Source organism: Euphorbia lathyris, chromosome 8 (assembly GCF_963576675.1).
Source record: "Euphorbia lathyris chromosome 8, ddEupLath1.1, whole genome shotgun sequence".
NCBI classification, from domain to species: domain Eukaryota; kingdom Viridiplantae; phylum Streptophyta; class Magnoliopsida; order Malpighiales; family Euphorbiaceae; genus Euphorbia; species Euphorbia lathyris.
Window position 1 is genome coordinate 45,746,396 of NC_088917.1, and position 144,179 is coordinate 45,890,574.

The window sequence follows — 144,179 nt, forward strand, 5'->3', positions numbered from 1 at the left end:
TGAACTTCTTTCGGCCGGCCAATCATAAATGCTTCCAAAGATAAACAATGGTTTCAATTAGGTATGGAGGAAGCATTTTACTTACAATATTACTTAAAATGCCTGAAAATTGTTGACAATGATGATTGTGAGATGAATTCTGATGAGCTATAGAAGTATATGAAATCAAAGATGAAAACTTTCCCTGATTTATTCAAGGTTTATTCGCATCTCCGGAAGAAAAACTGGGTTGTGAGGCCGGGATCACAGTATGGCGTAGACTTTTTTGCGTATCATCATCATGTCTTTTGTTCATTTTGAATATGATGTCATTGTTTCATCATCAGAAGAAGGAGATAGTAATGGGAGATTGAGTGTTTGTCCTGATTTTTATTGCACAATTCGACTTTGCGGAAGTGTTGCGAAAACATTGTTAGTTGTTAATATCAGTAAACATGGAAATGGTGATTCTTCTCCATTGTATTTGGATGGATACTCTGTTCAAGAGCACATAATCACTAGAAGGAGTTCAGAACAAAGTCATGAGGATCAGAACAGCTCTGAAAACAAAACCAGGTAAGAAATTCTCAAAGTTTGGATTTTGGTTGATTTTTTTTGGAATTATAGGGTAGTTCTTGAACAACTTTATCAAAGTTGTATTTATTGATTTGTTTTTTTTATGGGATAACGTCAAAATTTACCCCTATGTATTCACGTTTTTAGGAAAGTGCATATTTACCCCAAATATACGAAATGGTGCAATTTTACCCCTTACGTTGCTAAGAAAAATTAGTTTTACCCTTACCTTTAACTAACAGAAAATTTGAATCTGTAGTTATTTATTGATTTTTTTAATTTTTACGGGATAAGGTCGAAATTTACTAGTATCCTTTTTGGAAAGTGCAGATTTAAATGTGATTTTATCCCCTAATCTTGCTAAGCAATATCAATTTTACCCTTGCCTAACAAACTTATTTGACAGTTTTTCGACCGCCACATTGAATCTTCAAATAAGTTTTTCGATAAACTGATGTAGTTTCATGTATTTTTACAAGTTGTATATAATTGTTTCAGTACCATAGTAAACATGTTAGGTAGTTTTTGTGTGTGATTAACTTGTTTATAACTCCTATCTCCGATAGTCCATGGGTTAGCCCGGTCCAATGTGTGCCAAAAAAGGGGGGCACAACGGTGACGGAAAATGATCAGAGGGAATTGATCCCCACACGGAAAGTAACCGGGTGGCGAGTATGCATTGATTATAGAAAACTTAACGAAGCCACCCGAAAAGATCATTTTCCCTTGCCGTTCATCGACCAAATGTTGGAAAGAATGGCGGGTCATAAATTCTTTTGCACCCTCGATGGCTTATCCGGTTATATGCAAATTCCCGTCGATCCTTCGGATTAAGAAAAGACGACATTCACTTGTCCGTATGGGACATTTGCATATAGGCGGATGCCATTTGGGCTTTGTAACGCCCCCGCCACCTTTCAAAGGTGCATGACGGCTATATTCTCCGAAATGATTGAGGATTTCATGGAAGTCTTCATGGACGATTTTTCTGTTTTTGGGTCGTCCTTTGAGATTTGTTTAGGTAATCTTGATAAAGTCCTCCAACGTTGCGAAGACACTAACCTTGCGCTCAGTTGGGAAAAATGTCAATTTATGGTTCAAGATTGCATTGTTTTGGGACACAAGGTGTCCGGGGAGGGGATCGAGGTCGATCCGGCCAAGATTGAGGTAATTGAAAAACTACCTCCACCAATCAACGTTAAGGGAATTCAGAGTTTCTTGGGTCATGCGGGGTTCTATAGACGATTCATCAAGGATTTCTCTAAGATAGCAACCCCCTTGACCCAACACCTTGCAAAGGATGCAGAATTTAGTTTTTCCCCCGAATGTTTACTTGCATTTAATACGCTAAAGGAAAAACTAGTTAATGCACCTATCATGGTGAAACCCGATTGGAACCTCCCCTTTGAACTAATGTGTGATGCGAGTGATTTGGCTGTAGGCGCTTGTTTGGGCCAACGGGTGGATAAACTCTTTCGCCCTATCTATTATGCGAGCAAAACGCTCAATGAGGCCCAACAAAACTATTCCATCACGGAAAAGGAGATGCTTGCCGTTGTTTTTGCTTTCGATAAATTTAGATCATATCTTGTGTTATCCAAAATTATCGTATACACTGACCACGCAGCTCTCAAGTACTTGATGACTAAGTAGGACGCCAAACCACGCTTGATACGGTGGATCCTACTCCTACAAGAATTCAACATCGAGATCAAAGATAAAAAAGGAGTGGAGAATGTTGTGGCCGACCATCTCTCTCGCTTACAAGGTGAGCAAGGCGAATCTCTAGAAGCTATTGAGATTAAGGAGACCTTTCCTGACGAAGCACTCTACGCGGTAACATCTTTACCTTGGTATGCCGATATGGCAAACTACAAAGCCGGTAATATTCTTCCCCCGCACCTTACATATGAGCAGCGTAAGAAATTCTTTCACGATGCTAAGCACTATTTTTGGGAAGAACCCTATCTGTTCAAATCATGTGTCGATAACATTATTCGTAGGTGTATACCGGAAGAAGAGGTTAATCATGTGCTACATATGTGTCATACCCAAGAGCCGGGGGGCCACTTTGGCCCTAGTCGGACTACGGAAAAAGTCTTACAATGTGGGTTTTATTGGCCTACTTTGTCCAAAGATTCCCAAGACTTCGTCAAATCATGTGACGCTTGTCAAAGGAGCGGGAACATTTCCCGAAAATATGAAATGCTCCAACAAGGAATCCTAGTTTGCGAACTTTTTGACGTGTGGGGGATAGACTTCATGGGACCTTTCCCTAAGTCGCATAACAACGCTTACATTCTTGTAGCGGTTGACTATGTCTCCAAATGGGTAGAGGCCGTTGCCTTACCTTCAAACGACTCTAAGGCGGTAGGGAAGTTTATAAAGAAAAACATTTTTACTCGGTTCGGGACCCCTCGAACTATCATTAGCGATGGGGGTTCCCACTTTTGCAACCGACAATTTGATCAACTCTTACTTAAGTATGGGGTTGCGCACCGAGTCTCTACACCCTACCACCCGCAAACTAGTGGGCAAGTTGAGGTTTCTAACCGAGAGCTAAAACGCATTTTAGAAAAAACGGTTAACTCCTCTAGAAAAGACTGGAGCTTGAAGCTCGATGATGCTCTTTGGGCTTACCGCACGGCGTTTAAAACGCCCATCGGGATGTCCCCTTATCATCTAGTTGGAAAGTCGTGCCATTTGCCCGTGGAATTAGAACATAAAGCATATTGGGCGCTAAAATTTTTAAATTTTGACATGAAGGCTACAGGAGAACACCGCCTCCTACAACTCAATACTCTTGATGAACTTCGCTTAGGGTCGTACGAAAATGCCAAATTTTACAAAGAACGTACAAAACGGTGGCACGACAAGCACATCCAAGTTCGGGAGTTCCACAAGGGGGATCAAGTTCTCCTATACAACTCTCGCCTCCGGCTATTCCCCGGAAAATTAAAAAGTCGGTGGTCGGGACCATACACCGTCATCAATGTGCACTCCTCCGGAGCAATTGAAATCCAAGGCCCCGACAATGCAACCCTCCGAGTCAATGGCCACCGTCTAAAGATATACTGCGGCGTCATTTTTCCACAACAAAGCGAAACCACACTCCTCGCACCACCGTAAGCTTGCACATCATCAAAGGAAAGTCGAGCTACTCCGACTATAAATGTAGCGCTGGTTTGATGCTCTCAAACCCCCTGTATATACCTATTCAATTTTTCCTTGTTTTCTTCATTTCACTTCACAGCCACGGAAAGCAAAATCCCAATTATAATCCAACATGTTACGTGGGGCGTCTCTCTCTGCACGCCTCGCGTCTTTGTGCCTCTGATCCAAAATAATGCAAGGGGCACCTTTCACGCAGGGCATATCCCCTATTACACCCCGCGTATGGGTACCTTTCCGTGGTTCCCAGGTTCAGAAACTCAAACACGCGGGGCGTCCTGTTCCTGCGCCCCGCGTCTTTGAGTCTCTGACTCAAAAAGCGATAAACACGCCGCTCTACGCGGGGCGCCCCCTTGGGCACACCTCGCGTAGGGCCCCTGACCACTAAGGGTCTTCTTTTCCTTCCTTACCTTTATTTTTGTTTTTGTTTTAATTTCTTTTTACGACGCCCTTGGAATAGGCGTCATTTTAAATAACGCGGAGGGCCGTGCAACCCCGCACTTAACGTTTATTTTGCACTAACAAAAACAAAAATAAAAATAAAATAAATACAAAAATAATTAAACTACTTTATTGAATCTTTCAAAATTTTCCCAACACGCTATCCCTCCTTCGGAAATTAATTAAAGCTCCGTTATTTGTCATCAAAAATAAAAGACGTCGATACTAGGGGATGATCTAATTAAGGAATTTTAATCTTGATTTTGAAATTAGGGAATTTGTGCAAAGCTTAGGTTAGTACTAAACTAAGGCATCGAGTCTTAACCCAAATGTTATCTCCATAATGAACTTTGAAAAGGCAATAAAAACAGGATAGTTGAGAATTTAGCGAGGACTTGATAGTACACAATTTAAACCCGAATCTTTGTGAGGTATTTTTAAGCCTAAAGGAGTTCATACGAGAACTCTAATTCCTTCACAATTTTTCGAGAGCTTTGACTTCACTCGACTCATAGAATTTGCATCCAATACCGGGTTAAGTACACTTATTTTTGGTAAAAAGGCAATAGATGATAAACCGAACCCACTTAGGCTAATTTTTCTTAATTTATTTTTCTCGTTTTCATTGAACATTAGGAAACCCCTTCGAGCCTATTAACCAACCTTTTTGTTAATACCCTTTTAACATTTAACCCTTTTTCCTCTCGTTCGAATACCAACAAAAATCAATTTGCATCCAAATCACTCGGAAAAAGTCACGGCCTTAAAAAACGAGCACCATAAGCCTTCAAAATATTGTTTTTGTGCCTCTATCAAAACAAAGGGTACGATAAAAATAAAAAGGCATTCTCAAGCTACATCCGAGCAATTTTGAAGTATATTTTGTAAAATTCGCCAAGGCCGAAATAAACAAAAACACGGTGCAATCACAAAACGGTATTTTTGAACTCGAGTTTCTTTAAACTAACCACTAAAGAAGCCACCCACATTACAACCCCCCTCCGGGTTCATTTTTAATGTTGCCTAACCATATTTTAGGAGGAAAAACCCGAATGAAAATGCAAATTCAACATGATCTCGAGTAAGTGCAAAGAAGAGTGCTAAAACACCGACCCACCTAAAATTGAGCGTAAGAGCGAAATCCCTTGGTGAGGTACTGTCGGGTTCTCAAAAGATAATCAACCCCCGTTAATATTGCCTATTAATCTTGATCATGGAGGTTTCAAACAAGTTTCGTACTCAATTGTTCGCGTAGGTACTTACCGAAACCTTTGCATAAAACCATAACTTTGAAATCACGCACTTGGCAAAACTAACCTTCGGTTTGTTTCTTAATTTTCTCAATCCCTTGTCTTTCGATTTCTTTTACTTGAGGACAAGTAAAACTTTAAAGTTCGAGGAGGTTTGATAGGGGTATTTTACCCCTATTTTTTAGCGTGATTTACGGGTTGATTTTGGATAAAACAAATAAGTTTAATTACAAAAATAAAGCGTTTTGATAAAATAAAGAAATAAAAACAAATTTTGTACTTTCAGTTAATTTTCCGTGTTTTTTATTAGTTTAGGAAATAAAAACGTCAAGCTAACTCGGCTCGCAAGATTTGTATTTCAGGTACGAGCAAGGAGCAAAAATCTACTCAAATACGCGGGGCGTATTATCCTTTACGCGGGGCGTGAAACATGTTGTCAGCAATAATTGCCTTATCCGCAGACGCCATGTGGAATTGACTCAGCATACGCGGGGCGTATGCCACCCAACGCGGGGCGTATGACACATGTCAGAAATAATTGGCCTAATCCTGAAAGTCAGATTGCACTGTCTCCTTAAGTCAACTCTTCGTACGCGAGGCGTATCACCATACACGCGAGGCGTACCAGGCAATTCCTCAATGATAAAAGCTCAGAGACTCTTTTACGCGGGGCGTACTTCAGCTACGCACGGCGTAAAAGCTCCAATTCAAGCAATAAAACTTCAGAGACTCAAACATGCGGGGCGTACTTTAGCTACGCAGGGCGTGCTTGAGACAACAAGACATGGAATTGGTCCATATGCAGGAGATTTCTGACGGAATGGGCACTTACGCGGGGCGTAGACCACCTCACGCGGGGCGTATCATGGGATTTCTGCACCAAATAATGTTGCTCCATACTTGTGCTTTGTGAAGTTACAACATTGCCCTTGCTTGATGTTTATAAATAGGAAGCTCTTGAACTTCATTTGATACCAAGACCCAATTACACACTAGAGAGCAAACTATACTTGTTTTGATTATTGTTGTAGTATAGATTCAGTTTTTGTAGCTAAACTCTCCACCTCGAGAGCTTGTTCGGTTGCTCCGGCATTCCATCGAAGTTCCGCTCCACCATTCGTCACCAAGCTCGAGAGTTCCACCTCCACGACCTAGGAGACGACTTTGAGTCCGGTTAGCTAGTTTCAAGGGCGGATTCTCCCCTTTTTACGTGCTAATTAGCTTGAACTCTTCCTATGTACTAGGCTTGGTTGTATTCCGTTTATATACATTCCATATTTATAGTTTCATGATTTATAATCTCTATTTCCCTTTACGTGTTAGTGTTTGCTACTTGTTTTGATATTTATAATTGATTATTGTGTAGGAGAACGCGATTTCCGCCGCCATTCGGGCTATCCTTAGGGAATTATATAGGTGTTGCCTTACCGGAAGTGACAAACCGGAAACCGTAGGAATTGACAAGCCACGGAACTTACGGGCCCTAGTTTCTAATTCTCCCGCATTAGACACGCCTTGACTAGGAATCACGTAGTCTAAGTGCTTCACGGGTCGGTCCTACTACACTTAGTCATCTTTGCAAGAGTAAATTATTATCCGTATACATTTAGAGTCGTTATTTATCGTGGTTATAACTTATCGTTATTCATCCTACTTCATAGGGTTTTAGCTACATAAATCTGTGTCGCCAATAGTTAGGGATAATGTGTAGTTGTGTCTTACTTTACCCCAAAGTAATCACCGCTTAAATAACATACGAAACCGAGTCGTCTAATACTTGTAATTATAAATCCCGTGGATTCGATACCCGGTCTTAACCGGATTATTACTTGATACGACGGGGTACACTTGCCCCTAAGTAGTGACGTCTAGTAGATACAAAGCACTTAGAAAGACCACATCCATAGTCATAGCGCAATCATCGTAATACACATTTAGTCGTCATTAGAAAACTCTACTAGCCGCGCGCATCACAAACCGCCTTTATGAGAGCGGTCCAAAGGACGCCATCTGTACAAGTGGTTGGCAAAAGGCGCGTTTCTCCGAAGAGACCCTAGGGCGACGAACGGTCACGCTTCAAAATTTGAATTTACAACTCCCCTATCCGTTGGATTGTATCGAGGAAAGGAGAGCATGTGAAAGAAGTACCTAATGACCTATGATGAGACATTTCACTTTTTCAGACTTTTAGTTCGCCTCCCAGTTTCCAAGGATAGCCTTTCCAGACAAAGGTACATTATCCCCCTATTTGAACAAGTAAAAACATAAAACTTAACCCTTGTGGAAAGGTGTAAGTTTTACATCTTTGCCTGCGTTGGAGACACATAATACGGACCATTGCGCGACACAAAATGGATCTAAACTACCTTTAACAAAATTTAACAAAATTTGAAATGCAAACTAATTTAAATGCAAAGTTACTTGTGCTATAATTGGTGTTTGTAGCGAACACCCTGTTTGTGCTTCTACTGGCTTGGGGGGTCTTGGAAGTGAACTGTATCGATCTTCCTTGTGTGATCGTTCTCTAGATAGGGTTTCAATCTTTGCCCATTCACCTTAAAAGGTTCCTGACCCTCCTTGCCAATTTCAACTGCACCATGACCAAACACCTTGTTTACCAGATAAGGACCCATCCATCTTGATTTAAGCTTCCCAGGAAACAATCTGAGTCTCGAATTGTACAAGAGAACTCTTTGTCCTTCGTGAAATGTCTTTATCTGGATTTTTCTATCGTGCCACATCTTGGTCTTGTCTTTGTAATTCACCGCATTCTCATATAAAAACAGCCTGAACTCCTCCATGTCACAGAGTTGAAGTCTTCGTTGGTCTCCCACATCCTGTTGCTCAAAATTTAAGAAAGTTAACGCCCAAAAGGCCCTGTGTTCCATTTCAATCGGCAAGTGACAAGACTTTCCGTATAATAATCTAAACGGAGACATTCCGATTGGTGTTTTATAGGCCGTCCTATATGCCCAAAGAGCATCGTCAAGCTTGTTTGCCCAGTCTCTCCTAGAACTGCCAACAGTTTTTTCTAGAATTCTTTTGATTTCACGATTGGAAATCTCCACCTGTCCACTTGTTTGTGGATGGTAAGGTGTGACAATTCTGTGAGAGACTCCAAGCTTGCCCATCAGAATCTCAAATTTGGCATTGCAAAAGTGGGTTCCTTGATCACTAATGATCGCTCGTGGGACACCGAATCGGGCAAACAACCTTTTCAGGAATTTTACAACCACACGGGCGTCATTGGTGGGACTAGCCATTGCTTCAACCCACTTGCTCACATAATCAACAACTACTAAGATATATTTATGCCCAAAAGATGTAGGGAATGGACCCATAAAATCTATTCCCCATATATCAAAAATTTCACAAATAACTATGTTGTTGAGGGGCATGGCATTTCTAGCTGAGATATTGCTTGTTCGTTGGCACTCATTGCAAGTGCGAACGAACAGATTGGCATCTTTAAAGAGTGTTGGCCAGAAAAAACCTGATTGAAGTACTTTTGCTGCAGTTCTGCTAGCGCTATGGTGTCCTCCAGCTTCTCGGTCATGACAATGGCTTAGAACAGCCTGTCCCTCCTCTTGAGATATACATCTTCGAATGATTTGGTCGCCGCACAACCTGAAAAGATAGAGGTCCTCCCAGAAATAATATTTAATTTCAGCATAGAACTTCCTCCTTTGATTAGTGGATAGGTTGTGAGGCTTAAGTGAACTGGCTAGATAATTGGCAATGTCAGCAAACCACGGAGCAGGCTGTGCAATATAAAGATGTTCGTTTGGAAAACTCTCCAAAATCTCAGGTTGTTCTTACTGGTTGCTTTGGTGAGGAATTCTTGACAAATGATCCGCTGCTACATTGTCCGTTCCCTTCTTATCCTTAATTTCGAGATCGAACTCTTGAAGTAAAAGCAACCACCGTATTAGCCTTGGTTTTGCATCCTTTTTGGCGAACAGGTAGCGTAGTGCAGCATGGTCTGTGTGAACAATGACTTTTGATAGCACCAAGTAAGGGCGAAATTTGTCGAAAGCATACACAACTGTGAGGAGCTCTTTTTCCGTCGTGGTGCAATTCTGCTGGGTCTCGGTTAATGTTTTGCTTGCATAATAGATAGGCCGAAATTTCTTCTCAACCCTTTGCCCTAGAACAGCTCCCACACATGCATCGCTCGCATCACACATCATCTCAAAAGGCTGTTCCCAGTCGGGTCCTGCCAGTATAGGCGAGTTGATCAGCTTGCTTTTCAACAGTTCGAACGCCTTTAAACAGCTTGCATCAAAAGAAAATTCCGCATCCTTATGAAGTAATGCTGACAAGGGTAGCACAATCTTTGAAAAATCTTTGATAAACCTGCGGTAAAACCCTGCGTGCCCCAGAAAACTTCACACATCTTGTACATTGGCCGGAACAGCCAGCTTTTCTATCACTTCCACCTTCGCTTTGTCCACTTCCATCCCCTTTTCTGAAATTTTATGCCCGAGAACTACTCCACCTGTAACCATGAAGTGGCATTTCTCCCAATTCAAAACCAAGTGGGTCTCCTTGCATCGCATAAGCACGGCTTCGAGGTTGTTTAAACAGCTCTCAAAAGAGTTTCCATAAACAGAGAAGTCATCCATGAATATTTCTACAGTTCGCTCCATCATATCATGAAATATAGACATCATGCATCTTTGAAATGTGGCTGGAGCGTTGCACAATCCGAACGGCATGCGCCTGTAGGCATAGGTCCCGTATGGACATGTGAACGTTGTCTTTTCCTAATCCTCACAGTGAATTGCAATCTGATTGTACCCCGAGTAACCGTCAAGGAAACAATAGAATGCATACCCAGCTAACCGTTCTAACATTTGGTCAATGAAGGGCAAAGGAAAGTGATCCTTCCTTGTGGCTTCGTTGAGCTTTTTGTAATCCACACAAACTCGCTATCCTGTTATTGTTCTCGTGGGCACCAACTCGTCTTTCTCGTTGAGGACTACGGTTGTTCCTCCCTTCTTTGGTACAACGTGAACAGGGCTGGTCCACACACTATCAGAAATTGGGTAAATAATGCCGGCATCCAGAAGCTTGATCACCTCCTTTCGCACAACCTCCTTCATGTGGGGGTTCAGTCTGCATTGCGGCTGGACAGATGGCTTGTGCTCCTTCTCCATCAAGATTCTGTGGACACAGACTGTCAGACTGATACCTTTGATATCATCAATTTTCCATGCGATTGCATCCTTGTTCCTTCGCAGAACTTCCATGAGTTGCGCTCTCTGATCAGGAGTTAACTTTGAGGATATAATAACTAGACTCCCGCTGGGTGGTTCCAGGAAGGCATACTCGAGGTGTGTAGGTAACGGTTTCAATTCTGGTTTAGACCCTGGCACAGTTGGTATCTCCGGTGGTTCTTGATGAGTAGGAACAGTAGGATCGAAAGGAGGTATAGGTAAGTTGGATTCAATGGAACATCCTGTTCCTTCACATAAGTTCACTTCTTCTCCCAATAGAGTCTCCAGAGTGTCCTGTTCCTGCAAAGTAGAAAGACTTTGAAACTCATCCAAGAAACAGCATGTGTCATCATTATTGTTAGCTCGTCTCATTGCCTCGTTCATTTTGAAAATGACTTCCTCCCCATTAATCCTTAAGAATAGTTGTCCCTCTCCCACGTCTATCAATGCTCTACCCGTGGCTAAAAATGGTCGACCTAGGATAATAGGAACATGCAGGTCTTCATCTATGTCCATTATGATAAAATCAACAGGTAAGATGAATTTTCCTACTTTTACCAACACATCTTCTACCACTCCCCTAGGGTAACATACTGATCGATCGGCCAACTGAATTGACATATGAGTAGGCTGGGGTTCTCCTAATCCAAGTTTAGCATATATAGAATAAGGCATTAGGTTTATGCTAGCTCCTAGGTCACATAGTGCATTTTCAATATTTAGCTTTCCAATTGAACAAGGGATAGAAAAACTCCCTGGATCTTTTAGCTTTTTCGGTAGCTGCTACTTGTTTTGGAGTATTGAAGAAAAATCTCTGTTAAGTTGGATCATGGATATGTTTTCCAGCTTTTTCTTGTTCGACAGGAGATCTTTCAAGAATTTTGCATACGACGGCATCTGTGCAAGTGCTTCGACGAACGGAATGTTGATGTACAACTTCCTTAAGGTGTCTAACACCTTAGAATTCTGTTCTTCCAGCTTTTTGTTGATCAACCGCATTGGATATGGCACATGCGGGACGTACGGCGGAGGTGGCTTGTACATCTTTCCGCTTTCTTCCTGATTCTGCTCAATGGTAGATTTTATCTTCCTGGTTTCTTCTTGAATAGGAACAGTCTATTCCTTCTCTTCTTTAATTTCTTCGGATGTTTCTACGCATTCAGCATTTTCATCAGTCGATATAATGGGTTGAGTTTGCTTACCAGATCTCAGGGTGATTGCCATGACATCGCCCTTTGGATTTGGCTCTGTGTTGCTTGGCATTATTCCCTTCCCTTTTGACGTAGATGCAGCTAATTGGTGGACTTGTGTTTCCAGATTTTTAATTGATGCTTGTGTCTATTTCATGAACTGCATCATCATCGTCTTCATATCTGGCTCGATATCTTCCTTTGGTGGAACAAGTTGTTTATAATGCTGCTGAGGTTGCCTCTGGTAGTGTCCTCCTTGCTGTTGTTGATATCTCGATTATTCCTGTTGGTTGGGCTGGCCTGTCCATCCGAAATTCGGATGATTTCTTGTGGCAGGATTATACGTGTTAGAATACGGGTTAGGTGGATTCCTCTGATTATACCCTGCATAATCACATTCTGCCTGTGCACCCTTTCCATGCTTAACTCCGGGACAGTTCATGCTAAAATGAAGGCCTCCATAAAAATCACAAATGTCATTGAATGGTGGTTCGTTGTGGATCGAGGACACATTTATCTTGCCGAGCTGTCTAGCAAGCTGTTCTACCTGGCTTGTCAATTTTGACACAACATCTTCATTTCCCGCTCTTTTTCCCTCACTTCTGGCAGAGTGCCAGTTATAACTCGTGCTCACTACTCTCTCAATAAGGTCGTACAAGGCTTGTGGCTCCAGATCTTCGGGGTTTCCATTGGCTATGGACTCGATCTGGATTTTTATAAATGTTGGTTACCCCATTGTAAAAGTTCTGCATTTGCATCCACATAGGGATGCCATGATTGGGGACTATCCTTAGTAATTCCTAGTACCTTTCCCATGCCTCGGCTAAGGATTCATCCTCTTCTTGCACGAAATGGGAAACCTCGTTTCTGAGCTTAATGGCTTGCCTTGGTGGGAAATATTTCATTAAGAAAGCGCTGGCCATTTCTTCCCAAGTAGTAATCGTTCCTGGTTGCATGTTTTTCAGCCAATTCTTCACTTTATCTCTTAGACAAAAAGGAAACAGCTTTAGTCGGATTATGTCGTCAGCAACGCCTCTGTTTGATCTGAAAGTGTTGCACAACGTGATAAACTCAAGAATATGCCCATTTGGATCTTCCGACTGGTATCCATTGAACTGTACGGCTGCCTGCAACATTTGTATCATAGATGCTTTCACCTCGAACATGTTGTTCCCTTTGTTGGGCAACACGATGCATGACGAATGTCCTTCAGTAGTTGGTCTCGAATAATCTCTGATTCGCATGATAGGAGGGTTATTATTTTCTCCCTCTTCTTCCTGGTTTGGTTGAACTGGTTGTTCGGGTGGTACCCTTCCAGCCATTCTTCTCTCTCTTTGTCATTCTCTTTGTCTTGCACGTCGAGCTCCCGCTCTGTTTCGTCTACACGTTCTCTCCAATTCGAGATCGATAGGAAAAATAGGAGGTCCATCTCTGCGCATAAACCGATAAAGATTTTTTCTGGCTGCACTATTGAGCAAACAGATTAAAAACACCTTGTTTCATAGAAAAGTTCGTATAAACTTTGTTGCTTTCAATCCCCGGCAACGGCGCCAAAAACTTGTTGTCTCTTGAATGGACTCTAGCAAGTGTACTAGATACAAGTAATAAAGTGATAAGTCAAGTATCGTATCCACAGGGATTGAGGACCAAAGTTTATGAGAAATACTTTTTAGAACAGGGTGTTCGTGGTGTGTGTATTCTGTAAATTGAGAGATGTTGTTCAAACAGTAACAGAGTCAATGGTTTTAGTTGATTAAAAGAAGTACTTAATGATGGTAAAAGGAAGAACAGGTCAAGCACAGCGGAACAGGTTACTTTCAGTCTCTATACACCCTATTTATTCATGAATGACGTAAAGTGAAGTCAAGGTCTCTGCTTTAATGCTCACTTAAGTCAACTCTCGTGTGTTCTTAAGATTCTAAGACGTACTACAACCTTAAGCGTCCCTAAAGTTGGTTCTTTCTTGCATTACGATCGAAACAACATTTCTATTAAGAAAACCCTTGATACAACCTCCTGACATCTCTGTTTCGGGGTTGAATGCTTGACAAATAGTTCCGTGAAGATGAAAGCAGTTTCCTATCATGCATCTAACACTAACATACATGCCTTAAGCAATGGAGTTAAAGCTTTATCAAGCACAACATAATATATCACCATTCATTCATAAATAAGATAATAGAAGACTTACATAACCGGCCCTAACTGGCCAAACCCATTCAAAATGACTACTCACTCATGGTATAGAGTGAACATCCTGAGTTAGTTCCATAAACCTCCATAGATGGAGTCATCTTCCTTAGAGAGCTTCCTCTCTCTCAAAGAAGCCAAAAATTCTAGTTAAACGATTATCCGAAGTCAAAAGGTGTACCGCCTCCTTCCCTCCACTACATCTATATAAAGGAAGAAATCCGAGCCGTACCACCAAAATATTACAAAAGCTTGTTTTTCTATAGCTAAGATACTAGGAAATGATTAATTCTAATTTGACCCTTGAACACTCAAGGGGGTGATCCATCTTTTCATCATGTTGCTTTCTGCCTTTCCTTCGCCTGCTGCTACTGCCACGCCGCTCCTGTCACTTGTCCAGTCGCTATCCGTCATCAGGTACGCAGCGGAGATCCGCTGGATCAAAAGTTGCTCTTCTCCTCAAGGTTCGTTGCAAAACAGGCTGTGTGGTAGCCCTTTGACTTAATCAATACGAATCTGCATAAAACACTTATAAGTTCTCTTTATTTAGGAATATTTCGCCTAAAACACTCACAAATTGTTATTAACATGCTGTTTAATTGCAGTCATATTCATGCTTAACAGCACCCTAAGACAAAGCAACATTATATCCAGGCCTAAGAATTTTCAAGAACTAATGAAGAGGGCAAGGAGCTACACTCGTTCGGATGAGCACAAACCAAACCCTCTACACAAAAACCAACTAAGCACAAATAGAGATAACAAGACATCAAAGGAAAGAAAGTGCAAGGATAAAGGTGAGCAAAAACACCGGGAACAAAGAGACAAGCCACTTGCCATCTTTAATGTTCTTAGGAAAGAAGTGTTATTCTGGGTAGAAGATATCAAGGTGCAAATCCAATATGAACTCAAGAAGACACCTAGTCAAAACAACGGTATGTACCACAATTTCCATAAAAGGGAAGGTCATGATATAGAAAATTGCAGACATTTGATCATTGAATTAGGAAAAAATGGCCAAAAGTGGTAAGATGGACCGTTTCCTTAAAAAGTATGGGGAAGGGTCGAGAAAATAGAAGAAAGTCGAAGGGCGTGTTCCTAGGGGAGTTATAAATGTCATAGCGGTAGGATCACAACCTAAGAGGAAATGAGAAATTGCTAGTTTGGAAAAAATAAATTAGGTCTAGTCTGATTTTTACTTTGACAACTTAAAAATGCAAATCGAACAGGTGGCACAATGACAGTTTGGTTATAAAAATGATGATAGCAGATTTTAAGGTCTAGAGGGTCTTCGTTGACAGTGGAAATTCTATTGGGTCTGATCAGTTGATGCCGAGTACGGCTACATTAGTTGGGATCAATGGACACATAATGGCTCTCCTAAGTAGCATTCTCCTAAAATTTGAAATAGGGGACTCTAGACCAAAGTGGAGGAGTCAAGCAGAATTCCTCGTGGTGGATACAACCCTAGCTTATAATGCAACCATAATGAGGCCACTTTGACCTAGTTCGGCTAGAGGTTTATCTATTCAAAACTTAGCCTGGAAGATCCCAATAGAGGAAGAAATGGCTATTTCTCAGGGTAATCAGCTGGTTTAACACCAAACTTACATGGCATCCCTGAGCATAAAACCTCGGGTAGAAGATGAGAAAGAAGAAGAACGTGAAAGGGTCAAACCTATAAGGGACCTAGAAACATTGTGGTTAGTAGAAGGCAGGTTCGTTCGGATAGCGACCGGACTATCTGAACCAGTTAACGTGGATGTTACCAAATGTTTGAAAGATAACATCTCTATATTCTCCTGGTACCCATCAGACATAATAGACATTTCACCAAACGTCATGATGCATTCATTGAACATTAACGAATCTGTAAAAGGTGTCTGCCAGAAGAAAAGGAACCACAGTCTTAAGAGGTAGAAAATAATCAGCACATAGGTCAAGAAACTGATGGACTGCGGGCAGATTGAGCCAGTCTAATAACCAAAGTGGTGAGCTAACATGGTGATGGCAAAAAATGCCAATAGGAAATGGCGACTTTGTGTAGATTTTGCTTATCTCAACAAGGCATGTCCCAAGGATTCCCAACCACTACCATATATTGATATATGCTTATTGATTCCATAGTTGGATATGTCATTTATTCCATGTGTGATGCAGCTCAAGGGTATAACCAAATACCTATGGACCCGAAGGACAAAGAAAAGACAAGCTTTATCGCCCATAAAGAGACATACTATTATAATGTGTTGCCTTTCGGCCTTAAGAATGCAAGAGAAAACATACCAAAGGTTGGTTAATGAAATATTCAAAGACCTAATCGGAGATAAGGTGGAAGTTTATGTCGATGATATGATCATAAAGAGTTGCACGAAGGAGGAGTATGCCAAGGATATCAGTTTGGTTTTTTCAACTCTAAAGTCTTACAATTTAAAACTTAACCCTGAGAAGTGTAACTTCGAGGTTGATTCAGGAAATTTCTTAAGATTCACGATCTCCTAGAGAGGAATAGAGACCAATCCAGATAAAATTCAGGTCATCAGAAAGATAGAACCACCACGAAAGCTAAATGATGTACAAAAACTGAATGGAAACAGAAACGCCTTGGGGGCGTTCATTTCCGGTTCAGCAAAGCAGTGTTTTCCATTTTAGAAAAGTTTGAGAAGGGTAAAAGACTTCCAATGGACACCCAAATGTCAAAAGTCATTGAAGACTTGAAGAATTTCATGTCCATACCTCCACTATTGAGTATACCTGAAGCATAAGAGACACTCTACCTATGCATTAGTGTTTTCGACGAGTTTATAGGCATGGTCTTGATACGGGAAGAAGAAGGAGAACAATTTCTAGTCTATATGTAACTAGAGTGCTTCGAGACTCAGAAACTCGGTACCCTAGATTGGAGAAGATGGCCTTCGCCGTGGTCATCACAACATAAAAACTTCGCCATTATTTCTAATGCCATCCCATAGTGGTTCAGGCTGACTTGCCTCTCATGAAAATCCTTCAACGGTCAAAAGCTTCAAAAAGACTGGCCGAATGGGCTTTAAAGCTTGTAGAATTTGAAATTTCATTCGAGCCCCACAAAGCCTTTAAAGCTGGTGTGTAGAATAGTGTCACATTCCTTTTGGATTGAGAACGAAAGTAAATGATAAATTACCTTATACAACTAGTTGAATAATCTTGAAAAAGGGTGTTTTAATATTCTTAAGCATGAACAGTAAAATTAAGAAAAAATAGTTAGTTGAACACAAATTGGTTAAAACACAAGCCTAGCACATACTTAGTGTAATGTCCGCAAAAAAAATATAAATAAAATATTTATTATACTTCTACATGTAATTATATTTGTTCTATCATTTTTTAATATTGTATATTTATTTATTTATTTAGGATAGTTAATTAAGTCATCAAAATTAAAGAAGGTTGTGCTAATAATATTGATAGTATATATTTTACTTTCTAAATTAATATACCATTTTATAAAATATTTAACATAGATAATAAATACATGTAAGTCATTTTTTGTTATAGTAATGGTAATAAATTACCATATGATGTGCCATATATATATAAGTATTTGTTTGGTAGAAAACCTACTTCTATTCTTTTTGGAACCGTGGCAATTGGAAGAAAATGGCTAAGAACAATTTTCATCTTTCATTATGGTATCGAAAAAGTAGGAGACTGACAGTTGCTTAGCGTTTCTTTGGTGATAACTAATTATCAAGAGTAGTTAATTAAATATACGGTACGTTTTATTATATGCTTGTTGCTATGTTGATTTGTTGAGATAAATTGTCTATTGGTTTGATTTTCGTGTTTAATGTGTGCATGTGGTAGAATGACAATAATCATGTTGGTATAAATAAATTTGAGAAGGATACTGATGATGATATGAGAGTTGAGTAATATATATATATATATATATATATATATATATATATGGTATGTGTAATTTTGATTTTAGAAAATGTCAGAGATATGATAATAAGAGCTTAAACTAGGATAGTATATTCAATGGTTGCAATTGAAATGAGAAAAGTGAATATTGTGATTACATGAAATATTGACACCGTGTATTTGTTACAATAGGATACTTGTGTCACACTTTTTCAGGTTGTTGTGTCGCACTTTTGTGCGACACAACAGGGGTGCGACACAAGAACTTTGTATCGCTCTTAAGAGCAACACAATCTACTCATTTGTTGTGTCGTTTGTTACACGCGCGAGACACAACATATGATAATTCTTCTGACACACTCCAAGAGTGCGCGACACAAGCTCCCCGATTAATCTGATACATTTTGTATCGCCCCTTCACCATGCGCGACACAAAATATTGTTTTTTTTTAATTTTACAAAATTTTCCAGCATCCAACATAAAATTTTATAATAAAAAATTTACTTGATTCTACATGATATTATAGAACATACAAAATAAAACTACAAGTACCACATTGCATAAATACATACATATTCAAAATATAATCACAACTTAATTTCTTCAAGAAATAGTTGTACATAACAATTAATTCAACTTGTCATATTCAAGTTTGTAGCCAAAAAAACTAGGAATATGAACAAACACTAACAACTTCCACAAAAACACTTAAGCAAATATCTATCTACTTGTCATATTCAAGTTTGTAGCTAAATAAACTAGGAAGATTAACAAACACTAACAAGTTTGGAGCCGCCACCAGTACACCATATGATCACATCAGGAGTTTCACCTATAGCTTCCATTTGCTTCAAGCATTCTTCACCTATAAATGTCTGGTGCAACAAAACGTGGTTGAGCACACTCCCCAAGCAATACTTAGTATCCACATTTGAAGCTGCTACCTCCACAGCTTTCTGAAATAGCTATTCCTAAACTTCCTGAGCTTGAAGGATCCTTTTGCAGAATTTTCCACCCTGACTTCGTAACAGCTGATGGTGATGGATGTACTTTTGCACCCCAAGTTTACATCATTAACCTACGATATGGTTTCTGATCATACGATGTCACCTGCCACACCTATACAAAGATTCGAAATCAATGTATGAACTAATTAAGTTTAGCATTTGAACAAAAAACAACCAATGGCACTAATTAAGTTTAGCATTTGAACAAAAAACAACCAATGGTCACATCTCCGGAAAAAGTGCAAAACAAATAGTAATATGTCAGCTTTGACTCAACCATTGCAGCATCTAAATCGAGACAAATCTTTTTTACATTCTATGAAACAATGGAAAAAGTGGGGTAAAATATTCATATAAACCTCAATTCCCTAGCCTTCTTTTTTATTTCTTCAACTACATCTGTTTTAGAACTAGGTGCAAATCTTTGAACTCGAGCTTTTTTCTTGGCATCTTCATTAGCAGACACAGGAAGGGAAAAAAAAGATTAGCGAATGAACATCGATTGGCAATGTTGCAGTAATTCAAGTTCTAATAGTATGTGAACAAAGACCTCTCAGCTCTAGCCTTCCTCTTTAGCGCTTCTGAGTTATTTACCATGGAGCTAGTCCTAGATCCACCTCTAGAGCTAGTTCCAGATCTAGTTGCAAAGCTAGTCCCAGATGTAGCTACAGTACCAAACCTGTAACAAGTTACAAATGGTGTATAAGAAAAACGATCCAGGTTCTAATAAACAGCAATTACACAATTATGTAGCAAATTGTGCATGATTCATTGCAATACCTATGTCCATGTAGCAACCACAACTATAACTAAAATAATAAGAAAAAAAAAGAGAGAGAAACTATAAAACTTCCATATAAAGTTTGACCCAAACAAATCCATCTCAAGATGAAGCAGTATATGAAAGTGCAAGGAGCAGTGACTAAATACATTCAAATCCCAGACATGCAGATTAACATATACACTCAACCGTGCACCCCAACTTACAGTCAAAGAGAAGATGATGATCCACATGCTAAGTATAAAGACTAATAATCAAATTGCATAGTGTATAAATGGAATCATGAGTTAAGTAAATGGTATGCCTCTTCAGCTCCAAATGAAGAAGACAGTTTCAGAATCCAAATTACACTTCTGGCTGATTTTAATAAATGTTCCTTCTTTACATCTGAGAATTGAGAATATGTTGAGCGATTAACAATGGCGACTTTTCAAAATTGAACTGTTTCGTGCTCTTAGATTAGGTATTCTAACTTGGTTTCTTCAATTGGAAAAGAAACAGGGGAGAAAAAGAGAAGTTTCATTGACTTGTCCGAATTGAAGTGGAGTTAAACTGAGAACCGACAATAAATTGGTGAACCGGATTGACCTTGATTTTTTGATGATTTAAAAACCAAATTCTTAAACATGATTGACATCGTATTCCAGAGAATTGAACTTCAAATTTAGGAATCTAATCATAAGGATGACTTTGTTTACCTTTGACTGCAGGATTGAAGTAGCAATAGAAACAATCATCAATCTCTACAAAACTGGCCTTTGAAAACAATCAATCCATCTATCAATTCCAAAAAAAAAAACAATCAAAATCAGAACCCATTAATGGATGAAATACTGAAAACAGCAATGGATGAAGGCTATCTTTCAAGCTTAATGGACTTGCTCCTTTCGATTTTTGTTAATCCCTTATCCACCTAAAATGAATTCACAGAAACTTGAACAGATTACATGCTAGTGAAGTCTAACATGTTACATGACTTCAATTTGAACTTCAATTTTTGTCTTAGATTACACATAACCAACATGAGCAGTAATTATATGAAATTACTCAACTTGAACTTCAATTTTTACCAAATAACATACTATCCTGTAAGCATCAAATTAGCAAGTCGAATCTCCATTTAACAACTATGAATCTAAATTAAGTATCCACACCACATTCTCTATCTCAAGTAATGAAATCATATTTTTTCACTTGAATTCATATTGAAAAGGCTCATGAATAAGGTTATAAACTAAAAATTAGATACACAGAAAGAAAGAAACAGAGCAACAATAGAATATTACTATATATTCTCCACATCGAATAGGTCCAGGTCCAGATTCGAGGTTGGAAGACAAAAATCCACCAGCCTGAGCTGAACTGATTAGCGACATTCTGCATCAAATAACATAATATCCTATAAGCATCAATGAAAAACATAGTTCAATTTGCTTCACCATATGGCTAGGGAGGTCATGGGTTCGAATCACATCCGGGTCTGGTGGGGATTTTTCTTTCTTCTTTAATGTAAGCGCATTGTGCGCAATTTAAAAAAAAATAAAAAAAATAAAGAAATGAAAATATTTTATATTCTGTCAGAAATTGTAGAAAATTTCCAACAATCCCATGAAAAGAGAGAGATATGAACATGGAATAGAGAACATGACCGAGTCAAGTATATAAGAGATATGAATAAAGTAGAAGCATGACATGAATTAATGGAAAAAGCATCTCTAAATAAACACAAAAATTAAGGTCTTTATGATTCCACTTGTCTCTCAATCAAAATGAGCTCCTTGTCAAGCCAATGGAAGGGTTTGAGTGTGAGTTTGAGGTCTTCAAGATCTATTTTAATATGCTTTCTATCAATGGTGATTGTTGAAACACCTTTCCACGTGATTTTGATTTGACAAAATTATTGAAGTATAGTTAATTCACCATGATAAAAAATATTCAAACACGTTAAAATTAAATGCATTGATTTATTAATGCTAATGTGTTTGTTCAATGTTGAGTTAATTGTATTTATAAGAATCAAGATATTAAAAGTGTAAGGCTCAAAAGCCCACAAGAGAAAGTCAAGCCCAAGTCAACAGTTGAAAGCCACACGGCCCAAGCAGATCAAAACGTGGCTCAAGCTGAATGAAACGCAAGCCCAACGAAGAGAAGGATCGAGAAGCCTTTCCCAAAAGCTTCAAGACGAAGCTGCTGAGTTGTGCGACAAGGAAGTCAGTTCAGTAGCTGACCTGAACGACTTGGAGACAAAGTATTTCTACTTTGGGTAAAGTTCAGAAGACACAAAAAGCTGTCTAGAAGACTTTGCAAAAAATGTAGAGACATTCTGACCAGCCTGACGAAAAGCAACTGAGCACTGTCGAAGATAGAAGATGCATGATTCTTATTGGCCGAAGACGCTGAGCACTGACTGAGTGAAAGCGACAGGAAGCCGTTTCCCTCCAACGGTTATTTCGAAATTTGAAATGATCGGTGCCTCAAGTGTCACTATAAATAGGCCTCTCAAATGCTTCATTCGATGCAGATCTTCATCAAGTCGAAACGCTGACCAAATCATTACTCGAAGTTCTATATTAGAAAAGCAAAGCAAAAAATCTTACACCAATTCATATTCTTGTGTAAAAGTCTAGAGTGATTCATTTCATCTAAAGTGTTCTTAGCTTTTGCTTAGAACAAAACACTTATCATTTCTAGAAGAATAGAAAGGAGACGCTGAGTTGCTCGGTTATAGCACTCAGCGGTAGATATAGTATTGAGTAGAGGAATAGAGGAAGGTACTCTTTTATACTTAGTGACTATCTTGTAAAAGGTTTGTGCTCTACCTTTAAAGAGCTCAGTAGAGGATTCACAAAGCTCGGAAGGAATTCAGGGGATTAGACGTAGGCGGAGAGGCCGAACCAGGATAAGTCTGTTGAGTAACTTCTAACCCTTAACTCCTTTATATATTGCTTGCTAAAATACTGCCTAGTTAATCTTAACGAACATACGCTAAGTTGAGTAATCTGAGAGTTGAGTTCAGGAATAGACTTAAGTGCTATCTCCTGACTCACGGTAGAAACAGTTTTAATCAGCAGTTGACTAAAGCTGCCTCTAACCTTACTCAGCACTGCTGTGCTAAAAGACTTAATAAAAGTCTAAGTTCAAAATACTAGTCAGCCTCACGTGAAAATTTTAAATAGTTCCTAACCCCCCCCTTGGAACTAATATTGTCACGTTACACGGGACCAACAAGTGGTATCAGAGCTTAACAGCTCACTGAACAAGATAAAACTATCTTGAGCTGATCCTTGTAATGGCTGAGAACAACACTCGTTTCCTCCCTGGAAATCAGACAACTCAGATACTCTATGAGGGACTATCTATCTCTAGACCTCCCCTGTTCTTTGGGTCTAACTATACCTTCTGGAAGAACAGGATGAAAAACTTCATTCAGGCAACAAATATGAGTGCATGGCTTTCTATAGTCCAAGGCCCATTTGTTCCCTATGAAACTGTTAACGCGAAAAGGTCGTTAAAGAAGAGGCTAAGTGGTCAGAGGATGACCTCAAGAAATTACAAAACCATGTCTCGGCTATAAACATGCTTCACTGTGCTTTAGATGCTGCAGAGTACAATAAAATCTCAGGTTGCGAGTCAGCATAGGAGATTTGGAAGAAGCTGGAGGTCACCTATGAAGGAACCAGCAAGGTCAAAGAATCAAAGGTGAACCAGCACATGAGGCTGTACGAGTTGTTCGAGATGAATGATGGTGAAGGAATCTCTGAAATGAACTCAAGGTTCACCAACATAATCAACGAGCTCAAGAGACTCGGCAAGAACTTCACTAAGGAAGAACAAGTGAAGAAGATACTGAGGAGTCTTCCCCAAAGTCGGCAGGCGAAGAAGACTACCAGTGAGGAAGCTCAGGACTTGACCACCTACAAGTATGATGAGCTCATTGGATCTCTGCTAACCCACGAGATCTCAATGAAGAACTTTGAGGTGAAGGAAAAGTCTGAGGATAAGAAGCAAAAGTCTCTTGTCATGAAAGTTGACTCTACTGACGGTGACTCATCAGACGATGAAGAAATGGCCATGTTCACCAGAAAGATGAAGAAGCTGTTTCGCAAGAATGACAAGTACAGCAGGAAGCCATTCAAGAGGAATGACAAGTACAAAGCAAAGTCAAGCGACAACAGATATAAGAAGGAAAGCTCAAAGCCCATCACATGCTTTGAATGTCATCAAACTACCCATATAAAGTCAAGCTGTCCTACCTTGAAGAAGGATAAGAAGAGCAGCAGAAAGGCAATGGTGGCCACCTGGAGCGATAGTGACGAATCATCCTCATCAGGAGCTGAGGCCACTGAGTCAGCAAACATCTGCTTCATGGCTGATGAGTTTGCTGATCCCTGCCCTTCTGAGCAAGCTGAGCCTTCATGTGCATCTGATAATGAGGAACACTCAACTGAGGTAATGTCTCTACCTTTGCTCAGAAATGAAATGATTAATGCACTGAGTGATCTCTACACACTTGTCAAAGAGTGTAACAAGAAAGTACGAGCACTCAACAGGCGATGTGATGAGATTAAGGAGGTCAAGCTCAGTGACCTTCGACATCTTCTCCAGGACAATACCAGGCAAGATGAAAATCTAAAAATCATGCATAGGTTTGTCACTAAAGTCCAATCAGATTCTAAGAAACTGAGGAAGGACATCACATCTATTCAGATCCAGCTTAAGGTTTCGAATAAGAAAAATTTCCATCAGAACGCTGAGTACTCAGGTACTGGTCAGCGGAAATGGACTCCCCAACAGAATGTTCAATGTGACTTATATAGGAAGAAAGGACACACGATAAAAGTGTGTTGGCATGCTCAGCACCCTGGTGCTGACCAGCAAGTAAAATATCCCCAAAGGAAGGTTCATTGTGACTTCTGTGGGAATAATGGCCACATTACCAAAGTGTGTCGTCATAAGATTAAATATGATGTATCACCTGCTCAGCCTAACAAACGAGGACCCAAAAAGACTTGGGTACCTAAAGATAACTAGTTATATTGCAGGTAGGCCTGAGGTGTGCTGAGAAGTCAAAGTTGTGGTACATTGACAGCGTATGCTCGAGGCATATGACTGGTGATGAAACTCAGTTCATCACACTTGTGCATAAACGAGGAGGAAGCGTAAGTTTTGGAGACAACAAAAAGGGTAAGATAGTAGGGTTAGGAACCGTTGGTGGTAATCCTACTATTGAGTCAGTCTCCCTAGTCAGAGGACTTGAATATAACTTACTGAGCGTAGCTCAGCTGTGTGACAGTGGTAGGAAGGTTATATTCGATGCCACTGGATGTAAAATACTCGAGGGCAAAACAAATGAATTGATTTTAACTGCCCCTCATGTTGACAATGTCTTTATGCTGAATTTAGAAAAGAAGTTTTCAAAAAATATATGCTTAATGTCAAAGGAAGAAAGTTCCTGGCTATGGCACAGGAGACTTGGTCATGTAAGCATGGACCTCTTGGCCAAATTAGCAAGAAAGCAATTAGTTGAGGGACTGCCCAAACTTAAGTTTGAAAAGGATCAATTATGCAATGCTTGTCAGTATGGAAAACAAACTAAAAAATCTTTTCAAAGTAAAAATATAGTCTCAACCAAGCGTCCATTAGAGTTACTACACTTGGATCTCTTCGGACTAGTCTAGCCGCTGCACTTGGGTGGTAGGAGATTTTCCTTGGTCATTGTAGATGATTTTTCTAGGTACACTTGGGTCATCTTCCTGAGTAGCAAGGATGAAACCTTTGAGATGTTTTCAACACTGGTTAGAAAACTTGAAAATGATAAAGACCTAAAGTTAGATCACATTCGAAGTGATAATGGTGGAGAATTCAAAAATCAATTGTTTGATGAATTCTGTGAAGCCAGCGGCATTGACCATAACTTTTATGCTCCTAGAACTCAACAGAATGGGGTAGTTGAGAGGAAGAACAGAACTCTGGTTGAAATGGCCAGGACAATGCTGAGTGAGAATAGGCTTCCAAAGTACTTTTGGGGAGAAGCTGTTAACACATCATGTTATATACTCAATAGGGCTCTAGTCAGACCTATACTGAGTAAAACCCCTTATGAACTTTGGAAAGGACGAAAACCCAACATTGGTTATTTTCGTGCCTTTGGATGTAAATGTTTTATTCTAAATACTAAGGACAACCTTGCTAAGTTTGATTCAAAAGCTGACTGAAGCTATCTTTTTAGGCTACTCAACAAACAGCAAAGCATATAGAATTTTCAACAAACGAACTCAGGTCTTAGAAGAGTCTGTACATATTGAGTTCGATGAAACTAACTCTGCAGAGAAGGTCAATCAACCAACTGAGGATGATCCGAGCTCAACACCTGCTGACCAAAGTACAGCCGCTGAGTGACTACCTCAAAGGCTGACCAAAGGTAAAAACGAAACTCAAATTGTTTTCGCTGACCAATCTAAACCTGCAAAAATTGTTGAAACACAACCTGCTGAAGACATTGCACTACCGAGAGAAATCCGAATCCCAAGAGGACACTTTGAAAGCAGCATTCTCGATGCTGCTGAGAATACCCTAATGACAAGAAATCAACTCAGGAGATACCTCAGCAATGTAGCATTCGTCTTAGTTCTGGAACCAAAGAACTTTTCAGAAGTTGAGAACGATGAGTTCTGGATGGGTGCAATGCAAGAGGAGCTTGACCAGTTCAGGAGGAATGAAGTGTGGGACTTAGTGCCAAATCCAAAAATCCAAAAGACCATAGGAACGAGATGGGTCTTTCGCAATAAGTTGGACGAACAAGGGAATGTAGTCAGAAACAAAGCCAAAACTCGTAGCGCAAGGCTACAGTCAGCAGGAAGGTATTGACTACGGTAAGACTTTTGCCCCAGTGGCAAGGCTTGAAGCAATTAGAATACTGTGTGCTTACGCAAGCTTTATGAATTTCAAATTATTTCAAATTGATGTCAAAAGTGCATTCTTAAATGGAGTTATAAATGAGGAGGTTTATGTTAATCAGCCTCCAGGGTTTGAGGATCCCAAGTTCACAAACCATGTTTATAAACTCAAAAAGGCTTTGTATGGTCTGAAGCAAGCACCACGTGCTTGGTATGAGAGACTGACCAGTTTCTTGCTGACTAGAAATTATGTCAGAGGAAGAGCTGATACAACCTTATTCATTAAGAGAAAGGGTAAGGATACCCTGTTGGCACAAATCTATGTTGATGACATCATATTTGGTGCTACTAATGAATCTATGTGTAAAGAATTTAGTAAGCAGATGCAGACTGAGTTTGAAATGTCAATGATGGGAGAACTCAACTTCTTCCTTGGACTTCAAATCAAACAAGGCAAGAATGACATCTTCATAAGTCAAACTAAGTATGCTAAAGAGATATTGAAGAAATACGAAATGGAAAATTGTAAGTCAATATCTACTCCAATGGGCACTGACACTGTCCTCTGTGCTGATGAAATTGGTAAGTCAGTAGACAGCAAATTGTACCGAGGTATGATTGGCTCTCTACTCTATCTAACGGCAAGTAGGCCAAATATTCAGTTCTCAGTATGTTACTGTGCAAGATATCAATCTAACCCTAAGGAATCTCATTACATAGTTGTAAAAAGAATCCTTAGCTATTTGCAAGGCTCAGTGAATGCGGGTTCATGGTATACCAACACTCATGATTTCACACTCCTTGGATACACTGACGCTGACTATGGACGAGACAAGCTTGAGCAGAAAAGCACTTAAGGAGGATGTCATCTCCTTGGAAGTTGTCTTGTGCCTTGGTTTAGTAAGAAGCAGTCGTCAGTAGCCCTATCAACCACTGAAGTTGAGTACATTGCTGCTGGAAGCTGTGTTCCCCAAGTCCTCTAGATTAAGAAACAACTAGATGATTATGGAGTTCAGACTAAACTGATTAAAGTCAAATGTGACAACAAAAGCGCCATTGACCTGTCAAAGAACCCAATCCAGCACAGCAGGATGAAGCATGTCAGCATAAGGCATCACTTCATCAGAGATCATGTACTCAAGGATGAGATTAAGCTGACCTACATCCCAACAGATGAGAAGCTTGCTGATATCTTCACGAAGCCACTGGCTCATGAGCAGTTCAGTATACTAAGAGAAACCATCGGTATGTTTAATCCTCTTCAATAAATTCCAAGTATAATACATGCTGAGTGATTACTACATGCTGAGTTGTTATGCATTCTGAGTGAGTTTATTATGCAAATTTATGAATCTGTCTTATATACCCAGCACCTTAACTGCTGAGTACTTCAGTTGCTGAGTAACGCAACTTGAACAATTAGGGTTTGCACGCGTATTTAAGTAGCCACTAGGATGACGTAAACGTCATCATTAGTAAAACCATGCACCGTAATTTGTCATTAATGTCAGTAAGAACTGATGCTAAATGGTTCAAATTCCCACTGTTACCCTAACCTATCAAATCAACTCTTACCAGCTATAAATAGTGAAAGCTTTTTCACTATTTACCTTCTACGCTTGATATTAGCACTCAATCTCTCTCTCTCTCTCAAGTCCTAAATCTTTCTGCATTTCTCAAGAACACCCAAGAACGCCATGTCTGGTGATTCGCAGAACCTTTCCAATGACCAATAGGAGGACATGAACTCAGACATTAACCCTTCTTCTCAAGAAAGAAGTCAAGAAAAGGAGTACAATGACACCTCCTCTTTAGAATCCCAACAGCCAACTCATGGTCAGCATGACCAACCAATGACCGAGGTCAGCATCTTTGGTCAGGATCCCCATACTAAAACCTCCACTCCTTCTAAGAAAAAGAAGATGAAGAAGATCAAGGAGCATGCAGAGAGGATCTTCAACGTTGTGTACAACAACCCTAAAAAACTTAAGGTCCATATCTCCAGGTGGTTCTCAAAGGAATTTGTAGAAGCTGAGAAACCATTTTGTGAATGGATCGCTGGAAATGGATGGACTGACCTGTCCGAGGCTTGTCACTGAGTTCTACCAAAACTTGGTGATTGCTGATGACGATTTAGACTATATGGTGACCCACGTCAAAGGCACCAAGATAATCCTCAACCCCTTATACTTAGCCACACTGTTGGACCTAAAGGAGGAAGGGACGAAGATGAGGAAAACAAAAGATGTGAACTACATTGAGTTCAACACTGAATTCTGCAAACCCAATGGCTATGTAGGTGAGGTCTCAACCACCTCTCTTGGTCAGACCCAAAGGCAAGCACACTACATACTGACCAACTACCTTTTCCCAAAGGTCAACTCCACTTCCTTAGAATCCAACTTTGAACAGTGCTTCATTTGGCATATGTTGACTTATCAACCGTTGAACATTCCTGTATTTCTCATTGGGGCATTTCAACGAAGCACTGGGATACTAAGGATGGGTTCCTTAATCACTAAAATCCACAGAGACCATAAGGTCAGCTTCAAAGGAGAAGACATCGAGCTGGGATCTGAAATCACATCGGAGATTTTAGATAGACTAACACACAGTCTGCCTTTCAAACCTAAGAACAAGAAAGGAAAGGACGTCCAGACTGAAGAAGAAACTGAGCAGCCCAACAAGGAGAAAAAGAGGAAAGCTGCCACATCCTCTGCACCGAAAGTTAAGTCCCCAATTCAGGCTGTCAAAAAGGTCAGACTGATGCTGCCCAAATCTGCACCTGCTGAGTCGGCAAAGAAAAGACCTGCTCCTGAAGAGGAAATCGAGGACGAACCTGAGCAACCCCTAAAGAGGAAGAAATTTTCTAGAGTTACATCTTTGGACGCAGCTCCACTGGACTTTGTTGTGCCAAAGGACTCCTACTTCCTGAGAGCTCAGGGAGTCACCATTGAGGAAACTCCTAATGTTCAACAAGAAAAATCAATCTCTGCTGAGGAGCAGATTGATGCTGAGGAGACAAGCACTGCTGAACCAAGTAACTCAACTGCTGAAGTGCAGGCTGATGAGCAAGGAGCTGAGACTCCTGAAAAAGAAGCTGTCACTGAGGAGCCTACTGAGAACATCCATCTGGATGCTTCCCCTGCGTCAACTGAACCTATTCCTGTTGGCCCTTCCAAGAAAACCAAACACAAGGGGAGTAGTGAAAAGAGATTCAAGCGGAAGTCGCACAAAACCACAAGTGTTTGACATTCTGGATGACTCACCACTTCGTGACCCTATTGCTGATCTGAAAAATTTGGACTTCAATTTCTTCACAAGTCCAATTGAACCCACTTAGCAACAAGGCAAGAAAAATAAGCCCTTTGTTTCTGGCTGCCAGGAACACGCCGAAATTGAAGCAAAAAAGGGCTCAACATCTGCCGACACCTCTGCTCCAAAGGAACCATCTACTAAACAAGTGTTCGAAGCTTCTACTGCTCAACCCAATGAGCAAGCACCTGAAAATACTCCTACTCATCAAACACCTCCACCACCTGAACAGTCAGTAAATCAGTCAGCTCCCGCTGACAGAATCACCCCTGAGGTTGTCGCTCCCATTGCTCAACCTTCAAATCTTGATCAAGCTGACAACTCAACTCCTGTCCAGCAACCCAACATCCAAATACATGCTGTTGACGAGAATACGGCCCCTGAGACTCCACTCCATCATACTGAGATAGATCCTTTAAAGTTTTTGGATGCCTCTGAATCAAGGCGTAGAATCATCTTCTCAGCCCATGCTCTAATCAACGATCTGAACAAGTCTCATGTCAATGCTGCTAATTCCGCTTCTGCTGAGCCATCTCAACTATCCAACGTCACGCAACTTCTGACCGAAATTAAGGGTCTTAAGGAGCTGATGAATATTCTGACCTCTATGGTCTCTCATCAGCCTAAGCAGGAATTTCTTGTCCAGTTGGCTGACCTTCACATGCTGATGATCCATCATATGGATTCCATCGAAGGAAAAATCAACGCCATATCTGCTGTGAACTCAACGGTCGCCACTTCTGCTGAAGTAACTAAGCATTATCAACAGCTGAACTCTGAGCTTATTGCGGCTCGAGAATTAGTTTCATCTTCCTCTCAATGCACAATAGAGCAAGTCACTGAGGCTGTGCGACTTCTAAGCTTAACTCAAAAAGAGATGGAAACTGATCAGGCTAAGGCGAGTGACATCTTCAACTACGCCTAAGCAACATATGAGCATGTAAAACATCAGACTACTCAGCGCCACACACTTGACACCTCCTTCCTAAAGATGTATCATCAATCATATGCCAAACTGACTGACTCTGTCACGTGGATTGGTAAGTCACTTGAGTTCATGCTCAGTGTCATCAGTGCCACGATGAACATTCCAGCGGCCAACACGGAAGGTGGCCTGAAAGTTTTCAAAGGTCTGAAGGACAGTACAAGTCAGCTTCAAACCTATTCATCCAAAATCACTCATGCTGTTCAGACGGGGCGGTTTTATGCTTCAGCTCCCCAGCCCACTAATGCTGGCAAAAAAGGGGAGAAAGATAAAGCTACGCAAGCTGGAGTAGGAACTCAATAGAAACATCCAGGATCTACTTCTGCTACCCCACAAACTCAGCAACAAGGAACCCCACAGCCTAGTCAGCAAACTAAATCCAAATCCAAACAAGTCCAGATCAATATTAAGAAATAAATTCTTTTTGTTTAACTTGTTTGTTTTGATAATTATGCTGATATACTTCCTGTTGATCTGAGTTAATATAAGAATGTATCTTTTCACAACATCTGAGTTATTTATTATACTGTCTTATGCTATTTTGCTTATATGCTGTGTTGATCTAATGCTGACCTTTCTCAAATGTCTACTTACTTAAATATCATTGAACAAAATAAACTAAAACTTATGAACATAAAAAATTATACAAGTAATTGGCCACTGAGTAAAACTACTCAGCGTTCATAAACTTACTCAGCTTACTCCTACTCTGATAACTGAACTTCATTTTCAATTTAACAAGTAACAAAACTGAGTAAGGATAAAATGTTCTAAGTACTGACCTACTTCTGACTTTGACCTTAGACTTACTTGATTAAACCTTAAAATGTTTAAAGTAAAACTAAGTCAGTGGTTCAACCCTTACGGGGGAGAATTCTCAGAACTTTAGAAAAGGTCAACTATCATGGGGGAGCTCAACACTGAGTTCCAATTGAATATTTTTGCCAACATCAAAATGGGGGAGTTTGTTGAAACACCTTTCCACATGATTTTGACTTGACAAAATTATTTAAGTATAGTTAATTCACCATGATAAAAAATATTCAAACACGTTAAATTTAAATGCATTGATTTATTAATGCTAACGTGTTTGTTCAATGTTGAGTTAATTGTATTTATAAGAATCAAGACATTAAAAGTGTAAGGCTCAAAAGCCCACAAGAGAAAGTCAAGCCCAAGTCAACGGTTGAAAGCCACACGGCCCAATCAGATCAAAACGCAGCTCAAGCTGAATGAAATGCAAGCCCAGTGAAGAGAAGGATCGAGAAGCCTTTCCCAAAAGCTTCAAGACGAAGCTGCTGAGTTGTGCGACAAGGAAGTCAGGTCAGCAGCTGACCTGAACGACTTGGAGACAAAGTATTTCTACTTTGGGTAAAGTTCAGAAGACACAAAAAGCTGTCTAGAAGACTTTGCCAAAAATGTAGAGACATTCTGACCAGCCTGACAAAAAGCAACTGAGCACTGCCGAAGACAGAAGATACATGATTCTTATTGGCCGAAGATGCTGAGCACTGGCTGAGTGAAAGCGACAGGAAGCCGTTTCCCTCCAACGATTATTTCGAAATTCGAAATGACCGGTGCCTCAAGTGTCACTATAAATAGACCTCTCAAATGCTTCATTCGATGCAGATCTTCATCAAGTCGAAACGCTGACCAAATCATTACTCGGAGTTCTGTATTAGAAAAGCAAAGCAAAAAATCTTACACCAATTCATATTCTTGTGTAAAAGTCTAGACTGATTCATTTCATCGCTTAGCTTTTGTTTAGAACAAAACACTTATCATTTCTAGAAGAATAGAAAGGAGACGCTGAGTTGCTCGGTTATAGTACTCAGTGGTAGATATAGTATTGAGTAGAGGAATAGAGCAAGGTACTCTTGTATACTTAGTGACTATCTTGTAAAAGGTTTGTGCTCTACCTTTAAAGAGCTCAGTAGAGGATTTGCAAAGCTCGGAAGGAATTCCAGGGACTGGACGTAGGCGGAGAGGCCGAACCAGGATAAGTCTGCTGAGTAACTTCTAACCCTTAACTCCTTTATATATTGCTTGCTAAAATACTGCCTAGTTAATCTTAATGAACATACGCTAAGTTGAGTAATCTGAGAGTTGAGTTCAGGAATAGACTTAAGTGCTATCTCCTAACTCGCGGTAGAAACAGTTTTAGTCAGTAGTTGACTAAAGCTGCCTCTAACCTTACTCAGCACTGCTGTGCTAAAAGACTTAATAAAAGTCTAAGTTCAAAATACTAGTCAGTCTCACGTGAAAATTTTAAATAGTTCCTAACCCCCCTTGGAACTAATATTGTCACGTTACACGGGACCAACAGTGATCATAGCAGAGGGAAGATTGAAGCAGAAGCAAGTTTTAGTTGAGAATTACGAAAATGAAGAACATGAATATGGATTTATTAGACTACTTAATTTCTTATGGCAAAAAGGTGGATGGGGTTATACACATGTTTGGCCTGTAAGTCCGATGCTTATTTTACCTCATTTTTTGTATTCTTAGAGTGATTTGATTCGTTGTTTATTTTCTTGTTCAAGTGTAAAAAAGGATAGGGTGTTAAAATATGCCTCATTCAACTATAGAGCTTGTGTTTGGTAAGCTAATCTATGCAATCAAAGCTTTTAAGGAATAAGCTCCAAATATACTTCTAATGCTTACGGCACATAATGGTAATATATAAGATTCAGTCCAAGGCCACTAGTAAGTAGACTGAGCCATAGCAGCAGCCATGTTTCCAACATATCCACTGACTGTAATTTTTGGGATCTCTACGTTTTCTCGCATCTCTAGTGGCCTTCGATTGCATTTTTTTTCTATAAGATCAATAAATTTTGAAGCTATTAGATGAACTCACTGAGTCTGCAGTATGTATAAAAGCTTACATGACATTCCCGTCTGCTTGTAAAGAATATGCAAGTCTTACCCTTCGGCATCAACGGCCGCAGCCTTAACAACCGGAAAGTCAATAGAACTCCGTTGTCAAATCAGTTGACTCAAGCCAGCGATTCTCAAGGAATTACCGGAGAAAAGAACCGACGAAACAGAAATTGGAAGTTCCGGCAACGATAAGGAAGCCAATCGCGTGGTTTGAGCAGCAAGCAGTGATCGAGGTTCGAGTGAAACTTGAAAGCTCATGGACGAGAGCTTGAAAAAGAGAGAGATGGGAGAGAAAGAGGCGGCCGGAAAGAGGTAGGGGACTTCCGGAAGCCATGGATGTTAGCTTGAAAGCTCTTGATTCATGATGTTGAAGGATAAAGAGGAAGAGAAGAGTCTAGAATGAAAGAGGGGGCTGGCGGCTGCCAAATGATCCCTAACCTAATTGAGAATATATAATAGGCTTTTTATTCTTTTAACCCTCCTTATTTTGTTTATTCAGGTTTAGTTCCTGTTCATCCAATTTTTGTTCAAATCGACCCCTTCATGTTTTATAATTTAGTCCCCCATTGATTTATATATTTAGGAATCTGAACCTGTTTACTTTGTCTCCTGTCACCCCTCCATGTTTTAATCATGCACCTAATTTTTTGAATTAAGCTTAATTAGGTCGTTCCAAATAGTAGTTCGTATTAGTTGTGTCGCACTTTAAAAGGAGCGACACAAAGATAACACACTCTTTGTGTCGCTTTTATAAAAGCGTGTCACAAAAATAACACACTCCTTGTGTCGCTTTGGTAAAAACGTGTCACAAGCTTGTTCTTGTGTCACTCTGTAAGACATGCGATACAAGAAGTAACTCGTTTGTGACGCACGCTCTTCAAGCATGGCACAAGTGATGACACATAATACTTAGTTGTGTCGCGTTTACAGAACGTGCGACACTAGTTACTATGTTGTGTCGCTTTATCTTCAAGCGCGACACAAAAGGTGCGACACAAGTGAGCATTTCTGTACTAGTGTATATATAAGAAGTATTTGTTTGGTAGAAAACCTACTTCTATTCTTTTTGGAACCACCGCAATTGGAAGAAAATGGCTAAGAACAATTTTCATCTTTCGTTATGGTATCGAAAAAGTAGGAGACTGACAGTTGCTTAGCGTTTCTTTGGTGATAACTAATTATCAAGTGAGTAATTAATTAAATATACGGTACCTTTTATTATATGCTTGTTGCTATGTTGAGATAAATTGTCTATTGGTTTGATTTTCGTGTTTGATGTGTGCATGTGGTAGAATGACATAATCATGTTAGTATAAATAAGTTTGAGAAGGATAGTGATGATGATGATGATGAGGGTTGAGTTATATATATATATATATATATATATATAGTATGTGTAGTTTTGATTTTAGAAAATGTCAGAGATATGATAATAAGAGCTTAAACTAGGATAATATATTCAATGGTTGCAATTGAAATGAGAAAAGTGAATATTGTGATTACATGAAATATTGACACCGGGTATTTGTTACGATAGGATACCTAGAGGTATATTATTGGGCTACCGGATATTTGTTACGATCGGTTTTGATCACATGGACCTTAATGACCATGCACTATTTGGTCATTCACCATTAGATCTAGGCTTATTAGAATCCTAGGGTGGAAATTCAAAACATCCCAAGGCTTAGATTTAACAAGCCTAGATCTAATGGTGAATGACAAAATTCATTTGGTCATTAAGGTCCATGTGAACATTCATGTTGTTACGATATGGTATACCCATGATAAAGATATTATGGTCACTCAACCGTTGAGTATTACTGGACTAGGATAAACATGTTGCTTGATAACATATAAATTAAACGCACGAAATTATTGTATGCACATGTGGTTGAACTATGTATTTAATTAACTATATTATTGAGTTGGCAGCTCACCCCTTGCCACCACAACTTTTCAGGAATAAAAGCTAGCGATGCTCGTATGGATCAAGCAGTATCGTCATTATTGGGTTTATATTACTAATAGTCTAGCTTGTCTATACTTTTGGTAAATTTTAAATGTTTGGTTTCATTTATTTGAACTTATTGGAGTGCAATTATAAACGTAATGGAACTGCGTTTTCTTTTGAGTTTTGTTAGTATATTAAGTGGAATTTATTATTGTTCTAGAAATTGACGGTTTTTAAAAGGGGATGTTACATTTAATGGTATCAGAGCGTTAGTTTTACATTCCTAGGGGCAAAGTATCAGGAGATATGGTAGATACTGGCCGAGCGTCTAGTGAAAATTCTGTAAAGTATTGAACCTCATATCTTAATTTTAAATTGTTTGATTACAAGTTTTTTTTTAAATTACGACCTTGTGGACATTGTTAGGCCCTGTTCTTTATCACTTAATTTCAGTAACAATCAGTTCAGTTCAATTCAATTCAGTTCAGTTTCAGCATCCAGTTTCAGCATCCAGTTTTAGCATTCAGTTTCAGTATTCAGTAATTTATCATTATTTATTATATTATTATTATTTATATATAATTTATTATAATAATAATTATTATTTATCTATAATTTATTATTATTATTATTTATAGGTTATCATTATCTATAAATTAGATAAAAGTCAAGAAATGATAGTTTATTAAAGTATATATCGTTTAATAAAAAAAATTAAAACTAAAGTAAGTATCCATATTATGAATTATTTCTCAAATTTACCGAATTTATCAATGTTAGGGATAAAATTGCACCATTTTAGACGTTAGAGTTAAAATTACTCTTGACCCAAAACGTTATTTTTGCACTTTAACCCTTAATTAAAATAAAAAGTTAAGAGTTTGTATTCATATAAAGATTTGTATTTAATTTCATAGGCTTTAAATTATATGCAAATTTGTGTTTGTATGTAATTTGTATTTTTAATTTAAATTAGACTCATTTTTATTTAATTTCATACGCTTTTATCGAGCTAAGATTTTATCAACCAGGGCTTTTATTTGATATTCAATTTAGTTTTATCTTTAATAATATATTTATTTATTATTGATATTATTAAATTTATTAGAACCATTATTATTATTATAGTTCATTAATGTCCAATATTATCATGAAAATTATTTTAAAGTCTAATATCATCATTATTGTTAAGTTCGGTTAAGTTCGGTAGCATTCAGTTAAGTTCAGTAGCATTCAGTTAAATTCAGTTCAGTATTCAGTAGCATTCAGTTCAGTTCAGTTCAATTCAATTCAATTCAGTTCAATTCAATTCAGTTCAGTTTTTTTCAGCGATAAAGAACAGAGCCTTATTATTTGAACTTTGAGTCTTTTAGTTCAACGTAAACTTATTAGATTACCCTTTGTATCATTCTTTTTCTTTTTAAATAAATTGTAATTAAATGTGAATGTTATACTTTTGTCATTTATTGGTTGAACAGTCAAGTGTTGAGAAAGACAAGTAATTGAAATTTGCATAGTCAACTCATATAATTTTCTGGTTTATATATGATATTGTGACCATCTCTTATGTTCAGATTTTTTTTATATCGGTTATGTTTTTAACTTAATGATAGTGATACAATTAGAGGGTGTGTTTTTCCCTTGGTAAAGCATGTGGAATGCCTTTTTTTTCTTCCTAGTGCATTCACATACAGAAGATCATTACTCTCTTAAAGCCAAGTTTTAAGCGTGCCTTTACAACATATACCATTATAAGATCTCATCGTATACTAAGGCTCTGTTCTTTATCACTAAAAAAAACTGAACTGAACTGAACTGAATGCTACTGAACTTAACTGAATTCTACCAAACTTAACAATAATGATGATATTAGACTTTAAAATAATTTTAATAATAATATTGGACATTAATAAGCTTATAATAATAATGGTTCTAATAATAATAATAATAATATCAATAATAAATAAATATGTTATTAAAGATAAAGCTAAATTGAATATCAAATAAAAGCTCAGCTTGATAAAATTTTGGCTTGATAAAAGCCTATAAAATTAAATAAAAACTAGTATTGTGCCCGCGCGTTGCGCGGGTGGATAATATTTATGTACAACATTTTAATATTTTTTAAATTTTATATCATTTAAATGTAGTGATATTAATATTTTGTTTTAAAATAATTTAAATTTACAGATTGTAAATAAATTAACATACACATCTTTATAATTGCTTGATAATAGGTTTTGGAAGTTGTTGAAAACATAGTCTATTGACCATGTTGACATGTTTGCAAGGATTCCTTTCCGTTCTTGTATAATACTTTTTTTTATATAATCTTGCAATTTTAAAATATTTACAACACTTTGTGACGATGTTTTTCAATCAAATTCTAGCTCTCCTCAAAATTCCGTTTCTCGTGCTTTCAAAAATCTTTGATAAATCCATGAATTTGAAATAACCATGTCTTTCTTTTTAAATTTTATTTGGTTTATATAGTAGTTTGGAGGTTTAAATATTGTGTTAATTATTACTACAAAAATTAAATGTGTTATAATTTTTTTTAGTTTTACCGGTTTTAATGTTACTTATGAAAGTTAAATGAATGGAATTTGAATGCATCCTTACATATTTTTTTATCGTTATATAATTTGTTTTCATTGGTATATTTTGTAAAGAACTATCCTCTCTTTTGGTAAGGAGAAAAGAGAGGAGAGAGAATATATATTCTTTAATTAAACATTTATTGATAATCCCACTAATTAAATAGGATCTTGAAAATAGGAAGGCTAATAAAGGCTTAATGTGTGCAAAATCTTTTACTATCATGTGCCCTTTGGGCACATGATAGAAAAACCCTAAATATAAATATAATTTTTTTTTTCAATCACGTTGGTTTTAATGTTATTTATTAAAGTTAAATAAATGGAATTTGAATGGATCTTACATATTTTTTTTATCAATGTGTTATAAAAAAAATTCAGTTACATTAGTTTTAATGTTATTTATTACCGTTAAATAAAGGGAATTTGAATGGATCATTATATATTTTTTTTTATCAATGTGTTATAAAAAAATTCAGTTACATTGGTTTTAATGTTATTTATTACAGTTAAATAAAGGGAATTTGAATGGATCATTACATATTTTTTGTCGTTATACAATTTTTTTCGTTGTGATATTTTGTAAGTTAATTTATTATATCTATTAAATTTTTCAGTAATATTAGTTTTAATGTTATTTATTAAAGTTAAATGAATGGATTCTTACATATTTTTTTATCTGTCATATAATTTTTTTTTTCGTTGGGATATTTTGTAAGTTATTTTTTTGGTAGGGTTTTGTAAGTTATTTTATATATCTATTAAATATATATTAGATTAGATATAATATTTATAATTTTTCTTTATTACTATTTTGACAATTAATAAAAAAAGGTCTTTAAAACTCTTCTAATTAATTTATCTATGCTTCTATTATTATATATAATAATATAGATATAGATATAGAATCCATCACTCAAAATGACAAAGAAACTTAGAATGGTAATCAAGACAAAACATGATTTATAATTGAAATAAATTTTATTGTAAATATAATGTTTCAATACCTCTTTAATTTTTTTTCATTTCGTCTCCCACTTCAATAAACAACTATTGTGTGAAATTTTATATCTGTTCGTACAAAAAATGCATAAAAATAAAAAATTCAATCCATATGAGTTAGGTAAACCCAAATTAAAAAATCAGTGGACTTCATCAGATTCTGAATTTAGAAAATTAATCTAAATCCAATTAAACCTAACAATTGAGTTCATATAAAGCCGAAAATCCATATTTTAGTTAGAGTTAACAATCAAAAAGATTACACCTAGCAACTTATACTAAAAAAGAATGAAAATATACAAATATTTATTTAGTCATTTGGAAAAAAGACAAATAAAAAAGAAAACATAAATAAGACAGCGGGATGTGTGGAACAACACAATTGAGAACAAAATAACTACTACACATGAAAAACATTGAATAATTACCTTCGGAAACATAACGATTTCCTGTAATTTTTGACACATTTTCTTTTCCCAATTTCAGTTGTCTATGCCTCTTCTATTTCCATCTGATTTCTTCAATTGGAGATATCAAAGTCTAAATTTTCCCAATTCCTGAAAAAAATTCTATTAATACAGTTTATCAATGGAAACCGCTCTTAAATAAATCTGAATATATTAATGAAGAAAAAAAATTATAAAACTATATTATTTGAAGTAAGAACAAAATTATAAGATTAAGAACAAAACTAATACATAATCAAAATTAAAGGATATCTTTGATTTTCGGTGGCCAATGAATATAATGATGGAATACTATATATAGGTTTATTTGTGACTTTTGGATTTCCTCCGCTTAGTGTTTTTTCATCTTCTTGTAACTCATACTTTCTTTTATTACTTTAATCAATTGGCTAATAATTGACAGTAAATAATTTGTTAATATAGTACTTATGATATAGAGATAATAAAAGTTCATTAACTCATTTATTCTTTTTTTAATAAAAAAATCATTTATTCTTTTTGCTTCTACGATGCCAACTAAGCCAAAAAATGCTCTAAAACACTTCTTTGTAAATTCTCTCTGCTTCCGCTATTATATATAGTATAGATTTGTAAATTTAAATTATTTTAAAGCAAAATATTAATATCACTATATGTAATTATATAAAATTTAAAAAACATTAAAATATTAAATTTTTGTATAACAAATTTATCCACCCGCGCAACGCGCGGGCATAATGCTAGTATTTTCTAATAATTATATATTCTTGAATTTTGTAAGCAAGAAAAACAAACAAAAGAATAGAAAACAAAAAAAGAAGGGACAAAAAGATAATTATGAGAGAACTATCTTCCTCTCGGGTTTTTTTTTTAAAATAAGAGAGAATGTCAAGATATAAGCGTATAAAGAGGAGAGTGGAAATATTTTTTGTCCAGTAATTAAAATTTTTATTTTTTCTTGATGAAGATTAAGTCCATAAATTAATTTTAGTTAAATAGAATTAAATCACAATTGTAACCACTTAGTACAAAAAAACGTTTTATAATTAATATGTGAAATTAATTCTATTAATTAGAATCATTATGCTCAACATTTGAGAATTTGAAGAGATTCAAATAATAATATTTTTTAGCTAATATTTTCCAACAACTTGTCCTATGATCATGTTTCATTTTCATTTGTTAAAAACTCTTGAAATACTAACAACTTTGTACAAACCATATAATATAATAATTAAAAACTATATAAGCCAATGTTGCAAAAGCAATAATCTCAATATCTCATAATTAATGTACATTTTTAAGATTTTGAGCATCACTTTTTTTATTATTTACCTTCATTTTGAATTCGTATCTATCATAATCCAAATTCTTCAAGAATAAACATCTTATCACGTGTATTAGACACTTACAATCTATTTGTCTAGAGAACTGGGGAAAAATAACTTCTTGATAATAATAATAATAATAATAATATAACATAATTTATAATTGAAATCAACTTTATTGTAAGTATAATATTTCAATACCTCTTTAATATTTTATTCAATATGTCTCCAACTTCAATGAACAACTATTGTGTAAAACTTTATATCTATTTGTACAAAAATACATAAAAATAAAAATACAATTCATATCAGTTAGATAAACTCAAGCTAAAAAAATGAGTGGATTTCAACAGGTTTCGAATTAGAAAAATTAATTTAACTTCAGTTAAAGCTAAAAATTGAGTTCATATAAAGTCGGAAATCTAAATTTTAGTTAGAGTTAACAATCGAAACAATAACACCTAGCAACATATACTAAAAAAGAATGCAAATATACAAAATCTTTATTTTAGTCATTTTGAAAAAAAAAAAGACCAAACAAAACATGATAAGGTATGATAAGGTATAGAGAAGTATGGAACCTGGGTAACGACAGAAATGAAATTTCATCTCTGAAAGATGAAACTATAACATCTATTGTTTAACAAAAATAAAACAACAACACAATTGAGAAGAAAAATAACTACAACATATGAAAAAAAATCGAATAATTACCTTGAGAAACATAAGATTTGCTTGTAATTTTTGACGCTTTTGTGTTTTTCGATTTTAGTTCTCCATGCATCTTCTATTTCTATCGGATTTCTTCAATTGGAGATATCAGTTTGCAAAATAAAAAGAAAACATGGATATAAGGTAGCGAGAGGTATAAAACCTGGGTAACGGCAGAAATAGATCTGAAAGATGAAAATATAACAACTATTGTTTAATAAAAATAAAACAACAACACAATTGAGAATAAAATAATTACAACATATGAAAAAAAATCGAATAATTACCTTTAGAAATATAATACCATCTATCATGGCCAATGAATATAATGGTGGAATACTATCTATCTTGCTTTATATAGAAGTTTATTTGTGACTTTTGGATTTCCTTTGCTTTTTGTTTTTCATCTTCCTGTAACTCTTACTTTCTTTTATTATTTTAATTAATGGGCTAGTAATTGTTTAATATATCATAAATATAAATTTGTTATTTTTAATTAATTAAATCTTTTTAATTTTGATTTTTTACTACGTTGACAACTCATCAAAATAGCCTTTAAAACATTTCTCTTTATTTCTAATATATCATAAATATAAATTTGTTATTTTTAATTAATTAAATCTTTTTAATTTTGATTTTTTATTACGTTGACAACTCATCAAAATAGCCTTTAAAACATTTCTCTTTATTTCTCTCTGCTTCCGCTATTATATATAGTATAGATGAGTCTAATTGAAATTAAAAATATAAATTACATACAAACACAAATTTACATGTAATTTAAAGCCTATAAAATTAAATACAAATTTTCATATGAATACAAACTCTTAACTTTTTATTACAATTAAGGGTTAAAGTGCAAAAATACCCCTAACGTTTTGGGTCATGAGTAATTTTACCCCTAACATCTAAAATAATGAAATTTTATCCCTAACATTGATAAATTGGGTAAATTTGAGAAATAATTCATAATATGGATGCATACTTTAATTTTAGTTTTTTTATTAAACGATATATACTTTAATAAACTATCATTTCTTGACTTTTATCTAATTTATAGATAACGATAAACTATAAATAATAATAATAATAATAATAAATAATGATAAATTATAGATAAATAATAATAACAATAATAAATTATATATAAATAATTATAATTATAATAAATAATGATAAATTACTGAATACTGAAACTGAATGCCGAAACTGGATGCTGAAATTGAATGCTGAACTGAACTAAACTGATTGCTACTGAACTGAACTAAATTGAATTGAACTGAACGGATTGTTACTGAAATTAAGTAATAAAGAACATGGTCTAATTCCTTTTGAGTTAAATTTAATATTGAAACCTTAATTTGTCAAAAATTCCTAAGGACATGAACATTAATTTACATACTTTCAAAGTGCCTCTACTATAATCATTCCTTAATGAGTAGAAGGGAAATATTTATAAATAGGTAAAAAAAATCATTTGGCATTGTAGTGAATATGCATTGATATCCAAAACGTTTAAATCCATTTAATATTTCATAACTATGAAAATGTGTTTATGTTAGTATGATGTTCATGTTTTTATATATTAGATTTCATTACATCAAAATCATTTATTATATATATTAATTAAATAGTTTAGAAGTGAAGGGATTAAGGGCAATTAAATAGCAGAATCGGTAGATCTCTCAGAGTAGCGGAAGTGGTAGCGGATCTTAGCACCATGATCTTGTACCACCGGTAACAGATAACTACACAACGTTAGCCGGGAAAGACTGAATAATCCAAAGACTAAAGCAATGACGAAGAATGAGAGGGAGAGAGGGAGAGAACTCGGCCAACATGGAGTTTTTTTTTTTTTTTTGAAAACCGGCCAACATGGAGTTAGAACAGTTATGTTGTGATTAGGGTTAAGCCTATTTATAGGAAGCTAAAACCCTAATCCTCCATCTTTTAAGATGGGCTTGGCCCGGTCCATTTCGGGCGGATTAATTGTTGAGGTTTAGTGTCCTATAGTCAATTGTTGTAGGATATAAACCAGCTGTAAATGAATTGTTCTTTTACATCATTTGTTTTAATAAGATATAGTATGTTTAAACTATATAAAGGCATTCATCTTTCAAGAACTAAATAAGTCAAATAAAAGAAAATCCTAAAGTTTATTTAAAGTGATTATAAAGTGTTCATACAAGCATGAAGTGAGACCAAACCTTATAATAAACTAATAAACTTAAAACCACCCCAAGTCAAGTAATATGTTTAAATAGGGATTGACATAATACTGTTGAGACTTGCATGTAATAGTGTCTTTTGTTATGAACAGAGAGCTGATCTCACAAGCTTCAGGTATGGAGATATCTAGACAATTACATGGATCCGGTGAAGGAGTTCATTAGGATTGGGGACCCGACTTGAGATAACATGATGGATGGATTTATCCTATGTCACATGTTCATCATATTGGTATTAGTAGGTATAAGTAATCCTCGGACTCAAAGGAATGTTAATTAGTGATTCTGGATTACAAAATGTGATATTTTGACTCTATTCAAACACGATCCATAATAGGGAGGACCATGGGGTGTGTGTGCAGGTAGGCCTTGGGTATCACTCGAAGTAATTGTAGGATAGTTAACATTGGATTGAGCATTCGTCACTCCTGATAAATAGGAGATATATCCAAGGATCGCTTGTGGAAGACTTGACTCCAAATCCTTGCAAGGTGATAGATTAAGAGATGAAATAGAGATTTCACTTAATGTATCCATTCGGAGTAAACTCTACCTAAACAAGTACAATAAAGATCTCGCTATATGTGACTTGATAATATCCATAGTCATAAGATTCGTTCGAGGATATAGTTGATGAAGGATCGAATTATACTGGATCTAATACGGAAAGGTCAACGACGGAATCAACCTGTCTTCTTATAGCTCTGGGGGAATGTTTACGGTTCTGCTATTCACAGTTCGCGCACTCATTCCGATATACAAAGGTTGAATGTAGTTTTGGAAATTAATTCAACATGTGTATACGGGTAGTAGCTATAAGACCCTAATGGGTCACACATAAGACTTGGAACCAAAAGATGACATAATAGTAATAAATGAATGGAAGATTAAAATTGTTTTAATTATGCATTACAGGGGGGAAAAATTTATATACATTTAATTTTGGGTAAAGTTCAAATAAAACCCATGTGGTTTCACTAATTTTCAGATAAAGGATTATGGTTTACTTTTTGTCAAAACGAGGACTGAGGTTTTCAACTTTACCAAAATAAGGATTTTTTCGATTGATACTATTAAAATCACCCTTAACAACTTCAAAAATGACATATTTTAAGAACTACTAATATTCTAAGCAACTTTAATTCTTCAACTTTTTTATTTCGAGATTATTTAGATGATGTTTGGTAAAGAGAGAAAGTTAATGTTTAGAGAGAGAAAGTTCCAAAAAAGATGATTTTCTAAAATCGAAAATGTAGTTCCATAGAAAATATAACATTGAACAACTTTAATTCTTGAAAATTTTCATTTTCAGGTCGTTAAAGATAGTTTTAATAGCATTATTAAAAGTGCGAAACCTCAGTCCTCGTTTTGACAAAAAATAAACCACAGTCCTTTATCTGAAAATTAGTGAAACCACAGGGGTTTTATTTGAACTTTCCCCTTTAATTTTTTACATATTAGTTAATTTATTTAGACAAATTATAATTGGATTATAATTGTGGTTAAATTAATTATAGGATAAATAAACTAAGAGGTTTAATGTGATTATATATCTCTAATTATTATCCTATAAATATTATCTGTTATATTTAGATATAATTATAGATAATAATAATAGAGTATTATTTAGAATAAAACTCTGCTTAAGTAACCTAATTCTATCTAACTAGGGTTTAGATACAAGAGGCTATTTACACCCCCTTAATGAGAATTTCGGCCAACCATAATCAATTCCAAGAGTTGGAAATTTCGGCCAAGATAGTGAGAGAGGGAAATCATCCCGCTTGTCTCCATTCAATTAATTGCTATCTCTATTCCTCTTTCCTTGATCTTATGTTGATTTGTTAGAGGCAATCTTTCTTGATTGCTTCTTTGGTTGTGTTCGTGAAACTTGGGATTAAGATTTGTGGGCACTTCGTTTGCAACTGTAGATAGATCGTCAATAAAGGTACTTCGTTATATCCCTCTTGATATGATATAACGCTTAACGGATCTTGGGTTAAGGGAAATAGGTAAAAAAATTTATATTTCCGATGTGCCTGTATTTGCCTATTTTCTTTCAGTGGTATCAGAGCGAGCGTTAAATCCGTTATTTCATATATGTAAATATTAAACGCTTAAGATGAGATTAAGATGTTTTATGATCCGGTTAATTAAAAAAGGGGTTTGTAGAATTAAACGGTTGATTAAAACAATGGTTGTATATGTGATATACGTGTTTTGTGGATTAAGGGTTTAACCGTTTGAATCGTTAAAAGAGTTAATTAAATTAATCTTTGAAAAATTTGATTTTGATAAACGATTTAAACGAAACGGTTAGAATCGATTAGTTATTGATATATATTGAAAAGGTTTATAGATACTTATAAATTGGTTTATACGATTTATATATAAATTTTTTATTTATAATGTTATTCCGGATGTAATCTCTTCTAGTTTGTTGAACTTTTGCCCGATTGTGGTTCATTAATCTATTCCGTTTTAAAAAAAAAAAGTTAAAAGGGTTTTAGTCTAAAACATATTTGATTAAATGAGTTTAATTTAACTAAAAGTTATAATTTATAATTTAATTATATATATATATATATATATATATATATATATATATATATGCAGTAGCTCTAGCTGCTGCTACTTATTCATAACGAAAGTTCTCAACTTTCGTAACAGTAGTGTGCTGGCGGCAATTGCTGTATTTTGGCAGCACTGCCGCCCAGCGTCGCGGTTGTGATCCGTGACGGGGACAAATCCGATTTTCGTCCCCGTCATGTTTATTTTTTGGTTCTGAATATTTCAGAAATATATTGGTTTTCCAGAAACTGAGTTTTATACATGTAGAATTAATTAATCCACATAATTTAATCGTTGTCTATTTTAAATTGTATAGATTGAATTGAGTTGTCTAATTAAAGTTATTTGATACGGTTAATTAGGCGAACTATTTCATTGATACAAAATTAAAATTTAGGAACAACGAATCATCCCATATAAGTTTATTGATATATAATTGTTATAATTAATAAAAGGATATGGTAATTATTTGTGTTTTAATTTGATTTTGCAAACCGTTTTTGTGCTTAATAATTATATTCGATATGTTAGTTAGACACGTTAAACAGTTTCGGTAAAATAGTTAAACATAATAATTTAATAATCTCTCATCTTAAAAGTTTTGTGTTTTGGAATTGATTTTGTAAAGTTATTTGATGTTTAATATTTGACAGTTGAATTAAACATGTTAAATAATTTTGGTAAAATAATTGAACAAAAATTATTAATATTTTGTATAGTTATATTTTGAGTGTCTAATTAAGTTTACATGACTAAATTGAAAGTATAATTAACTTAACGGTTAATTTGATTAACTAAAATATTACATAAACAGTTTATGTAATCAACCAATTAAATTTATTTAATTGAGTCTTTGAAAGTTTGGTGTTATGGACATATTTAGACCCTTCCATAATTGTTATTTAGTCTTTTGGTATTTTTGGAAAATAGGGCATGCGAGTCCTGCCTTATCTACTCTCTATTGTATTTCTCTTCTCACCTAAATCCCTTCAAATTAGTTGAAGTATTTTAAAGTAGTATAGGAATTGATATTGTTGTAATTTCAAGGCGCCAAGGAAAAGACGGAGGACCGGAAGGAGAAATATGTAATAGTTAGTATTTCCCTAGGGTTGACCTTTTATTCCATTTCTGGCTCGACGGAATAATTTAGATAATATGTCCATAACCATCAATGTAAATTTTATGTGTCTGATGTATGCTAAAGCAAATCAAGACTAGGTTAGATTATGAGACTTTAAAATAAAAATCACTCACTAATCAAAAGTTAAGTAAATAAGTAAGTTATTAAAATCGGTTGCCCCTCCCTAATATTATAATTCAGCCGGCAGTATCTGGGGACTTTGGGTTGTTGAGTAAACTCAAGCTCGGGTCTTATGGGTAACACCTGAATTATTGAAAATTGTTTTTACGAATATGGGATAATGACTTAAACTAGATTAGAATAATTGGATGGGTAAACTCATGTTATTCTAAACTAATGGGCAATATGGTTGGGATTAATATCAATGTATATTAGTTACTAATGTGGTTAGTAACCCAATAACCTAGGAATCACATTATTGATGTGATTGATTACATGAATCTACCTAACAAATGAAACTAGCTTGTTGAGTAAACTCAAGGTGAAATTTCAGGAGTTAGGATCCTAGCTCACTAAGGGATTTGTGAAATTCTTCGAATTAATATTGAGGGTTATTAATTTGGCAAAATAGTGGGAGCAATTTAAACAACTAAAGTCCTATATTTAAATTGAATATGTTAAAGTAAAATGAATAACATTCGTCACTCTATCTCACTCTCAAGTTAAAGTAAATACTTTGAATCATCATATCTAAAATGGATTTACATAATATTTTAACCGATAATAAATTGAATAGTTCAAAATTCACCAACTATTTTGGCAAAACTCAAAATTGTTTTGAAGTTCGAAATGATTGGGTATGTATTAAGATACACTAATACCCATCGTCAAAATTGTTTTGAAATTCGAAAAGATTGGGTATGTATTAAGATACACCGATACCCAATGTTCTTGTTGATGATGCTCCTGTCAAGAAAATTGATGTTTACCGGAAGCACCAATCAGATGACGAACGTACAGGATGTATCATACTTGCAGCTATAAAACTAGAGCTATAAAGGCAACATAAGAACATGAATGCGTATTCCATGGTTATGCACTTGGAGGAGGTGTTTTGAGAAACAGACTCAAATGCGAAAGCTACGAGATATCGATGATTTTTCGCTCCAAGATGCAAGAAGGTTCTTCTGTTGTGACACTTTATGTCAAGATGATTGGCTATATCACCAAAGCTTTCTAATATTGGATTTGTGATGGATAATGAATTAAGTGTCGACTTAGTTCCACGATCCCTCCTAGAGATTTATTCATAAGTTCATCATGAGCTGTCAGATGAATAACTCAGAGACCTCTATAGAAGAGCTCTTGAATATGCTCAAGTCAGTTGAGCCCAAATCTTAAGAAAGTGATGTATGCACTTGTTATTGAGGCATCTCACGAGAGAAAAGGAAGTTTCCCAATTCTAAAGATTCCAAAAAGAACAAATGCATTAAACTCAAGTCAATAAAAGCAAGAAGGGAATGCCACCAATATGGTAAAGAAGGGAATTGTAAGAAGAACTGTAAGAAGTACTTAGACTCTCTCTAGAAGAGCGGTTAGGATGGTGCTTTTACATTTGAAATTAAAAGATAGATAATTCAACTTACTTGTGGGAATGTCACTTAGGCCATATAAACGAGAAACACATATTTAAGCTACATCAAGATAGGCTTATACACTCAGTTGATTTTGAATCAATGGGCACATGTAAGTCTTGTTTAAAGGAAGGATGACAAAGACACCCTTTAGCAATAAAGGAGAACGTGTATCAGACACTCTAGGACTAATACATTCAGATGTATGTAGTCACATATCAACACAAGTAAAGAGAAAGGTTCAGTCACTTCATTAGATTCATAAGATAATCATACCAGATATTGATTCATCTGCTTGATGAAGCATAAGTCAAAACCTTTTGAGAAAGTTTAAATGATTCAAGAATGAAGTAGTAAATCAAACAGGAAAGACTATTAAAGTACTTCGATTAGATCGAGGCAAAGATCATCTTTCAAATGATTTCCTGAATTAACTAAATGAACATGGATTCACTCATAATGGACTCCTCCGTATACACCACGATGTATCTGAAAGGAGAAATTATACTTTATTAGATATAGTATGATCCATGATGAGCATAACCTCTCTTCCAAATATGTTCTAGGACTACGCCTTAGAAACCACTTTATTTACCTTGAACCGAGTATCCATAAAATCCGCCAGTTCTATTCAACATGAATTGTTCATTGGAAAGAAACCAAATTTCTCTTTCATGAGAATTTAGGGGTGGTCAACATATGTTAAACACATAACGTCAGATAAGTTAGATTCTAAATCTGATAAATACTTCTTCATTGGATATCTGAAAGAAAAGTATGATATTACTTCTATCATCCGGATGATCAAAAGTAACAGTATCCAAAGACGCTATACTTCTAGAGAAAGAGTTTCTTCTAGAAACACAAGTAGAAAGCATAATTGAACTTGATGAAGTTCAAAAGGAAGGATTGGCTGAAATAGCAGAAGCGATGGTGGAACACGAATCTGTCTCACAAGATGAGGCACTGGTGACATTACTAACTCATAGTTCTGGTCGAGTTCATCAAATCCCAAAGAGATTTGGATTTCTAGTGGGAGCCGATGAAATCCCAAAGAGATTTGGATTTCTAGTGGGAGACGACGAAGAGGTTCCCGTGTTAGACGATGAACCTATAACTTATGAGAAGGCTCTTATAAACATGTACATGTAAACTAGTGGGAGCTTGGTCGTTTACTTAGTATTATATGTCAATGATATTCTACTAATGGGAATGACGTAGCTTTACTACAAACGGTGAAAATTTTGGTTATCGGATAAAATTCTCCACAATAGACTTAGGAGAAGCAGCTTACATCTTAAGGATTAAGATCTATGGAGATAGATTGAGAAAACTGCTTGACCCCTCCCAGACTAAATACGTTGACAAAGTGCTCAAAGCGTTTTGCCCTAGACCTAACATCACTTTTGCTTTAAGCATGACAAAGTCGATTATAGGTCAATCCGAGTGATGGTCACTGGATTATTGTCAAGAACATTCTTAAGTACTTAAAATGACTATAGACATGTTCCAAGTATATGAAGATGATAAATTGAAAGTTGGAGACTTTCATATATAAGTCATCAAACAGATAAAGATGATTTCATAGAATACAAGTTTATTATGAAAGAGGTACGGTTAGCTGGAATAGTTCCAAGCAGGAAACCGTAGCTGAGCTAAAGATCAAATCAGAGTATATAACAGAGAAGCATCTGAAAGGAAGTTTGGAAAGGAAGTTCATTAATGAACTAGGTGTGGTACCTGACATTGTTAATAAGATTAACAATAGAGCTGTTGCTCTTACCAAGGACCCGCAGTCTCATAATACGTCCAAACACTACATCAGTTGTTACTATCTCTACCGAGAGATAACAACAAGAGTAGATGTGAGAATTAAAAGAGTTCCCATAAAGGGATAATCTTATAGATACATTTAAAGAATGCCTTACCCCAAAAGGTTCATGATGGTCATGCGAACGCTTATGGGAATGTTTTTAGAAACAATTGGCTTTAGTCCAAGTGGGAGTATGTTGGGGTTTAGTGTCCTATAGTCAATTGTTCTAGTATAAAGGCAATTACTTTTAAGAACTAAATAAGTCTAATAAAAGGAAATCCCTAAGTTTATTTAGAGTGATTATAAAGTGTTCATACAAGCATTGAAGTGAGACAAAACATTATAATAAACTAATAAACTTGAAACCACTCCAAGTCAAGTAATATGTTTTGAATAGGGATTGACATAATACTGTAGAGACTTGCATGTAACAATGTTTTCTGTCGAGACAGAGAGCTGATCTCACAAGCTTTAGATATGCAGATATCTGGACAGTTACATGGATCCAATGAAGGAGTTCATTACGATTGGGGACCCCACTTGAGATAACAGGATGGATGGATTTATCCTATGTCACATGTTCATCACATTGGTATTAATAGGTATAAGTAATCATCAGACTCAAAGGAATGTTAATTAGTGATTCTGGATTATGGAATGTGATACTTTGACTCTGTTCAAACACGATCCGTAACAGAGATGACTCTGGGGTGTGTGCGGGCAGGCGTTGGGTATCACAGGAAGTAATTGCAGAATAGTTAACATTGGATTGAGCATTTGTCACTGTTGATAAATAGGAGATATGTCTAAGGATCGCTTGTGGAAGACTTGACTCTAAATCCTTGCAAGGTGATAGCTTAAGACTTGAAATAAACATTTCACGTAACCTATCTATTCGGAGTTAACTCGGCAAGTACAAGTAAAACGAATGTCTCGCTATATGTGACTTGACATTATCCATAGTCATAAGATTCTGTTCAAGGATGTAGTTGATAAAGGATCAAATTATACTATAACTAATATGGAAAGGTCAACGACGGAATCAACCTGTCTTCTTATAGCTCTGGGGGAATGTTTACGGTTCTGCCAATCACAGTCCTCGCACTCATTCCGTTATACAAAGATTAAATGTAATTTTGGAAAATTAATTTAATGGTTGTATACGACTAGTAGTAATAAGAACCTAATGGGTCACACATAAGACTTGGAACCAAAATGAGGAATGAATATTAATTAATGGATGGAAGCCCAACTTAGTCCACTAAGGCCCATATGGAGAGAGGGGCAAAATTTCATATGTTTAGACACATGTGGGAATTAGTTTAATTTTGACAATTGTAATTAGATTATAATTGTGGATTAAATTAATTATAGAATAATTAAGTTAGAAGGTTTATTGTGATTAAATTGCTTCTAATTATTATCCTATTAAATAAGTTAATATTATCTTTACATTTAGATATAATTATAGATAATAATAATAAGAGTATTATTTCGAATATAACTCTTAATAAGTAACCTAATTCTATCTAACTAGGATTTAGATACAAGCGGTTATTTATACCCCCCTCCATTGTAAATTTCAGCCAACCCTAGTCATCCTGGAGAGTGAGAATTTTGACCCCTACAGTAGAGGATGGAATCGCACCGCTTGCTTCCATTCGATTGATTTTATGTCTTCCTCTTTCTCCTTGATCTTGTGTTGATTTGTTAGAGGCAATCTACTTTGATTGCTATTCATTGGTTGTATTCTAATCGTTTACTTGTTTGATTGTTTGTTTTGATTGTGTTTGTGAAACTCGGGATTAAGAGTTGTGGGCACTTCGTTTGCAACTGTAGATAGATCGTCAATAAAGGTATTTCGTTCTATCCCTCTTTATATGAAATAACGATTAACGGATCTTGGTTTAAGGAAATAGGTAAAAAATTTTGTATTTCCGCTGCCCTACGATTGCCTATTTTCCTTCAAAAATGATTTGTTTTTACACTCTTATTTTTCAAAGGGTTAATTACAAAAAAGTACCTTATGGTTTGGCCGATTTGCGATATGGTACTTGTGGTTTTTTTTTTTTTTTGCAAGCACAACCCTATGGTTGTAAAATTTTACATGTTTTTTTTACTTTGCCAATTTGGCCGATAACGATCTCAAAATGAAAATTTTCAAGAATTAAACTTGTTTGGTATCATATTTACTATGGAACCATATTCTTAATTTTTCAAAACCATCATTTTTGGAGTTTTCTCTCTATAAACATTATCTTTCTTTCTCATAAAAACAACACCTAAATGACCTCAAACCTAAAAGGTTGAAGAATTAAAGTTGTTTAAAATATCATTTAACTCTTGAAAATTTTCATTTCGAAGTCGTTATCAATCAAATTCTGACAAAGTGAACTCAAATACAAAATTTTGCAAACCACAGGGTTGCGTTTGCAAAAAAATAAAATACCACAGGTACCACGTCGTAAATCGGCCAAACCACATGGTACTTTTTTGTAATTAACCCTTTTCCAAATGGACATTTTTCATTGCGTTGAATAAAATTGAACCAATTTAAACACCTCGCATGGAAGTCACTCTTATGCTCAAGTGTTTAAGTCATTAAATTTTTCGGTCAAATTCGATAAAGACACTAACTATTAAAATTTGTATGGTCATCCAAATCTTCACCAAACGCGACCGACTATAAACACGATAAAAAGCTCTCTATCGGGTTGTAACTTTGGCTGAAGGTAACGGTATGGAGAAAGCGAGATTTTGTGGGTAAATAAATTCACGGGTAATTATTTGATAGATTCACAAAAGAGATTTTGTCTTTTGGCAATTCAGAATTTGTAACGGAAATCTCTCTTTTATTTTTATTTATATATATGATACCATATATTTTTTTTGACTATATATATATATATATATATATGAATTTTATTTATATGTATATATATAGAAAGTATGAAATATACGAAAATAAAGAGATATGACCGCTATATATCGGTATAAGTATTTGTCTGAATTTTGTATCCACTGTGAATCATCATCTCTTGCAATTAACAAGTATATTGGTTACTAATTACCTGCAAATTTAGGGGAAGCAAAATAGTATTTATGACGGGAATGTGGCTTGTAGCGTGGTGAAATGAATGAGATGTCTAGACTCAAAGGGGCGAACGACGGAGAATGTGTTTAAGGTGGGCTATTATTTCGAGTTCGAAATGTGGGGGTAAAACAAAGAAGGCCTTAATCATGTCATGTTTTGAGTTAGACGTGTGAGGTTTTGACCGGTATTTGATGCAAATTCTCAAGTTTCGTGTAATCATGGAACACTCGTGAGAAAAAAAATGAAGCAATAGTGAATGCTTTTTAAATTAGGCTCAAAAACTCACTTTGGAAATGGTAATGTATGCCAATTAACTCAATTTTATTCCTCAAAATGTAAATATCGATTTGTTAAATGCTGAGTGTAATGAAAAAAATTTACGTATTCAAAATAGTTCAAAATTCGTTTACAAAATTTAAGATTTTCAAATAAAATTTCATCCTATCAAAATTTAACATTTATTCTAGACAATTTTTTTTTGATTTTCTTGTTTGATTAAAGTAAAACTTTAGAGTGAGGCTTTTATTCAAAATTATTTAACAAAAACATTTATTTAAAATATAAATAAAGAGAAAAATAAATGTAGTAAAAAATAAGGTGCAAAATAACACAAAAGTAAAAAGAAAGTGCAAAATAACACAACATTAAAATTAGACGTACGTCACACGACTGAAACAAAAGTACAAAAATAACAATTACTGAGAATAAAAATAACATACTATCCTTTAATCCCATACCCCATTAGTGTAGCGTTTAGTCCCGAAATGCAAAATAACACTAAAGCAAAAAGTAAAGGATAGAAGGACTCCCTGTCTAAGGCATTTGCCAATCGTTCTGACTGGCATAGTGGGCCATGAACTGTGCCATCTGCTGGAGTATGGGGTCTTGTTGTAGCTGACATGCCTCTTGCTGCTATTGATACGTCTTTACGCACTGCAAGGTTGCCTGATTTTCCGCCCTAGTAGCTCGAGAGCCTCAATCCTCTCGTGAATGGAACGTGGGTCAACTGCTGGTGCACCACTAGGATCAACCGGCTCCTCATCCCCTGCACCCTCCATCTCATTTTCCTCCATTTGAGCATCCTCAGTTGGGTCCATGGGCCAAAACTCAAAAAAATTCGTCATGTAATATGATCTTTTCAGATATGTTTTATTGAAAAATTTTGGTGCTCTTGGAATGATGTCAATTAGATGAGCCGTATACCCGAAATGGTTGGCAAACTTAGTAATAATGTGACCAAAAGCTAAAGTTCACCTAGAGGTGTCTATGATGTCTTGCATTGTTTTGAAAATGAAGTGGGGTAAGTTAGGTCGGGTTCGGGTGGATAAACAGTGGAGTAAAATGAGTTCTCTATTATTGACGTTATTTGAATATATTTTACCCGAAATGCTATGACATATGAATTTGTGCATCAATCTCATATTTTCATCAACAATTTGCTTGTTTAGAAATTTGTTAGATCGTATAAAGCACTGTCTATGATTGGGGCCCAAACCGACTCAATTGTAACCCCTTTGGGGAGCAATTCTATATTAGGGATTATAACCAGTTAATCAACTGTAGCGCAGCGGAATTACGGTTAAAATTTATTTCTAATCCCTTTTATTTTGATCTTTGTCCGTTAACCATTGATTGAATAAAACCTTTTGATCCGTTTAAGGATATAAACATACACGGACTATCTCTTCTAGAGACGGCTGAAGAATCCACAAGGTAGTAAGATCTCCGTAGTCAAGTGCACGAACATCTATTGAGCCAGAACCGGTGCTAGCCGAAGAACGAAGAAGAACTGGAGAGATTATGTAATTCGCCAATAAAGCTTCTCCACTTTCAGAAATTATTGGCCGCATCCATTAATGTTGGTTACCTAGCAATATATGTTGGCCGAATATTTGTGTTAGTTGGTTAGGGTTTTAGGCTTTTATTATATATAGTGTAGTTATTCCTAAACCTAATTGGTTTAGGGTTAATTGGTTAATTACAAAACTAATCTAATCCTAACATAATCACTTAAATAAATACCAATAGTATTTATTCTATGCAATTAGTTATAATTAGATTAAATTTAATTACTCCAATTAAATAAACAACACTAATTGATAAATTGACGTATTAGTTTGATTAATTATTCATGAATGCAATTTCATTAATTTACAAATTAATTAATTACATCCCGTAAACTAATTAATCAATTAAATACTCAACGCCTAGATCTATTAATCAATTACATTGATACAAAGTATCAATTAATCAATTAATTAACCACCAATTAATTACCTTGACATTTTACTGTCAACCAATTAATTAATCTCATCCCTCCAGTGTACCGTTCTATAAGTTCTAACTCAGATGTTCAATGTGCACGATCCTATGGGACTGTCCTTAGCTAGCAGTGGGCTCACGGCCCAGAGACAGTAAGTGGGTTCTAGCAAACCATTACTGCCCCTAACCAATACAACTATTTCAGCAGTCTAAAGATGCAGAGACCATGTAGTTATCTCTTAACTTCTTTTACCATTTGATATCGATATTATAAACTAAAGGCATGGCGGCTGTCATCCTCTCTGTTGTTTATGATATTTCTTGATCTTAAGTAGATTAATCAATCCGATAAGTAAACTACTTATCAGGGTGTGGCCACACACTTATCAATCTCACTTATCAAGTGGCCTGTGATATCATCTCACTATTATGTGAGCGGTAATTCCATCACTTCACTATCAATGCCAATGTGTTCACCTGTTCACCCAATCATACGCGCATTTGGCATCCTATTATAGACCTTTTAGGCGTATGTCAAAGTGAACCGGATCCCACATTGATATTATAATGAAATCTGGTCTGAAGACAGTTAGAGACCTACTTAAGAAAACTAATGACACAACCACCATGTAGTTTTCTCGAGCGGATCGATCCAGTCAAATGTATACAACATGTACCCATATTCACAACTGACTTATCAAGTGTTATGGCTAGTATCAATTACTACCATACAGTCGTCGAATATACAAGTCTGTGGTCCTAATCATTCCCATGATAGAATAGACTTGGGATATGGTTTTACGATTATCAATCAATGGATTCTCTATTCATATTATAGCACAAGATATAAATGAACTAGATTAATGCCTTTATTAATGTGACACAAATACATTTTATAAGAACCAATGCCTATGAACTAGGGCACACCAACATTCTAAACCTCCTTTGGGCATATCAAACAATGTGCAAAACATCCCTTCAGTTACTTCCCTATCTTCCCCAACAATCTAAACAATATTTTGGTTTTATCGTCTTCATCTGTACCCGTCCTAAAGCTAACAAAAAATTCTGAAACCAGTGACGGGTAACTAGAAAGTGGGTTCAATGCAAAATCATTCCATCCTAACCATTCTAAGAACTCATAAATAGCACCTGAGTTTCCCAATTTATTCAACACAGGAAAATCAAAATAATGAACATGAGCAAGAGACATGTACGTAATCGCTCATACTAGTCAGCTTCCCACAGAGATGTGAGGAGGAACGTGCAATTGGTACCATTCGGATAGACGGCCCCATGGTTGAGCAATTGGGGCATTCGTCGCGGCTCGTGTTCGTGACGTGCTAACCGGCGGGGTGCTCTTCCTTCCCCTTTTTGAAGCCATTATACAAGGGTGAATTTTAGAAGTTTGAGTGATTTGAGCTGTATTGGAGTTTTTAGGGAAAATGGAATTTGTAAGTTTGGATTTGGGGTTGTTGGATTGAAGGAGTTTTGGGGTGGATTTGAGTGTGGAGGGATGAAGATTAGGGTGATTAGAAATGGTTGGAGGTGGAAATTTGATGTTTAAAAAAGAATGGAACTTAGGGTATGGAATTGGGGATTTTTGATTTAGGGGGTTCTTGTGGATTTTGAGTGTATGGGAATGGATATTGGGGGTGAAGGGATGGATTTGAGGTGGAAATTGGGGGTTTGGGTTGGAGAATCGCCGGAGAAAATGGCCGGAGATGGATGTGGGAAGCTCTTTAATGGTGGACTATTGCTGTAAAAGAAGAAGAAGGGATTAGAATGAGGAAGACAGCAATTAATCGGGCAATTTGTGCCCTCTAATCGACCACCTCGATGAGGTTGGGATGCACCTCATCGATGTGGTGCATTAATGAAACTGTGCGTTTCGTTAATGCACCCACCTCGTCGAGGTGTGTCCCAACCTCGACGAGGTGAGGAGTTCCAGGAGGTTCCAAAGCTCCTAGAACTTGTGCACCTCGTCGAAGTAATGAGACTTCGACGAGGTGCACCTGATGCCTCTAAATTATTTAGAGGCTACACACTCACCTCGTCGAGGTGTGTCTCAACCTCGACGAGGTGAGGAGTTCCAGGAGGTTTCAAACCTCCTGGGACTTGTGCACCTCGTCGAAGTAATGAGACTTCGACAAGGTGCACCTGATGCCTCTAAAATATTTATTTATAATATTTTTATATTTTTCTTTTAGTTTATAAATATATATGTATATATACATATGTAAATAAATCTTATAAATTTAGATATAATTTTTTTTCTTTTTTTTCTATTTTTTTTTTGTTATTTTTATATATATATATAGATAGTAATATAGCTTAATATATATATATATAAATATAAACAATACTCAAAATTAAAATGAAATAAAAGTTAGAAATATCGGGTTGCCTCCCGACAAGCGCTAAGTTTAACGTCGATCAACTCGACGTTATTGAGTGGCTAATTGCTCGTGGTCGGGGCATTGAGGTATACGACGAAATCGGTCATGCTCGTGTCTCCGGTCTCGTATAGTTTGACTCGTTGTCCATTCACTTTGAATGGTGTTACACCTTCTCGTTGAATCGCGACCACTCCCAAAGGGAAAGTTTCGGTTACTTCATACGGCCCATGCTACCTTGACTTTAACTTACCAGGGAAAAGTCGTAACCGAGAGTTGTATAGAAGAACTTTATCCCCCGCTTTAAATGTTCGTGGTATTATATGCTTGTCATGCCAACGTTTTGTCCGCTCTTTGTATAGTTTTACGTTTTCGCATGATGAGAGGCGGAATTCATCGAGCTTGTTGAGCTACATCAAACGTTTTTCTCCTGCAGAACATATATCATAATTTAAAATTTTAAGAGCCCAAAATGACTTATGTTCTAGTTCTACGGGTAGATGACATGCTTTTTCGAAAACTAGATGACACGGTGAGGCACCTATATGGGTTTTAAAAGCCGTTCTATAGGCCCACAAAGCATCGTCTAACTTAATCGACCAATCCTTCTAGGATGAATTTACATTTTTCCTAAAATGCTTTTTAGTTCCCGGTTTGATATTTCAACTTGACCACTTGTTTGGGGATGATATAGGGTGGCTACCCGGTGGGTCACTCCGTATTTTGCCAACAATTTGTCAAATTACTTGTTGCAAAAGTGCGTGCCACCATCACTAATGATTGCTCGGGGTGTTCCGAATCGAGTGAAAATGTTTTTCTTTAGGAACTTCGTAACCACCCGAGCGTCATTAGTAGGTGAAGCAAGCGCCTCTACCCATTTTGATACATAATCAACTGCAACAAGCACAAACTGGTTACCAAATGAATTCGGACAAGGACCCATAAAATTAATGCCCCACACATTAAGAAATTCACAAACCAATATGCTTGATAGGGGCATTTCGTGTCTACGTGATATGTTACCCATTCGTTGACACTTATCGCAAGATTTCACGAACTCATATGCATCTTTAAAGATCGCGGGCTAATAAAACCCACATTGTAAGACTTTGGCAGTCATAGGGTTTGGACCGTGGTGGCCACCGGGTTCACGTGAGTGACAAAACTCAAGTATAGATCTTACCTCTTCTTCCGAGATACACCTATGAATCACATTGTCTCCACAAACCTTAAAAAGGAAAGGCTCATCCCATAGATAGGACCACTTGTCACGGACACAGCCTCCCAAGTATCTGTTGGCCGTGCGGCACTAGTAAATTCTCCCCGATTACTAGTTCAGCCTTATCCTCGATTGCGTAGCTCGAACGCTAGGCAAAGTATGGCAGCGGAAGATAAGGATCTTGCACAAAGTCAAGTGAAGCAAATACACTCTTTATTAAGAAAGAATGCTTTACAAAGGATCTCACTTGGCATTCACTTGAGTCTTGAGATCCAAAACATTCAAGTGTGCATAAGAGAGTTCTAGCCTATTGCAACACTTTGTAAATTCGTTGCAATTCTTGTATATCTTGCATTGCTTGTTTAATACAATTGATATTCTCCCAATCCTCTCAATCTTCCTAAGTGCTTTCGAATATCACTTCTACAAGTCAAAAGGCTTACTTAGCCGACTTTGATAGCAAGCGACTAAGTGCCCTATGGGTTGGAAAAATAGCCCCGTGACAGTCGGCGAAAAACTTACGTCTTTGTTGGTATGTGAGCCCGTGAGGAAGTATATTACCTGCTTGAAAGTTTGCGAATTTGGTGAACCATGGTAATGTTGATACGCTAAACAGTGGTTCGTTTGGAAAGAACTCCTTGATTTCTCTTTGCATGTTGGTTTTATGTGGTGCAAACTCTAATCGTGAAAGGTGATCGACAACCACATTAGCTACTCCTTTCTTGTCTCGTATCTCCAAATCAAATTCCTGTAGTAGGAGAACCCATCTGATCAATCTCGGTTTTGCATCCTATTTAGATAAGAGATATTTTAGTGCGAAATGATCAGTGTAAACAATAACTTTAGAAAGCACAAGATAAGAACGGAATTTATCAAAAGCGAAAACAATTGCTAGTAGCTTTTTTTCGGTTGTTGTATAATTTTGTTGTACTTCATTCAACATCCTACTAGCAAAGTATATCGGTTGAAAATTCTTATCTTTCCGATGTCCTAAACATGCTCCAACTGCCAAATCACTAGCGTCACACATTAGCATCAATTAACTTTTCTTTCAATAGTTCAACATCGGATAAACATTCTTTAGAAAAGTTAAACTCAACATCTTTCATCACAATTGGGTCAATGGCTTTGAAATTTTCGAGAAATCTTTTATGAAACGCTTATAAAATCCAACATGCCCTAAAAAGCTTCGAATAGCCTTAACAGAATTAGGCGGTGGCAATTTTGCAATTACCTCCACCTTTGCCGGATCTACTTCTATGCCTTGACATGATACTTTATGGCCAAGAACAATTGATTCATTAACCATAAACTGAATTTTTTTCCAATTTAGAACCAAAATTAGTATCTTCACATCTTTTAAGGATTAGTTATAAATTATGCAAGCAACTATCAAATGTTTTTCCAAACACGGAAAAATCGTCCATGAAAACTTCCATGAAGTTTTCAATCATGTCATCAAAAATTGCCATCATGCACCTTTGAAAGGTAGCCAGGGCATTATATAGTCCGAAAGGCATTCTACGATAGGCAAAAGTTCCATATGGGCATGTAAAAGTTGTTTTCTCTTGGTCGCTTGGAGCAATCGGGATTTGCATGTATCCGAAATAGCCATCTAAATTACACATATAAGCATGCCCTAACAATCTTTCAAGCATTTGATCGATGAGAGGTAGAGGAAAATGGTCCTTCCGGGTGGCATCATTCAATTTTCGATAATCAATACACATGCACCACCCGGTTACCTTTCTTACCGGAATTAATTCAGTTTTCCCATTAGCTTGAACAGTTATACCTCCCTTTTTAAGTACAACTTGTACCGAACTTACCCAACTACTATCCGAGATTGGATAGATGATACCTGCATCAAGGAGTTTTAGAATTTCAGTTTTCACCACTTCCTTGATGCTTGGGTTTAGGCGTCTTTGAGGTTGGGCCATCGGTTTAACTTGTTCCTCCATGAAAATTTTATGTGTGCAAATAGATGGGCTTATTCCTTTGATGTCCGCCAATGTTCATCCGAAGGTTTCTTGTGATCTTTGAGCATATTGATCAATATTTCTTCCATTTCACCTATCAAGGAAGAAGAAATTACAACAGGTAAATTTGAGTTTTCACTTAAAAGTGCATATTTCAAATGAGATGGTAAGGGTTTAAGGTCTAATTCGGGTGGCTCTTCCAATGATGATTTGGGTCTCGATTTGTCCTCTCGAACGAGTTTCTCATACTGATCACGGATCCACATGCAATCCTCGGGGTCATGATTCAAGTTGACAATTATTTCTTTTATTTCTTGATCTATCACAACCTCTTCTTGATTCAACCCAAGACCATTTAACACCACTTTTTCCAACAGGTCTTCAAACATGTTATTTTGAAAAACATCCTTAACAACTTCATCTGTTATATCAAGAAAGTTACAATGCTCAATATTGTCGGAAGGATATTTTAAAGAATTGAAAACATTAAAAATCACATCCTCATTTTGTAACCGGAGAATTAATTTCCCTTGTTGCACATCTATAAGTGTTCTCCTGGTTGCTAGAAAAGGACGACCCAAAATTATCGGGATTCGATCATCCTCCTCCATAATAAAACCAGCAGGAAAGATGAATTTACCCACTTTAACCAACACGTCTTCTACAAACCGTTTGGGGTATGCTAGAGAACAGTCGGCTAATTGTAAGGAAACCTTAGTGGGATTTGGCTCTCCTAAACCCAATTTTCGAAAGATACTTAATGGCATGAGATTTATGCTTGCTCCAAGATCACATAGAGCTCTGTTGAGCAATTTCCACAAGTGCACGGTTTCGCTTGTAGTAATAAAAAGATATCGATCCCACAGGGAACGTTTTGATAAATAAAAATTATACTTCTAATTAAATTCATTTTCTCGAGGTTAATAGAAAAATCGTTAAATGGTTTAAAATGTATGGATTCTGATTCTAATTTTGCCAATAGTTTAGATCACAACTTATAGAAATTATGTTTAGATTAAATTTAATATCCAAGGCTTATTTATAATAAGCAAGAACACAACTTATAACTTTGATTTGTTTAGAAAGATATAACAAATTATCAATTAATTCAATTTAATAGGCATTGAACTATAATCAACCTTTCCTATTCGGCCTAACACTGAAAACCTTAATCAAATTTGGAATCTAAATCGATTATTCGGTATTCCCGCAATGATCAAATATAAACCCGAATTTGCTTAAATGTTCAACAAAGTTTTCATAGAAAATATTAGATTTGTTTATAAATGTTTTTTTATGAAAACACCAGTTAAATTACTTAAGAATATCACTTAAATCAAACTCAAAATTACAACAGTAAAGATGGAATTGTATTGAAAAGATATTTTATTAGTTTGAATTGAAACGTCACAAGTTAACAGAGAAGAAGCTTGGATAGCATTTTAACTAATTGAGTTACGGGTTGTCAATCCTTTCCTCAACTTCATAGGTTCGTCATACCCTAGGGTGCCTCCTACACCGGTTCCTCTCGGTGAATCCTCGAAATAGCACTTATTCGTCTTCAAACAAAACTCTAACGTAAACTATAAGATCTGTATCTTGTATCTAACTATTTGTACAACTTGTATAACAAGTATGCTTCTAACAAAATTAAACTAAAACCTCTAACTCTTTGAATTCTGAAATGTCTCCTCTATTTATAATTGTTTAAGAGGTGTGTTGAAGGAACTTATCCGTTGGTGAAGAGTCGCCTCTATCCGGATGAAATGATGCGTCGTTTGGAAATTAAAACATGTAGAGATTATGAGAAACTTCGTCGAAGTTTCTCATAATCTCTACAGAAACAGCAAGATGATAAAATTATTATATGTAGCATATGTAATTTTTCACGTAGGCAAAAATTTAAAACAAGCATTCGTACATAAAAACATGCATTCGTACTCGAAAATAGGTAAATGAAATATCGCCTCCTACACTTAAATTGGACCATGTCCTTATTGGTGCAAAAATTGATAATTCATAAATAAATAGAGTACGAAATTATATAAACTAAAATAAAATTGATAAAATTGTACGAAACAAACAAGCATAAAATTAAAATTAAAATAGAAATAAACTAAAAATGAGGAAAGATAAAACCTATCAACGGGAAGGTGAACCCGGTGGAGATGGTGTCAACACGACTCCTTGACGGCGGAAATAGGATAATAGCCGACGTCGAGTGGATTTGTGCTCCCTCCTCAAACTATTGATATTGTCATCCACCGCATTAATCCTTGAACTCATTTGGCGATTATCGGCAATGACTTCATCCATTCTCAAATTCATTTGGCGATTGTTGGCATTAACTTGCTCTAAAACACATTGCCAACCCACCATTTCATCAACATTGGCGCCGACATCTTCACGTGGTGCCTCCTCTTCTTGCCTCTCCTCATTGCCACCAACATCTGCCTCTTCCTCCTCTTCTTCATCTTCCTCATCTTCCTCCTCGACCTCCTCTTGGGTATCGAAACCTTGTGAACTAGACGCACCGCCACCCGAACTAGCAAACAAACTCCTAGTCCTAGCCTCATACGATCTAAAAGTAGGTGGCCTTTGTTTAAGCACTAAATTTTCCCTTTGAAGTGCGGCATAATCCAATAGAGGAAAACCATAATTACGAGGGAGTGATTGGAAATCCGCCAAACCACCCGTAGCTCCCAAAACAATTCTGGTAATGAGATTACCCATAGGAACTTACCTATTAGTGGAAACGGAGGCTCGGTGCAAATTATCAAAAATCATCCCAATACTATCAACAACCAAACCCTTGAAAATACAATCCAACACAAACAAATCCCGACTTTGAACCTTTGACCCATCAACTCTTCCAAAAAGTGAATAGGATAAAAACTTGTGAAAATAGAAAACACAATTATCCTTTATAAGTTTGCTTGAAGTATTTTTTGGACGAAAATGATCCAAATCCGTCAAAGAACGCCAAACCGAGTTGGTTTGAAAAAATTCTTAGGCTTAGCATAAAAATTTTGTGTAGGGAATCCAAACCATCTACCCATCTCTTCATAGCCAACATCAAAATTCCTACCCAAATTCCTAAAAGAATTCTACCGTTCCTCTTATCATAAGCCAAAGTTACCAAAAACTCAACTATATCTGTTTCACTATGAGGGAAACGCATACTAGCAAATTGTTCCCAACCAAGAACCCTTAAAAATTCATTAATCCTTTCGGAGAAGGAAAAATTACTCACCGTTTTGAAATCCAAGAAAGGCATGTCGGTGAATAGGAGTTTGGAACCGGAAAAGTGCTTATAGTGCCTTCCTTCCGAATCCGAATTGATATCAAAGGGTGCTCCATATCCGAATTGATTGGTGAAAAGTGCGGTAAATTTAAATGTGATTGATGTGTAGTTAGTGTGGAAGAAGAAAATGTGTTTAATTGAAAGTTGGAATAGGAATATGTGCAAAATTCAGCCAATTTCTGGAATGAAATCAGCGTGCCGCGGTCGAGATTTTAAGAATCTCGATCATGATAGACATTTTTCAGGGAGGAAAAATTCTTCCTGACTTGCCTGCTTGCTGGTCGTCCAGAGATTTTGAAAATCTCTACCGAGATTTTTGACCTGTACACCAAAATCTCCATTTTTGGACATTTTCAACCTTGTTAAATTTATTTCTTCTTGCACTAATGTTCTATTAATGATATTTAATACCTGAAAAACTTTAAAATCAAAATTGAAAAATTATATAAAAGGTTAGCCATAAGGGCTTTCCTTAAACTAAAAATTCATAAAAGATAATGTCATTGATACCATAAAAAGATAATTTCATTGATTGAGGAACATATATACATTGCACATAAAAAATAGAAAAATTGTAAACTAAAAATCAAGACGAATTTACAAACAATTAATCATAAACACACTTAAACACAAACTAAATCTAAACTTCATCCTTATTGATGGTAATGCCTCGTGCTTGAGCCCGATTTATTTTTGCTTGAACTGTTATTTGTCTTTCTTGTGAAGAAAGAAACCGCGGACCAAGACGAAATTCTCGTTTGACAAGTCCTTCACTTTCCAAGAATTCGAAGTCAATGACGGAAAATGGTTCATTCTCGCTCTAAGGAACGGAAATTGTGCCCTTGGCACCCAGAATAATTCCACAGACTAAATTCCTATACCCAACTTTCTTGTTCTTTGAACGTGAAGCAGATATCAAACCTTCCATCAAAATTTTTAATGAATCCACCATATTACCTTGAAGTACGTCTCTAAAACATATAAATCCTTGTCATGAACTATACTTCCATAAACACATCCAAAAAGACTGTAACCGAGATATTTATGGAGATATAAGATGGAGTTTGAAGTAATAGATTTGTTGAATGCAAGATGTGGATTAAATCTCCAAAATCTTGTCAACATCCTCTAAATATCTCGAGATGTCATATCTCTACCAGGATGGATATGTGATGTATCTCGTGGTGGAAAACCAAACCATGCATATAATTTGGGATAACCGAATGTACATTCTCTTCCATTGTTGCGGAAACTGAGACGAAATCGCCGCTTGTCGACGAATCGAACTGTTGAAAAGAACTCTACTGCCCAATTTCCTATAATTGGGAAACGCATGGACGAAAACTTTGTCCATCCTAAATTGTTAAGATAACAATTAATATCACCGTTGATACCGAGTTCATCATTCAAGAACTCGTCCATGTACATTATGCCACAAAACATGACGTAGCAGAAGTGCAAATAACATCGTCCCTCATCTTCGTTAAAAATAGGGAACCACGCACCATAATGTGTTGAGATGTCAACACGCTTTCTGCGAGCGGGATTACGTTTCTTCAATTGTTTTGGAGAAGGAATCATGATTAAGTAAATTTTGGTGTTTGAAAACTTAAGAAAATTAAAACAGAGAATTCAGAATTTCTGAAGATAGATGAAAATATATGACAAATCTATAGAAAATTTAATTTTATAGGTTTCTAATCCAAAAATCATGACTTTTAAAAATAAAAAAGGTGTCTATTGGTGCCTTTTGGGTGAAAAACTACTTAAAATTCGAAATTAATGCTTGTGAGAAAAAGGGGAAGGAGAAGAAAATCAATCTGACCAGCACAGGAATTACGCGTGTCGCGGTCGAGATTCTTGGAATCTTGGTCACGACACACTTTGCCTACTGGCAAAGTGCTGCGTGCTGGACCTCCATAAATCTTTGTAGAGATTTTCAAAATCTCTACATGAGCAGAAACTTTACATAAAACCTTAAAACAAGAATCTCAGTTGAGATTTTAATAATCTCTGCATGAGCAGAAATACATAAAACTTCAAACAAAAGTCATTGTTGAGATTTTAATAATCTCTACACAAACATAAACTTAATGTTTGATGTAATTTCACCTAAATTTAATTCAATTGAGTTTTAAAAACATTTTTTCAACAATTAAGATACAAAACATATTTTCTTAATATCTTTTTAATGACCTTAATTTATTTTTTTCTAATCTAACTATTAATTTCTAATGAATAAACTAAACTAAAATGAAATGTAAAAGCTACTAAAAACTAAAATATGAAAATAATCCCTTAAGAAACCTCAAGGGGCATCTAAATATTGCACAAATTCAATTGCTTGGACTGGAGCTCCATCATAATAAATCTTACAACGATTACCGTTAACCTTGAATTGTTCTCCCTTAGAATTTTCCAATTTCAAAGCTCCATGATTAAAGGCATCGGTAACCAAATATGGTCCCATCCATCTAGACTTTAGCTTACCTGGAAACAACCTCAATCGGGAATTGAAAAGTAAAACTTTATCCCCAATCTTGAAAGTTTTGACCGTAATTCTACCAACATGCCATTTTTTCACTTTCTCTTTGTACACCTTAGCGTTTTCATAGGACAAGTAACGTAGTTCATCCAATTCATTTAAGTCGAACAAACGCTTTTCACCTGCACTTTGTAAATCATAATTAAGGGTTTTAATTGCCCAAAATGCTTTATGCTCTAATTCTACTAGTAAATGACAAGCTTTACCATAGACTAAACTATATGGTGTCATTCCTATAGGTGTTTTAAATGTGGTACGGTATGCCCATAGCGCATCGTTAAGTTTGTGAGACTAGTCTCTCCTAGAAGACGAAACTGTTTTCTCTAATATCCACTTGAGTTCCCTATTTGAGATCTCTACTTAACCATTCGTTTGAGGATGGTATGGAGTAGATACACGGTGATGTACTCCGTATTTCTTCATAAGCGATTCAGACCTTCTATTAATGAAATGAGTGCCTCCATCGCTTATCATTGCTCTAGGAACTCCAAATCGATAAAATATTTCGTTTAAAAACTTAACAGCTACCTTAGCATCATTAGTCGAGGTTGCAATTGCTTCAACCCACTTTAAAACATACTCTACAACTACTAAAATGTAATTTTTGCCAAAAGAAGGAGGAAAAGGACCCATAAAGTCTATTCCCCACACATCGAAGATTTCAACCTCTAACATGCTCGTCAGGGGCATTTCATCTTTCTTGCCTAAATTTCCTGCTCTTTGACACTTATCACAACGGTTAATAAACAAACGAACATCTTTAAACAGAGTAGGCCAAAAGAATCCACATTCTAATACCTTTGGAACTATTTTACTTACACTGTTATGACCTCCATAAGGGCTTGCATGACATTCAAACAAAATAGAATTATATTCTGACTCACTAACACATCTCCTAAGCATTCCATCACCAAATGTTTTGAATAAGAATGGATCTTCCCAAAAGTATTTTTTAACATCCGAAAAGAATTTCTTCTTTTGCTAGAAATTCAACCCATCAGGAACTATATTTGTAGCAAGGTAATTAGCTATATTTGCATACCATGGTGCTACTAGACTCTTTACTTGCATGCGATGTTCATCATGGAAATCATCTCGTATGCCTACAGTCTCACCAATAGGACCATTTTCATCTTCAAGTCTTGATAGATGATCGACGACAAGATTCTCGACTCCCTTTTTATCTTTTATTTCAATATCAAACTCTTGCAACAATAAGACCCACCTAATAAGACGCGGTTTTGCATTTTTCTTAGCAAACAAATACCTCAAAGTAGCATGATCGGTGTAAATGATGACTTTAGACCCTAACAAGTATGATCTAAACTTTATCACATTCAAAAACTACCGCTAACATTTCCTTTTCGGCTGTTGTATAATTTAATTGAGCACTGGATAAAGTATGACTTGCATAATATATGACATGAAGTTTCTTATCTTTCCTTTGACCTAATACACATCCTACGGCTAAATCACTTGTATCACACATAATTTCAAAAGGTAAATCTCAATCGGGCTTAGCAATTATGGGTGCACTAACTAAAGCAGTTTTCAATGTATTAAAGGCTTGCAAACAATCCTTGTTAAAATCAAAAGAAGCATCTTTCATAAGTAAATTAGTAAGTGGCTTGGCAATTACAGAAAAGTTCTTTATAAACCTTCTATAAAAACATGTTTGTCCTAAAAATGACCTTACTCCCTTAACCGTGGTTGGTGCGGGTAAATTTTCAATTACTGAAGTCTTCGCTCTATCCACTTCCAATCCTTTTTCAGAAATTTTATGTCCTAAAACAATTCGTTCATCTACCATGAAATGACATTTTTCCCAATTAAGTACTAGGTTAGTCTCTTCACATCTAGACAATACTTTATCTAAGTTTTATAAACATGCATCAAAAGAATCACCGTATACAGAAAAGTCATCCATGAATACTTCCATGATATCTTCAATAAAATCATTAAAAATAGCAGTCATACAACGCTGAAAAGTTGCAGGTGCATTACATAGACCAAATGGCATTCTTCTATAAGCAAAGGTTCCATATGGACATGTGAATGTAGTGGTCATCCAGGTAAATATAGATTTGAAAGAATCCGGAATACCCATCTAGGAAACAATAAAATGCATGACCGACTATCCTTTCGATCATTTGATCAATGAAAGGAATAAGAAAATGATTGTTGAGCGATTTCCGCAAGTGCACGGCTTTCGCATGTAGTAATAAAAGATATCGAACCCACAGGGAACGCTTATTTTATAAAAACTTATTTTATTCAGATTAAATTCGCTTTCTCTAGGTTTAATTAGAAAATCGTTTTATTGGTTTGAATGGAATAAATGGTTGTGATTCAGAATCCAATTCTGTCAACAGTCTAGATTACAATTACAAGAACTATGTTTAAGAACAAGTAGAATTCAAGACTTGCACGCACAAAGCAAGAAAGCAACTTATAATTTTGATTAGATTATTAGTGAGTAACAATTTATCGATTAATTCAATTACTGGGCTTCGAACTACAGACAATCTTTCTGGATCGAAATAGATTGCTACCTTAATCAAATTGGTGTTCTATATTTGATAAATCGACTTATCACAGATACCAAATATAAATCCTAATTCTTTTAAGTGTTCAACAAAGTTTCCATTGAAATGTAATTTGTGTAAAAAGGTTTTTATTGAAAACACCTGTTTATTACTTTTAAGAATATCGCTAGATTAGACTCGAAAATAACAACAGTAGAAATGAATTGAATTGAAAAGATAATTTATTAATGAATTGTGAATCGTCACAAGTTAACAGAGAAGAAGAAGCGTGGATAGCATTTTAACTAAATTGTGTTCCGGGTTGTCAATCATTTCCTCAAACTTTGTAGGCTTGTCAGACCCTGGGGCGCTTCACCCACTAGTTCTTCTCGCTGAATCTTCTACAGAGTGTAAACTCGTCTTCGAACAATTCTCGAACTTAAACTATAATATATGTGTTTGTATCTAAACTAATTGAACAACTTGTGTACAACAAGTTTGCTTTTACAAAATTGTAAACTAGAATCTCTAACTATCTAACTCTCTTCTGAATTAGAAATTATCAACAAAATATCCAACCCTGGATTCTGAAATGTGTGCTCTATTTATAATTGATGAAGAGTCTTGTTTGAAGTGTCGTGTCCACTGGTGAAGAGTCGTCTCTATCCGGATGAATAGACGTGTCGTTTCAAATTAAAAACATGTAAAATATTTGCTGTATCTTTGCTATTTATGTCGAGATGATGAGAATCTCGGTCGCGTCTTTGGATTGAGGGAGAATACTACACGAACTCGCGTTTCCTTGCTGGAAAACGCGTGTCGCGACCGAGATATTGGGAATCTCGATCGCAACAGAGACTTTTGTCTCTGTTCTAAGATTGTTCCCAATTCCTTCATCACGGCCTCTGAATCGTACGTGCCTTTTAGCTTGTAAATGTGATTTCTCTCTCGTTTTTGCTCCGTTTTAGCTCCTATTTGGATTTTTCCAAATAATTAAGTACCTTGCACAATAGAAACAACTATAAACGTAAAAGTATTCTAAATAAATATAATTAACATGATTTTGATACAAAACTGATGTAATTATTGATGTTATTTTAGGTATATTTTGGGCTTATAATCTCCTACACTTAAGCTTTTGCTAGTCCTGAACAAAATTTCACTGAATTTATTCTTCAATCAATCTTTTTATAAAAACAGAACATATTTCCACATATCCTTTTAAATTAGTTAAACCGAAAGATGAATCTTACAAGGTAAATTTATACGCAAAACATCAAACTAGCTAGTGTAAAAGTGATATATCATCCGTCTTGTATTTCAATTTTTATATTGAAGCATTCGGGATGGTGTAAGCACGCATGTTTTTGATTCTTTCGTCTCAAGGCATTTCAAAGCACAAAATTTCCTTTCCCAAACCTAAACAATTATATAAATATGGATTAATATGAACTTAGGTTTAATTTATTTGTTAGTCACGCCCATGATAAGGGTGGTCTCGTCCGTGACTTTATAAACATTTATTAAATTGTTTGTGTTCATTTAAGAGATTCCGACCATGCCATGGATGGGCGCAATCGTTACTTTAAACTTTAAACACGTTTAATTTGATTTTATTTTTAACGTTCCTTTCATACCTCGATCGTGATAAGGGTGGTCGTAATCGTGGCCAAAAGTACCGTTTAATTTATTTTTCTTCCCTTTCATACCTCGATTGTGATAAGGGTTGTCACAATCGTGGCCAAAATTTAAGAATACGACTACTTAATTTAATTAACACGAGTTATAAAACATAAATTTAAAATGGGAAAGAAAAATAGCACATTCATCCTCTATTGACTTAAAATTCAACATGTACTACGGCTATAGTTTCCTTAAAAACTTCAATTGGTTTTAAAGTAAGACGAAATCAATCTGAGAAAAAAGCTAAAAGTGTTAGTTTGATTAATGCCTATAAGCCTAATTAAAAATAGAAAATAAGAATTATATTTAGGGAAAAGTACAAAAATAAACCTTGTGGTTACACTTATTTTCAATCGTAACCCATGTGGTTTAAAAGTTTTCAAAATGGTACCATGTACTTCAATCCGTTAGCAAACATAGGCATTTTTATCTAACGGTGTTAAAAATGCTGAGGTGGCAGTCAAAGTCAAAAAGTCTGAAGGGTAATTTTGTCATTTCAAATACTTTATATTTTATAATTTATTATATTTTTAAAATTTTAAACCTCCTCCAATCCTAAATTGACACCTCAACTCTCTTCTTTCTCTCCTACCTCTCTTAGGTGTGCCTCTTCCTCTTCTCTTCTTTACTGCAATGGTAAGTTGATTCCTTCAATTTGAACCAATTCTGAAGATGGAATTTTGATCGGGATTAGAAGGAAACTTCAGTAAAGCTAAGCTTCCTTTCTCATACTCATCTTCTCCTTGAGAAGACAAAAGATAACTTCCTGGACATAAGAAAGCTGAAGAGGTTTCTTCGCCGCCGCCTCCACCGTCACCGACTGTAGAGCATCTTCCTGACACTCATGATGCAGAGACGAAGGAGAAGAAGGGATTTCTGGAGAAGATCAAGGAGAAGCTCCCTGGATACCATCCAAAAACAGAAGAACGGAGAAGGAGAAAGAGGAAGGATCTGAATAAAGCGTGTTCATGATTATGATACTTTAATTTTGGTTGTGTTATTTTTCCATTGCAGCTTTTTGATGTACCTAATATGCAAGTTTGGTTATCGTTTTCTTGATTGCATATTTTGTTTTGAACAAAAATATTAATGAATTAGTAATTAATTTCGTTTGTTTGTATTTTGGGGTTCAGATTCATTCTCTGATCTGGTGTGTGGCATTGTATTATGATGAATGATGATGATGAAGAAGATATCCAGTAAAGGTAAGCTTCACAGTGATTGTCGTAGATTTCGTTACTCTTGTTGGAATTAGGGAAAAAAAGCTAAACTTCCTATCTCATACTTTTTTATCGGAATTTGGAGATTTCGTTACTCTTACTGGATTTAGGGGAAAAAAATACTTCCCCTCTAGTGATAGTTGTAAATTTGAGATAAAGAGATAGATTGGGTTTGTGGAGCGAGGAAGAAGACGACAGTGAAGAAGAAGAAGAGGAGTATGAGGTGTCAATTTGGAATTGGAGGATTTTTTAAAATTTTAAAATAAGTATTTGAAATGACAAAATTACCCTTCAGACTTTTTGACTTTGACTGCCACCTCAGCATTTTTAACACCGTTAGATAAAAATGCCTATGTTTGCTAACGGATTGAAGTACATGGTACCATTTTGAAAACTTTTAAACCACATGGGTTACGATTGAAAATAGGTGTAACCACAAGGTTTATTTTTGTACTTTTCCCTTATATTTATCATGTTTTGCATGATATAAAATAAAGATTGAAATAGAGAAATTTTTACTTATATACATTTACTCGAGACGTTTTCTTTATAAAATCGTTTCGGGGATTTGTAAAAATATTCAAACTTTAAAAATTGCCCGTATAGAAATATTTATTATTTCTAACGATAATGATAACCTAAAAATAAACATATGTTAGTATGTTAAAAATTTGAAAATTTTAAACATATAAAATAGTTAAGTTAAAAACTTATGAAATTGTTATGTTAAAACTTTATTATAACGAAAATTTTACTTAATGAAAATTTATTTTTGTGCATAACTTAACATATAATGGAAAATTACATTTTACGTAAGTATAATATAAACATGCATTTGTACTTTAAATAAAAACATTCATTCGTACCCGAAAATAATAATGAATATGAAATATCTCCTCCCACACTTGAAGTGGACTATGTCCTCATAGGTGCAAAAATTTATAATTCACAAAATTGGATAGAGTATGAATTTAACCATATGAATTAAAATAGATAATATTGTACCAAACATATTCAACATAAAATTAAAATAATGTACCAAACATATTAAAATATTGTACGAAACATAATAAAAATAAACACGAAATAGGAAAATGAGTTTGAGAATGAAAAAGATAAAACCTATTCATGCGAAGGTGAACCTGGTGGAGATGGTGTAGTCACGACTCCTTAATGTCGGAAGAATGAAAATAACCGACATCGAGTGGACGTGTGCTCCCTCCTCAAACTATGGATGTTGGCATCCACCGCGGTAATCCTTGAACTATTGTCGGGAACAACTTCGTCTAAGCGCAAATTCATTTGACGGTTATTATCATTGACTTGATTCAAAACATGTTGCCAACCAACTTGCTCTTCAACATTAGCCCTTGGCTCCTCCTCTTCTTGGTCATGCTCTTGTGCTTGCCCGTCAACATTCTCCTCCTCTTCATTCTCTTCATCTTCATCATCACCCTCTTGTGTACCTAAACCATGGGGACTCGAAGCTCCACCACCCGAACTAGTAAATAGACTCCTAGTACGCTCTTCATATGATTTAAATGCGGGTGGTCCTAGTTTAAGCACTAAATTGGCCCTTTGAAGAACCGAAATGTCCAAGAGAGGCAATCCAAAATTATAAGTCAGGTTTTGAAAATCCGATAATTCACCCCGTGCTCCTAAAATAATTCCGGTAATTAAATTACCCATAGGAACTTGCCTATTACGGGAAACGGCAGCTCGGTGCAAATTATCAAAAATCATGCCGATACTATCAATCTTCAAATGCTTAAAAATACAATCTAGCACAAACAAATCACGACTTTGCACTTTTGACCCCTCAACTCTACCAAATAGTGAATAGGATAAATATTTGTGAAAATAAAAGACACAATTATCCTTAATCAATTTGCTCGAAGTGTTCTTCGGACAAAAAACATCTAAATCCGTCAAAAAGTTCCAAACCGTGTGTGTCCTAAAAATTTTCGGCTTGTGATAAAAATCTTGAGTAGAAAAACCAAACCATTCACTCATCTCCTCATACCCGACCTCAAATCGTACACCCTTATTTCTAAAAGAAATAATTCAATGCTTCTTATCATAATTTAATGTAACAAAAAACTCCACAATGTCCGACTTAACATGCGGAAAACGCATGCTAGCAAACTTCTTCCAACCAAGAACGTTTAAATATTCATCAATACGTTCGGAGAAGGAGAGAGCATTTACCGTATCGAAGTCTAAAAACTGCATGTCGGTGAACTCCATTTTGCTCCTGGAAAAATGTTGATAGCGACGTCCCTCCACATCCGTCTCAATGTCGAAAGTCGCTCCATATTGAACCCGTAAGCGATTGGCTTGTGTGGCTTTTGTTTTGTGTGCAACTCTCTTTTGTCTAGGATTTTTTTTGCTTGAATTTGGTTGGGAGAGTTTAGAGAGATGAAAGAAAATAAGAAAAATGGTTGTGTAAGGTTAGGGTTCTGTGTTGCAGAAGATGATGAATAGGGAAAGATTTATGGGGAAGATGAAAAATCTTTAGTTTTGGAAAGAGTAAAAGGTGTTGATTGGTGAAAGTAGGAGGTGATGTATATAGGTGTGATTGATGGATAATAAATAGGGAAGAAGAATAGGTGTTAATTTAGAGTTGGAATGGGAAAAGATACAATTTTAGGTTCAATGTCCGCATATAATCACGCGTGTCGCAATCGAGATTCCTAGAATCTCGGTCGCAACAAGAACTTTTCAGGGAGAATTATTCTTCCTAAAACACCTCCTTCGCTGTTTGTCCAGAGATTTTAAAAATCCCTACTGAGATTCTGGACCTGCAACCCTAAAATCTGATTTTTTCGACAATTTCAACTTGAAAAAATTCAATTCTTCTTATAATTATGTGTCATTAATGCTAATTTTAATTCCTGAAATGTTAAAAATAAAATTGAAACATTAAATTAAAGGTTAACCAAAAGGTTTTACCTTAATTAAAAATAAATAATAGTGAAGGAATTAAAACTTTATTAATTATAGAAACTTATATACATGAAGCACATAATCAAAACATCAAAACATTTATATACATTACACAAATACACTTAAAACAATCAAACATAAATTAAACTTAAACGTCATCCCGATGAATGGGAATTCGTCGTGCATTGGCCTGATTTATTTTGGCTTGAATAAAAACTTGTCTTTCTTATGGAGAAAGAAATCGTGGACCAAGACGAAATACACGTTTAACTAGCCCTTCATTTTCTAAAAACTCAAAGTCGAGAACGGGATATAATTCGTTCTCGTTCCAAGATACTGAAATCGTGCCATTGGCACCTAAAATTATTCCACAGATTATACTCCCATACCCAACCGTCTTGTTCTTCGAACGAGAGGCGACTATCAATCCCTCCATCAAAATCTTTGAGGAATTAACGGTATTGCCCTGAAATATGTCGCCTAACACATACAGATCGGTGTCACGTCCAACTAAACTGTGGCAGAGATTGAATCTCCAAAATCCTGTCAACATTCTCCATATATCTCGAGAAGTCATATCTCTTCCAGGATGGTACTAAGTTGTATCCAGTGGCGGGAATCCAAACCATTCATGCAATTTGGGATATCTGAATGTGTATTCTTTTCCCCCGTTTCGGAAACTGAGACGAACTCGCCATTTGTTGATGAAACGTACTGTTGAAAAGAACTCTACCACCCATTTACCAATTACTGGGAATCGTATGGACGAAAACTTGGTCCATCCTAAGTTTGTAATGTAGGGATTCATGTCATCGCCAATTCCAAGTTCATCGTTTAGGAACTCGTCCATATACACAAAACATGACGTAACGAAACTGTAGATATCGTCGTCCCTCATCTTCATTATAAATGGGGAATCATGCACCGTAACGTGTTGAGATATCAACACATTTGCTACGAGCAGACGTATTTTTCTTAATGTGTTTAGAAGAGGAAGTCATGTCTAAAGGAAATTTGGTGTCTGTAACTTAATAAATTGTAAAGTGAGAAGTTCAGATTTTCTGAAAGAGATGAATAGATAATGTAATTCTGAAAAAAAAATTAATTTATAGGTTACTAAAACCCAAAATTGTGTCTGTTAAAAATGAAAGGTGCCAAATTGGTACCTTTTGGGTAGAAAAATGATTGAAAAATTCGAAATAGAGCATATAAACTTAGGAAAGATAAGGAAATAAGGTTACAGCACAATTATTAGGCCGTGTCGCGATCGAGATTCTTGGAATCTCAGTCACGACACGCTTTGCACCTGAGCAAAGTCGCATGTTGAACCCCTTCCAATGTCGCGGTGGAGATTTTAAAATCTCTACGCGAGCAGAAACTTTTCCTAGGTTAACATGCTAAAAATCTCAGTTGAGATTTCAGAAATCCCTACAGAGATTTTGAATAAAAATTAATTAAGACTTAAAACACATTTATTTTCTGAAATGAAAATTGAAAACATGACTTTATTATTCTTTTCAATGATAAAATTTATTTTTTCTTAACTAAAAAAAAAAGTAAAATAAAATTAAAACTATGAACTAAAACTAAGAACGAAGAACTAAGTAAATTAAATTTCATAAAATGTATCCACAGATTCAATTGCTTGAATCGGAGCTCCATCCTAATAAATTTTACAACGATTACTATTAACCTTAAATCGTTCTCCTTTAGAATTCTCTAATTCCAAAGCTCCATACTCAAATGTTTTATGAACTAAATACGGTCCAGTCCATCTAGACTTAAGCTTACCTGGAAATAACTTCAATCGGGAATTAAAAAGTAAAATTTTATCCCCAGCATTAAAGTTTTTGACCTTAATTCTGGCATCGTGCCATTTTTTCACTTTTTCCTTGTATACCTTTGCATTTTCGTAAGATAAGTAGCGTAATTTATCCAACTCGTTTAAGTCAAACAAACGCTTTTTACCTGCGCTTTGCAAATTATAATTAAGGGTTTTGATTGCCCAATACGCCTTATGTTCTAACTCTACTGGTAAATGACAAGCTTTACCATAGACTAATCTATATGGTGTCATTCCTATATGTGTTTTGAATGCAGTACGGTATGCCCATAATGCATCGTTAAGTTTGTGTGACCAGTCTCTCCTAGAAGATGAAAATGTTTTCTCTCATATCCATTTGAGTTCTTTATTTGAAATTTCTGTATGACCATTCATTTGAGGATGGTATGACGTAGATACACGATGATGTACTCCGTATTTAGCGAATCAAAACTTCTATTTATGAAATGAGTACCTCCATCGCTTATCATTACTCTAGGGACTCCAAATCAATAAAATATTTCGTTTAAAAACTTAACAACTACCTTATAATCATTGGTCGGGGTTGCAATTGCTTCAACCCACTTTGAAACATAATCTACGGCCACTAAAATATAAGTTTTGCTAAAAGAAGGAGGAAAATGACCCATAAAATCGATTCCCCACACGTTGAAGATTTCAACTTCCAACATGTTCGTGAGAGGCATCTCATCTTTCTTTCCTAAATTCTCGGTTCTTTGACACTTATCACAACGAATAACAAATGAACGAACATCTTTAAACAGAGTAGGCCAAAAGAATCCACATTCTAATACCTTAGCAACTGTTTTGCTTACGCCGTTATGACCTCCATAAGAGCTTGCATGACATTCCAACATAATAGAATTATATTCAAACTCATTAACGCATCTCCTAAGCATTCTATCACCACATGTCTTGAACAAGAACGGATCTTCCCAAAAATATTTTTTAACTTCCGAAAAGAATATCTTCTTTTGCTGGGAATTTAATCCATCTGGAACAATATTAGCAGCAAGGTAATTAGCTATATCCCCATACCATGGTGCTACTACACTTTTTACTTACATGAGATATTCATTGGGGAAATCATCTCATATGCCTACGGTCTCACCAATTGGACCATTTTCATCTTCAAGTCTTGATCGATGATCGACGACAAGGTTTTCGACTCCCTTTTTATCTTTTATTTCAATGTCAAACTCTTGCAATAATAAAACCCATCTAATAAGACGTGGTTTTGCATCTTTCTTAGCAAACAAATACCTTAAAGATTCATGATCGGTGTAAATGATGACTTTAGACCCTAACAAGTACGATCTAAACTTATCATATGCAAAAACTACCGCTAGCATTTCTTTTTCGGTTGTTGTATAATTTAATTGTGCACCGGATAAAGTGTGACTTGCATAATATATGACATGAAGTTTCTTATCTTTCCTTTGACCTAGTACACATCCTACGGCTAAGCCACTTGCATCGCACATAATTTCGAAAGGTAAATCCCAATCGGGTTTAGCAATTATGGGTGCACTGACTAAAGCGGTTTTCAACGTACTAAAGGCTTGTAAACAATCCTCGTTAAAATCAAAAGTAGAATCTTTCATAAGCAAATTAGTAAGTGGTTTGTCAATTACGGAAAAGTTCTTTATAAACCTTCTGCAAAAACCTGCGTGTCCTAAAAATGATCTTACTCCCTTTACCGTGGTTGGTGGGGGTAAATTTTCTATTACAGAAGTTTTCGCTCTATCCACTTCTAATCCTTTTTCAGAAATTTTATGTCCTAAAACTATTCCTTCGTCTACCATGAAGTGACATTTTTTCCAATTAAGTACTAAGTTCGTTTCTTCACATCTAAATAATACTTTATCTAAGTTTTGTAAACATGCATCGAAAGAATCTCCATAAACGGAAAAATCATCCATGAATACTTCCATGCTTCAATTAAATCATTAAAAATTGCAGTCATACAATGTTGAAACGTTGCGGGTGCATTACATAGACCAAAAGACATTCTTCTATAAGCAAAAGTTCCATAGGGACATGTGAAGGTTGTTTTATCGTGGTCATCCGGGTAAATGTAAATTTGAAAGAATCCGGTATAACCATCTAGAAAATAACAAAATGCATGACTGGCTATCATTTCGATCATTTGATCGATGAAAGGAAGAGGAAAATGATCTTTCCTGGTTGCCTTGTATAGGTTCCTATAATCTATACAAACCCTCCAACCTGTGGGATGAAATTGACTTGGCAATTTGTCCAATTTATACTTCCAAATTATGGATACTAGATGAGTGGTTCTTAAATAATTGATCAAACTTATTTTCAATACGTTTAAAATTTTCATCATGATTGTTCATCTTACCACCAATAGCATCTATAAACTTATCAATTTTGGAAGAAAGTGTGCCAATAGAATCTCTTGATTGATTTTGATAATTATTAGTTCTTTCTTGATTGGCATTAGTATTATTATTCTATTTCCAATTAAAATTTGGATTATTTCTCCATCCAGGATTATAGGTATTCGAATACGGGTTATTAATGTGATTTTGTCCTTGGAAAAAATTTACATGTTCTACCTCATCCGCACCACTACAATCCATATGATCTTGGATGGGATTCCCATTAACATCACACGGTGTCATAAGCTTATAAATTTTATGCGAAAGTGCAGAAAATTATGCTTGTAACATCGCTATAGGGTCAAGATTAATTATACCTTTAATAGATGATGAAGTCGAGGACGATGGTTTTGGAGTAACCGGTGTCTGTGCACGTTCTGCAAGCCACATGCTACTGTTAATAGCCATTTCCTCTAAAAGTTCTTTTGCTTTGGTAGATGTCTTCTTCATAAATAGTCATCCCGACATAACATCTAGTGAACTCCTTGTGGTAAGATTTATACCATTATAAAAGGTTTGCATTCACATTTCATCGGGTAAATGATGGCGAGGGCATAAATGTTGAAGTTCTTTGAAGCGTTCCCATGCTTCATACAAGGTTTCATTTTCATGTTGTGTAAATGATGTAATCTCTTTAATGAATTTTGAGGGTTTGGCTAGGGGAAAATATTTGGATAAGAATGCTTGGGCTAATTGGTTCCAAGTTTGGATTGTTCCGGCCGACAAAGAATTCAACCAAACCTTAGCTCTGTCCTTCAATGTGAAAGGAAAAAGGCGAAGTTTGACTGCTTCGGCAGAAACGTCTGTAATTTTAAAGGTGTCACAAATCTCAAAAAAGTTAGTTAAATGGGCATTTGGATTTTCTTTAGGCAATCCATAAAAAAGTAACACTGTTTTGTAGCATATTCAGTAATGCTGGTTTAATCTCAAACTAATGTGCATTAATTTGGGCTCTAACTACACTAATGGTAACTCCGTTAACCCCTGGTGTAGCATAATATATAAGTCTAGGGCGTTCTCCCATTTCTACTGCTTGTGGTTCTTGATTTTGTGTTTCTGTATTCTTTTTCTTTTTATTCTTTTTATTTTTCTTTAGTGTCTTCTCAATTTCTGGATCAAATGATTCCGGTTAAATGTCCGAACTTCTAGTACTGCGCATGAACAGAAATTACCTTCAAAAAAATTGAAAAATAAAATTGTAAGTAAATATAATATATAATATAAATATAAGTATAAGTATCTATAAACCAAGATTCGGAATAAAAATACAAAAATAATTTTTTTTAAAATCAAATTGCCGTTCCCCGGCAACGGCGCCAAAAACTTGTTGAGCGATTTCCGGAAGTGCACAGTTTCGCTTGTAGTAATAAAAAGATATTGATCCCACAGGGAACGTTTTGATAAATAAAAATTATACTTCTAATTAAATTCGTTTTCTCGAGGTTAATAGAAAAATCGTTAAATGGTTAAAAGGTATGGATTCTGATGCTAATTTTGCCAATAGTTTAGATTACAACTTATAGAAATTATGTTTAGATTAAAGTTAATATCCAAGGCTTATTTATACTAAGCAAGAACACAACTTATAACTTTGATTTGTTTAGAAAGATGTAACAAAATATCAATTAATTCAATTTAATAGGCATTGAACTGTAATCAACCTTTCTTATTCGGCCTAAGACTAAAAAACTTAATCAAATTCGGAATCTAAACTGATAATTCGGTATTCCCGCAATGATCAAATATAAACCTGAATTTGCTTAAGTGTTCAAAAAGTTTTTATGGAAAATATTAGATTTGTTTATAAATGTTTTTTTATGAAAACACCAGTTAAATTACTTAAGAATATTACTTAGATCAAACTCAAAATAACAACAGTAAAGATGGAATTGTATTGAAAAGATATTTTATTAGTTTGAATTGAAACGTCACAAGTTAACAGAGAAGAAGAAGCTTGGATAGCATTTTAACTAATTGAGTTCTGGGTTGTCAATCCTTTCCTCAACTTCGTAGGTTCATCAGACCTTGGGGCACCTCCTACACTGGTTCCTCTCGCTGAATCCTCGAAATAACACCTATTCGGTCGCCACAAAGCATAAACTCGTCTTCGAACAAAACTCTAACGTAAACTATAAGATCTATATCTTGTATCTAACTATTTGTACAACTTGTATAACAAGTATGCTTCTAACAAAATTAAACTAAAATCTCTAACTCTTTGAATTCTGAAATGTCTCCTCTATTTATAATTGTTCAAGAGGTGTGTTGAAGGAACGTATCTGTTGGTGAAGAGTCGTCTCTATCCGGATGAAAGGATGCGTCATTTAAAAATTAAAACATGTAAAATGTGCCTTATCATCTTGCTGTTTCTGTAGAGATTATGAGAATCCTTGTCGCGACTTTAGAAGTAAGGAGGTGTGGAAGAATTTCGCGTTTCTGGTGCGCCAGAACGTGTGTCGCGATCGAGATTTCTAGTATCTCGACCGCGACAAAGACTTTGTATTGCTTCCTTAGTTTGATTACTGAATCTCTAGCGCGGCCTCTGAATCTCGTATGCGTCTTTCATTGAAAACTTGATTTCTTACTCGTTTTTGCTCCATTTTAACTCCTATTTGGATTTTTCCAAATAATTTAGCACCTTGCACAATAGTAACAAATACCAATGTAAAATTCTTCCAAAAGAATATAATTAACATATTTTTCACACGAAATTGACATAATTATGTATGTTATTTTAGGTATATTTTGGGCTTATCAAGCTCTTTCGAAATACATACCACCGATAGTACACGGGATATAGAAACTTCCCGGGTCCTTTAATTTGGGTGGTAATTTATTGAGTAGGATAGTCGAACATCCTTCCGTTAATTTCACTGTTTCATTATCCTTCAATTTTCTCTTTTTGGAAAGTATATCTTTTAAAAATTTAGCATACATGGGCATATTTTCCAAATCTTCCGCGAACATAATATTTATGTGCAATTTCTTGAAAATGTCGAGAAATTTGGAGAATTGCTTTTTTTGTTTCTCCTTGTTCAACCTTTGAGGAAATTGAATTTTTGTTTTGTAAGGTTGAACAAGTGAATCCGCAAAAAGCTTAGGAGGAGATGAATCTTGAGGTTGAGAAGTACTTACCTCATCCATGGTATCTTTTACCCGCTGCTCAGAGCTGACTGTAACTCTTTATTGTTTCTCAATGTGATGGCTTTCATATACTCCTTTGGGTTTGTTTCCGTGTTGCTTGGAAGAGATCCCATAAGATGTTCGGATAAGGCTTTTTCTAATTGGCTTATGTTCGTTTCAAGACCTTTTGTAAACGTCTCTTGATTTCTCTTCCACTCCTCCATACTTGTAAGACGAGATTCCATTTTTGCAAGAATTGTTACAATAGCCGAAGCTTCATCACCATTATTTCTCGTTTCATTAGGATTAAATCCGGGTGGTGGTATTTGCGGATTTTACACATTTTGATTATTAGTCCATGAGAAATTAGGGTGATTTCTCCATCCATTGTTATATGTGTTGGAATAAGGACTAGATTGATTAAAATTTCCCACAAAGTTTGCACTAGCGGTATCCCCAATGAATAGGTTTGCCGCTTGACAATCCTCACTCTTATGTCTATTTAAATTACATAAATCACACAAATTATTTTGGTTTAAATAGCCATTAATAGATCCATTTTTTATTTAACTCATCAATGCCGGATCTTGATGACGAATCAACCAAATATGTTCCCGCTATTGTTTCAAGATTTTTCTCCACTTGCCAATGAGAACACCTTTCCGCCAGTTCTTGGATTAAATCATAAGCCTCCATTTGGGTCTTCTTAAGGATGTTTCCTCCTCCGGCAGAATCAATTGTGGCACATTTAGCGGAAGATAAACCATTATAGAAAATACTAACCTGTTGCCATTTCTCAAATCCATGATATGGGCATTTCTTCAATAATCGGCGGAATCGCTCCCACGCATCATATAGATGGAGGGAAGTACTTAGCTAAGAATTTATTAACTAACTCATCCCATGTCCCGATGGATCCGGCCTCGAGAAAATACAACCAGTCAGCTGCATCGTCCCTTAAAGAAAAAGAAAACAATTTTAGTTTAATAACTTCTGGTGGTACTCCATTTTGCTTAAGCATAGAACAATGTTTAACAAATTTATTTAAATGGGAGTTTGGATCTTCTCTCGGATCTCCGCCAAATTGGCCGGAGTTTTGTATAAGTTGGATCATTTCCAGCTTGATCTCGAAGTTGTTTGCTCTAATGGCAGGTAGGGGTGCACATGGTCGGTTAACCAGTCCATTAACAAAAACCATTAACCAGTCCATTTAATTCGGTTAACCATATTTCGGTTAATATAAACTTCGGTCGGTTAACCTATATTTCGGTCGGTTAACCATTAGTGACTTTTCGTAGCAAATATCACTCTACATCTATAATTATTCACTTTAAGATAAATATATAATTATTTAAATATTAAATAAAAATATGTAACTTCAAATTTAATTAACAAAATTGTCAAAACAAATAAGTTTTAAGTTATTATGCTATTTTTAACTTAAAAATTAAATACAAATATGTATATTTATAGATTGATAATTAAATTTCTATATATATTTATACTAGTTTTATGCGTATTAATACATAATCGGTTTATTTTTCGGTTTCGGTTAACCATCGGTTTTTAAAATAAAAACCGTAAACTAGTCCATCGGTTACGGTTAACCTATTTTTCGGTTTGGTTTCGGTTTCGGAAATCGGTTTTTCGGTTTTCCGGTTAGTTTTGTGCAGCCCTAATGGCAGGTTCCACGATACTTGAATTCATGTCCAAACAGTTTGGAGTGAGTAGATCCATGATGGAACGTTCCTCTTGCGCCATGTTTTCTCGTTGATTAGCTAAGTTCCTGTGGAAAGTATGCTCAATTTCAGGATCGGGCAATAATAAAGGCCAACTTATACTTCTTGTGTTCATAAAAGAAAATAAACGTCTAAATTAATAGAAGTTTGACTAGATTAATATTATAATTCTACTATCCCCGGCAACGGCGCCAAAAACTTGATGCGTGTTTTACGTATACGTGCATGTGAAGGAAAGTGTACCTTAGTCGTGTATCAAGTAATAAAGTGAAAGTAGAGTATCGTTCCCACGAGGATGGTGATTATAAGTACTAATCTATTTGCTTACTATCTATTATTTAAACAATCAAAAGGTAGAGTTTGTTGGACAACCAAACTAAGACTTAAGCAAGAAATGAAATGAAAGTTATACAAATTTGGTGAGAGATTACTTATATTGAAAGAAACTAAGGCTTCTAGCTTCACTTAACCTCTTTGCTTGGTAATAACACTTAACCCCTTTTAAGTTGTTTTATCCTTTTTAAGATGATGATTTTTCTTATTAACTAATAGATTCTCGAGATTGGCCCTAAACTCTTGATTAATTACTTTCCATTGGTCTAGCTCAAGTAATTAATCTAGAGAAGCATTAAGTTTTATTAATCTAAACCTTTTTAACCTACTTTACCTTGGTCCGGCTAAAGTGATTACTTAAGATTCAAGAAAAACCGCTCGAGTAATTAGTTCTAAACTTTCAATTAACTACTTTCCTTTGGTCCGACTCAAGTAATTAATCCAAAGAAGCATTAAGTTTTCTTAGTTCCAAACATTCGATTTATTACTTTCCCTTGGTCCGGCTCAAGTAATAAATCTAAGATTTGTAATAAGATTCATGAAAAGCCTTGGAAAACCATTAAGCCACACTAAATGGTCATTAGGTCCAACTTATGAATTTCAATTAATCAATTTAATCACGGTCAATATAAACGATTAATTATATTCAAGTAGGAATTGGGCCCATGGTCTCTTAAAATGGGACTCTAGCAAGTATACTAGGTCTATTGTAGTTGGGCAAAACCAAGTGTCATTTCCACAGGGGTTGAGTTAAGGGGGTGTTTGGTTAGTCAAAATTAAAGGAGGGAATGAGAATGGAAATAGATGATTCCATTTCTTTGTGTTTGCTTTTGTAATTTTAATTGAGGAATGAGAATCATATTCCTCTTTTATTAGAATCCATGATTCCCACCTTCCCTCACCTCAATCAAATTTCATTCCCATTGATTTATTAATTTAATTAAAAAATTATTTCACTTTTAATTTTACATCCACGATTTTTTTAATAAAGTATATCCACCACGATTTATTTTCAATTATTAATAAACCATAGTTTTAATTTTTTTTAAGCAGATCAACCACTTCTTTGAGGAATACAACATCAATGCCATCTTATATTATTTTATATTTTATCTAATACATTGTTTATATTATAAACAATTATGATTGGATGTTTTTTTCTTTTGAAATTATTATTTACAGTAATAAAAGAAATTATCAATAAAAAACCATTAAATTTATTTTAATATATTAAATATTTTATACTAATGATTTAATATTTTTATATTTATTTTTTTGAACAAAAAAAATAATAAATGTATTCATTCCGATTCCGATCATTAAAGAATTAAACCAAACATAATAAATAAATAGTCATTCCGATTCTGATTCCGCCACATTCTGATTTCGATTCTGTTTCCGTTTCCGAAGTTTAAACCAAACGCCCCCTAAGATCATGAGTAGTTACCTTAATCACTAGATCAGCTAACGTTGATTGTGGTGTAGTGAACATGCAATAAAATAAGGAAACATGAATGAGTTAAGTTAAATATCAAAAGGGAAACAACTGCTGGTCTAGCGCTACGCCGAATAGAAATTGCTCATATAACTAATCCATTAACATAGGCATCTTTAAGGTTCTTGACTTGAGTCTCTCCTTCTAAGGTCATTAAGGTCAGGTGTCCCTTTTTCCATAGATTCTAAGAACAGTGCTTAACCAAGTGTCCTTGCGCTAACTTGTTCCAGCGTTAAGAACAAGGAGCATTCATAAAAGAAACCTCAACATATGGTTATATTCGTGTCTCTCCAAAACCATATGCATCAAATGGCTGTTTCTATGAATCAAGAGCAAGGTCATGTCATCCCTTTTCACTAGCATTTAGACTTGATCATTATCTAAAACATTCAATACACCATTTGATAGCCATTCACTGATAAAGATGCTTCATTAATATAAGAGAAATACTTACCATCGCCATTTATGGCTGGCTAGACCGGCAACAAGTAAACTACTCACTCATTTCCATGAGTGAACAGGATGTCCGTGCCCAAAATACTTCTAAAAACAGAAACTTGAAAATAAAGCTAAAGGAGTGGCTACTGGTAATAATATCTTCACCTACCACAAAGCAAACTATTTATAGGATGAAGTCTTTAACCCTAAATAGTAAGGGCAAAATAGTACTCCAAAAAACACAAAAAGAACATTACATCACAACCATCTATTTCATCTTGGTACATAAAAAGTTGTCTTCCACGTTTCATTCTCCCATTGGTCCATGCTTAACCCGCGTGTTTATCCGAAACGTGTCTGTCCGTCCCATTTCTGTTGCTGAATGTGTATTTTCACACTACTCTGCAGCTGTTCAAGAGGGATCCTTGTGAACTGTTATTTCTTACTGTTTCCTTCCATTCTTGATGGAAACTTTGGTCTCGGTAGCTCTTTTCCATGAATGATCTGCCTCACAATCTTCTCTATCTTGCTCGCATCAAATTACCCCCAACTTGAGCCTTTGCTTGTCCCCAAGCAACACAATGTACAAGGTGGTGAAAGCATAAATAGTGAAGAAAACAAATCCAGCTAATGCAGGCAATTTAAGATATTTGAGTCATGAAATAATCAACCAAACTAGGACAATTCAGATTGAACTAAATGATGAACTGATTCCTTTATTATATCATTATCATATTAAGCTGCATCTGATGACACATTAGCTTGCCGTGTTTCTCTCAATTTTATGGGTGTTTAAGTCACTCAATAGCAATGCATGCATTAGTGTAAGTTTTAACTTTGCAATTCGTTCCAAATAGGAGCTTACAGTTATTCAGCATAAGTAGAATCATTTCAAGAGTGTTTGGGTAAAGGTTAGATGGTTTAAGGGACAAAAATGTGAGGAAGTGATGGGTAGTTGTTCGTGTGGATTGCCAGCTAAGCTCTTTGTGCTTGTTCAAATTTTTGTTTAAATCTCTCCTAGGTCGGGGCACTTTATTACTTGTTTTTTTTATAAAGATGTGCCCTCCTAAGCATAAGTGTAACAAGCTTTTTGGTATTTAGTCTTGTTCCTTGGCTCTAAAATATTTGAACAACTACTTCACTGGTTGGGTGTTTTATGGGATGGTGAAAATGTGATGTTTGGGTAAGGGGGTCGGTGTTTAGGAACGATCAACTTTTTATGCCGAACAACTAGCGAACTCCACATTAGGGAAACCCTAGCAAAGTTTACCTACAGCTGAACATGCAAAGCCCACTCATAAAAGAAATAAATTTGCACATGTGCATGCATCTTTTTGGCTCAACTCTCGCAGGTTGTTCATAGCTATCATGCAATAAAGATTATAAACGAATAATTCATCATGAATCTAATCTTCCTAATCCTAGCAAATTTATTAAATCATAGTCAAAACAAGTAAACTGCTTGCAAAATAGCTAGAAGGGTTTCTCAAAAGCTCAAGAAATAAGATGGAGGATGCACACATGGTGTGTGGGGGTGATGTGCTTTGATTTTGGTGGAGTGAAGTTGTAAATTGCATAACAAGAGGAAAATAATTGTAGCAAGCATGGGGGGCAAGAAAGACTGAACAGTTGCAGAGATGCTAAAATGAGAATCCCCTACCCCCAACTTAAACAAAATATTATCCTTAATGACAAACAGTATGGGCAAGGAATTTAACATCTGCAAAAGCACATGCATCTAGCAACAAATAAACATAGGTACAAGCATGGAAGGAGAAGTGTAGTGAATCAAAACGCAGGAGATTGGGAGGACTGAGCATCCTCCCTACATCATCAACATCTTTCAAGGCCGCTAGTGAATTGACTTTAATCTTGACAGGATTTTTGTCCGGGCTTTGTTTGGAAGCATCAGAAATAGTCTGTTTGGTTCCAGCAGTGCTATTGCCCATTTCCAGCACAACTATTCTTGCCCTGAGGATCTTTATCTCCTGGTCACATGCTGCCAGCCAATGTTCCATCACCCTTAAATTGATCAGAATTGTTTGCATGCTCAAGCGAGCAGCCTGTTGGAAGAACCTCTCGTCACTGGCATCATGGTGTTAGTCTTTCACAAATGTTTTCAAGGGTGAGATATCAATAGGCTTGGCGAATCCCTCATTGCTCTTTCTCTTTTTCGAGCTCTCTAGCTGGTTGATGTCCTTCTGTTTTAGCGCGTTAGTGGTTTTCCATAAGTACCAGATTCCATCCACATCGCAGCATATCTCCGGGCGCTTCATGGTGTTTAGGCTGACTGGCTCCATGCTTGGTCCCTTCGTTAGTGTAGTAAATTTTGGGTCGAAGAATCCCACATTCTTCGCGATGGTGTTAATGTACGGGCCATAGAACAAACCAGCTACACTCTTCTTCTACTGGAGTGAGGAGATGTATTCTGCAAAAAAAGTAACCCACATTCATTGGTTTCTGGTTATACATATAGTAAAGAGCAAATAAATCAGCCGTTGGGACAGTGGCCTGGTGAACACGGTCGAACAGGGACCCAGCTAGAATGTGGTGCATGTATTTGAGTCCGTTGTTGTCTATCCCGGAGCCCTTTGAAGTGCTAGGGCTATAATCACTCTGCCCCGTGATGGTTTTCCAGAAAGCTATCACGTCAAAGTCTTCAGGGATCTCGCACATCGCCGATGCGTAAGGTTCATCTTCCAGCCTGTCTTGGTGAACTACTCCCAAAAGAATATTCATCGTGTTAATGGAGCAGTTGAGGTGATTTCCTCGGATCCGAAAATGGTAGCGCTTGTGATTCTCCTTCTCGGTGATCGATGGGTCTCGTTGGAACGCAGAGATGAATTCCAGGGTCAGTTCGCGGTAGGATTCATCATCGATTGAGAGAAAGGTTGTTAAGTTGGCACCATCAATGAAGGCTTTCACTTCCGTGGTCAAGCCGACAATCTCAAGGCTGTTCCAGCATATCTTCCGGGTTGTATGAAGATCAGTGCTCTAGAAGTTCTGAAAGTTCCGCTGCTCGGTTTCGTCTGAGAAGGTGAGTAGTTGACGGGATAAAGCACTAGAGCTTATGGTGCTTCCACTGCCATCAGGTTGTTTCTCCTTTTATTTGCCGGCAGTGGAGGAGCGAGTATTTTTGCGGGCCATTAGAGTGGAGATGGGAGTAGTGAGAGTAAGGGATGAGCAGTGTAAATGAGATGGGTTTTTCAAAATGGGGGGTTATAAAGATGGGGGGAAGCAAAATGTGTGTGGCGGTTCAATATTAGAACAACCAATCAGAAGTATAACTGCCTCCGGAATGACTTTATCCCCATTTCTTGTTTGGCAACATGCATAACCCCTTCCTCTTCGTACTTTGATTACGCTGCGTAATGATGGACAAGTCAGACTTGAATAACATGGCCAGTGGCAGTAATAAATGTTGCACACTGACTCATATCAGCGAACTGCTCCCAAGGCTGCTTTTTGAAACAACCATTCCACTTGCCATAGATGTCCTTGAGATAATGTTAAAATTTGAGACAATAATTAATGATAAACTACTAAAAGTGAAAATTAAAAAGGGCAAAGGATAGGGTGAACGTTAGGGTCGAGTGAATGTACACATGTGGGGTTGCATCCTAACCATGAATTTTAGTCAAGCTAGGGTAAATGTTAAAACTGTAAAATGTACCCTGGTTCGAAAAGTTCAATGGTATGAAAACACCCTAATGTGTAGAATATGTCAATGGAGAGGATGTGCAACCCATAGTCCTAATTATCATCTCCCTCCTTCAATGTCGTTATTATTATATATATATATATATAAATATATTTATTTATTTTTGTTTGTGTGTTTTCATTATAACACACGACTTAATTTGGTTGTTCAAGGTAATGGGTCACATCTGCTCCACCTTTTGGTTCATGAACCAAATAGGGTTTGAGACGTTGCCTATTAACCTTGAACACCATACCTGCACCACATTGAATTTCTATAGCACCATGAGGGTACACCTTGTGCACTGTGAATGGTCCGGACCATCGTGATCGAAGTTTCCTAGGGAACAGTTAAAGGAAAATAGGCAAACGTTTGGCAGCGGAAATATAATTTTTTTAACCTATTTCCTTTTCCCAAGATCCGTTAATCGTTATTTCATTCAAAGAAGGATAGAAGGAAATACCTTTTAGAAGAACTATCTACTGTTGCTAGCGAAGTGCCCTCAACTCTAGTTCCGAGTTCACGAGCACAAACCAAAAGACAAGATCAAACAAGTTAGAATCTCAACCGATGAATAGCAACCAAAATAGATTGCCTCTAATAAATCAACACAAGCTCAAGGATAAAGAGAAAGAGATGAAATTAATCGAATGGAAGCAAGCGGTGGAATTTCCGTCCTCTACGGTAGGGGTCGAAATTCTCTCTCTCCGGAATGGGAGTGGCTTGGTCGAATTTCCGTCCTCTAGATTGTGTCATCCGTCAATCCACCTTCTACCCTGTTAATTGTTCACTTTACTGTTTTTAATTCATTTAGTTAATTATTGAAAACCCAAACTATTATTCAACCCTCTAAATAATTAGATCAGCCTAAGTAGATTTACTAATTATAACAAATAGTCTTTGTGGTTCGATCTCGTGCTTAGCACATTACTACTTGTTGCGATAGGATACACTTATCCTATTAATTGCCATATATTTTGCGAGCATCAAGTTTTTGGCGCCATTGTTGGGGACTATTTTGATTATAATCTGTGTAAATTGAATAGGTTGAAATAATTATTTAGATTTCTATGTATTTTTCGTATTTTAATTTTTTCGTAATCATTTGATTCTGTTGCTTCTCCCGTCGTATTTCAGGATATAAAAGCTCCTGACACACAAAGGTCAAAAAAGGTGCAAAAATACACTTACTCGTCGAGCATGCTTTCCCTTGCTCGTCGAGCAGCATTCCTAGTTCGATGCCCGATATCCAAATGACAGCGTTGTCGAGACCCCCGGCCGAAATTAACATTTCTACTCGCCGAGCAACATCAGTTTAAAAGGCAGAATCGACATTTCAGCAGATTCAGTTCACCGAACCTTCAAGCTTCCAAACCTCCCAAAACCCTTCCCCTTCAAATTCCACCATAAAATTCGTCCCTTCCTGTTGTCTCCTGAATGGACTCTAGCAAGTGCACTAGATACAAGTAATAAAGTGATAAGTCAAGTATCGTATCCACAGGGATTGATGACCAAAGTTTATGAGAAATACTTTGTGAACAGGGTGCTCGTAGTGCGTGATTCTTTTATATTGACAGATGTTGGTAGTCGTGAAAACTGGAGATTAAACAGATTACTTTACGTGTTAAAAATGAATTGTTGAAGATGATAACAAGGTGAACAGGCTGTGCACAGCGGAACAGGTTGCTGTAAGCTCTATCCTAATGACTCATGAACAATCCAACTGAAGCCAAGGTTTCTGCTTTAACTCTCACTTAAGTCAACTCTCGTGTGTTCTTAAGATTCTAGACTTACTAAAACCAATAGCGTCCTAAAGTCTTGTTCTTTCTTGCATTAAGACTGAAGCAACATTTCAAAAGAGAAAACCCTTGATAAAACCACCTAACATTTCTGCTTCGGGGTTGGATGCTTGATAGAGAGTTTAGTGAAGATGAAAACAGTGTCCTATCATTCATCTAACACAAGCATACATGCATACGCAATCAAATATATAACCTCAACAAACACTTCATGCATAAACATCTTTCATTCATTACTAGGATAGAGAACTTACATTACCGGCCCCTACTGGCCGAGCCCATTCAAAAGGATTACTCACTCATACAGGAGAGTGAGCAATCAGAGAGTTCAAAGCTCTCAAACTCCATCTAAAAAGTCTATCTTGTTGTTTCTTCCAAAATCTGATACCTTTCCTTCCTTACTACCTCTATTTAAAGGAAAGGTCAGAGTCTAAAGGAAAACCGTACTAGAAAAGTATCCGCACAAAATATATTACAAAACAAAGTCAAAAGTTCAGAAATCTAAAATTGCTAAAAGTGGTTGAAGATCATTTTGACCCTTGGACACTCAAGGGTCGAACTTTCTTATCATCTTGTTACTTTCCGCCTGCACTTCTCCGCCTGTCTGCCAGCAGCTACTGTCATACCTGTCTCCCGTCTAGTCGCTGTCCATCATCAAAGGTTCCAGCGTTTAACCGCTGGATCAAAGAATGGCATAATCTCCTCTTGGTAGTGCGAACAGGCTGCTTCCAGTCTATTCGGCTAAATCTTTTCTTATCTGCATAAAAACACCTATAAGGCCTTCTTTCATGTAATAAAACACTACAAACACCCTTAATTCATTATAATTAACTCCTTTAAATGTAGTCAATTTCATGCCTAACAAACACCCCCAAATTGAATCTTTGCTTGTCCTCAAGTAAACAATAGATAGAAAGCAAGTTAATCTAAAGGACAAAGAGTTAGGAACGAAAGAATATGGAAACAGGAGTTGGAATTTTCTAGGGAACTGAGAAGGTGATAGTAATTGCTTTGTTCTCAGGAGATAATGACAGAATAAGTGCAAGTTGTGGTCTTTTGATGAAGTTAAACCAGTGCAGGATTGTGTACCTTTCTCTAGAAATTCCTTAAAGCTTAAAATTAGACCTCAAATTCCACAAAGAACAACCTGTTTGCCTATTTGCCTCACTGAGGAATGGAATTGTTCGCTCACTCTCGTATGGACTTTGTTTGCCATAGGGGAAAGAATGCAACTTCACTCCTCAGCTCAGCAAATACACCCTTAGGGTGTGAGTTTGCTTTTTGGTCCCATGTTAATGGATCAACAATTTTCCAAACATAGTCAAAAGGTCTTGAACATGGTTGTAATGTTAGGCTTAGGCTACGGTATGGGATTAAATGGCTTTTTAAGTGTCAGAATTCTGTCTTTATGCAGCAGTATTTAATTATACCCCATTCTCAGCATATGAGCACTTCTTGTTCTTAACTTAAACAATCTACGCAGCCTGTTGCTTAACATTGGCCAGACTATTCTTTTAAACACACAGACGTCAGTCCTCCAAACATTTTATTTCAGGCTCAAGATTAACAGACTTTATTTATTTTCCCATATTCCAGTGTCATACCTCAATTGTCAGCAATTTTTTTATTTACAAAACTCATATTTTTTTGTATTTTTCTCTTTGTTTCAAAGCATGAGACAGATCAAGGTATTATGGGATAATAGTGAAAGGAATGGGCTTCTTCGTGTAATGTGTATTTAGGAAAGAACAGGCTAAGGCTCAAGTTGGTTATCCTAATAATGTGAGTGCAATGCATGGGTAGGCTCTTTGTGTAGTAAATTCGGAACCTATGTGCCTTTTTCCTCCTTTGGTTGGCAAAAAGAATCTCCATGTCAACAGGGCATACCCAAGCAAATTCTCCCTAAAGATAGTAAGTGCTGGCCCACTCTTAAAAGGAAACAATGCATTTTCAAATGCATTTGCGGGCTCAAGTTCTCACTATTTTAGGGGGTTATGCATTAAGGCAAAAGGTTCCTATTGTGAAAAATGATTTAAAATTTCAAAATTTGTGGAACTTCATGACTCAGGACAACACGAATCAAACACTAATTTACCTTCATACAATCCACTCATAACCAGCACAGTCTGTTCAGTGATTACAATGAAGCAAAACAATCGAAACACAAGAATATGTACCAAGGATTTAACATAATGAAGAATATTTACTAAGGGCAATATGCATCAAACTCACAGGGGATTGCTTGTTATTCATAAAATTAACTTATTAACAACTTGTTCAGGCTTTTTATCATGTTCATGCATACAGATATTGTAATTTGTAATCCCCCCCCCCCCCACCCCCAAATTAGAATGAAACATTGTCCTCAATGTTGGTATGAAGGAAAGCAAACCATACACAACATCCGCATGATAAAGGATAGAGTGAGCAAGAACTTAAAAAGAAGGGTGATAGGCGTTACCAGATGCTTAGGACAGCGACATATTTGACGTAATCAGGCGGGAGGGGAAAGAGAGGAGTCAACCTCTCTATCTGCAGCAGCAGTAGCACCATCCCCTTTCGATGAGGCAGCGGCGTTGGCAGGTGTGTCAAGTTTAGTTCTTACCGGACTTTGGATCGAAAAACCAGAAGGGCTTTCCTTTCCATGCTCCTCAATACAAAGACTTTTCAACATGTCGATCTCTCCCTGCTGTGCAGCATACTTCTCCTCAAGAGCAAATATCATTTCTCTGTTGGCCTGGTTTTGAGCGAACAAGGCATGGAACTTAGTAAGAATGTCTTCGTTGGTGAGCTTGGCACACTTTTGGTAAAAACCCAAATCTTTGGCGTGCTCGATTTGTTCCGACCCAAAGGATACTGACACAGTGGGCTTATGCTTTCGCTTTCTACTTTCAACTCTTTTAGCTTCCACAAAATCTGGCATCCAGATCCATTTCCCGTTGACCATCCTTCCAAACAACATACTCTGAAGGCTCTTCAAGTCTATCTGGTCTGGGTGGTTAACCACCGTGAGCCGGTTCCGGCCCTCAGGTTTGAACACCCCAATGGCTTCCGCTATACGGGTTACAATACTTCCACAGCAAATTACCGACGAGTTCTTCTTTCCGAACGCACTAATATACTCCCCAAACCAGAACCCCAGGTTCATCCTTTTTCCGTGAACCATACTCCACAGAGCGGTGAGGTCGGCATGAGGGATGGTGGCCTGATTCTCATGAGCGAATATGGTGCCTGAGACCAGCTTGTGTAGATACCTGATAGCAAAATCCTCGATACCCGACGCCTTAGATGCACTTCCATCATAACTTGCCTGGCCCGAGATTGATTGCCAGAAAGTCGAAGGTTTGAACTCATCAGGGGTTTCCGTAAAAGCCCCTTTGTAACCTTCCGACTCCAAGTCGTCGTCATCCGCCGCATCTAGGAGATTGTTGAATGTGTTCAAGGATGGCCGTTGAGTGTGGGTCATGAGCCGGAAACTAAATTTCCCTTCCTCATCAGGGTCCGTGATTTCGGGATTATGTTTGAACGTTTCAACAAACTCCAAGGTGAGTTCTTTATAAGCTGGTTCTTTCATTTCGAAGAAACATCCGAAATGCCCCACCTCCATGAGTTTCCGCACTTTTTCATCAAGCTTGAGTATTTTCAATGTATCCCAACACACAGTTCGTATCAGCCCGAACTCGAGCTGAGCGAGATCATCATAATATTTTTGTGTGGCGGCGTCCTTGAACTGGGAGAGCTTCTTCACTAATTTTTCGTCGGGAACAAATGCAACTGTGCTCGTGCCCACCATTTTGCTCTTTCCCTTTTCTTTCTTTGTGCCCTCGATTTTAACTTGCTTGCCAGATGCTCGAGTTCTCATCCTGTGCTCAAGTCTAAATAGGGTTTCCCAACGATAAAGAGCACAGAGCATGTGGTGAACAGTGAAAAAGATATGTGAAAAAGAAAGTAAGTCGAACAAGGGGCCGTAATTTGATTGGTCTCCTTAAGTAGGGAGAGGAAATGAAACGGCCTATTGCCAACCCGTCCTTATGAGAGCGGTCCAATGGACGCCACCTGGACAAATGGTTGGCAAAAGGCGCGTACCTCCGAAGAGACCCCTGGGCGACGAACGGTCACTCTTCAAATTTTGAATTTACTACTCTCCTATCTGTTCGTTTTTATCGAGAAAAGGAGAGCATGTGGAATAGGTACCTAATGACAGATGATTAGATGTTTTATTTTTTCAGTCTTTTAGTTCGCCTCCCATTTTCCAAGGATAGCCCTTCCACGGAAAGGTAAATCAACTCCCTATTTGAACAAGTAAAAACGTAAAACTTGACCCTTGTGGAAAGGTGTAAGTTTTACATCTTTGCTTGCGCCAGAGATTCTCATTACGGACCATTGCACGACACAAAATTGATCTTAACTACCTTTAACATTATTTAACAAAATTGGAAATGTAAACTAATTTAAGTGCAATGTTACTTGTGCTACAATTGGTGTTTGTAGCGAACACCCTGTTTGTGCTTCTAATGGCGTGGGGGATCTTGGAAGTGAACTGTGTCGATCTTCCTTGTGTGATCGTTCTCTAGATAGGGTTTTAGTCTTTGCCCATTCACCTTAAAAGGTTCCTGACCCTCCTTGCCAATTTCAACTGCACCATGACCAAACACCTTGTGTACAAGATAAGGTCCCGTCCATCTTGATTTCAGCTTCCCAGGAAACAACCTGAGTCTCGAATTGTACAAGAGAACTCTTTGTCCTTCGTGAAACGTCTTCGTCTGGATTTTTCTATCGTGCCACATCTAGGTCTTGTCTTTGTAATTCACAGCATTTTCATACGAGAACAGCCTGAACTCTTCCATGTCACAGAGTTGAAGTCTTCGCTGGTCTCCCACAGCCCGTTGCTTAAAATTTAAGAAAGTTAATGCCCAAAAAGCCCTATGTTCCATTTCAACCGGCAAGTGACAAGACTTGCCGTATAATAATCTAAATGGAGACATTCCGATTGGCGTTTTGTAGGCCGTCTTATATGCCCAAAGAGCATCGTCAAGCTTGTTTGCCCAGTCTCTCCTAGAACTGCCAACAGTTTTTTCTAAAATTCTTTTGATTTCACGATTGGAAATCTCCACCTGTCCACTTGTTTGCGGATGGTAAGGTGTGGCAATTCTGTGAGAGACTCCAAGCTTGCCCATCAGCTTCTCAAATTTGGCATTGAAAAAGTGGGTTCCTTGATCACTAATGATCGCGCGTGGGACACCGAATCTGGCAAACAGCCTTTTCAGGAATTTTACAACCACACGAGCATCATTAGTGGGGCTAGCCATTGCTTCAACCCACTTGCTCACATAATCAACAGCTACTAAGATATATTTATGCTCAAAGGATGTAGGGAATGGTCCCATAAAATCTATGCCTCATATATCAAAAATTTCATAAACAACTATGTTATTGAGGGGCATGGCATTTCTAGCTGAGATATTGCCTGTTCGTTGGCACTCATTGCAAGTGCGAACGAACAGATTGGCATCTTTAAAAAGTGTTGGCCAGAAAAAAACCTGATTGAAGAACTTTGGCTGCAGTTCTGCTAGCGCTATGATGCCCTCCAGCTTCTCTGTCTTGACAATGGCATAGAACAGCCTGTCCCTCCTCTTGAGATATACATCTTCGAATAATTTGGTCGGCGCATAACCTGAAAAGATAGGGTTCTTCCCAAAAATAATATTGAATTTCAGCATAAAACTTCCTCCTTTGATTAGTGGACAGATTGTGAGGTTTAAGCGAACTGGCTAGATAATTAGCAATGTCGGCGAACCATGGCGCAGGCTGTACGGTGTATAGACGCTCGTTTGGAAAACTCTCCAAAATCTCTGGTTGTTCCTGGCTACTTTGTTGAGGAATTCTTGACAAATGGTCAGCTGCTACATTTTCCGTTCCCTTCTTATCCTTAATTTCGAGATCGATCTCTTGAGGTAAGAGTAACCATCGTATCAATCTTGGCTTTGCATCCTTCTTTGCGAAAGATAGCGTAATGCAGCATGGTCTGTGTGAACAATGACTTTTGATAGCACCAAGTAGGGGCGAAATTTGTCGAAAGCATACACAACTGCGAGGAGCTCCTTCTCGGTCGTGGTGTAATTCTTCTGGGTCTCGGTTAATGTTTTGCTTGCATAATAGATAGGTCGGAATTTCTTCTCAACCCTCTGCCCAAGAACAGCTCCCACACAAGTATCGCTTGCGTCACACATCATCTCAAAAGGCTGTTCCCAGTCGGGTCCTGCCAGTATGGGCGAGTTGATCATCTTGCCTTTCAATAGTTCGAAAGCTTTTAGACAGCTTGCATCAAAAGAAAATTCCGCATCCTTATAAAGTAATGCTGACAAGGGCTGTGCAATCTTTGAAAAATCTTTGATAAACCGGCAGTAAAACACTGCATGCCCCAGAAAACTTCTCACATCTTTTACATTGGTTGGAACAGCCAGCTTCTCTATCACTTCCACCTTAGCCTTGTCCACTTCCATCCCCTTTTCTGAAATCTTGTGCCCGAGAACAATTCCACCCGTAACCATGAAGTGGCATTTCTCCCAATTCAAAACCAGGTGGGTCTCCTTGCATCGCACAAGCACAGCTTCGAGGTTGTTTAGACAATTTCCAAAAGAGTTTCCATAAACAGAGAAATCGTCCATGAAGATTTCTACAGTCCGCTCCACCATATCATGAAATATAGACATCATGCATCTTTGAAACGTGGCCGGAGCATTGCATAGTCCGAACGGCATGCGCCTGTAGGCATAAGTCCCATATGGACATGTGAATGTCGTCTTTTCCTAATCCTCACAGTGAATTGCAATCTGATTGTACCCCGAGTAACCGTCAAGGAAACAATAGAATGCGTACCCCGCTAACCGTTCTAACATCTGGTCAATGAAGGGCAAAGGAAAATGATCCTTCCTTGTGGCTTCGTTGAGCTTTCGGTAATCCACACAAACTCGCCATCCTGTTATGGTTCTCGTGGGGACCAACTCGTCTTTCTCGTTGAGTACCACGGTTGTTCCTCCCTTCTTTGGTACAACGTGAACAGGGCTGGTCCACACACTATCAGAAATGGGATAAATAATTCCGGCATCCAGCAGCTTGATCACCTCTTTTCTCACGACCCCTTTTATGTGGGGGTTCAATCTGCGTTGTGGCTGGACAGATGGCTTGTGATCCTTTTCTATCAAAATTCTGTGGACACAGACTGCCGGACTGATTCCTTTGATATCATCAATTTTCCATGCGATTGCCTCCTTGTTCCTTCGCAGTACCTCCATGAGTTGAGCTTTCTGATCAGGAGTTAACTTTGAAGATATGATAACTAGACTCCCGCTGGGTGGTTCCAGGAATGCATACTCGAGGTGTGAAGGCAACGGTTTCAATTCAGGTTTGGATAAGGGTACAATTGGTATCTCCGGTGGTTCTTGATGAGTGGGGACAGCAGGATCTAACGGAGGTGTGGTAAGCTGGATTCAAGAGAACAGCCTGTTCCTTCACATAAGTTCACCTCTTCTCCCAATAGAGTCTCTAGAGTGTCCTGTTCCTGCAAAGGGGATAGACTTTGGAACTCATCTAAGAAACGGCAAGTGTCATCACTAGTGTTAGCTCGTCTCATTGCCTCATTCATTTTAAAAATGATCTCCTCCCCATTGATTCTTAAAAACAGTTGTCCCTCTCCCACATCTATCAATGCTTTACCCGTAGCTAAAAACGGTCGACCTAGGATAATAGGAACATGCAGGTCTTCATCTATGTCCATTATGATAAAATCAACAAGCAATATGAATTTTCCTACTTTGACCAACACATCTTCCATAACTCCCCTAGGGTAACATACTGATCAATCGGCCAATTGAATAGACATTCTGGTGGGTTGTGGCTCTCCTAATCCTAGTTTAGCATATACAGAATATGGCATTAGGTTTATGCTAGCTCCTAGGTCATATAGTGCATTTTTAATATTTAAGCTTCCGATTGAACAAGGAATAGAAAAACTCCCTGGATCTTTTAGCTTTTTCGGTAGCTGCTGCTTGTTTTGGAGTATTGAAGAACAATCCCTGTTGAGTTGGATCATTGAAATGTTTTCCATCTTTTTCTTGTTTGACAGGATGTCTTTTAAGAATTTCGCGTATGTTGGCATCTAGGCAAGTGCTTCTACGAAAGGAATGTTGATATGCAACTTCCTCAAGGTGTCTACACCTTAAAATTTTGTTCTTCCAGTTTTTTATTTATTAACCGCGTCGGATATGGCACAGGTGGAACATACGGCAGAGGTGGCTTGTACACCTTTCCGCGTTCCTCCTGATCCTGCTCACTAGTGGATTTTTCTTCTGCGGCTTCTTCTTGACTAGGAACAATTTGTTCCTGCTCTCCTTCAGTTTCCTTGGATGTTCCTGCACATTCAGCATTTTCATCAGTTGATAAAGTTGGTTGAGTCTGCTTACCAGATCTCAAAGTGATGGCCATGACGTCTCCCTTCGGGTTTGGCTCCGTGTTGCTTGGCATCATTCCCTTCCCTTTTGACGTAGATGCAGCTAATTGATGGACTTGTGTTTCCAGATTTTTAATTGACGCCTGTGTCTGCTTCATGAACTGCATCATCATTGTCTTCATGTCTGGCTCTACTTCTTCTTTTGGTGGCACAGGTTGTTTATAATGCTGCTGAGGTTGCCTCTGGTAGTGTCCTCCTTGCTGTTGTTGATATCTTGGTTGTTCCTGATACCTCGGTTGCTCCTGCTGGTTGGTCTGGCCTGTCCATCCAAAATTCGGATGATTTCTTGTAGCTGGGTTATGTGTTAGAGTATGGGTTAGGTGGATTCCTCTGATTATAACCTGCATAATCGCATTCTGCTTGTGCTCCCTTCCCTTGCTTGACTCCGGGACAGTTGATGTTAAAATGAAGTCCTCCACAAAAATCACATATATCATTGAACGGTGGTTCGTTGTGGATCGAGGATACATTTATCTTGCCGAGCTGCCTGGCAAGTTGTTCCACCTGGCTTGTCAATTTTGACACCACATCTTCATTCCCCATTCTCTTTCCTTCACTTCTGGCAGAGTGCCAGTTATAGCTCGTGCTTACTACTCTCTCAATTAGGTCATATAAGGCTTGGGGTTCAAGGTCTTCAGGGTTCCCATTTGCAATGGATTCGATTTGGATCTTATAAATGTTGGTGACCCCATTGTAAAAGTTCTGCATCTGCATCCACATGGGGATGCCATGATTGGGTGCCCTTCTTAATAATTCCTTGTACCTCTCCCATGCCTCGGCTAAAGATTCATCCTCTTCTTGCACGAAATGGGATACCTCGTTTCTGAGTTTAATGGCCTGTCTCGACGGAAAGTATTTCATCAGAAATGCGCTGGCCATTTCTTCCCAAGTGGTGATCGTCCCTGGTTGCAGATTTTTCAACCAGTTCTTTGCTTTGTCTTTCAGAGAAAAAGGGAACAACTTTAGCCTGATCACATCGTCGGAAACGCCTCGGTTTGATCTGAAAGTGTTGCATAGTGTGATAAACTCCAGGATATGCCCATTTAGGTCTTCTGACTGGTATCCATTGAACTGTACTGCTGCCTGCAACATTTGTATCATCGATGCTTTCACCTCAAACATGTTGTTCCCTTTGTTGGGCAACACGATGCACGACGAGTGCCCTTCAGTAGTTGGCCTCAAATAGTCCCTGATCTTCATGATAGGAGGATTGTTATTCTCTCCTTCTTCTTCTTGATTTGGTTGGACTGGTTGTTCGGGTGGTACCCTTCCAGCCATTCTTCTCTCTATTTGTCGTTCTCTTTGTCTTGCACGTCGAGCTCCCGCTCTGTTTCGTCTACACGTTCTCTCTAACTCGAGATCGATAGGAAAAACAGGAGGTCCAGCTCTGCGCATAAACCGATAAAGACTCCTTCTGGCTGCACTATTTAGCAAACAGATTAAAAACACCTTGTTTCACAGAAAATTTCGTATAACATTTGTTGCTTTCAATCCCCGGCAACGGCGCCAAAAACTTGTTGTCTCCTGAATGGATTCTAGCAAGTGCACTAGATACAAGTAATAAAGTGATAAGTCAAGTATCGTATCCACAGGGATTGATGACCAAATTTTATGAGAAATACTTTGTGAACAGGGTGCTCGTAGTGCGTGATTCTTTTATATTGACAGATGTTGGTAGTCATGAAAACTGGAGATTAAACATATTACTTTATGTGTTAAAAATGAATTGTTGAAGATGATAACAAGGTGAACATGCTGTGCATAGCGGAACAGGATGCCGTAAGCTCTATCCTAATGACTCATGAACAATGCAACTGAAGCCAAAGTTACTGCTTTAACTCTCACTTAAGTCAACTCTCGTGTGTTCTTAAGATTCTAAGACTTACTAAAACCAATAGCGTCCTAAAGGCTTGTTCTTTCTTGCATTAAGACTGAAGCAACATTTCAAAAGAGAAAACCCTTGATAAAACCACCTAACATTTCTGCTTCGGGGTTGGATGCTTGATAGAGAGTTTAGTGAAGATGAAAGCAGTGTCCTATCATTCATCTAACACAAGCATACATGCATACGCAATCAAATATATAACCTCAACAAACACTTCATGCATAAACATCGTTCATTCATTACTAGGATAGAGAACTTACATTACCGGCCCCTACTGGCCGAGCCCATTCAAAAGGATTACTCACTCATATAGGTGAGTGAGCAATCGGAGAGTTCAAAGCTCTCAAACTCCATCTAAAAAGTCTATCTTGTTGTTTCTTCCAAAATCCAATACCTTTCCTTCCTTACTACCTCTATTTAAAGGAAAGGTCAGAGTCTAAAAGAAAACCGTACTAGAAAAGTATCTGCACAAAATATATTACAAAACAAAGTCAAAAGTTCAGAAATCTAAAATTGCTAAAAGTGGTTAAAGATCATTTTGACCCTTGAACACTCAAGGGTCGAGCTTTCTTGTCATCTTGTTACTTTCCGCCTGCACTTTTCCGCCTGTCTGCCAGCAGCTATTGTCGTACCTGTCTCCCATCTATTCTATGTCCATCGTCAGGGGTTCCAGCGTTTAACCGCTGGATCAAAGAATGGCATAATCTCCTCTTGGTAGTGCGAACAGGCTGCTTCCAGTCTATTCGGCTAAATCTTTTCTTATCTGCATAAAAGCCTTCTTTCATGTAATAAAACACTACAAACACCCTTAATTAATTATAATTAACTCCTTTAAATGTAGTCAATTTCATGCATAACACTTCCCCCACAAATACACTTCGATTCATCCCCCACTCCTCCATTCTCACATCAATTCGAAGTTCTAGGGTTAGGTTTTCCCAAATTTCCAAAATCCCCAAATCCCCTAAACTTAGGAAAACCTAAGACCATCATGACCGAGGGAGATGATTACGCACAGCCAGCGGCAAGGGGAGGAAGGAGGAAGTGTGCCCCGCCCATGAATCCTATGAGGCATGCACAAAGGGGAGCTCCACCCATGTATCTCACCACACATCCATGCGCCTTATCTGTTGAGTATCACTGCCCTTTCCTCCTAGAATCCGAGGCATAAGGTAAGAGGTTCCAATTGCTATCCGGTAAGACAGTATCTGCAACACGATACTTTGATTTTTCTTTGCTGGAGAAATTAGGATTGCATGACAGTATTCAAGAAATTGCTGAAAATGTTGGGTGGTTTGATTTGCTGAATCTAGAACTAGACACCTACCCGTCTCTAGTCCGAGAATTCTTTACATCTTTCACTTACACTGTTGATGAAGGCGTTAGTTCCATTAATTTCCGTTTGTTTAACAATTCACACACTGTCACAGAAGCTTTATTTTGTGAATTGTTCGGGCTTGACACTGAGGGAATTAGTGATTGGTTGGAAGGGGTGTCTGCCAAGTCTTTCTGGTTTGAAATGTCTAGTAGCATTGAGGCAGGTCTAAGAGTCTCAAAAATAAATTCATCAGAGACCCTGTCCTCCATCTAATGCATAAATTCATCTGATATTCTATTATTGGCAAGGATGACAGTGATAAAATAACAAATGTTGAGCTTTTACTTCTTTACTGTTTACGGGAAGGAATTTATGTAAACTTGCCCAGGGTCGTGTTTTCCACCATGAATGAGGTGGTGGCTAAACAATGATCAAACTTGGGATTCGGTCACTTTGTGACTCGATTTGCCCAACATTTTGGCTACTCAACTAGGCTAACCGATCTTATCTCCAATGGCTCTCTAACTATGGATTTTCATTTTATATTAAATCTAACATTATGAGCAGAGATTGGATTCTTTATGCAAAGAGCGACGATCCTCCAGAAGTTAATAGACAAAGGGTAGCAGCGAGAAGAGGAGAGTCAGATGCCGGTCCTTCATCCTCAACCACAGCACAAGGAATAAGCATGGCTCAGTTTGAGGCACTAATGGCCTACAATGCCCGAATTGAGGCATCAAATGCTAGGATTGAGGAATAGAACGCACGAATTGAAAGCAGACTTACTCATGCCACCTTTCTCCACTAGCGAAATAGTGAACAAATGGCAAGTCTTTCTCATGACTTGCAAAGTATGCGTGTAGAGGCCTTGAAGTAGAAACAGAAGGTGGATCGCTTATTGACTATTCCGCCCGTGCACATGGGTGGGATTGGCGCGATTGAGGGAGTTCTTCTATCCTTATCTCTTGTCATTTATTTTACACTTTACTTTCATGCATTTTTGGAAGTAAATACATGCTTAAAGTGTGGGGAGGGATACGGATAGAAGCAAGCTTTTATATCCTGCAATTTACCATTTTCTAGTTTAGCTTTTCTTGCCTTCTAGTATAAACTTATTTTTTTTTAGTCTTGAGTTACAACAACTTTCCTATGCTTTTGAACTTATAGCTTCGTCTCTGAAATTGTTGAAAGATTGAAGTGATTTTGAATTGATGCTTTGAGTTACATGTGATAGTTGATAGGGTGAAATTTCATAAATTGATAGTCTATTATCCGAATGAGTGCTTAGCAAACAAAAGGTAGAACACTTCGTAACTTTGAATAGGGACTTATTGGCTTTAAGAAGTATAAATTGTATGCATTGTCAGTATTGATCAATTTGATTGTTGGGAATCACTTATAAACAAAATGCCATATTTTGTGAGATTTTTTAGCCTTACACTAGAGCACCCAAAACAGAAAATACTTGCTCAATTTGTTCTTTCTGAGAGTCATACTTACATTGTGATATTAATTGTCTTGTTCCAAACTTGAATCAAAGCCACAAGCGTCTAATTAGGAGATAAAATGATAAAAGGCACCTAGATCTAGCCCCTTGTGTTACATACCATTTCTTTGTTTTGGCCTAAAACCCTATTTACATTGCGTTTAGTGTAGCCCCTTAGAAACCCATCATTCATCTGTTTCTACATTACAAGCCCCGAGCCTTCTTAAATACCCTTGACACCAATGGAATTGATTCTATCCTATATGCACAAAAATACCCTAGTGTGTAATCATCCATTTGCTGTTTGTACTCAAAAACCAAAATTTGACCCAATCTGCCCAGAAAGCACAGCAAAGCTGCTAATACGGCTGCTGCTTGGCGAGCAGCTACTGGTATGCTCGCCGAGCACTATCAGTTAAAAGAAAAAAAAAAGAAGACAGCAAAACAGAGTTGGAAAGCCAAAAGAAACAGAAAAGTGCTAACTTTGTACTCGAATCAAAGCTCACATGAGCCATTTGCTGAAAAGAAAGAAAACCAAAAGAGAAATCAGAGAAATATCAATTCTTTTCACCATCACTCAAAACACACTAATTGTCCCAAAGATTGTGCATAATATTAGAACTAATTCCATTCTAGCCTATTATTCCCCATTCGTACCTTTACTCAACCTACATTACAACCCTTGTAAAGACCTTTTTTTATTAAATCCTCGATTAGATTACCAAGTGGTGCGATTTATGGAACTAAATGACAATCTCTGAATTTTATTGCAATGTTTGTGTGTGTGTAAACACTTTAACCTTGAGTGAAAAAGATAATGGCTATACATAAACAGAAAATCCAAAGCCTTGAGAGATCACCTTGTGAGGTTCTACAGTGGTTCACACTTTCAATATTAGGATTTATTGTACAGTGTAATATTCTCTGAGAAAATTTGAGCTTAAAGACCAAGTTCGACCACGTCCTAAATCGTCTATCATTTTTTGCTTTGCACGAATAAGGATGGTAGAATGTCAAGTGAAATTAATCCTGTCATTTAATCACAGTAGCTTAATTGTCTGATATTTGATTTTGTCTTGATCTGGAGACTTAATTGAGGACAAGCAAGGTTTAAAGTGGGGGGGAGTTGATACGTCCCAAATATATAGTGTTTTCAATATAGTTTAACCCCATTTTATATGCTTGTTTAGCCTCTATTGCTTAGTTTTTGGTATGTCTTATCTATTTATCGTCTAACAAGTGTTTTGAGCTGTTTCGAGGGTAAATGCACGAGAAACGGAGCAAAACGGAAAGAAACGGGATCTGCCAACACTTGCTCGGCAAGCAAGCAGTGGTGTGCTCGACGAGCAACATAGAGCAATCGAAATCTCCACCTCATCGAGCAGTCAGCGCATTCCTTGATTGGATTAGAGACCCCTGCTCGGCGAGCAACGACCAGAGATGGATTTCGATCAGAATTCTTGTGGCAGAATCCTAACCCGAATCAACTCGTAACACTCCAATTCGACCAGAATAACTAAACTGACGTGGAGGTGACCTTATGCACTATAAATAAGGGTGAAAACTATATTGAAGGAACTTAATCATTGGTCACCATGTAGTCCATTACAATAGCTCAGTTTTAGATTAGGTTTAATGTTTTTCCAGCTTTTTAGATTAGTTTCAATTCTGTAATTTCATTTTATCACAATTGACGGGAGAAGTACTTCATCTTCTATTTTATAATCGGAATCGACAGAATGGGTTTTAGATTTCTCTCTTTCCCTCTCATCTTTTACTTTTATAATTAATTGAAGATGTTTTCCATTATTCCTATGTGTCCTATTGCTATGATTTGTTTGTCTATGAACTGATCCCCATCCAATCTGGGATGGGGATGAAATTGATTGTATGAATATGTATGATTAGGGACCTATGGCTTATGTGATTACCTTTGATTGATCAGTTTATGCATGCTTAATGCCTCGAAGTTGTCAGGAATAGGATTATTGCTAGAATGAGATTCGATGACGATCAACTAGCCTGTTTTGTATATATGATTGTGCCTAATGCCTGTAAACCTGACAAAGATAGGATTATAGATAGATAAGAACTTGACCATTGAACCTGTGTAAATCTGACATTGCTAAAGACCACTAAGAGTGTTGCTTCGTGACTGGGATACGACTTTAGTCTTAATTGTCAAGAAACATACCGCTTTGTATGCCCAAAGTTATATGCCTAATCAAGACGTTAGCTGCATGCATATGAATAGGTTAGATAAATCTTGATCACATTTGTCTTTCTCATTAGGGAAATTACCATCAATCACTGGTAAAACATAAGTCTGAACTCTCTAAATCCATACATAGGATTTAGTCAAAGGATTCCTCATCCTGGATTGTGCCATCCGTCAATCCACCTTCTACCCTGTTAATTGTTCACTTTACTGCTTTTAATTCATTTAGTTAATTATTGAAAACCCAAACTATTATTCAACCCTCTAAATAATTAGATCAGCCTAAGTAGATTTACTAATTATAACAAATAGTCTTTGTGGTTCGATCTCGTGCTTAGCACATTACTACTTTTTGCGATAGGATACACTTGTCCTATTAACTGCCATATATTTTGCGAGCATCACCCCCTCCTTCATTTAGGCCTTAGTAGACTTAGTTGGGCTTCCATCAATTAATTAATATCCATTCCTCTTTTTGGTTCCAAGTCTTATGTGTGACCCATTAGGTTCTTATTACTACTAGCCGTATACAACCATTAAATTAATTTTCCAAAATTACATTTAATCTTTGTATAACGGAATGAGTGCGAGGACTGTGATAGGCAGAACCATAAACATTCCCCTAGAGTTATAAGAAGACAGGTTGATTCCGTCGTTGACCTTTTCGTATTAGTTACAGTATAATTCGATCCTTTATCAACTACATCCTTGAACAGAATCTTATGACTATGGATTGTGTCAAGTCACATATAACGAGACGTTCATTTTACTTGTACAGGCCGAGTTGACTCCGAATAGATAGGTTAAGTGAAATCTCTATTTCAAGTCTTAAGATATCACATTGCAAGGATTTAGAGTCAAGTCTTCCACAAGCGATCCTTAGACGTATCTCCCATTTATCAGGAGTCACAAATGCTCAATCGAATGTTAACTATCCTGCAATTACTTCCTGTGACACCCAACGCCTGCCTGCACACACCCTAGAGTCATCTCTGTTATGGATCGTGTTTGAATAGAGTCAAATCATCACATTCCATAATCTAGAATCACTAATTAACATTCCTTTGAGTCTGAGGATTACTTATACCTATTAATACCAATGTGATGAACAAGTGACAAGGATAAATCCATCCATCATGTTATCTCAAGTCGGGTCCCCAATCCTAATGAACTCCTTTACTAGATTCATGTAATTGTCCAGATATCCGCATATCTGAAGCTTGTGAGATCAGCTCTATGTCTCGACAGAAAACATTGTTACATGCAAGTCTCTGCAGTATTATGTCAATCCCTATTCAAAACATATTACTTGACTTGGGGTGGTTTTAAGTTTATTAGTTTATTATAATGTTTTGTCTCACTTCATGCTTGTATGAACACTTTATAATCACTTTAAATAAACTTGGGGATTTCCTTTTATTAGACTTATTTAGCTCTTGAAAGTAAATGCCTTTATACAGTTTGAAAACCATATCTTATTAAAACAAATGATATAAAGAACAATTCATTTACAGCTGGTTTATATCCTAGAACAATTGACTATAGGACACTAAACCCCAACATACTCCCACTTGGACTAAAGCCAATTGTTTCTACAACTTATCCTAGTAGAACTTAGATGACGACCATGTACTTTTTGGGTTAAGGGCTTTGTCAACAGATCTGCTACATTATCCTTTGTAGGTACTCTTTCTATTCTCACATCTCCTCTTGCAAAATCTCTCTTACAAGATGGTATCGCTTAAGGTAATGCTTGGTTGCATTATGAGACCGTGGTTCCTTTGCTTGTGTAATGGCTCCATTGTTAACACAGTACAAAGTAATGGGATTCATAATGTCAGGCACCACACCAAGTTCAGTGATGAACTTCTTAATCCAAAATGATTCCTTTGCTGCCTCCGCAGCTACGATGTACTCAAACTCGGTCGCAGAGAAAGCCACGCTTCCCTGCTTAGAACTCTTCCAACTGATCGCGCCCCCATTCAAGATAAACAGGTATCCTGATTGGGATCTAAAATCGTTCTCATCCGTGAGATGACTAGCATCTGAAAATCCCTCTATTTTCAGTTCCACTTCTCCGTACACTAGGAACATGTCTTTAGTCCTTCTTAAGTACTTAAGAATCTTCTTGACAGCATTTCAGTGCTCATCACCTGGATTTCCTTGATAGCGACTCGTTATGCTCAATGTGAACGCTACATCAGGCCTAGTGCAAAGCATAACATACATAATCGAACCAATCGCACTAGCGTACGGAACTACAGCCACACGTTTCTTATCATCTTCCGTTTTAGGACACTGATGATTATTTAACTTTATCCCATGTCACATGGGTAAGTTACCTCTTTTCGATTCAAGCATGCTAAACTGCTTTAGCACCTTTTCAATGTATGTAGCTTGTGAAAGACCAAGCAGTCTTCTTGATCTATCTCTATAGATCTTTATCCCGAATATATAAGCTGCTTCACCTAGGTCTTTCAAGGAAAAGTGTCTACAATCACTGGCTGTTCTTTTTCCGTAATAGCCTCAATGCGGGATAGGTGGTCTGCAGCTAGATTCTTAGACCCCTTCTTATCCCGTATTTCCAAATCGAAGTCCTGGAGTAATAACAACCATCTGATCAGTCGAGGCTTGGCATCTTTTTTTGTGAACAGGTATTTGAGTGCGGAGTGGTCGACGTAAACAGTCACTTTAGATAGCACCAAATATGGTCTGAATTTGTCGAAAGCGTAGACCACTGCCAATAACTCATTCTCAGTTGTTGTGTAATTCTGTTGGGCTCCGTTTAATGTTTTGTTGTCATGTGAATAGGCTTGAATTTCTTCTCCACTCTTTGCCCGAGAACAGCTCCAACACTCAGATCGCTGGCTCACACATAAGTTCGAATGGGGTGCTCTAATCTGGTGATATTAATATGGGGGAATTCATGAGATTTTCTTTTGGCTGTTCAAAAGCAGTCATGCATGGTTCATCAAACCTGAAATCCACCCCTTTATGAAGTAGAGCTGATAAAGGCTGCGCAATCTTTGAAAAATCCTTGATAAATCGTCGGTAGAACCCTGCATGACCGAGGAAACTTCGAAAGTCATTGACAGAGTTTGGCGAGGGCAATTTTTGAATAACTTCGACTTTAGCTTTGTCAACCTTCATACCTTTGCCAGAGATTTTGTGTCCTAGCACAATTCCTTCAGTTACCATGAAATGACACTTTTCCCAGTTTAGAGCCAACTGTGTTTCTTTACATCTTGCTAGAATAACTTCTAAGTTCTGCAAACATGATTCGAATGACATGCCGTAAACCGAGAAGTCGTCCATGAAGACTTCAACTGTTTTCTCAATTATATCATGGAACATTGCCATCATGCACCTTTGAAAGGTGGTGGGAGCATTGCACAGCCCAAAAGGCATTCAGTTGTAGGCGAATGTGCTATATGGGCAGGTGAATTTCGTCTTTTCTTGGTCCTTTGTGCTTATTTGAATCTGATTATACCTCGAATAACCATCGAGGAAACAGTAGAATTGATAACCAGCTAATCTCTTCAGCATTTGATCCATGAATGGTAACAGGAAGTGATCTTTCATGGTTGCTTTGTTCAGCTTCCGGTAATCAATGCACATATGCCATCTAGTGCATGTTCGAGTTGGGATTAGCTCATTCTTCTCATTCAAGTGCAAGGTCATACCTCCCTTCTTTGGTACAACCTGAATAGGGCTTGTCCAGATGCTATCAGAGATTGAGTAAATTATTCATGCATCAATCAGTTTTATTACTTCGGCTTTGACAACTTCCTTCATGTGCGGGTTGAACCTCCGTTGTGGCGGCACGAACAGTCTATGATCTTCCTCCATTAAAATTTTGTGCATACAGATCGTAGGGCTGATTCCCTTTATGTCTTCAATTTTCCATGCCAAAGCTTCCTTGTTGCGTCTCAAGATGACGAGCAACTGTTCTTTCTACTCCTTGGTCAGGGTAGCCTAAATGATTACTGGCCGGTTGTTTGGTGGGTCTAGAAAGGCATACTCCAAGTGAGTTGGCAAAGGCTTCAACTCCGGGCATCTCTGATCATCTTCTCTAGGGAGCGGATCAGGTAGCACCTCAGTTTCTTCCTCAGAACATTCTTCAGCTGTTTCCTCGATTGGGTCGGGAGTGAACACTTGTTCATGTTGTGACGGGTGTTCCCCTTGCTCAGGTAAGCCCACTTGTTCTTCTTTTGCATCTAAAAAAATAGCAAACATCATCAGATGCAGAAGTGTAACGCACAACCTCATTATTTTGAATACAACTTCCTCATTATTTATTTTCAAAATCAGATGACCGCTATTTACATCGATGACTGCTCTACCAGTGGCTAAAAAGGGTCTCCCTAAAATTATTGGGACCTCTAAATCTTCAGCTATGTCCATAATGACAAAATCCACAAGCAAAATGAAATTCCCAACTTTGACTAATACATCTTCAACTATTCCCTTAGGATACCGAATAGATCGGTCAGCTAGTTGAACAGTAACTTTAGTGTGTCTAGGTTCTCCTAATCCTAATTGCATATAAATCGAATATGGCATTAAGTTGATGCTGGCTCCTAGGTCACACAATGCATTCTGAATAGTAAGTGTTCCTATTGAACAGGGTATAGAGAAACTCCCTGGATCTTTCAACTTTTTCGGAAGCTGTTGTTGGCTTGTAGGATTGAGTCTATTCAGCTGCACCATTGCTACGCTTTCGAGCTTCTTCTTATTTGTGAAAAGGTCTTCAAGGAATTTGACATGCATCAACATCTCTGATAAAGCCTCTATGAAGGGGATGTTGATGTGCAACTTCGTCAATTGTTCTAAAAAACTTTTGTGCCTCTTCTCACATTTTTGCTGCTTTAGCCTGTCTGGATAAGGTATTCTTGATTCGTAGGATAGGGAGTTCTCGTTGATAGGCTGTTTGTCACTTCTTTTCTCTGATGGAGCTGCTTGGTGGGACTGTGCTAGCTCACTAGCTGTTTGGTCTCTTTCTCCTGCATCATTGGTCAAACTGTTATTTTCAAGCGAATTGGAGACTCTTTTACCTCCTCTCAAAATGATGGCATTGACCTCCTCCTTTGGATTAGTAACTGTGTTGCTTGTTAGGGCTCCTTTCTATTTGGAGGCAATGATGGTGGCAAACTGATGCATCTAAGTTTCAAGGCTCTTGATAGAAGATTGCGTCTGTTTTATGAATTGCATCATCATAAATTCTAGATCAGGCTTTCCTTCCTGTTGAACAACTGGTTGACGCTGATAATTCTGCGTAGAGGAAGTGGTCTGTTGTGACTGGTAGGCCGATCTTGCATTATCTTGTCGGTATGGTTGCTGAACAGCTGGCTGTCTTTGGTTATCTTGCCATGAAAAGTTAGGATGATTTCGTCAACCTGGGTTATATGTATTTGAGTATGGGTTGGGTGGTTGTCTTGCAATAAAATCACATTGTTCCTTCATTGATGCCCCCGATTTGATTTCTGGTCAATCAATAGGTCTGTGCGGTCCACTGCAGAAATTACATCCTTTAAGTGTTGGCTGTTCGTGCTGTCCCGACAGTAGAGGTTGTGCTTGAATAGCCGAAACATTCATTTTTCCTACAGTCTTAACCAACTGCTCCATTTGAGATGATAGTCTAATGATGGCTTCATTGTTCGAATCATTAGAAAATCTCTTGCCATCACTTCTTACAGAGTGCCAATTGTAACTTGTGTTAACAACTCTCTCTATCAATTCGTACAAGGCTTGAGGTTCAAGCTCCTCCGGGTTCCCATTTGCAACTAATTCAATTTGAATATTGTATGCATTGGTTAATCCATTGTAGAAGTTCTGCACTTGCATCCACATAGGTATGCCATGATTTGGTACTCTTCTAAGCAGCTCCTTGTACCTCCCCCAAGCTTCGGATAGAGATTCATCTACTTCTAGAAAGAAATTAGATACCTCATTTCTAAATTTGATGGCCTGTCGTGGGGGAAAGTACTTCATCAGGAACAACATAGCCATTTCTTCCCAATTAGTGATTGAACCTGGCTGAAGATTTTTCAGCCAGTTCTTGGCTTTGTCCTTCAATGAGAACGGGAACAGTTTGAGTCTGATCACGTCATCGCTCTCATTCCTATTTGTTTAAAAGGTATTGCACATTGTAATGAAATCTTGAATGTGAGCATTTGGATCTTCATTCATATATCCACCAAAATGCACTGCTATTTGTAGCATTTGAATCATTGAAGCTTTGATTTCGAACAGGTGGTTTCTCTTATTGGGTAGTACAATGCACGATCAATGGCCCTCAGTAGATGGTCTGAAATAGTCCTTCATCTGTAGTCTTTGATTACCATTGTTGTTGTTGTTTCCATTAACTCCATTATTTTCACCATGACCCTCCTCATGGTTCTCTGGTTGTTCAGGTTCTAGTATCTCATTCTCATGGTTCATCCTGGCAAGTCTAGCTTGTCTGAACAGTCTTTTTCTTCTTCCATAGGTTCTCTCGATTTCAAGATCTACAGGAACAATAGGAATACCTGTTCTTCGCATAAACAGCTGAAATTCAAGCATACACTAAACAAACAGGTGATTTACATGTCGTAAATTAAGCATACTAGTTCTGAAACTTAAGCCGTCAATCCCCGGCAACGGCACCAAAAACTTGGTCTCTTAAAATGGGACTCTAGCAAGTATACTAGGTCTATTGTAGTTGGGCAAAACCAGGTGTCATTTCCAGAAGGATTGAGTTAAGATCAGGAGTAGTTACCTTAATCACTAGATCAGCTAATGTTGATTGTGGTGTAGTGAACATGCAATAAAATAAGGAAACGGGAATGAGTTGAGTTAAATATCAAAGGGGAAACAACTACTGGTTTAGCGCTACATCGAATAGCTGCTCATATAACTAATCCATTAACATAAGCATCTTTAATGTTCTTGGCTTGAGTCTCTCCTTCTAAGGTCACTAAGTTAAGGTGACCCTTTTTCCATAGATTCTAAGAACAGTGCTTAACCAAATGTCCTTGCGCTAAGTTGTTCTAGCGTTAAGAACAAGGAGCATTCATAAAAGAAACCTCAACATATGGTTATATTCGTGTCTGTCCAAAACAATATGCATCAAATGGCTGTTTCTCTTAATCAGGAGCAAGGTCATGTCATCCCTTTTCACTAGCATTTAGACTTGATCATTATCTAAAACATTCAATACACCATTTGATAGCCATTCATTGATAAAGATGCTTCATTAATAGAAGAGAAATACTTACAATCACCATTTATGGCTGGCTAGACCGGCAACAAGTAAACTACTCACTCATTTCCATGAGTGAACAGGATGTTCGTGCCCAAAATACTTCTAAAAACAGAAACTTGAAAAGAAAGCTAAAAGAGTGTCTACTGGTAATAATATATTCACCTACCACAAAGCAAACTATTTATAGGGTGAAGTTTTTAACCCTAAACAGTAAGGGCAAAATAGTACTAAACCAAAAAACACAAAAAGAACATTACATCACAACCATCTATTTCATCATGGTACACAAAAAACTGTCTCCCATGTTTTATTCTCCCATTGGTTCATGCTTAACCCGCGTGTTTATCCGAACGTGTTTGTCTGACCCTTTTCTGTTGTTGAATGTGTATTTTCGCACTACTCTGCAGCTGTTCAAGAGGGATCCTTGTGAACTGTTATTTCTTGTTGTTTCCTTCCATTCTTGATGGAAACTTTGGTCTTGGTAGCTTTTTTCCATGAATGATCTGCCTCACAATCTTGTCTATCTTGCTCACATCACCCCATCACCTACAAGAATTAAGAATCATAAGTTAGTTCTCAAAAAGGATAAACATAGCTTAAATAGGTTAAACGTAATTACCATATAATTAAGGTTAAGATCTGATTTTAGCATTAGTTAAGGGGCTTTTAGCCCATAATTAGATTAAAACACACCTTAGAAAGATAGATAATGGAATTTATAGTAATAAAAGAGATTGAAGTTTAGAAGAAACCGTAATGACGATTGTCGAACGAACTTCTTCGGTAACTTAAAACTTACTTTTATTGGATGAGCTTTTGCACAAACAACAACTTGAGCACAACAACAACAATCACAACAACAAATTCAACTGATCTGTGAAGAGAAAAATCAGCAAAATAACATTATAGAGGGAGGAATTTAGCTTAAGCTTGATGTGTCCTAAAATGGCTCCCAATGTCTCCTTTTATAGTAAAATGGTACACATAATTCCAAATACCAAGTCTCCTTATGGCCTCCCACTCCCTAATCTTCTGAATTCATCCTTTAAAGAGGGTGGTGGAAGATTTGACAATTTAGGAGTTGAAATGTGTAAAGGTGGGAAAGGAATCATAGGCTTCAACATGTTTATCAACTTAGGATAATTTTATGGGCCTGTTATACTTCGAATTTGAAGATGATTACTGTTAGATATTTGTACATCTTTCTCTTAGCTTTCCAATGCATTTTGAATCGACTCAATCCGAGTCCGTATGAGGGAGATAAGTTGAAAATACGAAAATATGTCAAATCTGTCCTAGTGTGAACAATTGGACTTTTATTTTACATCACCCATCCGCAACGAGGTGCATGTTGGGTGTTACTAAAACTCCTTTTTTCTGGCCCCTTTTACTCTCGAGTTGTCACCTTAAGCCCCGACTTAGTTATTTGTGCCAAAAACCTTGCGAAAGTGCCTAGAAAACACACAAAGTGGCTTAGATACATAAAATGAAGAAAATATACAAAAACCATTATTAAAATTTATTAAAATGGTACAAAATAACTAGTAATTAAATACTAAAAATGCTACAAATTACGATGATAACAAGTACGAAACATATTCATCCTCCATGGTGGATAGAGCTACACATGTTTGTTTTTTGCTGCTCCATGAGATGGCCTCGTTGCCAAGCAAGAAGACATAGCCGGACGTGGATTTCCTTTCATTCAAGTCCCCTGCCCAATCAGCATCTGTGTATCCTTTGAGATTGGGATCTTTGCCTTGATAGCATAGAGATTAATCTTCAGTGCCTTTAAGATATCTCAATATCCTTTTGACTACGGTCCAATATGCTTGTCCAGGATTGGACTGATATCTGCTCACCATCCCAATGGCGTGGTAGATGTCGGGTCTAGTACACAACATTGCGTACATTAGACTACCTATGGCACTAGCATAGGGAACTTATTTCATTCGTTCATTTTCTTTTGGTGTTTGGGAACACATTTCAGTACTTAGAGTGACATCTTTAGTCATCGGGCTTTCTATAGGTTTGCAGCCTTCCATACCAAAGTGTTCAAGTACTTTGTTGATGTAAGTCTCTTGAGACAATGCCAACAATTTCTTTGAACGGTTTCTCGTAATCTTAACTCCAAGAATGTATGTGGCCTCGCCCATATCTTTCATCTCAAAACTTGAGTTTAGCCAAGCTTTGATTTGGTTTACAAACTCAATGTCATTTTCTGCTATCAGGATGTCATCTACATATAAAGACAGAATGAAAAATTTTCTACTAGAGCATTTTATGTAGACACAATGGTCTTCCTCAAGTATCTTGAAGTCATTTTAGATCATCTGATTATGAAATTGAATGTACCATTGTCTCGAAGACTGTTTCAGGTCATAGATTGATTTAATCAACTTGCAAACCTTTTGTTCGCTACCTGGTGCGACGAAACCTATATGTTGTTCCATGTAGATTTCTTCATGTAATTCTCCATTGCGAAAAGTAGTCTTCACATCCATTTGATGCAGCTCTAGGTCTAAACTTGCTACAAGTGCTAGTATTAGCATGATAGATGTAAACCTCACAACAGGTGAGAAGGTCTCCTCATAGTCTATCCCTTCCTATTGTGTGAAGCATTTAGCGACCAGGCGAGCTTTGTATCTTTTGATACTGTTGTCAACCCTCGCTTTACTTCAAGAACCCACTTGCTCTTAACATATTTTCTTCCCTTAGGTAGATCAACCAGTTCCTAAACTTGGTTGGCTTTCATGGAATCCATTTCCTCTTCCATTGCTTTCTTCCATTTGTCTTTGTTGGGACAAAAGAGAGCGTCATGAATATTCTTAGGCTCAGTGTAACGTCTGTATCTAAAATTTTCAATCTTTACATCCTAATGTAGATTATAAAATAAATATTCTAGAGGATTAATTAATTAGGTGTATAAATAGATTATTGGAGATTAATTAAAAAAATTAAAATGATGCCTTAAAGTATGAAAAGTTATTAATAGGAAAATTTTCATAATAGTTAAAATAATACATAACATTGCTTTTATGATGTTAGATGGAATTGGATATATATTATTTTTGGTTAGCATATATTGTTTAATTTAGTTAAATGTGTCATCTAGACATATTTCAATATATTCACAACACCATATGTTACTACACCATATGTTATAAATAAATAGTAAATAATAAAGAAAGTTGTGTCATTTATTAAAGTAGGTGTTAACCACTAATGACATATGAATTATCCACGTGTTATGTGGAGATGAGTAATTATCACATGTGTCATTTAGCATGTACTAAATGTTTAGAAATATAACATGTATGCAAAAATTAGACTATATATACATTATTTTAGGTAGATATTGAGGTGGAGAAGATATAAATATATTAATGGTATATGAAACAATGGAGAAGAAAAGGAGATATAGAAGGAGATACATATATATGAGAAAAAAAAAGGGAGAGAAGGAAACGAATAAATATATTGGGCATTTAGATGTCGATTAATCATGAAGAAATAAGGTACGAAACAACCATCGTTGAACTTTGGACACGTCGTGACGTGAACAAGTAGCTGTCAACGGATCACACTGATAAATTTTTAGTGACCGACGACGACATTTCGGTAACTCTATTTTATACTCAAATTATTTTTAAAATGTTTTAGTTATAATTTTGAGTAAGTTTGATTCTGGTAGTTTCATCAAATTTTAACATATTTATGATTAGTAATTTATCAAGCATATATTTACTAATAAATATATAAATTTTAGCCTAATTGTCCTTTAGGTTTATTGAAGTGAAATTCAGTATTAATTGGTTTTTAGCAGTGTTACAAGTCTAACTGAACCTTTGGTCAGGGATATCAGTTTAGTTTACATGTTACAATTTCAGTGACAAACGAGAGTAGTCTGATAAAAGTGTTTGGTATAAAATTTAATTTTAAGTTATTTGATTAATATTTAAGTGACTTTAAATTGTCGAATTAAAATAAGTTATAAATTAGAAGGATTAATATCGATATTTGTTTAAATATAAAATTTAAGTACAAATTGAATATAAAGTTAGGACGAATATACTCTTAATAGTTTAACGTGGCTTAATGAGTCTAATAGTTCTAATTAATTTTTTAATTCAGAATTTTTATTTCGGTGACCAAAAATAGTCCGATAAGAATACTTACTTTTAAACGATATTAAATAGATATAATATGTTGAGCGATTTAATTCTTAGAGTTTGATTAAATTATGAATCAGTGATTTTATACGAATTTTGACAATTTTAGTTGTATTAAAAGAGTATTTGATTTTAAATGATTCTGTATTTTGATTGTAAACTATCTTGAGTAACTTCAAAAAAAAAAGAATATTTGAATAATTGTGGTTATTTTTACAAAAATAGCTAATTGAAGCCAAATAGTTTATGGTTATCAAATAGTTTGCAATTTGATTGTGGAATTTGATTGTGAAAGGAAAATTGAACACGTTATGAATTTCTGAATTTTTATATCCATCTAGAGTAATCCGGACGGGTGGTTTTGATATTTGAAGACCATGTTCAGTGAGGGACATGGTCTATGTACACAGTGTAAAGACCTAGTCGGGTATTGGCAGCGAAGTGTGGGGTAAGACCAATACGGGATTAGGCAAGGTTAAAGAGACGTCTCGACTATGTGATTCTTGATATGTGTGGTTATGGAATCTCTAGAATGGATATAAGGTTTTATGTTTTCGGTTATGAGTTGATTTTGATATAAGGTTTTTACGTTTGATTAATTACGAGTTTGAGTAATTACGAGTTTGATTGATTACGAATTTGGTTTGATAAAGCGTTTATTTGATTATGAAAATCATTTGATTGATTACGAGTTGGTTTGATTATGATATAAAGATATCAATATTTATTTATGATTTCATTTGGTTTGATAACGTGTTTTTTTTAAATTTAAAGTTTCGTATTATTGAATCGATAAAGTATTCATGTATATATTAAATAATTAATAAATAAATTTATGATGGTCTGAATAAGCGTTTTCGGTCTATTTCGAAATTAAGTTAAGTTATCAGGTAATTAAATTAAGTTTTTAACAGGTTAAAAATTGACGAGTCGAAATCGTAGACCGGGATACTAAATATATTGTGAATAGTAGTAGCAATAAAACGAAACAATATAGCAATAAAGTGAAGTCTATTAATTTCATCAACGTGTCCATAAGTTAAGATAACTACCTAAAATAGGTAGAACTGCGTGGCTTTGATTCCCGATTTAAAGATTAAAATATGTTCAGGATACGTAGGAAGCTTGATAGAATTATCGAGTCTAAGCCAAATAATTAAATAATTTTTTTTAGTCCGAATAAATTTTTATCTATTAGAAATTCGGTTTGCCTTTTAGACTTGATAACACTCGTTATCTTGTCTTCCGTTCATACCCTATGCCGTTTAGGGTCGGGCGTGACACTTACTCCATCACTTGGGGTGATTAGAAGAACTTTGCCTTCAATACCGAATCGGCGGCGCTTGACCTTTTGTCGTTTTGTTTGACGTGTTGCTTCCCAGTCTTGATAAACATGTCTCATATATTCATCGTAACCTGGAATCCTTTCTCTTAGACTAAGTTCCGTATTCTCGTTTGAGTTAGGGAACTTGCTCCCACTTGTGTTAGGATCTGTCGTGTTCGAAACGTTTTGAAGAGTAAAGTCCATTTCTCGATCGTAATTGAGAATAAGATCTTGATTTCGAACATTTTCGTGATCATTTGCATGTTCCTCAGAATTCCTCCCACTCGAATGGAGAGGTCTGTTCAAACAATTTCCTCAAACAAGGGGTGATTCTTGTCAACATGTCCAATTGTCGTAAAATTGTTTTCCAAGAATACTATATCCCGAGATTCGATTTCTGTCACTCGACCTTCGGCGTTCTCTCCCACTAGGACATATCCTTTGGATACATCAGGTTTATAAAGATACACTTTTTACATCTTGGGCCTAATTTCGCAAATTTATTTGATGTATCATGAGCGAAAGTTGTGCAACCCCATGGTCTGAGTATACTCAAGTCAGGTTTGCGGTCGGTCCACAACTCATAAGGAGTGGAAGTGACTATCTTGGAGGGCACTCGGTTAAGTGCATATGTGGCTGTGAGCAAGGCATCTCCCCAATAGGAAATGGGCAAATTCGCTTCAGCCATTATAGACCTAACCATATCGAAAAGAGTTGTATTTCTCCTCTCGGTAACACCGTTTTGTTGTGGAATGTACGGAATGGACAACTGATGTTCTATTCCCTTTTCATCACACAAGGTCTTGAATTCCTCGGAGAGGTATTCCCGACCTTTGTCGGTTCTCAGAACTTTGATCTTTCTGTCTAGTTGGTTTTCCACAAGGTTCATAAACTTTCTGAAGCATGCTAGTGCCTTAGACTTGTGAGCCATCAAGTAGACATGACCATATCTAGTATAGTCATCTATGAAAGTGATGAAGTAGTAGGCGCCATGCATATCCCTCACGTTCATTGGACCACAGACATCAGAATGAATTAATTGTAATGGAATTTCTGCCCCAGTACCTTTTCCAAATGATTTTGTATGCATTTTCCCTTGTATGCACTTAAACTCTTGAGCTGTCACCTACATAGATCCACCTTGATCCGATTGGAACTCGTCGGAACTCGACAAAAGCTTCTCTATCTTTCGTCACGTGGTCTGTTGCACCTGAATCAACAACCCATAGAGGATCAAATTCAGTCATAAGAACAGTGCTAGATACATGAAGTTCACTCACTCTTGAGTTAATAGGATGTACCTTGTCACTTGTATAATGCCCCTTAAGTTGGCAATTGAAACATTTCACACGAGAAATATTAGGCTTCTTTCTGTTCTTATGCTTCTTCTCTTTGGGCCCTTCTGCTTTCTTTTGCTCTTTTACCTGTTCTTTACCCTTGCCATTGTTGGGCGAATTCTGCAAGTGCACGGTTTCGCTTGTAGTAATAAAAGATATCGATCCCACAGAGAACGTTTTGATAAAAAATTACTGTTCTGATTAAATTCATTTTCTCGAGGTTTATATAAAATTGTTAAATGTTTAAATGGTTTCTAATTCTAATTATGGTTACAGTTATAATTCCAATATACAGAAATTAAATTTATATTAAAGCTTATTCCAATGTTAATTTATACTAAGCAAAAACACAACTTATAACTTTGATTTGTTTAGAAAAGATATAAATTACCAATTTATTCAATTTAAAGGAATTGAACTGTTATCAATCTTTCCTATCGGCCTAAACCTGAAAACCTTAATCAAATTCGGAATCTAAATCCGATTATTCGACCTATCGCAATGACCAAATATAAATCCGAATTTGCTCAAGTGTTCAACAAAGTTTGCATGAGAAAATACCAAAATCTCTTTATAAATACTTTTGCATGAAAACACCCGTTAGAATTACTTAAAGAATATCGTTAGATCAAACTTTAATAAAACAAAAGTGAAAATGGAATTGAATTAAAAGATATTTATTAGTTTGAGTTATAAACATCTCAAGTTAACAGAGAAGAAGAAGTTTGAATGACATTAAACGAAGCATGAATTACAGGTTGTCAATCCTTTACTCAACTTCGTAGGTTCATCACACCGTGGGTCACCCTCAATCCAAGATCTTCTAGCCGAGTCTTCGAAATAGCAACCTCTCGATTGTCTACGAAGCATAAACTTGACTTAGGTAAACCTTAATGTAAATAATAAAATCTATATATTGTATCTCTAATTATTTGTACTTTAATCATAATTGATTAATTTGTGTAACTCTTTTTTCTACAGAATTCTTCCTTTATTTATAATCTTCCAAGAGGCACACTGAAGAGACGTGTCCGTTGGTGAAAAGTTGTCTCTATCCGGAATAAAGGATGCGTCGTTTGGAGAAATAAATGTGGAAAATGTGCATAACAGATTCCTTGTCCCTGTAGAGATTCAAGAATCTCGGTAGTGACAAGGGGAAGAAGGAAGGGAAGAGGGGCTATATGGTTGTCCACCGCATCCCTGTAGAGATTTCAGAATCTTTGTAGTGACAGAAACTATTCTTTTCCTCCTTTGGTTATTTGTTTCAATTCTCAGACGTGACTTCCAATTCTCGTACGTGATTTTCACTGCAAGCTTGATTTCTCACTCATTTCTGATCCATTTTTGCTCCTATTTAGCTTTTTTCAAATAATGAACAGCTTGCACACAGACAACAAATACCAACGTGAAATTTTTCCAAAATAATATAATTAACATATATTTTACATGAAATTGAACATATTTGTGCATGCTAATTTAGGTATATTTTGGGCTTATCAAATCTCCTACATTTAAGTTTTTGCTAGTCTCGAGCAAAATTATCATCAAAATTTATCTTTCAAACGATCTTAAAAATAGAATATACTCTACATAAACATTTTTAAATTAGTCAAACCAAAAGATAAATCTCATAAGGTAAATTTATACGCAAAACATCAAACTAGCTAGGATAAAAATGATTTATCATCTGCCTTGTAATTTTTATGATGAAGCATTCGGGACGGGTGAAAGCACACATGTTTTTGATCTTCGGTCTCAATGCATTTCTAGGTACTATAATTTTTCTTTTCCCAAACTTGCATTATCTAATAAATATATATATATATATATATATATGTTTTTGTTAATTTATTTTCTAGTCACGTCCGTGATAAGGGTGGTCTCGACCGTGACTTTATGAATTTATTAATTTTGTGTCCGCTTAAGAGGTCCCGATCATGCCATGGGTGGATGCAACCGTGACTTTAAACTTAGACACTCTATTTTTCTTTTAATTTTTATTTTAACATTCCTTTCATACCTCGGTCGTGATAAGGGTGGTCGCAACCGTGGCCAAAAGTTAAGATAATGATTTCAAATTTACTCAATATGTGTTAAAAATAAATAAAATTTTAATGTGGGAAAGAAAAAAGTACACTCATCCTATATTGACCTAAATCAACATGTATTATGGCTATAGTGTCCCTAAAAACTACAATTGAATTTAAAGTAAGACGGAATCAAACTAAGCAAAAAGCTAAAAATGTTAGTTTGATTAATGCCTATAAACCTAATTTAAAGATAGAAATAGGAATTATATTATCATGCATTAGCATAATATAAAAGAAAGATAATGACATGGGTGATCGAATAAAGAATTTATTACTTATATACATTCACTCAAGACTTTTTCTTTATAAAATAGTTTCGGAGATTTTTATAATATTCAATATTTGTTATCCCTGTAGAAATATTTAACTATTTCTAGCACATTTATATAATCTTAATAGCATTTTTATATATTTTACTACTATGATATAATTTTTTTTACGTAGGTAAAAATATGTATGCAAAACGAAAACAACAAGCATTCGTACTCAAAATAAGATAAATGAAATATCGCCTCCTACACTTAAATTGGACAATGTCCTCATTGGTGCAAAAATTGATAATTCATAAAAGATAGAATACAAAATAAAACTGAAATAAATGACTACCAAACAAAACATAAATTGAAAATAAAATTAGTCCAAAAAGTAACGAAAGATAAAACCTATGAATGTGAAGGAGAATCTGGTGGAGATGGTGTCAACTCGGCTCCTTGGCGACGAAAATATGACATTAACCGTGGATGAGTAGATTTATGCTCCTTCCTCAAAGTGTTGATGTTTTCGTCAACTTTATCAATCCTTAAGTTCATTTGTCTATTGTTGGCATTGACTTGATCCAAGACACGTTGCCAACCCACTACTTCATCTACATTGGCCCCGACATCCTCATATGGTGCCTCGGCTTCACGTCGTTCCTCATCCTCACTGATAGGGATGTTTTATCCCTATCTTTTGGGATAATTTACGATTTATTTTTGAGCTAAATTATTAGGTTTAGTGCTAGTTTTATGCATATTTCAATAAATTAGCGACAAGTAATAAATTATGTACTTTTAGTTAATATTCGTAATTTTGAATCTCATTTTGTTATAAATAAAGTAAATAAATCAATCAATCAAGTAATCTCGGTGTTCATAGTTGTGCTTTGCAGGATAAACGGACGAGACGGAAAAAGCGATGAAAATAGGTCTTATTTCTGACGTCCACGCGGAGCGTGGACCAGATCAAGGCTGCGGCAACAGCTCCATGTTACTAATGTGTTTGTTGAGTATTGTTTGGAGTATTAGACCAGATCAAGGCTGCGGCAGTAGCTCCATGTTGACAAATCTATTTAAATTAGAATTAAATCCCTAAGATAAAATTCAAACACATTAAATTTAAGTGCTTTGATTTATTTGTTACTAATGTGTTTGTTGAGTATTGTTTGGAGTATTTAAATATACCAGTGTGAAAGACATTAAGATAAAACCCAAAGCCCAATAAGCAAGGTCAAGGCCCAAGCAAAGCTAAACAAGATCAGAGGCGTGTGATCAACTCAGCCCAGCAAGTAGAAGGATCTAGAAGATTGGCTAACTCCTTCACAACGAAGCTATTGAGTTCAACGGACAAGAAGACAATGCAGAAGTTAACTTGCTAAACTTGGGGACAAAGTCTATCCAAATGAGGAAAGGAAAGGTTCAGACGCAACAGAGAAGCTGTCTATGAATCTTTACCGAAAATGGAGAGACAATCTGACCAAAAGCAACTGAAGCACTGATCAAGATACAGAGAAGACTACGTTACTATTGGCCGCGACACTAAGCACTGAGGGTGGAAGGGACAGCAGAGTCGTTTCCCTTCAATGGTTATTTTGAAATTCGAAATGACCGATGGTTCAAGTGTCACTATAAATAGGCCTCTCATTTGCTTCAATCGAGGCAGTTCTTCTACAAGTCGAAACGCTGACCAAATTCTTCCTTGAAGTTCTGTGCAAAAGTAAAGCACAACAATCTAACACCAAATTTTATTTTTGTGTAAAATATTAGTTTAGATCTTTCAAAGTGTTCTTCGTTATTAGAACAAAAACCTTATCAATTATCAAATTGTTAGGAGACTCTGAGTTGCTCGGTTTTTAGCACTCAGAGGTATATAGTGTTGAGTATAGGATATAGAGGACGGTACTCTGTATACTCACTAACTATTGTAAGGGGTTTTTGCTCTACCCAAAAGAGCTCAGTAGTGGATTAAAGCTCGGAAGGATTCCGGGGACTGGATGTAGGCAGGAGGCCGAACGAGGATGAAACTGCTGAGTAACCTTTTCTATCCCTTAACTCTTTTATTTGTTTGCCTTTTATTTGTCTAGTAAACGCCTAACTGAACAAATACTGAGTTGTGTGAATTGGTGCTGAGCTTAGGAATAGACTCCCAAGTGCTATTTCCTGACGCAACGTTAGAATCAACTTTAGTCATTGATTAAATAATACTGCCTCTGACCTCACCCAATATCATTGTGCTAAAATTTAAAGTGAAAAACTTTAACTCATTATTGAGGCAAGTTAGCCTAATAAAGCAAAATTTTAAATAGTTCCCTTAACCCCCCCCCCCCCCCCCCCTAGGAACTTATTCTCATATCACAAGGGACCAACAAGTGGTATCAGAGCCTAGTAGCTCAACTCATAAGATAACACTATCGTGAGTTGATCCCTAATATGGTTGTCAATAGCACTCGTTTCCTCCCAGGAAATGAAACAACTCAAATCTTACCTGAGGGCTTGTCCATCACTATAGACCACCTCTGTTCTTCGGGTCTAACTATACCGTTTGTAAAAACAGAATGAAAAATGTCATTCAGGCAACGAACATGAGTGTATGGCTAGCAATAGTTCAAGGCCCGTTCATTCCCTATGAAACTGTTGATGATGTAAAAGTCATCAAAGATAAGGCCAATTGGACTGAGGATGACCTCAAGAAATTGCAAAATAATGCCTCGGCTATTAATGTGCTTCACTGTGCGTTAGATGCTGCAGAGTACAATAAGATTTCAGGATGCGAGTCAGCACAGGAAATCTAGAAGAAGCTCGAGGTCACCTATAAAGGAACCAGCAAGGTGAAAGAGTCAAAGGTGAACCAACACATGAGACTTTACGAGCTGTTTGAGATGAATGACGGTGAAGGCATCACTAAGATGAATGCAAGATTCACCAACATCATAAATGTGCTCAAGAGGTTTGGGAAGAACTTCTCAGAAGAGGAGCAAGTCAAGAAGATACTCAGGAGCCTTCCAAAGAGCTGGCAAGCCAAGAAGACTGCTGTTGAGGAAGCTCAAGACATGGCCACGTACAAATACGATGAGCTGATTGGATCTCTTCTGACTCATGAGATATCCATGAAGAGTTTTGAGGTCAAGGAGAAGGCAGAGGATAAGAAGTAGAATTCACTGGTCATAAAGGAAGACTCCACTGACAACAGCTCCTCAGATGATGAGGAAATGGCTATGTTGACTCGAAAGATGAAAGGTTGTTCCGCAAGAATGAAAAATATGGAAAGAAGCCTTATCAAAAGTATGACAAGTCTAAGGCTGAGTACAATGAAAACAAGGTCAGAAAGGAGAACTCAAAGCCTATTACTTACTTTGAATGTCATCAACCTAGCAACATTAAGTCAAGCTGCCCCACTCTGAAGAAAGACAAAAGGAACGGGAAGAAAGCCATGGTGGCAACATGGAGTGACAGCGATGAGTCATCCTCCTCTGAAGCCAGTGCTGCTGAGATAGCAAACATTTGTTTCATGGCTGATGAGATTGATGAGTCATGTGCCTAGCCTGAACCTTCGTATGCCTCTGAGAATGATGAGCAAGCTGTTGAGGTAATATCTCTCCCCTTAGAAATGAAATGATAAATGCACTGAGTGATCTCTACTCCCTTGTTAAAAAATGTAACAAAAAAGTTAGAGCACTCAGTAGAAGGTGTGAAGAGATTGAGGAAGTCAAACTCAGTGACCTTCGACATCTCCTCCAAGACAATACCAAGCAAGATGAAAAACTTAAAATCATGCATAGGTTTGTCTCGTAAGTCCAAAAAGATTCTAAGAAACTCAAAAGGACATCACATCAATTCAGAACCAACTCAAGGTTCCGAATAAAAAGAATTACCATCGGAATGCTCAGTATCAAGGTGTTAGTCAGAGCAGATGGTACCCTCAGTAAAATGTCCACTATGACTTTTGTGGGAAGAAATGCCACACAACTAAAGTGTGTCGCCACCGAGTAAAATATAATGTCTTGCCTCTTGAGCCTAACAAGAAAGGACCCAAAAAGATTTGGGTACCTAAAAGCAACTTGTTCCATTGCAGGTAGGCCTGAGGTGTGCTGAGAAGTCAAAACTGTGGTATATTGACAACGCATGCTCAAGGCATATAACGGGTGATGAAACTCAGTTTATCACACTTGTGCACAAACGAGGAGGAAGTGTAAGTTTTGGAGACAACAAGAAAGGTAAAATAGTGGGGTCAGGAGCCATAGGTGGAACCCAACTATTGAAAATGTCTCCCTAGTCAGAGGGCTTGAATATAACCTACTGAGCATAGCTCAGTTGTGCGACAGCGGTAGGAAGGTCATATTCGATGTCTCTATATGTCAAATTATTGAAGGCAAAACTAATGACTTAATCCTGACTGCTCCACGAATTGATAATGTCTTTATGCTGAACTTATAAAAGAATTTTTCAAAAGAAATATGCTTAGTCTCTAAGGAAGAAAATTCCAGGCTATGGCACAAATTAGCAAGAAAACAACTAGTTGAAGGATTCCCAAAACTAGCAAGAAAACAACTAGTTGAAGGATTCCCAAAACTCAAGTTTGAAAAAGATCAGTTGTGCAATGCTTTTCAGTATGGGAAACAAACAAGAAAATCTTTTTAAAGTAAAAATGTTGTGTCAACCAAGCGTCTTTTGGAATTACTACATTTGGATCTCTTCGGGCCAGTCCAGCCACTGAGCTTAGGTGGTAGAAGATTTTCCTTAGTCATTGTAGATGATTTCTCTCGCTACATATGGATCATCTTGCTCAGTAGCAAGGATGAAACATTTGAGATGTTTTCAACCCCTTGTAGGAAAATTGAAAACGATAAGGACTTAAAAATCGCTCATATCTGAAGTGATAATGGTGGAGAATTTAAGAACCAATTGTTTGATGAATTCTATGAAACCAATGGCATTGACCGTAATTTTTCTGCTCCTAGAACTCCTCAACAAAATGGGGTAGATGAAAGGAAGAATAGAACTCTGGTAGAAATGGCCAGGACAATGTTGAGTGAAAATAGGCTTCCAAAGTACTTCTAGGGAGAAGCTGTCAACACAGCGTGCTACATTCTCAATAGGGCTCTAGGCAGACCTATACCGAGGAAGACCCTATACGAACTTTGGAAAGGACGAAAACCTAACATAAGTTATTTTCGAGCCTTTGGTTGTAAATGCTTTATTTTAAACACTAAAAACAATCTTGCCAAGTTTGATTCCAAGGCTGATGAATCCATCTTTTTGGGCTACTCAACTAACAACAAACCATATAGAATTTCCAACAAAAGAACTCAAGTCTTACAAGAGTCATTCCATATTGAGTTTGATGAGACTAACCCTACAGAGAAGGTCAATCAGATCTCAGAAGATGATTCTAGCCCAGCACCTGCTGAGCTGAGCACCACTCCTGAGTCATTTCCACTCGAACTCACCAAAGGTAAAAACAAAACCGAGATTACCTTTGCTGACCTATATACTATTGCAGATATTGTTGAAACACCCAACATTGAAGACATTACACTACCGAGAGAAGTTAGAATCCCTAGAGGACTCTCTGAGAGCAACATTCTCGATGCTGCTGAGAATCACCTCACGATAAGAAATCAACTAAGGAGGTACAGCAATGTTGCATTCGTCTCAGTTCTAGAACCCAAGAACTTTTCAGAAGCTGAAAATGATGAATTCTGGATTAGTGCAATGCAAGAGGAACTTGACCAATTCAGAAGGAATGAAGTTTGGGACTTAGTGCCACATCCTAAGAGTCAAAAGACAATCGGAACAAGATGGGTTTTCCGAAACAAGCTAGATGAGCATGGAAACGTTGTCAGGAACAAAGCTAGACTCATTGCTCAAGGATATAGTCAGCATGAAGGTATTGACTATGGTGAGACTTTTTTCCCCAGTAGCAAGGTTAGAAGCTATTAGAATATCGTGTGCTTATGCCAGTTTCATGAACTTTAAATTATTTTAAATAGATGTTAAAAGTGCATTTTTAAATGGAGTTATAAATGAGGAGGTGTATGTTATCAACCTCCAGGATTTGAGGATCCAAAGTTCCCAAACCATGTTTATAAACTTAAGAAGGCTTTGTATGGGTTGAAACAAGCACAATGTGCTTGGTATGAACACTTAACAACCTTCCTGCTGACTAGAAATTATGTCAGAGGAAAAGACGATACAACCTTATTTATAAAGAAAAAGGGTAAGGATACCCTACTGGCACAAATATACGTTGATGATATTATATTCGGTGCTACTAACGAGTCTCTTTACAAGGAATTTAGTAAACAGATGTAAACTGAGTTTGAGATGTCCATGATGGGAGAACTCAACTTCTTTCTTGGACTCCAAATCAAGCAAGGAAAGAATGGAATCTTCATTAGCCAAACAAAATATGCAAAGGAGATATTGAAAAAATATGACATGGAGAATTGTAAGTCAATATCAACCCCTATGGGTACTGACATTGTCCTCTCAGCCGATGAACATGGTAAGTTAGTAGACAGCAAGTTGTACAGAGGTATGATTGGCTCTCTACTTTATCTCACACAAGTAGGCCATATATTCAGTTCTCAGTATGTTACTGTGCTAGATATCAAGCTAACCCTAAAGAATCTCATTACATAGCTGTAAAAAGAATCCTTAAATATTTGCAAGGCTCAGTGAATGCAGGTCTATGGTATCCCAACACTTCTGAGTTCACACTCCGTGGATACACTGATGCTGACTATGGACGAGACAAGCTGGAACGAAAGAGTACCTCAGGAGGATGTCAATTTCTCGGGAACAATCTTGTGTCTTGGTTCAGCAAGAAGCAGTCATCAGTAGCCCTGTCAACCACTGAAGTTGAGTACATTATTGTTAGAAGTTGTGTTGCTCAAGTTCTCTAGATTAAGCAGTAGCTGGATGATTATGGAGTAAAGACAAAAACTATTAAGGTCAAGTGTGACAACAAGAGCGCTATTGACCTATCCAAAAATCTAATTCAGCACAGCAGAATGAAACATGTCAGCATAAGACATCACTTCATTAGAGATCATGTACTCAAGGGTGAGATCAAGCTGACCTACGTTCCAACTGAGGAGCATCTCGCTGATATATTCACGAAGCCACTGGCTCGTGAGCAATTCTGTATGCTAAGAGAAGCAATAGGTATGTTTAATCCTCTCCAATAACTCTGAGTATAAACTGTTCTGAGTGATAAACTGACTTGCATGCTTTGAGTTGATACTGAGTAGATAACATATCTTCTAAGATTGGCACGTGTATCTAGGTAGTGACTAGGATGACGTAATTATCATCATTAAGGAACCATGCGTCGTAATTAGCATTAATATCAGAGTTAATGGCTCTGAGTGGTTGAAATTCTGACCGTTGGTCTTTGACCCCTCAGCTCTCTCATCTTCGGATATAAAAAGAGAAGAAATTTCTCTCATTTCTCCTTACACTTGAAAAACTCGCAATCCCTCTCTCTCTCAATTCCTAACTTCTTCTGCAAATTGCTTCCGAAAATCCCAAGAACACCATGTCTTCTCATGATGATCAAACCTCCTCCAGCGGCTTTGAGCAATATGAGGACAGAGCCTTTGACATCAATCCATCCTCACTTGAGGAGCATGAAGTTGACTACGAAGTCTCACCTGAACATCAATCGAACCCCGGACAAAACGAACAACCTGAGCCTGAAACTCAGCAAACTAAAAATGCTGAGCTTGAGCTTCAAACCGAATGAACTAAGAACACCCTTGAACAGCCTGTTGAGTCATCTCAGCCCAAACCTAAAAAGGCTGGAAAAACACCCAAGCAACGAACCTTCTTAACTGTTTGCGAGGTACTGGAGAAAATCGAAAACCCTCAAATCCACATCTCCATATACTTCTCAGCTGAGTTCCTTAAGTTAGCAGAGCCCTTCTGTAAGTGGATAGCTGACCTAAAATGGGGAACTCTCTTTGGTCTCCTCGGACTGACCTACCCCGCACTTGTAAAGGAGTTTTACAAGAACCTAAAGGTTACTGATGGCAACTGTGACCACTTAGTCAGCTCTATCAAGGGCACTGAGCTCACAATCACGCCGAAATTTTTAGCTGACCTGCTGAAACTAAAAAATGAAGGAACTGAGTTACGCAATGTTGGGGATGAAAAGGATGCTAACTACGACAGGGAATACTGCAAACCCAAGGGCTTCACGAGAGAAGTATCTGCCACTTCCCTCTCCCAGCCTCAAAGGCAAGCCCACTACATGATAACCAATTTCCTTTTCCCCAAAATCAACTCAAACACATCTGCATATAACTTCGAGCAGTGCCTCATCTGGCACATGCTAGAGAAGAAGCCGCTGAACATGCCCGTCTTCTTAGTCGATGCATTCCAACATAGTACTATGAAGCTCAGACTAGGCTCACTTATTACAGCCATTCTTAAGCACCACAAGATTGACCTTGAAGGTGAGAAGGTTGAGGAAGGCACGGAGATCACTGTTAAGTGTCTCCAGACTCTTGCACATAGCAGAGTGCAAGTGCCTAAAGGAAAGAAGGACGAGGGCACTAAAGCTTCAAAGCCCAGCAAGGGCAAGAAATGAAAGGCTGATGAGCCTAAATCTCCTGAACCTAAGTCCCGGAAGAAGGACACCACAAACAAGGTCAGAGTCTCCAAACTAGCCTCTGAACCTACGTTTGCTAAACTGTAGACAAAACGGCCCTCTGCTGAGACTTCAGAGGATGAGTAGCCTCTGAAGGAGAAGTCCACAACTATAAGGGTCAAGCCACGGACGCCTGCGCCATTCCCGAGGACTCTCACTTCCTCAAATCACAAGGCATTGCTACTGAAGTCACTCCCGTTTCCACCACTGCTCCAGATCAACAAACACCTGATGTGTTCTTCGTCCCTTTCACAAATGAACCATCTACTGACCAGCAGGATGAACCAGTTCATACTGAGGAGGAACCTGCTCAGACAAACCTAACTCCTCCTCCATCACCAGCTCCTATCCCCACTTCCTCTCCTCAACATAAACACCATCATTCGAGCCGCGAGAGAAGATATAAAAAGAGGAGCAATACGCCCAAGGTTCACTTCGTTGATGAGGCAACAAATGCTTGCTGATAACACACCTCTTGACCCATCAACAATTAACATCACCTTCCCATTCTTCCAAACTGACGTCCCACTGACTGAACCCTCAACTCAGGAAAATCAAGCCTCTATTCTTAACACAAAGGAGCAAGCCTCTACTGAACCCAACTTGGGCCCCACCGAATCCAATGTTGCTGCTCCCAACTCTTCCACCATTAAGCATGCAATTCATGACTCTGAAACTCCTGTCCCAAATCCTCAACCTCAAAACATATCTACTGGATAAGACAAGGAACATGTCACTGAGCCTACTGCTGACCCCGAGAGGGAAACTCTTGAACAGCCATTCATAAATGCCACTGAGGAAGGTAAACGGCTTCTCCAAGCTGCTTTTGACCTGGCCCATGATGTGGTTAAGTCTTAGGCCTCGACCTCCGCCACCACCTCTGCTGAGTCCACTCCACTCAGCGAGACAATGCAGATACTGAATGAGCTCAATAGTATCAAAGGACTCCTCAATTCCTTAATTGCATTGGTCTCTCAGTAACGCTACTCAGCGTTTACTGATCGCATGGCAACACTACAACCGATGATGATCAAGCACATGGACCGTCTTGAGGAGAAGATTGTGGTTCTCTCAAACATCAACTCAACTGTTGTGGCCTCTGATCAAGCCAACTCTCACTTCCAACAACTGAGTTTTGAGCTCTCTAAAGTTCACCAAACGGTCAACTCTTCCTCTGAGTGCACCATTGATCAAGTTGGTGAGGCCATTCGACTTCTCAATATCAATCATGCCGCCATGGAAGTTGTTGACAAAAAGACCTCTGCCATCTACCATAATACAAAGGAAACTCATCGGCATATCCAACAACTGTCCCATCAATGCCGGAGCCATTACAGCGTTGTACTGAGCCTTCATCAGAAATGCATCTCTCAGCTTACTAACTCAATGTCTTGGCACACTAAAGCGTTCCAATTCATATCAACAACATGAGTGCAACTGGTGTTGTGCCCTCATCACAAATGGCTTCTGGACTGTCTCTGTTCAATGGACTCTCCGCAAGTTCAAGTGAGCTCAAAAAGTTTTCAACTCAACTTTCAACCTGCGGCGTTGCTGGACAATCTCTCGCTTCTACTTCTCAACCTAGTGCTGATGCTGGCAAAAAGGGGGAGAAAGAAAAAGGAAAAACCAAGGAAGAACATACTCAACAAGCTAAACACCATTCTTCCTCCAATTCTAAACAACCAGTAGACTCTGAGAAAGAGAAACAACAGCAACAACAACCAAGAAAGTCCAAAATCGTTCAATACAACATTAAGAAATAGATAGACCCCTTAGATAGCTAGATAGCTTCTTTGATCTTCAAGTTTCTTTTTGTTTAATTGTATAACTGCTGATGTGCTTATCTACTATGTTAATTAAATTGAACGTGTCTTTTATATCTATATTGTGTTGATTACGCTTCTATCTGATTGCCTTTATTTAAATATCTTGACTTGCTTATAATGTCTAACACTTAAAAGATATTGCACAAATAACTCAATCTAAGAACATAATCAAATTCATTCAAGTATAAACCACTGAGTACTTTAACTCAGTGTCCTTGACAACTCAAATTTCATTCTCAACTCTAATACCTGATCACTCTTAACTAATAGGATTTTCTTTTACAAGGATCAGTCTGAGTGAAATGAACATGTTCTTAAACCGACTTGCTTCTGACCTAGAACTCAGCTTTGCTATTTAAACCTTAAACTGTTTAAAGCAAATCTAAGTCAGTAGGCCAACCCTTATGGGGGAGAACTCTGAAGCAAAAGTAAGGTTTGCAATCATGGGGGAGCTTCATGTTGTGTTCTAAGTTTAATATTTTTGCCAACATCAAAATAGGGGAGTTTGTTGAAACACATTTTCACACTGATTTTGATTTGACAAATCTATTTAAATTAGAATTAAATCCATAAGATAAAATTCCAACACATTAAATTGATGTGCTTTTATTTATTTGTTACTAATGTGTTTGTTGAGTATTGTTTGGAGTATTTAAATATACAAGTGTGAAAGACATTAAGATAAAGCCCAAAGCCCAATGAGCAAGGTCAAGGCCCAAGCCTTAAACAAGATCAAAGGCTTATGATTCAACTCAGCCCAGCAAGTAGAAGGATCCAGAAGATTGGCTAACTCCTTCACAAGGAAGCCGATGAGTTCAACGGACAATGAGACAATGTAGAAGTTGACTTGCTAAACTTTGGGACAAAGTCTATCCAAATGAGGAAAGGTTCAGACGCAATAGAGAAGCTGTCTAGAAATCTTTATGGAAAATGGAGAGACAATCTGACGCTTACTAACCAAAAGCAACTGAAGCACTGATCAAGATACAGAGGACGGTACTCTGTATACTTGCTGACTATTGTAAGGGGTTTGTGCTCTACCTAAAAGAGCTCAGTAGTGGATTAAATCTCGGAAGGATTCCAAGGACTGGATGTAGGCAGGAGGCCGAATCAGGATAAAACTGCTGAGTAACCTTTTCTATCCCTTTACTCCTTTATATGCTTGCCTTTTATTTTTTCTCGTAAACGCCTAACTGAACGAATACTGAGTTGTGTGAATTGGTGTTGAGCTCAGGAATAGACTCCCAAGTGCTATTTCCTGAGTCAATGTTAGAAGCAGCTTTAGTCATTGATTAATTAAAGCTGCCTTTGACCTCACCCAGTATCATTGTGCTAAAATTTAAAGTGAAAAACTTTAGCTCATAACTGAGACAAGTCAGCCTAATAAAGAAAAATTTTAAATAGTTCCTTTAACCCCCCCCCCCCCCCTAGGAACTTATTCTCATATCACAAGGGACCAACACTCCATCTTTAGTGACGACGCAATTTGTTTCAGCGACAAAATATTGATTTCAGCGATAGAATAATGACCTTTAGCGACGACGAATCAGCTTTCTAGACTAAAGAGAAAAAGACACTCAATTCAAAGGGAAAGGCAAGCAAAAGGGGACAAGGGGTGCAATGGAGAAAATAGGCAAATAATGAAGCATCATATGCTTCATTATTTCATGTGGGGCCCATCTTCTACATCAAATTCAAAGTCTTCCTTCACATTCAAAGTCTCCCTTCACATTCAAAGTCTTCCTTACACCTTGAGAGCTTGTGTAATAAAACTCATTTAGATATGGAGATTTTGTGTAATAAAACTCTATCATGTTCAATTTTCTATGTACTAAAGCTCCTTACACCTTGAGAGCTTGTGTATTCCTTCTGGTATGCCGTCGAAATTCTGTTCCATCCGCATCCACCAAGCTCGAGAGTTCCACCTCCAAGTCCTAAGAGACGACTTTGAGTCCGATTAGCTAGTTCTAAGGGCTGATTCTTCTTCCCTTTCTACTTGTTAGTTAGCTTGTACTTTTTCTATGTATTAGGCTTGGTTGTATTCCTTATTTATGCGTTCCACATTTATAATATATGATTTACCATTTCAATTTCACTATACGTGTTATTATTTATTACTTGCTTTGATACTTATAATTGATTATTGTGTATGTCGCTTATGAGCTCCGAAATCTTTTAGGATTCACATAGGTGTTGCCTTACCGGAGTTGACAATCCGGAAACTGTGGGAATTGACGAGCCACGGAACTTATGGGCCCTAGTTTCTGATCATAAGAATTAGAGTCGCCTTAAGGGGAAATCACGACCTAAGAACCTCACGAAGTTGTTCGGTCTATAGATAGTCGTCTTTGCAAGAGTAAATTATTAATCGTATTTGTTCCGAATTGTTTGTCATATGTTATAACTTATCATTATCCGCATCACTCTATAAGGGCTTGAAATACATGAAAATTGTCTCACCCGTAGTTTAGGAGTAGTTTATAGTTGTCCCCCAACTCAAGTCTAAAGTATTCACCGCTTAGATAACGTATAGAACCGAGTAGTTTAATACTTATAGGTATAAATCCTGTGGATTCGATACCTGGACTTAACCGGATTTATTACTTGATAACGACGGGTTACACTTGTCCTTACGTAGTGTCTAGTAGAGTTAAAGCACGTAGAGAGATCATAACCGTAACACACACACACAATACTTACCGCTCTACTAGAGGCGCATCAAGTTTTTAGCGCCGTTGCCGGGGATTTATATTTTCTTGCAATATTAGACCAAAAAGTTTTATTGTTAGTCTAAGCATTTGTAAATATTACTTTCTTTTTGTGAATAATTTATTTTGTTTCTTGTTGTTACTAATGATTTTTTCTATGGTATGATGCCTTATAATTGTCATCTATGGGATGACCACATGGATGACAAATGGTCGTACCAAAAATCAACCTCGCAGTTCGATGTGGTAATCTCTATGCTTAAAGTTATTCTTGTGAGATTATCTAACAATGAGGCATATTGTAGGGATTTGGAAAATCAAATCGCCAGATTGAAGTCTCCTAATTATTCAACCACGGACAAACCAATTAGAGATACCAATCCGGGTGGTCAAAATGAAAAGCTCGAGTTAATTGAGCTTTCTCAAGAGAATTCTCCAAATAGTGAAGGTTGTCTCAATTGCGAGGAAATGGAAATTCTAATTGATGAGCCGGTTGAGTGTGAACCTATGGAAAAGAATCCAAAATTAGAAGAGTTTGAGGTCCCTTCTAACTCGGAACATTTCACTCTTTTTGAACTACCAAAAGAGTCAAAAGGGGAGCAAACTAAACTCTTCAATAATTTCTTTAAATATAGCTTTTAGTTTTCATTAAATTTCTTTGAAACAAATAACCCGTTTTGCAGGTACGGATTGTTTATTCAAGAATTTGCATTCCTAACACGAATTGAAGCATACACCTAGGAGGAAATTCTAAGTCGAGCTCACCGACTATAAAGTAGCGCTTATTGGGAGGCAACCCAAGCTTGAATAAAGTTTAATTTTATGTTTTTAATTTACCTTTTAAGTTTTTACATTTAAGTTATTTTGTGTGTTTAATTATTTTTTTTTATATTTATTAGGTGTTCGTGTAGTTTTGTGTCAATTCGGTGGGGCGATTTGGAAGAGAATCGTAAGTATTGACGTTGGAAAAAATAAAACAAAAATTAAATAAAAAATGAGAAATTATTATTATTAAGTTTATGTAATATATGTATATATATATATATATATGTTAATTTATAAAAAAGAAGTACTGTAGGGCGCTGCCGCACGCTCCGCGTGCAGCGCTGCAGCAGTTCTAGGAGCTTCCGCACGCTCCGTGTGCATCGCTGCAGCAGCTCCATGAGCTACCGCACGCTCCGTGTGCATTATTGCGGCAGTTCCAGGCGCTACCGCACACGGAGTGCTGATTCAACGCTCCGAATGCAGCGCTGCCCGACAGTGTTGGACACCGCCGTTGAGCGACGCCTGCCAGCCCTAATGGGTTGAAATTTTTTTATATCTAAATTTTTTTAAAATAAAATATATATATAATAATAATAATAACAAAAATTCAAATAAAAAAAAGTTTTTAATCTTACAAAATCTAATTTAAATTTCATATTCATTTTTTAAATAAATGCCAACCGAGTTCGAGAGTTGATACCTCGAATACTTTACAAGTCATTACTATCAGGAGCAGAACATTTCATTTCTACCACCACCAGAAGATTTTTAAGGGAGTTTTCTCCACCTTACTCTTTTTCTTTACACCTTGTGCTTCAAATTTATTTCGCAATGTTGGAACTTATTGCGTTTTTAAGTGTGAGGAGGGATATGGTAGACAACCCTCTTATATATATAAAAAAATGTAAAAACGATAAAATAGAAAAAAAAAATTTAATTTAATGTTTGAAAAAATAATAATAAAAAATTGTATACTTCATCTGAAATTAAGCTTCGTTATTTGCTCTTTATATAGATTTAAACTCGAACTTGAATTTGACATCCAAACTAGTTTTACTGTAAGACCCGATCAATGTTATTTGTACACTTAAAACACTAGGATTGCACTAAGTTTACTTTGTGATAATTAGCTTATGTTTGATTCTTTAATTCATATGTTAACTATTAAAGGCATATACGATCGAACTTTAACTTTTAGGGAAGTTTGAAACACACAAAAGAACCTAACTATCGTGTGAGCTATTTTTGAGCCTAAAGAGCAAACATCAAAAAGCTCTACTTTTCTTAACATTTTGTGTGCTTTTGCTTCACTCAATTCATAGAGTTTGCACCAAATACCGAGTTAAATACATTCGTTTTGGTAAAAGAACAATAGATGATAAAATGAGCTCACTTAGACTGATTCTTTCTTGTTTATTTTTCTCGTTTTTATAAAACTTTAGGAAGCCCCCTCTAGCCTATTAACTAACTTCGTTGTTAACACTCATTTAATACTTAACCCCTTTTCCTCTCGTTCGAATACCGAATAAAATCAAGTGCATCAAAAACCCGAAAAAAAGCAAAACTCCTAGCAAGAAAATACAAATCATCCTTGAAATCGTTTTTGTGCCTCTCTCAAGATAAAACGGAAAAATAGTAAAAAAATGGAGTTTTAGGCATTCTCAAGCTCCACCGAGCAATTTCAAGATTATCTCCACTTGCTAGGGAAATCAATAAAAATGCAATGCAACCACCAATTCGGCATTCAAACTTGAGTTCCCGAAAATTATTATTTATTAAAAATTGAATTTCTTTTTATTTATTTTTTAATTAATATTATTATCATTTAATTTCTTATGAGGGTATATAGAATTTGAATATTATTAGGGTAGAATAAGATAGATGTAAGAATCCACAGTTGATCATGTCCTTCAAGTCGCACGTTGCTTTCTACCATATCGTTTGAAACGAAGTTTTACTCTAACATTCCTTGAGTTTTGAGATAGTATCTAATTGATTCGATTATGGAATCGTAAATAGTCATTGGTTCAACCGATACATAGAAATCTCAAATTTGAATTTCTATTGGAAAATTTCTGAAAAAGTGTCAGAAAGAATTCAATTGAATCCCATATTTTATTGTATGAATATTTTGTTATTTACAATTCGAATATTCCAAGAAATAAGACAAAAAAAAGAAATAAGTTCTTTTTGAGTCTTCAAGTGAGTACCTAGGACACATTTGCCTATCTCCCATTTGTTCGAGTCCCGCGGACTCCTAAAAAATCATTAAAGGGAAAATTGGAAATTGTTTTTTTATTGTTTCATACTGAGTGCTAAAATCAGTATCGAAATACTAGAAGATCATCTTATTTATCAGATACACTAAAGAAGTATCGTTGGAATTGATTTTGGATATTCTATCTTATATGTTGCAATTCAAATTAACTTAAGTGAAATTAATAAATGAGCAATTTTTTTTTACATTCCCAAAACGCAAACAAAGCAAAGGTGTTAATAAAATGCTCAAAATATATACAAAGAAGCAGTTCTTCATTTTATGAGTAGTTTATTTGACTTTCTTTCGAAATTTTTTTTAACCACTAAAAAGCCCCACCTTCATTACAACCCCAATCCGAACTCATTTTTAATATTGTCAAACCATAGCAAGGATGGAAAAATCCGGATGAACATGCAAACTCGGTATGATTTTGAGTAAGTATAAAGAAGAGAGTATAAACATCGACCCACCAAACAATTTGTGTGATTGAGTGAACCACCATTTGTGAGGTGTTTTACACACTATCCCTTTCAAGTTTGTTCGATTAAATATGCATCTTTTAGTTAAAATGTGAATATTGATAATCAGATTGCGGCTTCTTAAGCATCGTTTACATATTTGCTTTCCAAATGCTTATTTGTACAAATGCTTAGTTGGGGTCGGTCACTTGGTTAAATTAAGTGGTTTGCTAGTTTGGTTAGTCCTTTTACAGGTTTGGTTTAGTTTACTTGAGGACAAGTAAAGCTTTAAGTGTGAGGAAGTTGATAGGGACGTTTTATCCCTATCTTTTGGGATAATTTACGGTTTATTTTTGAGCTAAATTATTAGGTTTAGTACTAGTTTTATGCATATTTCAATAAATTAGCGACAAGTAATAATTTATGTACTTTTAGTTAATTTTTGTCATTTTGAATCTCATTTTGTTATAAATAAAATAAATAAACAAATAAAGGAAAAATTACAAAACTGGATCAAATGGGAGACTCATTTACATATTTAACCCATTTACTCAACCTAGTAGGTTGAGTAAATCGGTTGGTGTAAATTCGCTGAAATCTCGATCGCGACACGCACGATTAGGGGAAAAAAATTTCGCTTCCTTGGCTTGTTGCTTGCTGGTCGTTCAGAGATTTTGGAATCTCGTACGAGATTTTTGAGTTGTTAGCCAAAATCTTGTATTTTTTACTTTTTCAACTTATAAAAGCCATTTATTCTTGCATTAATGCTCCATTAATGTAATTTAAATCTGTAAAAAAAACTCAAAAACAAAACTAAAAATTAAATATAAGGTTAGTCTTAAGGGCTTTCCTTAAACTAAAATTGATAAAATGGATAATTTTATTAAAAAAGGAACATATATACACAATCACAAAAGAAATGAAAATATGCAAACTAAATCATAGAAACATATTTACAGAGAATATTATTCTAAACACAACCAAACAAATCTAATTTTCATCTTTATTAATAGATATTCCTCGTGCTTGTGCCCGGTTTATTTTGACATGAACAGTTAACATTCTCTCATGTGAAGAAAGAAACTGAGGTCCAAGGCAAAATTCATGCTTGACAAGACCTTCGTTCTCCAAGAACTCAAAATCAAGGATGGGGAATGGTTCATTCTCACTCCAAGGAACGGAAATTGTGCACTTAGCACCAAGAATAATTCCACTAATTATATTCCCATATCTAATTTTCTTATTCTTCGAACGGGAGGCAGATATCAAACCTTCCATCAAAATTCGTGAAGAATCCATAACATTACCTTAAACAATATCTCCCAAAACATACAAGTTAGTGTCACAGACTACATTTCCGTAAACACGTCCAAAAATACTATAGCATAGATATTTATGGAGATATAGAATGGAGTTGGATTTAATCAAATTGTTTAATGCAAAATGTGGATTAAAATGCCACAATCATTTCATCATCCTTCATATATCTTGAGAAGTCATATCTCTACTAGAATGGATATTAGATGCTCCACGTGGTGGAAAACCAAACAATGCATGCAACTCGAGATACTCGAATGTAAATTCTCACCGCTTATCGACAAATCGAACCGTGGAAAAGAACGCTACCGCCCGATTTCCTATAATTGGGAAACGCATGGAGCAAAACTTATTCCATCCTAAATTGTTAAGATAATGGGAAACATCTCCGCTGATACCGAGTTCATCATTCAAGAACTCGTCCATGTACATCATGCCATAAAACATGACGTAGCGGAAGTGCAAATAGCGACGTCCCTCATCTTCATTAAAAATTGGGAACCATGCACCATAACGTGCCGAAATATCAACACGCTTTCTGTGAGTAGGATAACGTTTCTTCAAATGTTTTGGAGAAGGAGTCATGATAAAGTATATTTGGTGTTTAAAATTGATGAATTAAAACATAGATTTTAGAAATTTTGGGAAATGAAAAATGTAAGTATGAAAAATATGTGAAGTTTTTAATTTATAGGTTTCAAACCAAAAATCATGAGTATTGAAAAATGAAAAGGTGCCTTTTGGTGAAAAATAAAATCAAAAATTCGAAATCAATATGCATAAGGAAAGAGAAAGAAATGTTGTTCTCTTCTCAGGAAACACACGTGTCGCGATCGAGATTTAGGAATCTCGATCGCGACACGCCTTACCCCTTGGCAAGGTGTGCTGCGCTAGTCTATCCCTGATCCCAGTTGAGATTTTTAAAATTACTGAGGCTCCAGAAACTCATCTAACTCTCAATACATATCACTGATGAGATTTTTAAAATTTCTATAGAAACAGAAACTCAAAGTTGATGTAATTCTCGTTAACTTTTATCTCAAATGAGATTTTTAAAATCTCTAGATACACTTTTCTAACTTATTACTAATAGTTATGATGCCTAAGATATTTTTTATATCTTTTAATGATAAAAAATTATTTATAATTTAAC

The 144,179-nt window shown here is 36.7% G+C and overlaps 1 long non-coding RNA gene, 4 other non-coding genes and 1 pseudogene across 7 annotated transcripts; 5 read left to right on the forward strand and 1 right to left on the reverse strand.

Moving 5' to 3' along the window:
• LOC136203598 (tRNA-splicing endonuclease subunit Sen2-2-like) overlaps positions 1-1,069 on the forward strand; it is a 1,487-nt pseudogene extending 418 nt beyond the window's left edge.
• Positions 1,070-12,594: 11,525 nt separating this feature from the next.
• Positions 12,595-12,701, forward strand: LOC136204944 (small nucleolar RNA R71). The gene has a single exon (XR_010675755.1). It is a non-coding gene; the product is annotated as a small nucleolar RNA R71 (small nucleolar RNA).
• Positions 12,702-18,508: 5,807 nt separating this feature from the next.
• LOC136202272 (uncharacterized) lies at positions 18,509-34,194 on the reverse strand. 3 transcript variants are annotated; one of them, XR_010674395.1, is made up of 6 exons: positions 33,834-34,194; positions 20,995-21,085; positions 20,407-20,485; positions 19,478-19,606; positions 19,287-19,377; positions 18,509-19,039 (listed from the first exon to the last, which is right to left on the reverse strand). It is a non-coding gene; the product is annotated as an uncharacterized lncRNA (long non-coding RNA). The 3 variants fall into 3 exon arrangements; XR_010674393.1 differs by lacking the exon at positions 19,287-19,377; XR_010674394.1 differs by having other exon boundaries at positions 19,287-19,606.
• Positions 34,195-81,111: 46,917 nt separating this feature from the next.
• LOC136204913 (small nucleolar RNA R71) lies at positions 81,112-81,218 on the forward strand. Its single transcript, XR_010675725.1, has one exon. It is a non-coding gene; the product is annotated as a small nucleolar RNA R71 (small nucleolar RNA).
• Positions 81,219-102,433: 21,215 nt separating this feature from the next.
• LOC136204307 (small nucleolar RNA R71) lies at positions 102,434-102,540 on the forward strand. The gene has a single exon (XR_010675152.1). It is a non-coding gene; the product is annotated as a small nucleolar RNA R71 (small nucleolar RNA).
• An 11,930-nt stretch (positions 102,541-114,470) lies between these two features.
• On the forward strand, positions 114,471-114,577 carry LOC136204433 (small nucleolar RNA R71). The gene has a single exon (XR_010675274.1). It is a non-coding gene; the product is annotated as a small nucleolar RNA R71 (small nucleolar RNA).
• Positions 114,578-144,179: the final 29,602 nt, after the last annotated feature.